A 138,765-nucleotide genomic window follows, 5' to 3' on the forward strand; every position below is an offset into this window, starting at 1 on the left:
GGCTCCGTTAACTTCTTGGTGTCCTTCTCAATCCGGCGGCAATACAGAGCACCACATACCGCCTCTCTAAGTTTTTTACCCCTTTGCATTTGTTTCCTGCTTTTGCTTAAGCCATGCTATTATTAGACTGCAATCCGCATCTAGTTCTATGTGTCAATAGACTTGGAACAAAATGGGAATTACAAAATTCGCTACAGTGAATACGAAGGCAAACCTAGGCATCATTTTACAACGTCTCGTGAACCGCTTCGGCATCTTGGCGACAATGGTTATTTGCCAAAGGGGAAAACTTAGATATTAATAGATTTAAATCTGGTTACATACTAGAGTAATAGTTACTGACCATCATATTATGCCTAATGTAGTCTCGAGAACGCCGTCAAGCGCGTGCGATGTAGACCGGACTTAGTGGCTGTCACGTTTTTGCCCACCTTGTCAACATGCGGCCACACAGTTGTGGGCAAAAAAAAAAAAAAAAACCGCTAAAACAACCACAAGCTCGGTTCCCCGTTGACCTCATGCTCTTGACTTGCCCAATCATCGCAACTTGTCCCTTTCTGTCATTATTCTTCGCCTCTGCCGCCAACGGCCACTACAACTGCGGTGGTGCCCTACAAGAATCTCTCGCGGTAGGTCTCTTGTAGGGCCATCTTCGTATTGTTGCCACGAAACAATCTCGCTTACGTATGCCACGGTATATATACCGCCACAGACAACGTATTTGACACCGGAGAGGGGTTCGGTTCGATACAATTTTCCTTCATGTATGCCTTTACCAAGTACATTACACTTGGGTGGAGCCTAGAGGTCAGATTGAGTGCTCATATTCTCTATTTTGGGCTTAGGAAGGAATGTCGAGCGAAAATTATATGCATCATACGGAAAGCAAGCTACACTACGGCCAAAAAGCACATGTATTCTACATTGACATAGCGAATGAAAATTTACCCAACAGATACTCAGAGTAGACGCCACGGAACAACACCTTTGCAATACAGATAAGAAACGCAATGTACTCAAGCCCGTACTGTGAAAGTACTCATTTATAGAGCATTCAGCTGCCACGGCCCCGAATGTGAATCTCTTACACCTCCTGTTTAATTCGACAACAGAGTGAAAAGCGGGTATCTCGTACCAAAACTGGTCAAACGTCTCGAATCGTTTGCATCATGCCTTCGAACTTATCACAGTGGGCGTGATGGAGGGCCTTTTGGATGCACTGGATGGATAGCTGGTAGTGGTGTCGACATTACCTCCGCTCAAAATATTGATCGGCTGGTATCCGAGTTCAAGACAGTACTGTGTGAACACCCCACCTAACCCCCCGTTCGTGCCTGCGCCGGTGTTAGTCAACAGTAGGGTTGGATATCTTATAATGCTCACAATTAAGCCAGTTATCGTGCATTATGCTTTGGCACCATTCCACGGAAAACTTTTTCCCCGTAGGGCACGTATTTGTTGATTTTCGGTAAGTTAGAAAGAATGCATAGCCTCTGCCGGGACTGCCAGCGTAAATCTTCGCAAGGTGTTTTTCACTACCATCATGCTCTATCTCGGATGCTATCTTGCAAAAGTCACCTGCAAAAAGTTTTTGTGGATCAGAATCAGTGTTATAAAGTTCGCCATTGTTGAATAGTGTGACGTCTCGGGTCTGGTTGTAACAGCTCCGATAAGCAACGTTAACATCAGACGGTCTCGGAGATGAGCCTGGAGACGCTGGCACATTGGTGTTGGAAGGTGTGGCTGTCCCGGACGACACTACAGCGTTCGGAGATGACTGGGTATTCTCAGATGCATAGTATGCACCAGTTGACGTCCCAGTACTCGCGGGCGATACTAATGAGTAATGAGAATCAGTCGGTACAGAGGACTCGCCACCCGAACGGGTGGAGAAGGAAGTACCTGGGCCGTCAGGGGTAGTGGATGGTCCCTTCGAAGCTGGGGATGATTCGCTGGGAGGTCGCCAGCCCGTTGCTGTTTCTCCAATTGAGGTCATAAGGCTCGTCGCTGAACTAAACTCGAGGAACTTATCGTAGGTGACCACGCCACTCATTGTCGAAGATACTGTCCGCCACGACGCCGACGAGCAGGCTCGTGTATACGGAATCTTATACTTTTCTCCTTGACGCACAGAACCCACAACCATGGGCCTGTCTTTGTTATCTTTGTTATAACACGCAATGTCTTCAGCAGTGACTAGCAGGCACTGCGCTACCATATCAGTATATTGGCCATCTCTGACGATCCAGTATCCGTATGGACCGATTGAACACGCGAGTGCTCCAATTGCCCCGATGCTGTAGAGAAGAGAGCGTAACAGCAACATCTTTATCTCTGCATACTCTACGGTGTGGTACCTCACGTTCTGGGTGCAGCATATATACGAGCCAGCGACTCCATTTCGTTGACATTTTATGTTGTACAACAGGACATGATGACCGTCATTACTAGTAGCAGGTCGACATTGGCCAGAGCTGGAATTTCAGAAGTCCAAAGTAGCAAGAATTGGATTCTGCCTTTTTGTTTCTCAAAAGAAGTACTATAAAACACAGTATTGAGCTATCAGCCCATCTCGGGTGCGACAATGCGCCAATTTGGGAGATGTCACTACCGGAGCATTCGCAAGTACCCGTCACGATATACGACGCATATGCCCATATTGGACCAAGTATGGCTTAGTTCTGCACACGCTACATGCTATACTTACGCTGGGGGCATCAACGTTATAGAGAGATCCCAGGTTTAGGATTTGAACCGGCTCCGTAAATATTGCCAGGCAAATTGCCGTAATCAATCCTTCATCCTGTCATCGAGTATATTTATCACAAGTCTGCTGCGTTGTACCGTTGGGTAACCTGTGACGAGCTCCGACAGTAGGCAGCCTGGCAGATCTAAATAGACGCCCCTTAGTGCAGCAAAACCATGGCGTCGGGTATTAAGAGGCTTCTGACAAACTTCGCTCGACAGAAACGAAGCAAACGCCAGCCTAGTACTGCACAAGGCGCATTATCTTCGTTTGGATCAGTCTTGTTCCAGTGTGAAGATCCCTATTACCGATACGATCCCGTAGGAAACGGCCGCAAGCATTCCAAAAAAGTTAAAAGGCACATGCCGAAAGATATCTCTCCGCACGATGCAGAAGTCTTGGAACGAGCTCGCAAAAGAGCGCACCTTCTCGAGTGGTCATTGCACCGGACAGGCATTGGTTGGGGCACCGTAGTTACTCTGATCCCAGTGTCAGTGGTGAATCATGCAACGACTTAGTACGCAAGCTAATTTGGAACAGCATCGGCGACTTGGCATACAGCATCATGTCACTTTCCCTCTTTAGACTCTGTTGCTCTGTTCAGCGCGGTCTCGATCCCAGAATCAAAACAAGAATGATTGGGATTATCATTTTTAATTTCGTACTATGCCTTGTTCCTTCTTTGAACTTTCTTGCTCGGCATGTGTCCGCAGCGAAGGCTCTCTCTCGAGGCAACACATGTAACGTCAAACTTCTCGAAATTGCTCTGCTGGAATCCTACGGTCGAGTATCGCCAAGCGTCCCTAAACCCAGATGACTCTGTTGCTCTATTTCGGTTTCAACCTATTCCTAGCTCAGAATGGAAACATCTCGAAGCTGTCTGCGACTTTGGTTAAGGTTTCGGAAGTGCCGCCGCGGTAGCTACGCTAGTCCTGGCGCCTTCCCCTTCAGATGTATCTCGCTTCACGCAACGCCTCTTAAGAGAGTTACGTAACAGCAGGATGGGACTGCAAAAGCCGGAAGTAATGGCTGTCAGGAGTAAAACCTACAGACACAATTAAGCAAACTGGTTCTCTTTTCTTCTTCGCTGACGGGTGTATTGACTCACGACATCGGTGCTGTCAGGGATGCTCCAGGCAGATATCATGATACCAAGAGCCATAGCAGCAAAAACACCAGTAATAATTATTAGTGAGCGAGCAGTCCTTAGTGTGTCTGATGGTGTAGGAGATTTTAGCCACTTATTGACAAGTATTGACAAAATGGCCAGTCTTTGAACGAAGGAGCTAGTTGTAAGAATATTTCCAACAAGGACGAAAGAAACAACTTTTAGACCAGCAAGTGTAATCGAGCATATTACTATCGCCACCGCAATGAAGATGAAAAACAAACCAGGCCAAGCGATTATAAACACTTTGTTACCGGCTTTCGACAAAAGTCGCATCTGTACCACCATGTCAGCGCTCAACCTCCCTCTTCCAATGGACAGACTTACATCAAAAATCATATGCCACGACGAAATTACTGCCATCGAAGCGAAGGGCGCTGGAGTCCATTCAAGGATTGTAATTATCCAAGATGCTAACAACCACACACCATCGAACATAAGTACAAACAACACAGGCCAGAAAGAATGTTCGTGAGTCCAGGCTCTTAACCACCAAGGCAGGTCCCATCGCATGATCTGCGGCATAGTGTGCGGATCGATTTGCGGATAGTCGCGCATAATACCGCTCAATCGGCAAATCAGGACCGATACCCCGTGAAATGCAGCTACAGTGATGGAGAAGACCTTAGTCATAACGAAGGCGACGGAAGTGAATAAAGCCAGAGGAGCTAAGCAGATGAATCTTGCGGCGGTACCGCCCGAAGATGCTTCAATGCTGCAGGTCATATAAATATCTGTGAGGCAGGATGGGTTAGGACGCAGCTTTTGCTGTAGTTAAGTTTCCACATTCACATTAAAGACAACCCAATCGGACAGCATCGCACGCTCCGACACAAACTTAGCGGACATCACTGTGATCCGAAGCTCCCCTGAAAAGGACTACGGGATTTTGATGTGATCAAACCAGACTAGAATTTAGGAGGAAGGCTTAATCCGCTCATGGAACGGAGGTTCCAATCGGGAGCTCTACAAGTAGCCCCCAGCTTGCAGCCATACTTTCCCGAGCCAGCATTCGGACGGGTTGACGAGGAGGTGCGGGGCTAATGTTGATATTTGAACCAGGGTGATTAATCACTTGAACTGTTGCACTAAAGTCGTGCATAATCCTGCTCCATACCGGTTAAGTGCATAATGGGGGTGTGTCGCTTGCAACACGCTTACGCGCATAAAAAGGAGAATGGAAGATCAAGCAGAATGGAACAGACAGACAACAATGAACATACTGGGCGAATGCCTACACACCCATTTAACTTTACAGTGACGCCTTTGTGAAAGTATCCACACCGTGATTCTGACATGAACCCATCCTAGCCAGCGAGCCGCCCCAGCTTACTGAATTAGGAAGTACTCTATAAGCATGGAACACGGCTCCACCGGGCTCACTACCCGGACGGGTCTTGTTCGATGTGAACTGCTCAGCCTTGGTGGCACTGTAAAGGTGTCTCAGACGTGTTGGTCAGCCGTCGCCATCCCGCGCTCGATGGAGAGAGTTGTGCAGGTCAGTGCTCACCCATGCAGCCACGCCAGCTACTGCCCCAGAGCAACCCTCAGTTCCACCGACGAGCCCTACACCGTCGACTATACAGCGCTGTCAAGAGCCATTTGAGAACATAAGTAGCAATGCTAGCTTCGCACACACTAGAAGAAAGGAACGAACATTGACAGTGCCAGCACGCCGTCTCCATCCCCGCCGCGTTCTTCGCGGCCGAACAGTCACGGTCAGTTCGATCCGCCCAGCGGCGGACAGTTTTCGCTATGATGCCAAGCGACAACTGAGCACTACCCAACAAGAACAGTGAAGGGGGAGTGACAGCGATTCGTGCCTGTGTGTCGTTCAGAAGCCCGCCTCCAGTTGCGCGAAGCAACATGGGGCGAGTCGCCCATTGCCGTTGGGGATGATCTAGTCAGAAACACAATGAGGAGAGGTGTGTCTTTCCTGAGCGGTCCAATAGGGTCATCTGCCGCCAGTTACAGCTCGCTGACCGTGACGGCCCGCTTGGGCCGACCCACGGGTGTCAGCAATGTTGCCACAGATGCAGCAGGGTATTTCACTCCAGGGTGCAATCCATGGCCCCTGTACCTAGTGGTACCCAGTGTTGGCGAAAAATGAGTTGAAAGTGCAGTCGAGCAGACAAGGATCAAAAACAGGGTCCAGATAAATTGATGCAGGGGAATCAAGCAAGTCAGACCCAATCTCTAATATAAGAACTGGTGCTCCGGACCCCATAGCAAAAGCTGCACACTGGTCAAATTTGTCTGAGTACCTGACTTCTCCGAGTTATTTCCCAAAGCCGAGCGCGACAGGTAAGGCAACATGCGTCCCTCAGCATTTCTCAGCTCGCACTGTATAGACACCGCAACTCCATTCTTCTCTCAATATTTCTCCGCAGGCCGCAAGTTTCTAATTGTTAACTGCTAATAGAGCAAAAGACATCGAGTTGCGTCATACCTGTATTATCCCGCAGTGAGGTTGGTGGTGGCCTCCTTTCGCTTTTGGCTCCAACCTACCAGCCCGCGAAATCACGATTCTCGAAGATGGCGCGAACCAAACAACAGGCGTGGAAGACCAAGGGGGGGGAGGGGGCGTGGTTTTCCGAACATGAACAGCGACAAAACGCAGCCAAAATCCCGACGAATCCGCCGACTATGCAAACGGACGCGGAAGTGCCAAACCCGGAAAAATTTAACCCGAACAAGGGCGACGACTATCCATTGGATCAGGAAAAGTCAACCGCACCGTATGGAATTGTGACACGAAAGAAAAAGGCGTTGGAACTTGCAAATGCCAGGGCTGAGTCCGCAAAACACAGCCACTAAACCAAGTGCAAGAAATCCACAAGATCCGACCGGATATAGGCGACAGGCGGTGTTAGCGAAAGGTTGAGCGTGCCCTGAGAGGCGTGGTGTGTACATAACGGACTAGTGGTTAGACGAGAGATAATGGTTGGATCGCGAGGTGAGCAATAGCTGCTAGCTATCGTACCTGCAATAAACTCGATGTGTTCTCACAGTTGCCGGATGCCCAGCGGTAACTAGCCGCATGCGCCGCATACTCTCTGGAAATGACTGCCTTGCTTTGCAAATAGAAATTCCTATACGCAGCCCAACATTCTTCCTTTCGAGCACCATCGCCATGGGGCAGACGGACAATTGCGATGGGTCAAGATGACGAAAGACGCGGGCTACAGATTACCGCGATTCCTTGTCAGTTCTTAAAGTGTCTACGGCACGGTGGTTGGGTGGAACGAATGGCGTATCAACATCGACTTATGTGCCTAGATTACGACTAGAGAATTCATGGCAGTGCTTGACACGACAAGCGTCAGGAACATGTTACGGAACGACGTGCACAACAGTACCCTACACTCAATGGAACTGCACCAAGAATGAGGAGAATGAGGTGGGATTGCGCCTTATTGCCCGCTGACGGGCGGAGGAGTTGCTTGTGAGCGCCTTTGGGCCGGCGTCCTGGTGGAGGTTTTGTTTTGGGAATTGAAAGAAGCCTGGTGGCGAAAATGTCGGCCTCGTCGCCCGTTTTGTTGGTAAGCCATGACAGCACTGCACGCCCTGTTCCCCAACCGGACCTGAACTGCCTCACGGCAGCTGGACGACAATTGCAATGATAATGGTGATAATAAGAATGTGGACGGAGCATCACGGAGGTAGGGGGTGAAGACAAACGGCAAGAGCACACTCATGGCTATGGTCCTGGCTCTTGGGAGAGCTGCATATAGCATTGTTATTGTTAGTGGTCCTACCCGAAAACAATTCCGGCAGGTGCCCGGTTTCACAGGCTCGCGACAGTGCCACCCAGCCTTGGTCAGAACGGGTCGCGACCAAACGGGACAGGGTCATTTCGCTTACACAAACCCAGTCCAAAGCGGAAAGTATCTTTTTGTCTTGTCCACCCGCGGTCGGAGCACGCTGTTTCCCTGCAAGTACAACGTGCTGGCGGAGCCGGTTCGGCTGTACAACAGCCGCATGGCGCCGAGAAGGGACTGGGGATCATCCCATCTGGATGTTGCACTGCTCCACAAAACGGAGCATCACAGCTAAAGCCCACTGGTGTTCTGCTGGAGTCACGGCACCTAGCTAACTGAGCTATCGATAACCCATTACTGTACCGGTAACTACACTACCAGTAGAAAATTCATAACTTACCTATTGATACTGTATTGATACTACAGTATTAATAATAAAAATGGCGATAATCATGAAGCATGAAGTCTTGTGTCGACCTCTTTTCGCCCATCCTGTGGGCTGGTCAAGTTACGATACAGACCTCGGCTAACGACATGTCCTCCTCCACAGAGTTGCCTCGACGCAGGTCTCGAATCGGCCAAATGGTATCCTCGCAATATGTCGGCTTCTCAAACGCAGTACGGTACCGGTACCGGTACCTATGCTCTGAATAATATAACGTAACTAGCTTGAAAAGCTAAAGCTCGGCAAATGGCTGTGTCCTCAGGATGTGTTTGCGCCAAGCTTGGCTGTTAAGTCGTACAGAGTTAGTGTTAGCAGCCGGAAATCACGAGCAGCTAGACACCAGCTCTGCCGCCGAAGAGACTCACACGACGTAGTTAACCTACGTCTTCCTCTAGCGTATATCACAAACAGCAGAGGGCAGTTCCACAATGTTTTTCTGGTTACCTGCTGTTGCCGCACTTATACCAGGCGCCGTTCAGAGTGAGGCCCTCCAGTCAAACTCTAGTAGCACGCATGCGAAAGGCTATGTCAACTCCGTGTATTTTACGAACTGGTATGTTACTGTAGTTTGCATCCGATATCACAATCTGACCATACGCATGTAGGGGAATTTATGCGCGCAACTTCCCCCCCGCTAGCCTTCCCGTCCGCCAAATTTCACACGTTCTGTACGCATTTGTGAGTCCAAGCACAGACGGGACAATGTATGTCAAACATCTGCAACGGATTCTCATTTAATCCACTTGTTAACTTCGAAGAAACTCCATCGATTCGTGGGCGGACCTCCAGAAACACTATGATGGTGACTGTCCGTGTTCCTCCTTTGCCTTCCGTGGATCTCGTGGAGACAAGTATAAACTAATTTTGCGTACAGCGTGGAATACTGTTGGAAACAATGCCTATGGCTGCGTGAAACAACTCTTCTCGCTCAAAAAAGCTAACAGAAAGCTGAAAGTAATCCTGTCAATTGGAGGATGGACGTTGTCAACCAACTTCCCCGCTGCCGCTTCCACGGAGACCACCAGGGCAACCTTTGCCAAGTCGGCTGTGGACATGATGAAGGACTGGGGTTTTGATGGCATCGACGTTGATTGGGAGTACCCGCGGGACGAAACTCAGGCACAAAACATGGTGCTTCTTCTGCAGCAGATTCGCAACACCCTTGATGATTATGCGAAGAAATTCGCCCCGAGTCATCATTTTCAACTCTCCATCGCTGCTCCTGCCGGCCGGGAGCATTACAGCAAGCTGAAAATGGCAGAACTTGGTCGTATACTTGACTATGTCAACTTGATGGCCTATGACTATGCGGGACAATGGGGGAAATATAGCGGACACGCCTCAAATCTGTATCCCGCCCCTGATAATCCAAACGCCACCCCTTTCAACACAGACGCCGCCGTCACCGCGTATATCAACGGAGGTGTACCAGCCAGTAAGATTGTTCTGGGAATGCCCACATACGGTCGCTCTTTCGAGCAGACAGAGGGCATTGGAAGACCTTTCGCCGGTGTTGGCGGTGGTAGCTGGGAAAATGGAATCTGGGATTACAGATCGCTGCCGACAGCTGGAGCAACTCTGCGATACGACGACGTCGCCGTGGCAAATTACACCTACAATTCTGCTACCAAAGAGCTGATCTCTTACGACTCGCCAGAGAGCGTCAGGGCGAAGGTGGGCTACATACACGGCAGGAACCTGGGTGGAAGCATGTTTTGGGAAGCGTCCGGGGACAGGCGGGACTCAGAGTCACTCATCGGGACAAGTGCTAAGTCATTAGGAATTCTGGACTCCACTGAAAACTGGATAAACTACCCAGACTCCAAGTACGACAATATTCGGGGTAGTAAAGGGTAAGATGCAGCCGACCGAGTTAAGACGGATGCCGGTGCAGCTTCAGCAGAGCCAACCATAAATGTCCAGTTGTAATTTGTGCTGCACTGCACGTAGCGAGGGTTAAGGTGGTTATCTTTCACTTCATCCTACATAGTATAGTATTTATCGTTTTTTATTAAAGAAAATTATGTTCTTGCAGCTGAAAGACAGCGAAAGGAGCAAGACAGTTGAGACTGATGAGACTACGAGTTGGATCTAGCGAGGATCTAGACGGTGGAACACTACGGTCATGGAAACGATCCATAGCTTCTCTTCTCCTAATGTAAAAGTTAAAGTGAGACAGCTCCTTTTGAGTTTTGTCTAAGTATGCTCTTCTGTATCTCCCATGGCATGTTTGGCATAAAATAAATACTATGAGCATTCACTATTTCCCTTCGACCGATGATGCAGCCGGCATGTCCGTCCCTTTGTCACACCGTTCCGAGCCCGACGCTATCCGTCCGCCTACCGGTTCAGCCCATATAAAGGCAAAATACAGTCAATCTGCGTAGTTGCATACTATTGTCAATTATGTATTAATATCGCCTGTTTTGTTAGAACAGAAAGCTACGGCGTCTACCAATGCTCCAACCCCGGGAAGAACAACCAACCTTGGATGTTCTCCATACCTAGCAACACCTATTTGATGTCGCACTCCGCGCGTAAGGTATTGAAAACATCGCCCTTTTCGTCATCGTGGTGAATCGTCCTGAACTCTACCCATGCTGGGACGTAGGTGAGGTTTCCCTGCATCTCCAGAAACCCTTGGAACCACCCCGGCCAAAACTGGTCTCCCTTAACAATCGTGGTGGCTCCAGCCGACAAGGAGACTTTCCATCGCCAGTTTTCCATCGTGGGAATAGGTGGTGGAGGAATGTCATTCTTCCTAATTTGGTAACTGACAAGGAGCAAGAGTTGCTCCCACAGGCCGGAACCAGCGCCGCGACAGGGTGACCTGCCCCAACGAACGCAGCATCCGTTGACCGGAATTGCGACATCCTTCGAGCAGTCATACGAGTCGAGACCACAGAACGCTTCTAGGTCAACCCCCGAGGCGATGGTGGAAGTCAAAGGCGTCGCGGGAATGGATCTGTAGGGTACGGCGTATTGGGCGGCGACGATTGACGTGGCCCTGTCTACCGTGACAATGCCTTGTGCGTCCGCAGACGCAGCAGATGCTAATACGAAAGCAAAAAGACCTACTGGCAGATACATCTTGGTGAGACTGGACCTAAATGCACCGATAAGGCCGGGGAGATTGTGTCTGTCGAGGAGGAGGTCTTGTTTAAAAGTCTGGCCGCCTTGGCAGCTTCAAGCGCATATCACGTCTAGCAAAGCTAAGTGAACCGTTGCAATCGACTCAAAAGACCAACACGTCAAGACAGCGCTGCCATGTCCGCAGGGACCAATGTCCTTTTATGTTAATGCTTTCTCGGCTGGTTTCGCAATTACGTTGTTGATCCTACATCGCGCCCAGCGGCTGATTACGGGGCAGGAATTTTTCGACTCGAATCCGTGGGGCTCTGGCGTTTGCTCTAATTTGCGCGCAGATAGTTCGGAGTTGTGCACACGGTAACATACACAAATGATAGCCTGCACCTCGGAATAGGCTTGCCAGGGAGGCTTGTATCCGGCACGGTTTTGCATTCACGTAAGTACTGCATTGTCGCGGCCGAACCACTGTGCATCGGCTCTCTTGAGAAATCCATACCGGCCAAAATTAGATGCCGTAGGTGGGTCCAAAATCCATGCCACTCGCAGGCTTCGTAGCCCACTAGCCCGCAGTACCCTGCCCTCTTGGGCCAACGGCAAACCTCCATAACTGGCTGTTGTTCAGTCCTTCATAATACCCCTCGTCCTTTGTGAGGCCATTAACGGCCAGATCAGATTGATATGGGCTCCATGCCTACGATGGGCGACGAATAAGTAGATTCGAACACTTGTTTCTCCCGGTTCGATGCTCGATTGGCGGCAACCATCCTTGCCCAACAGTGGCCGCCACAACTGGAACGCAGCAATTCTGAAGGTGTGTATGCACTTTATTTGAAAATATTGGAGAGACATTTCCCAAGTGGAATTCTGGGTCTACAGCATCCACATCCCGCAATGCGCCAACCAAAGGAAATTAGCCTGTGGTCTGTCGGCTTGTCAGGGACCGACTTCCTTCATGACAAACAGGACCAAGCCAATTTCAAGAAACATCTGGACAACGTCCTCGACACCACTGGCCCTACATACTCTTCAATTGACTCATTGTCTTACTTGGGGTCTGATGCTGCGTTTCCCCTCGTATACATGAATAGCATCCTTCCAGGATCTGTACGTAGGGTCATCGAGGTGGTGAACGTCAACTACGGCTATGAACCGGCCACTCAGCAATGCAAACACTCCATAGCCTGTCTTTTGCAGATTTACGCCAAGCTAGTTTTTAAAGAACGAACTGGAATTGCTGGATCGGGCGCGGGTACAGAGCGCTCGGCCTCTCTATCGCAGCATCTTGAACATTTGCAGCAAATCTTTCCGGGTGATGTGGGCATTTGCGCCGAGGCCTGCACCCTGGATGATTTACAATTGGTGCCTCATCAACTAGATGGACTCCTGTATCTGTTCAACTTGATGTCTGGATATGTCCTTGCCAGCTTGGTTGGGAGCAGCTATGGCAGCCAATGCTTCCAACAACAGCTCATGATGGCCTGGCCACGGGTGCAAAAACTTCTGGCAACGGTGAAATGTCCCGATTTGGGCACTGCTGCTTCTCCTCGAGCAGGTCTTTGACTGTACCTGCACGGAGCCCGATGCGGGGATATGTTGAGCTGATTATGAGGGTCTTCAGGTGCCCGAAGGCGGGAGAGCCGTTGAGGTCGTGGCAGATTTGCGGCCTGTTGTGGGTTAGGGTTCATAGAAAATGGAAACACAAAAACAATGCACGGTTGTTTAATATTAGGGGTATTATTATGGGGCTTGATGTCCCGTCATGTGTTAAACTTTTTGCGTTCCTCCCTCCCGTACCTCATTGAGGGTGTCTCTCCAGCGCGTTGCCAATTTTACAGCTCAAACCAGAAAATGATGCGGGGGGTGCGGGGTGAATTCCCAGAACACAGGTACCTTGCTTGGTACAGCCAATCGACTTACACCTTTCCTCATGCCTTATGGGGCACCAATTCATCATGCAACCAATAACTGATCCCTCTTTCAGCCGCACTACAGGGTGGCTGAACGTTCAACAGTCGACCTGGAAGTCTTATTGACTACAGCACTGCCATGTGATTCTCGTGTGCCTTGTAACGAACTATCGGGACTCTTCTTGTCCTTATCCGACTCGATATTTCTTCTTCCGCACTCATTACACGCTTTGTATCGTTGCTTGACGCCCTTCTTTCCACACAGCCATCGCGGCTGGCAATGGTGACCATGCCAAATGTCCCTATCACTAGGGAAAGCCCGCAGTTGAAATAATTGGACAGCCGGCTTGCTCTCGGTTTTAATTGAATTGAACATCGCTCCTCACGTCCCTGACGCCTTTGCGACCCTACGGATTCATTTTTGCATTAAAAGTTTTGCGCATCAAATTACAGCGCTCCTATATTTTTTCTCGGGGTTTGAGTGAAAGTCGAGTCTATACATTCTCCCTAAGATGAAACCCAGGAGTCTGCATATATCGACATGCAGGACGGTCAGGAGCAACACGGGCCGGAAAGCCTTGTACAGCCGTGTGACTAAGACGTGGTAGGATTCTACTCCATTATTGAACATTGTACCTTCATGCTTATGGTTTGCGTGCGAGTGGTCCAACACACCTTGTCAGGCAAGCTTGTCACAATAAGCTTCTAGGTATTTGCACCTCTGCGTTTGTTCAATGACATACTTGATTATGGGCATGATTTAATTAGGATCCTCTAGGCTGTCAAATACATCTTCAGAATTTAGCTTTCGCTTTTTAGTTCTCGGTGCGTTCACTTCTGCCGCTTGCGCGGGAGAGTCATTAGGTTGAGAGCTGGAGAAGGCCGCCACCGGGCACCCAATTTGCCAATCCGTCGCTGCAGGTTCTGGAATGCTACTCCAATTTCTCAAAGGTTCATAATTTGTTGAAGCTTTTCGATATCCTTCTAACAAAGTTATGTGCTCCTCCTGGCATCGGATCAATTTGTTTTGCATTTCAAGTCCGGCGGAGGCATCCCTATTTTGACCTCTAATTTCCTCCGCCTTTTCCCGCAATTGTCTGTTTTCATCTGAGAGCGACTGTGCTGAGCTTTGGTGCGCGGCAATGCGAGAGCTGTACCCTTGTAAGATGGCTAGGAAATACTGAATGTGCTGCGGGGACTCAAAGACCTGGGACGACGTCATGGTGTTCGAGTGTTTGCAGTGCGCGAAAGATAGTTTACACAAACAGAGGGATGTTCCCCTCTTAAAGAGTTGCATGGCGCATTTCCAGCCTTTAGTCGCCTCAGCCATATCTCTGATACGTCGGTATTGTGTTTGAGCAATGATGCAATAATTGGCGACCGCCAGCAGGAGATCATATGACCAGTCAGTATGTCTTGCTCATGGCTATTTCGTCGACGTGCTTGACTGAGTTGAACACTTACAATAGGCAAATAATAACATAGACACTGAGTGTGGTGTATGAATATCAGCAAATGTTCCCTTGTCGTAGAACATGGGGTCTTGGATGTTCAACGCATCATATTAGTATAATACACAAGTCCAGCCCTTCAACAAAAAAAAAGCGACGAGTGGCAAAGCGAGATGGGGAGAGGTAGCCCGAAAAGGACCTTCACAGCACAAACGTCACAGTTCCCACCATTCGGGTCAAATCATTACCAAGTATTAAAGATTGGCTTAGAAATGGTATTAATTAGACTCAATTAAAGTAAACACAATCTTAGATATCATACACAGTCTAGATGATGGCACACTATACCGGAACCACAAACCGCAGCAAAATCCTTCCAAAGTGTTGTACCAACGAGAGATTGTATTTATAAGGGTACCCTGAATTGACCAGTGATTTCAAAATTGTGCTGTATTTCTTGACCTTCAAGGTTGCTACTCTGGTACTCCTTGCAGTGATCAGTAGAAAAAGGCTGTCGCTAGGTGATAGACTGCGACCCAAATCCAACCAGCGCTGTTACGCCCTGCCTCGTTCCTAAACCAGCACTTCGTGTTTGTAAGCAAAGTTTGGGGATTGAGCGTAAACGGCGACAACCTCAAATGATCCACAGTTTTAGCACCAAAGATACTCAGTTGGGTTGCTTTGGTACCACGTTAACAAGACTCAAAAAGAAATTTCCAACACCATACCAGTCCAGTCCAGTCCGGCCGCCTACAGTTCTATCACGTCTGATTGGTTTGCCTATCCATATTTGGCGAAGTCTTGCTTGGCCAAGCAACCAACTTTTTAAAGCGGGGGTAATAGGCTACAATTGATGCGTCCGGGAAAGTTTCGGAATCCTGTATTGGGTGGTAGAAAGCCGAACACTACAAGCACAGCAATCGGTTGCGGCATCGCACGGGATCGGAAAATCACAACAACGTATGGAGATGAGAGGCTCTTTGGCAATTCAAAATGATGAACTTCGTCCAAATATAGAATAAAAGCGTCTCAGGAGTAATTCTCACTGACTACGCCATGTGGCTGTATTATTACTGTTTTCGGCTGGTGAAGACGCTAGTGAGAACTTCTCGTCAGCGATCTCCTTTCATACAACAAATATGCCACCAGTGGATACATTAATAGGTTCGCTACTGTCACTAAAAGCTTCCCGAGGACGATGGACTGTTGAATTCCGAAGAAGACCATTTTCAGTACCATCGATGAGTTGATGAGAAACGATCTACACCTCTTGGTAAGCAGGCCCCATACGGAAGGGAAGAAACAAACTTACAGCCCTAAATGCCAACACATCCACAACCAATTGTGCCCCCAGAACCAGCAGAACAGAGGCATGATGGCCATCACCAAGAAATAGGCAATAGATGATGTAGTGGATCCCGTGTTTTGGCTCTTCACATGACTTATCAGCATAGTAACGCGTTGAAGATCGAGAGGAAAGAAACGTGAGCGAATCGAAGACGGCTTCTGGAGGGAAATAGACCTCCATAGTCTCACTCCAAAAGATATGGCACTCTGCAGCACCGGGTGTGGCCACCCCATTAGCCTTCCTTCTGAAATTAAGCTTTCTGAAAGCGAATTTATTAATTCGTGCATCCTTTTAGCTCCTGCTCCGCCATCTGAGTCCTTGGCTTGATCTTCGTTGTGATGTTCCATTGTGATAGTATGCTTGAGTTGCTTAGGTTGGTTTAATTATTTGACTAAGACAGTGATGATAGGTTGAAGTATTTTAATAGTCAAAGGCTTCCCAGAGACTTAAGAGGAACATTGACTATGGCAGTGAAGCCAGCAGGTGTCGGATAATAAACTTTCAACGACTGACTGATGGACAACGAAATTAGGTCTTGTCTTCTGAATCGCCACTTATGCCCTCAAGGGATGGAACAGAAAGGTAACTTTTTGTCATACTTACGTCACTATTCTGGGAAGGGGGGTTTTTTTTTGCCCAAATCGTAGATCAGGTTTAGACGTACAATAATAAACTGAACTCGGCTCAAATGCAGAACGGCATATTCCACCATAGTTCTCCTTCTTTGGCGTCTGCATATTGACACCATTGGTGTATATATCTTACTGCACCTTTCGATGCTGGTATACAGCATACGGGCTACACTGTAGCTAATCCTGAAGGACCTGCGTGGAAGTATCCTCCGGAATAGGCAATCTGTCTTGGTATTGAGAAACCACGGGAATAGGCCATTGTATAGCGTCACCATTTAGCAGGTTCGGCGTTCCCTGGGAGAACAAGAGCTATACTGCGAAACGGCGAGCAGACACGTAGGGACTTGCAATGTCACTCTGCATTACCTCTAGGTTTGACATTTTGGCAGATCTCTTGTGCCATGTGTGGCGTCTGAGACGTTGTTAAATGCAGCGCATAGAACTTGGCCGTGTTTCCAAACCTTTCTCCGAATTTATGAGACTCTGCCATAACGTTATGTTGTGTGGGTCTGAAGCAATACCCTTGGCTCCAATCTGGAGCAGTATCTTCAAAGACGACTCAAAATGGCTCAGGGAGATGAAGGAGCTCCAGTACATAAAGGAGACGGTGCTACCAACGTTGGTGGGATGGGGCCTTCATGACGTGTTAGAAGCCCGTAAACAAGTGTATCTTGTTCTCCTTGTCCATGATTGGAGCGGCGAGCTTAAATACTCTCAAGGGGCGTTGATGGAATCGTTCAAAAGCTTCAAACACGTTGGCAAGGGAGAAGTGCATATTCTGGGAACTAACATAACATTGAACATCTCTGAGTGTCTGGGTTATTGCTCCAAATCAGGATACATTTCTATGAAGGATCCCCGTATGCTCTTCCGTCCGGGACATGGACCCCCACGTACGTCCATACTTTATTACGGTGATGACACTATACATGATGTGCCTCCGAGCTACATAGGTGGCATTGAAGTTCACTTCTCTAGAGGGAAGAGGCGAGTTCAAAACATATGCTCCATTCGAATGAAGCTGGGAGATGACAGACCAGTGTACAGGGTCTTTCTACGGGACAAAATGAATATACGCGTGCGCAATATTGTGACAAGAGATGATTTCGGAAGACAGTGGGTGACTGGGTGGAAGGAAATACGGTCTGGGTGGAGAGAGTGACTAATCCTTGGAGCATTGGCTTTTTCTCGTTTTGCAATAGCACTGAATAGTAAATGGACAAAGCATCACGTTATATTAATATTCGTTTTGCGATCTTCAATATTTATTTCACTGTCAATAGCGAAAGTCCAGTTTCCACTCCTTGTAGACTTCGGCGAGCACCATCTCAAATTTGCTTGCGGGGTGCGGCATCTGGAGTCATAATGAGCCTCAAAGTTTCATTCACCTGTATTGTTATTCTTCTCAGCCGTGTTGCAGCATGCTGATGGGAGAGAAGGAGTCCATCAGAGATGGCTGCCGTCGGCTCCGACACCTCGTGGTTGATAGTGGCAAGCATTCCCCCGGCTCCTTGTACCACAGGGAATCCAAGGATAAAGCATGGATGCAGTTTCAGCAATTAGGGTCTATGCCACCGGTCTTGGTTCGGCGGCAATAGTCGTATCGGATGACCAGCTGTGGACTGAACCGGTTTCATCGCTTGCATTGGAGCTCGTATCCGATTCAGACGCCGAATCTGAGTCTGGATGATAATCAGGGTCTGGAGATGATGAAGATGAGGCGATCTCTCCAAGCTGAAACGTTTTAGGCATTGGTGTAGCCGGACGATGGTACCTCTTAGCGGCCGAACTCTTTGATGGGATTACAAATGGTCTCCATGAGTCTACATCGACACCACCGCTGTTGCAGCCGCACGGACCGTAGATTGGCATTCCCCCTTCACGCAGCCGAGCCATGAGGCAGAAGCGGTGCATTGTATGCTTACCACAAGCCTTCTTGATGACATCTTCTCCCCGCGCATAGCCATCACCGCAGATATTGCATCTTGTCATTGATACGGGTAGATTCTGCAAAAGCCACTTGGTTGCCACTAAAGGGAAGACCTCATCGGGGTCATTGTGCAGTCTTTCCCGTTGAAGGTTTGCCCATGGCTCGTCGATGGTAATCCCGGCATGGTCTAACTGCCTCAGTATCTCAATTCTAAACTGCTGTGACACATCATTGACGAGTTGTGCCATGCTGGTATCTTTCATTCTCAGATTCAGCTCGTCTTTTACTGTGTCCCATGAGTCTTTCGTCATGAAGTCCATATAGATCCGCATTCGTTCAGTAGGATTCATAACACGGGTGGTTCGACTCATTCTACTATCAAGAGACATGATATATCACGCATGGATTCTGGCTGTGACCATCCCTTGCGGGACTGCAAGTACCTGCCAGGGACTATATATGTTAGCAAACACATCGCGCCTGGAAGCGCACTCCAATCCTATGAGCAACTTTTGGCCCTGGCAATCATCGTGTGCCTCGACATCCCCAATCATCCTCAGGTTGTCGGGTGTGGAACATTGTTTGGTGCCGCCGCCATTTCTTTCTCAATATGAAGTCATAGTAAATTTTCGGGGTACTCTATAGTACAGTACTGGTATTTACAAGAGACAAAAGCATCTGTCCAATTTTTGGACTTGGGACCATATTTTCATGCTTAAAATGCGGACTTTGGCGGCAACTCAGAGGTCATCAAATCGAGCCGAAACTCCCTTCCATAAACAGCCTTTCGCCAGCAGAGATCAACAATCTATGTTTTGAGCTTGGGATACTTACCATACAGAGAAACACAAGTACCGTACAGTACAGTATGTTTAATATAAGTTCATGCAATATATGAGCGTTAGGGTGAGTTCTACACTATGTATTCTCGAGATTTCGAGCCTACTAATGACCAACCGAAGGCTGGTTGCACCGGAGCTCCAATCCCCAAGTCACCTAAACTACATGTAAAGGACCATGGCCAGCACTTCTCAAGCAGAACCGAGGGAACTTCGATGTTTCAAATACTTTAAATGCGAGCGGACAACTTGTGACCCGATTGCTAGCGGGTGGACGAAGATCAGCCACAATCTTTATTATTGTCCCCAGTGCGCAGTATCAGCATGCTTTTCTGCCGGTTGCTAGTGTGGTGGACATACTCATAGCTACCATTAAGCTAAGATTAATAAAAAGCTTCCCGTCGATACTGTACTCCACCCAAGACACATGAAGGATAAAATACTCTGGTCTAGATTTCTCATGCCGACGTCTGCGATTTACGCCTAGGGTATTCACGATATCAGAGGACATGAGCACGCAATACTGGTATGTCGACCTGTCGTTAGAAAATCTTATCACTTCAAATGATGCTTCATAATACAAGCCTAAACTGGTGCCTACTCTACCGGCAGAATGAGATTTCAACGATTTGCTGATTTACGGCTGGTGCGCCGTCCCTCACGCAGAAATAGCCAGAGTTGGACGATTGAGGGTGGTGGCATGAGTGGCGGAACGGAGGCAAGAATAAGACTGCGTAGAGGCGCGCACTGCAGTAGGTTAAGTGTTATGGACTCTCGACAAAGGAAGATCTGACTGGGTTGGACACTTTATTATTAATAGTATCGGTTCGGACCTGTCCGTCACAAACCAACAAGCTGCTGATGTTTCGGCACGGACAAACGCCATAACCACATTACATACCACGCTCAGAATTGCACTCAAATTGTTCGTTTTGGTTTTCAACCATGGTTCGCACTACCGTTAGCCCTTTAAACATTACCACTTGTTTCTCTGAGCCACTACTCAGCCAGGAGATTTGGTCTACCACCAGAGAGCAACCATATCCACATCCAGGAGAAAATGTTCGCTTACACTACGACCGGGCGCGGTCATTGTGCAAGGCAGCGGGTATGTAATACCTTGGATAATTCTTTTACTACACCTCGACTTATTCTTACCGATTCAGGTCTCAGTATAGCCGATATCCGTGATCTAAGTCCAAGGTTTTGGCAGTTCCATTTTGATCGTAAGGACAAACCTCCCCGTAACAGCCAGCAACTAATGGTCACAGTTATCTCCGCCCGAGACATGACAGCCTTCATTATAGCTACGATTCATTTAAACCTCTGCATCGGTACAATTGCTTCTTTCGCGGCGGGTCGCCCAGACCTGTCAGCTTTGCTCGATGATCTATTGTGCTTTAAGACCTGTGGCGAGTTTATGCTAACAGAACTTGGGCATGGGTTGGACGCCCGTAATCTCGAGACTACAGCAACTCTGTTGCCAAATGGCTGCTTTGATCTGGACAGCCCGGGGGAGTCTGCTTGGAAGGCGATGCCACCGACAACTCCCCAGTGCGGTATGCCGCGTGTGGCTGTGGTCTTCGCTCGACTTATCGTTGACTCGAATGACCGTGGCATCAAACCGTTCATTGTGAAACTTTGCAGTGCACAACATATGTGTCAAGGTATAACATCCCGCGTTTTGCCTACCCGACTGGGCACAAAACCACTCGATCATGCGATCACGAGTTTTCATCACGTACTGCTACCCCCGGGCGCACTTCTTGGGTCCACATGCAAGCCAGACGACGCTCGCCTTGACTTCTCAAGTCAAATCTGGCGAGTCTCAGTTGGAACCCTGTCACTTTCCATTATGGGGGTGTCTGCTATCAATCTGGCAAGCAACATTGCCCTGACATACAGCCGGCGTCGAGTCACAAGCGCCGGTTCGAGCGGAGAGCGGATACCCATTCTCCAATTCAGCACCCAGAAACGCCCAATTGTGAAGGGACTTGTGAGCTCTATAATCTTAAAAGCTTTTGCAAACTGGACAATTGATCAGTTCATGAGTCCAACCTTAGTTGGTGACGTTCGACGCGCTATAGCGACCGTATTTAAGGCCACTGTAATGAAGCAAGCAAGAGTTTTGACAGAGTTGTCTGAGCGCTGTGGGTGGCAAGGATTGTACGCCTTCAATCAGATCAGCGAGCTTTTGTCGACATTTCTTGGCAATACTGTTGCCGAGGGCGACACTTTGGTATTGTGCATACGTAGGTGACCCATCCCGCCTCTCATCAAATCATTCTAATCAGCTCTGTTAGGTTTGGCATCGGAGCTTCTCGGTAACAAATACACGCTGCCTGAGCCACGGGACCCAACGATGCCTCTGGCCGTTTTGGAAAAAGGTTTGTTTGAAGAAGCCAGGCGTCGAGTACAGGCTCTAGGTGGATACGAAGAGCACCGGAAGACAAGCTTCGACAAGCACATACTGCCCCGAAGTAGGGCACTCATAGAAGCCGTAGGTAGCAGAATGGCGTATGAGGCGGCACGGGATGATGGAACACATCCGGCAGTGCTTCGTCTGTACGAGTGCGAGAGTATGGGGGCAGACCTAAGTTGGTTTACCGAACATACTTCCATGTCTAGGGGCTCTTTTTTCGACTCGATCAGCGCGGCGTATGAAGATGCCTTCCCCGTTGTGCAGACAGCGGCAGACTTCGATAATGTGGACAAATACATCACCGCGCCGATAAGGTCCGAAGAATCATGGAGCGAATTTATGGGAACACTACATTCATTCGAACCCACTCTTTGTCATACCGCTTTAACGTTATCAAGCAAGCTCTAGGCTCCCCATCCGTGCCATTAAGGCAGCTACATTACCCTCGCCACGCAGAGGCTCCAGCGCCTTGCAGCAACGGAGGATACGGAGGTGGGTTTCAACGACATAACGGCGTTTTGTGGTTGATTCCTTGGCTGTTGTCCGTGCTCTGACAAGCCAGAAGAGAAGTCCCATTGGACAATCTGTTCATCGAACCGGAACCTAAATAGAAGAAACAAACTGTTCAATGATGAATGATACATAAACATAAAGAGTTCATAGCGTAATGGATACGAGAGTTTTTGCCCAATGCTGCTCTCTTGCAATGTTTTTTTTCCCGCATATCCAGCAGCTTCTTTATTCACGCAAATGAATTTGGACTTGTGAATGAATGCGCGTACCATGGTACTAAACACCCACCGTGCCGGTTCGATGTGAAATCTGCAGCGATTGCAGCCTGCTTGGACACAAATTCGTACCTACGAAAGACTTTACAATTGGTGAAACTCATTGCTACTAATATGGGATTGATTAAAAGAATAATGATAGACTCTAACCTTCCTGAAATATTCAAAATATTGCCGCCAACTTCCTCGAACATCGATTTGACGGTAACCGCCGTACGACCAAAACTCAACAGTTCAGCCATCAAGTTATCTACTACTGCAACATAGAAAAACTGCATTATTTACACGAGGCGAACATGGCTGTCAGTATAAGTAACCAGGCCGCTCGTAAATGCCGCTTATTGGCGTCGCTGATTACAGGCATTGATGTAGTTGAGAAGTATGGCTGAGTTTCGTCTGCACTGGTCTTTACGGATCCGGTCCCAGTGGGTACTGCCGTTGCACTCAGTAAACTCTCACTTACTTGCTGACCTGTTTGCAAGCTGCCATTTCTCCAGTTGTAGCTTTCGGTGCTGACGTATGAAGTGGTTGGGGCGGACGAGTTTCCGGATATACTGTGAGCAACCGAATCGTAAACCAGCAATGTAGATGACGCTGGTAATATCATATGGCTTGGCAATGACTCTCCGGCCGTTTCAACTACGGTGACTATTACATAAGTTGTGCTACCTGATTTACTTCCGGTCCTCAAGGAAGTTTCGGTTCGGTTCGGCTCGTGGCTTGTGATCGAGTATGCTTGCGTGGACGTAGACAATTTTGTCGATGCAGATGACGAAGCCCCCTGTAAAGAATGATCATCGGTAGTAGTAATTATATCAGGCGACTTTATTGTGTACGAATACCTATGTAGATTCACTCAGCGTTTGTTGATACATCTTTAGGCTGTCATTACCAGGTTCCACGCACGTTGTGGTGCCAGAGTGCACTCTTGTTGTAGGACATATTGTTATTGTCTTGCTTATGGTAACAGTTACGATGTCTTGCTCTTGCCCTGTCGGTACTCCAAACTCAGCAAAGAGAGATAGTATTACGGCAATGAGATAGAAAGGTGCCATGTTGAGAAGCGCACCTTACTATCCGCATTCCGGACGAGGAGATGAACGTGGGAGGTGACAAAAATGGCAAGTTGGAGCGACCAAGACTTTATTTAGATATTTACATTCCTGTAAATGGATTAATAACGAAGTGGCCGAAAATGGAGGTATTATAGCAAAATCGTTCCACATTTGAAACGGAGACATTACAGTAGCTAGTTCGAAACTTAAGGCGTGTATTGTTGTACCACACCCGCCCAGCAAAGTAGACCCCCGTGACTATTGACATACAAGAAGAGCTGTCGCCATTACGACCGCATTCTTGGCCACAAGCAATCGGCAATTTTATTTTCGGAGTTAAGAGTCGAGTGTCGAATACGCTGGACTAAGTGGTCAAGTCACCCTTTATGCGTAGACAGCAACCAGTTCGCCACTGGCGAACTTACGAGGCAGCACGACAATCAAGAGGCCAATATATTACGACCAATTGTCATACATGTGGCTCTGGCCTCTATCGTCCACACAGCATCCGTCTAAACCTTAATATTAACACAGCCATTCAGAGGCATTGCTTGCGATAATTGTACTTGACCAGCCAATATGTGTCGCCTCCTAAATTTGGCTTGATTTGGACGTATTTTGAAAGCCTCATCTTGCAGCGCAAAAATATCTATTACTGGAACCTGATAGTACAGTACTGTACATCTTCACAATATATATTGTAAACTGCTCTCTCCGAACTGGAATCAGAGGCCACTGCCCGGCTAAGTGTCTCATACCGAGCCTCAAAGCTATAAGATTGACGTGTCCCCCTGCCATCTGAACTATGACGATATCACCAGTCGCCCAGATGTATTCAACGTTTCTTCCTGTTGGCATTACTGTATTTGCAGTACACATATTCACTCTCACAACCCTCCTTCATTTGTTGAAGCACCCCCATTTGGCCGCCCGGTTAGAGCTGCAGAACCATTCAGTGGTGGACAAAGAAGGCACGCTATTGTCAGGGCAAGAAGACCGTGACTTTGACTAACGTATCTGTAGTTTATGCCCATACACGTAGAAGTCAAGAGGCAGTTCAGCAACCAAGAAGTAATATAATCCTCCCCAAGTCGCCATTGCGGGGTAACAAAGAATGCACCAGGCGCACGAAACTAGGCAGTCGGGTGAATACAGTAGGACACGCCAGCAGGATAACGAGGAGTAGCAAGACAGGTCCCAGGGGCCCAAAACGCATAGGAAGGCCTTCAAACCTAAGTCTCAGACAAATGTTTGGCCCTCAATGGCGCAAGATCCTACTCTTCACGCCATATCCTTATGGCAGAAAACCCCTGACCACAGGTGTCTACCAGACTAGATATGGCCGTCGTGTGTACCCCTCCTGGAAAGTCATCGACGCCAAAATAGTAGAAGAGATGCTTGTGAGACCTCGCAAGAAAAGGAAATAAAAGAATTACCGTGAATGAAATGCGAAATCTGCGCAAGTCAGCCAAAATACGTGAGATGAATGCCCCGCTCGACTTAGGACGAATCCTCCGAGGGCTCTCCGTCTGGCAGGAAATGTTGAAGCGCAGCTATAAAACTCGGCCTAACATGGTGTTCCAGGTGAATATGACCAAAACTTGAACAATTCTATTCAATTAAGGGAGGGCTTGGCCAGGATTTGATACGCTTGTGTCTTCCATATGGCTGATTTAATGATACGATAGACATAGCTTCAGCATGAGGATCAAAAACCAGTTGGAAGATGAGGCATTTTACAGTCTATCTGTTACATCAGCATAATTATCTGTTTCACTTCATGGAGGTTGATTCTCGCCAGAAATTTTGCGTCTCACGGTGCCCGCTGGGAACAGTATTTAGCGTCCGACTTTGATGGCCAATTAGCTCAGTGGGTGATGCAGCCTGGTAGGCAACTCCTATTTCAGCAGCATTCAAAAAGACTGACAGATCGGCCGCCGATTTAACTTCTGCCGCCTTTGGAGTATCTACAAGGTGTCCAAGAGCGGTCCACAATGCTGGCACCAGCGTGGGCTCATATCAGCCAGATTCGGCTCAAACGAGCCATCCGATAACCATCTAATCTCCACGTCAATGATTTGTATGTCGTAATAAGTACGAAAAGGCTTTAATGAGGCAGATCTCGGTCGTGTCTTCCAGAGCTCTGTTAGCCAGTCAAGTCATTCAGCAATATCTCCCATTATGGAGGTTGCGAATCATGCGGCACGTCCTAATGAAGGCACCAGCTCAAAGATCCATAACGCCAGCACTCAACACAAGAAGTACGGCAGCTTGTGGGGCTCAGTATCATCAAATCAGTTAGTTTGTTGTTGCATGGTATGTTATATATAGCCATAGGAAGGCCAACACTCTAGCCAAAGACAATTTCAAGATTCTTACTCCGAAAATGCAAGTTGCGCCAAGGATCTCCCCGGAAGCGTTTTAACCAACGACAACATCGGAGTCTGATATATCGAAGAAAAAGGTCAACTTGGGAGAAGTTTCATTCCTAAAGCATGGCAACTCCTTGGCCATCTCCCAGAATGGAATCCAGCGGCATTTGGCCAGCTGCAGGTCGTCTTCCGTACGGCTCGCATCCAGACCCTATGACACCTGAAATACACCCTGCAAATACTTGCATGGCCATTAATGACCTACCAACGTCCCTGTTTGACGGGTACACGCCGTTGCCCATGCAGACAGAGACGGATGTATCGTATTGGCTTCAGCAATGTGGACCAGCAGGACCTGAACCACACGACGAGACTTTTGCTTTCACAGGCGCCCAGTCCCTCTTCCGCGACGTAGATTGGAAGGTGGCTAATCCTGACCCAAACTACTCAAACCCGAAACAGAAGGGGAAATACAAAAACAGCGCAGCTCGCAAGGATGGGGGAAAGCGAGACGAAATACAAAACTTGTTTGACAAGCTCGCTGGCAAGGTCTCTCCTGGCCGAAGTGGGATGACCCGAAAGGAGATTTTGCTGGTAAGTATAGCATACATCTCTAGAATCTGTTTTGCGTGCGACTAAAATAAGAAGGCATCACTGAAACACGTTGAAAGCTTGGAAAGTAGGCTGGCAGCACAACCTGAGTCTCAGCCCAGAAAGGTGCTTTTTGTCAGTCCGGCCTGTCTCTCTAGTTCGTTGCACCCACCCCTTACATCTGGAGATGCTCTGTATTGTATACCACAACAATCTGACCACCAATCTCATAGATGCGGCGAGCGAACCGGAGCCGTCAGTACATTTCGCAACACAATCTTGCGAAGAAGCCGCGGCATCGGGGAGCCAAGGATGCTTGGGCAACGGTCTCACATCTTCGTGGCCAACACAAGAACAGTGTCCGGAAGTGGGAGCCGCCGCTGCACTAGTTGGGCTGTTTTGCAGCCCTAAGGACAACAAATCAAACGATCGTGGGTTGGCAATACAAGATCTTATCACGTAATAAGAGACTGTTGGGCCTGTCCCGACGTCCACGCCTGCAAGGAATTATCACGAGCACGTTCTGCCTTTCGAAAAGGAGTGGGAGACTTGTCTAGCGCCGCTATGCTATTTGTGCTGCCAGAAGTTGCGGGCATGCTTTATGCTATTGGACATATGTTACATTCACAGATCGGCGTGGCATACAATGCAAGAGAGCCAAGCAGCAAGAATGGAGTGTGAACACCAGTATTAATATCACGATGGACAATATTGCGACTACTATACAGCTTATCCTTCAACAGGATCCATACGTTAAGCTCAGGTCAAAGCAAGGTTTAAGGAGGTAAGCCTTAGAGGAAACGGCTAGTCTAACCTTTCCCCAGGCGGCTAGTATTCCAGTAATGCTGAGATCTAGGAGACAAGTAGACGTAAACTCAAACGACGGGTGCAGTTCCGAGATATTGACACCTTCAGCCTCGCAGCTCCTATAATCCCCTGAGATATGTCGGTTGTACGAGTGCGCACACCATCGCCGAGCCTTTCATAGGAATATATCATATCTTTGTATTTAGTTCGGTCAATTTACTAGTTTCAAACTAGTGATGATTAAGTTCCCTTTGCGCCCCCATAAAGCAACATCTAGCAGCATACCGAGGCTTTGAATATCTAGTTCCGGCCCGTAGCGTTAGTGCGGAGCCAGGCAACGTACGCTCTAGCGTACTCAATGCGGTCTTTCACTTATGGCTCCATTGCATCCACCATTCTAATGGCCTAATCCAATGATATTTTCAGACGTTCGACCATGACACGGGTTCTTCTCTGTTGGAATTGGTGTATCATAGATGTGTCTGGAGACAGGCGCAGAATCGGGGACATAGGCAAGGTTGTTTCGTAGATTCTGCTCACTGGGTAACTTGTAATTGCTAATTGCTACAAACGACTCGACAATAACCGGGTCACGCTTTGGGGTCGTCAACTGAAAGGCCGACCATCTCCTCGGTCCTCTTTGGCTCTACATCCCCTAGTCCGCATTTCAGCTGAATGGTGGCTTTTGGCACGAGATGGAACAGATCCGCCGTCCATTGGGAGAATGCTGCTCGACAACTTCGTAAATCTTTCACCCTGCACGGATAATTCTTAAAGGGTGCAGGATGAAGATGAGATCGAAAAGGGGAACGTATACGATGTCTACATTCGACGGGTTTAGTGGCATTTCAACGACGACGGGTAAGGACGGTCGATTTGTTGGTCAAAGCTGGACATTTTGTCAGCAATGAGATCCAATTACGCCATGATGCGTCTCCATAGGCGTTTGTGAGGATCACCCAAAGCACGGCCTAGAGTATCTACAACAAAATGTCTACTGCCATGTCTTCAAGGGAAGAAAGGGAGATAGTGTTAGAAGTGTGGTGTTCCGTGGTGGATTGTTAAAGTGACAGAGTACGCGTACAGCGGGTCTGGCGTCCAGCACAGCGCCGAGAGGGTTGTGGCGAGAAGCTACGTGAACGGTCTAGTATAGTTATTAAAGAATATAACTTATAATAGCACCGCCAGGATACAAAGTTGCGGACTCGCACGGGGCGGTGTGACATGATGTACAGTGCTATGGTTGCGGGGAGGTCGGCCACAAGGAGGGAGGGCGTGCGACTTCAAACATTTTGCTCACTCCTCTCACCCAGAGAAATGTGGTTGCAAATTTTCTTGCAGTGTTGCATTGGGGGCTGCTGAAGCCTTGAGCTGTGGGGGGTTAGAGTGTTGGTTTGTGGCCCGTGCACAGAGACATAAATGGACATTTGCCACTCTTGCCTTCGTTCGTTGTTTGCCACCCGCATATTTAAATATTAAAGGTTTTAAATCCTCCCTCTGTCTCTCTGGACTTTCTTCGTGAGCTCCCGCCCAGCTTGCTCCTCCATCTAGTCTTCTCTTGCCCTTTCAATACTCCATCAATAACTCAACAACGGGGCATCATCATGCATCGTACAATACATTACGCAAGCGTTATCTGTTCTCATATCAATAAATGCGATCCATGCGAATGTGACAAAGAATTGAGTTTTGGTTGCACTGAGAACGTTATTTTGCAACTGATCTTCAAAATATGCGAAGATTGTGAAGATGTTTTTGAACAGCAACAGGAACAAACGTCTCATTCAAAAGTACATCTATTTTTGGCGGCTCTGGACTTTATTGCAAAGGGAGATGGTTGGGATCGTGATGCAATTGCTATTGCGGCTGAAAGTCTAGAGTATTCCGTCAAACACCGGGACCATGGCTTGGTGGAGCGCGGCCGCACACGTGCTTTGGAAAGAATTCAAGGCATTATTGATGATGTCAATCCATCCTCTATCTACATTGCGGACGACACCATCTCGCAAGACGGGTGTGAATGGGACATGGAAAAAGTGATGGTGGATCCAATAATTGAATACGCAGGGGACGACATAGCAATCATAAGAATTAATACTGTCGGGTAGAATACGATACAATTGGACTTTAGTTGTGTTTGTGTATTGCGGGTGATATCGCTCTCCGTTGCGTGCCCGGCTATTGGCTCTGTCGTCATCTTTAACGAAGCTAGATATTGGCTTTCGGATTGACGGGGGGTTTGGAGCCACAGCATCCAGCTCATTTTAACTTGAAGCTGTTCAGAGCCCTATTCCCGAAGCGAGAACACTGAGATTTTCGAGTATTTTCTGGCGCTAGAGCCCGCTCCCGTTGCTGGGTATCGTCTAGGCTGAGTGCCAACCTCTCATTTGACTGACTGACAGGGCAAAGTTGGACATATTCCTGAAAGACGCCAAGCTCAAGAGACGCTTTAAGACAAAACATAACTATCCATAAAAGTTGAAATAACTAAGAACACGAGACCGATGTCCAATAAAATATAGATCTCCCATTGAGTTTACAAGCTTTGACAACAGTCCAGAAACGCTGCGATTGATCAACATCCAAAAGCCCAAAGATGTTTTGTCGTACGATTCGGGTGACTCTTTCCTATTTGGGGAATAGATTAAGGCATTCCTCTATGGCTGTGTGGCACAACTGGGTTAGTTTGGTAGTCCGCTGGCGAAGGTTCTCGCTTGGCCCCTTACCGGCTTCGATTTGGTCTTCCCATACCCCGTACTGGTAATCCACGAGACCATGGGGCTCCAGCCCATCACATAGCCGTATTAGTTCATCGCACATCTCCTCGATTTTGCCTTGAGTCATGAGCCCTCGAGAGTCAGATGTTTGCCCCGAAGTCATGAGAGTTTTCTGCTGAAATATCAACCCTAACCAGCCATGATTAAAGTCGTTCCAAATATCAAGCCTCTCTTCGTGTAGAGAAGCATCATCTTCATGCAAGCCTAATGAGCTGTTAGCAGTAGTTGATGTTGCAGGATGCCTTCTTCATACCCAGCTGAGCTACCTGAGGCAGGAACCATTTGGACAGCTCTAGAAGTGTGCCCGATGCTGCGTGAAGCTGTCCATCAGATATATCTCGAAATACCGTTCCCAACTGTTGTCGGAAGCTATTCCACTTCATAGTGATCGTATCATCTGTAGCCCGACTTCCTAACATTTCGTGGCTTGATCCTCCAGACTGCTGTACTTCGGACACGTTGCTCGGATAGTCAATACCGGTGCTTTGAGGCTGATAGCAACTGCCTGGGCCCTGTCCTGATTTTAATAAAGAAGTTGGGAGGCCGGCAGATGTATAATCGGCGATGTAGCCTAACATGACGTCCGAAGGCATCATTTGCATCGCTGCATGTTGCCGCCCCGTACAGCGCCACGTATCACGGAAGGCCTGTTGTGCTGGCTTCTGCAGCGCGTTGTACATGATCACACGCTGGCGGCTGAGTTGCCGTATCGTCTCCAGAGCCAGTGCCGTAAGCCAAGATAACAAGGTATTGAAGAGGCAGATTATCCCGAAGGAGGATCTTGGTAAAGAGTACGTAGTTACCACCTACTCATCGCTCTCTGGATCGATGTTGATAAATTCAAAGGCGTAAGTATAGCCCGTGGTTAAGCTCGAGTTGCTGGAACAGGTAAGGGGCACACTTGATGGTCGATCCCGCAGAGCGCGTCCTCGAATAATCTCCTCCAAAGAAGACGAACGATCCAAACCATGTAGGGGCACTCAGGGGCCGGTCGTTTTTGCTATCAGGGGCAACGCACAAATAGCTCATCCCCCAAAAAGCAGAAGAGGCAGATACAACTAGGTATTTGATTCAAGGCCGGCGCCGTAAATCGAATGATGAAGACACGCAGCTATACTTCTCTTCCTGGGGAGAATATGGACAGGAGCAGAAGTTTCCAAGCGAAGGGCCCAAGCAAGAAGAACCACCTATCCCATTTGGTAGTGATGGGACGACAACAGGCGTGGCACGACGGTCTATATTTAGAGTCAAGAAACATGCGTTATTAATCGGAAGCTTAGATGACTCTACCACTAGGCAGTGCTCCAATAACAGCAAAAGCAACCACACCTGCATGTGTGTTCAGGCAAACGGCACAGCCAGGGCAAGCATGTGGGCCAAACTGACCGGTTGGCTGCCTCGCGGATTCGGCTCAACGTAACTATTCAATCACAAAATGCCATCAATACGGCGCAAGAAGGCCAAGCAGCTCCTAACCGGCAAATCCGACGAGCAACAGCAGGCGGACGATGTGAAAAAGGCCATAGTATGCCGGGGACTCGGTAAAGTAGGACATGTGGGAAACTATCAAGGTCCAGAACAGGTACTGAGGCGGCATCTTCACAGAGGGTCTACAGTACCGGTACCGGTACCTACCTGAAAGTCTCATAACCAAAAAGTACACATGGGGAGGTCCCCCTACATGATTCGACTAAAGCTAGTTTTAGCTGCAATTCGCGATAAATAGCAAGTATTGATGGAAGGAGAATAACCCAGTGCAATCAAACAGAGCCACTTCTGGCTGCAATCTGTGATATGATCTTGGCTTACCTACATTTCTGGCTAAATGGTAGTTCCATTACGTTCAACTTTAGTCTCTTGGAGCACGAATAAATCTTCCGTGGAATCTGTAGACGAATGTCACGGTTGCAATTCGACGCCAGAAAGTGTTAAGATATACGAAATACAGCGTTCAAAAAGCTCAAATCACGAAATAGGGTCCCAATCTGATGTCTTGATAAGCATCTGCAGCAAATCCATACGGCTCCCTTCCTATCCTTCTGAGTTTTGTCATCTGAACGGCTCGGATGGTTGAGAAGCCATCCCAATAATGCAGGGTCTCTTTCGACGACGTGTGCACTTCAGTCTGCCCTAAGTTGTTTTTAACCATGTGGTCAACCTGCGATGCAAGCCTCACTTTCCCAGTTCATTGTGCCAAACCTGGACGAAATGTACGCATTGCCAAACATATATTCACTGCCTCTAGCCGTGATTGTGGCCACAAGCCAAACATGATACAGAGAGTGCGATCAAAGGATTATAGAGTTCGACCACAGCAGTTCCTCGGAGACATTGGCAAACCTCCTCGGTTCCACCACAGCTCAAGTGCATAGCTCATGCATTTCCTTAGATGCCTGTCCATCCACTTTATAACGAGAGTCTTTCTTAGCTTGCGTAGACAATCTAGTACCTTATCTACGTTGGTCACGTTTCCGCTATCTTTCTTCATCCTATCATAGGTGACTCTTTGGCAAATTTTGAATATGATCTACGTGGTGTAAGTCTTCCATTAATCCTAAGGAGATACCCTCCCCGTGTCATTCAGTTCGGCTGCGTAATTCAGTCATATTAGGACTAGTCGGATACGCCTTATCCGGGTTTTAGACGATCCGTTTACCAATCACTCAGCTCGCCATCAGGGAGTCCGCGGCGTGTCCTTCTGTTACTTGGCGTTGTTGCTTGAACCAGCTATCACCTTGCTGTGTCTCATCAGTAACGCGGGCTTCCTTTGGTTCGGTTACCACAGAGAACCGAGAGATCTATATATAAAGGGTAGCAGTCCTTGAAGTATGACCTTCGTCTCGTTTGAAACCAACTATCAACTTGCTCTGTACCACATTAGTACGTGGGCTTGCGTGTCTAGGGGATCGAGATGCATACTTTCATCTAGTCCGGTTACCACAGACAACCGCTTCTTCTCCTCTCCTAAAGGGTAGCGGTCCTTCAAGTATGAGGCTTTTAGTTTTTCTACTTGATCGCGGCGCAGCTTGGGTCGTGAAAGTTCAACGCTGGGGTCATATTCGATCGCGGTCCAGGGGATAGGGACGGACGGTGGTCCACTCTGAAGGCGACCAACTTGGGTCCGGTGAGGCTGGGAGCTGTCTCGTCCACAGTTAATGGGGGCCAGTGTCACCGGTTCTAAGATGTTAGATTGGGTGGATTTGAGGCCCCCATGATACCCAGTGCCGCCGTAAAGTTCGTCGACTTCCCTCAGCAACCCCTTCTCTCCGTTAGTTCTCTTTTCATCTCTAGAATGACACCGATTTGCTAACTTTGACCGGTGGAAGAGAGGATTTCCCTTCATGCGCCGCGGGTGGTTCGTTTTGAAGGTTTTCATCGCAGCGTCGGAGAGGTGTTACCATGTTGTGAATGAAACCCTACCGAATAAGGAGATTTAAAAATACCGCAATTGGAATACTGACGATGAGGTGAATTTTCAAATCGAAAAGTTTCGTTGTTAAGTAGTAATAGGAGAACTAGGCGAACTTAGGCATCTCGCAACAAAGTGGTGACATGAGATAATGAAGGGGTCATGGCTAAATTTGGCGCTCCTAATATTATTCAGCACGTGCATACCCACCGCGACTCATGTACCAGAGGTAGCAAATGTCAAGAGAGAACACTCTCCAGCTCTAGCCTAATCGGTCCACAGGCACAGCGAGGAGGGTCTGGAGCGGAAGGATACTGCGAGCATCAACAAAGGTACAATGAACAATCCATGTTGCTAGCAAGGATACCGGCTGGAGCCCTGTAGTGATCCGAGCCAGCCCCTGCTCATCACCTAGCCAAAAGCAAATTCGTGATATTGTCACTCTAGATGCGACCTAGTAGTACAAACAGGGGAGGGAGTTGCTGTGATTGAATCGGTTGGTACTCGTGTGACATTGACTAGAGGATGTGACTCGAGGAATGCGGCTTTCTGTATTACGCTCTTGGGATGCGGTGAGTTGATTCACACTTTCTGCCTGGATTGAAGGACTTGGTCACTGATTCCGCCCCTGGCCCAACACGCATGTTGCAGTTTGAGAACTGACATCCTTGAATAGATTTGCCGTCGTGGGCGTGGCGTAAGGCTCCGGCAGGCTGGGTTAGCGTTGTTGTCCCAGCATGCGACTTTTTGGTCCGCCTCACTGTGACAGATGCAACTTTCCTAATTGAGAACTTGCGTGCACCCGCAGGACAATGGCAAAGCTAGTTCTTTCAGGCAGCGGGTGGGGCTCTTGCACACGGCGCAGACACCCTGACACCCGGAGCGGCCGTAGCAAATGGTCAGCACGCCACAAGGCTGGGTGAGGGCCGGGAAGGATACCCTGCACGTCAGGTACCAGATATGCAAACCCGGCGCGACCAAAACCGGATCCGGGAACAACATTCTGCAGCTTGGACAAGCTGAGGCGGCCACGTCAGACGTTGCCTAGCCAATCAAGCAGCAATGGCTCCAGCCTTTTGGGGGTTGCGGTATGCTTTACACTTATGCCAGGGGTTCAGGGGAAGTGTTGGAAACGGGAGGTACTTCCCGCCAGCCACCGACAAAGCTAACACTCACAGTCTTGGCTGCCTTTTTTTCGCCTGTTACATCAGTCACATCGTATCAAGACGTAGTGGACGAACATCATCCAGTTGGACACGGGGCATTCACAGAATCTCACGTCATTCTCCACCGCCATTTCAAAACCTGCTGACAGCACGTCCGTCCTAGCCCCTTCCGGATTGCGGCATGAAATGGCGTGAGGTCCAGCGCAAGCTCTGTCGCCTAAACCATGCACGATGAGACGGGACGTCAGGCTTGATTACCACCTGTGGTCACAAACAGAGAACATCTTGGCCTAAAAGAGCCCCTACAACCTCTGCTGCATAGTGGAGAGTTAGTGGTTGGCTGTTCGCGTGTATGGCGAGTAGTTACTTAAAGCAGCCATTTGCGTTCCATTTGCCATCGAACAAGAAGGTATGTAATGAGCTTGCTAGCTCACAGTGCACGCCATTCTAACTTCAACCTGCCTATTAGCTACTTGCATCACTGAACAAGCGCGTGTCCACGGGGCGGATTGCTGGCAGGTGAAGGGATTCTTCCGCTCGGCGCTGGGCTAAAGGCTGAACTGCTGCCACGTTGCAACCTTATTTGCAAAAACTCGTCGACCACATACCTAGGCGCTGATGCTTCAAGACCTGTTGTGGAATTCGAAAGTGTTCATCGCATTCATCGCTGTTGATCAAATATAGCCGCGCACGACGATGGGGTGTGTGTTGGGCGCGGAGATTTCTTAGTCAAAGATTCACGACAAATACCAGGTAAGTGGACAGATGTAACTTGGAGGGAGGTCTCCCGACGTCTTCCTTGCATACGCCCCGAGAACAAGACTACGTGCCGCACAGAATTAATGGGCTTCAAGTTTTCCATTAAATTTAAGCGGCGCATCCTTATGATGGAGCCTACTCGTTTGCGGTTCCATCTCACACCATGTTCCTGCCACGTGGGTACCCGCTCCCCTATGTGCATGAACGACACAGCTCCACCGCTTGCTCAACCTGATTGGCTGCGCCACTGAAACCTTGAGCCACACCACAGCCACACCCGTCAACCTCAAAGAGAAACCAACCTCAACCCTTCCCACATACGATCGACACCGTGTTGGCTGACTGTCTCGTATCGTAACCAGCAGCGTGTACCGACTCGGCAGTTTACAACCCGCGTCCAGTGCAATTCGTTATACTGAAACCTATCTGTCCGCCGTGCTGAAAAGACGCGGACGGTGACCGATGAAGGCACTCTTCTCATCGGCTCCGCCCATGGCCAATCTCCACGGTTGGCGCAACGTGCACATTAGATCATGTGGTTCTTGTGTGGACGAGTGGGGTCAAGGGCCGGCGTCAGATCTGCACGGCCCAATTTCCGTGCCAGATCCGGGGATGATGCTGTTCCACCCAGGCGGCGAGCGGCAGCGTGTTCGAAGAGCAGCCTTGTCGAAGGGAGGCGCAAAATGTCGAGCCGCCCAAGCTTACCCCAGCAGCCTGGCCCGGTATTCGGCAAGGATTCATGCCAGTCTCGCGAGCACCGACCGGGGCAAAGGAGATGAGAATGGCTCGCTTGTCAGAGGTTGGTCGGCCGAAAGACGAGTCAGTCGCTGCGCTCCTTAACAAAGCTCGGAGGCACCTGTTTGTGGCGGTGGGTTGCGGGTTTGGTGACCACGGCGCTCTGCAGTTCCACCGCAGGATCTACGAGGATGTCGGGCTCTGAGGCCATCTCAAGGCGTCATCGAATGCTCAACCACCCCCCTGAAACCGGAGCAGGCGCGCTTCCTGCATGGTGAGGCCAACAAAGACCACCTTCAGCTTTCGGCAATTCTACGGAGAGTAATCGGGTAGCCTTGTCGGCAAGAGCCAGTTCGTGTCCCAGTCACAAGTCCGTTCGGAGAAAGCGGGGAGTGGCGATGCTGTGGTCTGCGCCGGTGCATTCTCGCCAGACAAAGCACGGATGGCCATTCAGTCAGAACGCAGTCTTCCGATTCCCGGACACAGCGCCTATGGTCAGGCGTCAATACAGAGGTCCTCGTGCTGAAGTCTTAGGCGCCAGGGGCTACGGTTATCTCGGGGCTCTGTTGTCGTTCCCCGCTGAACCCGGAAGGCGCTTGATTTCAGGCGTAAGCTCTTGTTCACCCAGACCCTCATATGAGAACTCATTGGTAGCACTTTACTATTGCCGTTTTATTATCTTCTCCATTCGAAGTCGACCGCTGCAGCGCTGAGCAGAATCTTTTACCCTACACTGTCGTAGAGCGCGGTACTGTCCAGATGGCACGGGTTGACACGACATATATTCATTTGTTCCAATGGGTGCATATATCAGTTACTGTAGTCATGCCAACGACCAGTTGTTCGCGCGAATCGCGAACCAATGCGGTTGGGAAAGCCATATCTCCATTTCACCGCGAACACGCCCTGAGCATGCAAGCGAGTTGGCACGACCCCCCGGCTGTCCATGTGCAAAAAGCACACCTCTGCGCCAGCAACAGTCACAAGCCGAACATTTGTCGGTGTCGGTGCATGCAGTTGCATTGTGCTTGGCCAGCTTGCGCATGAGAAAACAAGATTATGTGCGTCTTTAGCCAAGAATTTTGCGTCGGAACAATGGAGCCAACCTAGATGCGACGACAGACTTTTGACAACCGAAGAGTCATGGTTCTACACCGGTGTTTCAGCCCTCTCCGCTCCCTCCAGCAGGCGTGCACCCGCTTGCCACTGGACGCTGCTGGTACCGGGGATCGGGGGCGTTGATGTGCTGGCAGAATTTTCAAACCAGCCACGCCACGGTGCCTAATAAATAACGATCATAAATTTGTTATTCGAGAGATCAGAATCATCCTCCCGTCAATTTCGTTTCGTATGGTATGCTGTATTGCGTCCGCGAAGTCCCTTTTTGGCCCACTGCTGGAAGATGTAAGGACGCATGTAACCCACCCTGACGCGTTTATCGATGGAGAGCCAGCCTGTTCCAACTATCTGATCTCCCATAGTGTGCTGGTCTCTGCTCCGTTAACTACCCACACAGTCACCGAAGCTGACCGCAAAGTCTAACACTACAGACCGTTCCAAAATCCTGGAAGCCATATCTGAACATGGGGGAGTGGGAAAGGCTTAAGGTGACTATTGGTGGTGGTGCACGTGTTCGCATTTTCCTTCTTAACAATGGATGGATCGTCTTTGTGGGCGATGACGTGTATCGATTAACCGCAAAACCTTTCGAAGCGCGTCTTCTCTCTCAAGGAACTGACCGCACATGGAATACTGGCCGGATCCAAGCTTGCCGGTATGTGACAACCAATGATCTATTTGCTGTTGGTGAGAGGGACAACAAAATCGTTGTGATTTCGATGATGGACTGGAAAATTGTCAAAGAGATATACGACCTAGACGACAGTAGCAAGAAGTTTTTTTTTGCTGGAGACTGCTTGATATGCCTCGAGGCTAGCACCGGCAATATCGAAATTACGCCACTCTCTGGCAATGAAGCTTTTGTGACCAAATCGTTCGTTCAGAGGCCTCCCTCGAAATGCGCCGTTACTGACCGATATTTCATAACTTGCGGCGAGGACGGAGTAAAAGTCCGAGACCCGAGAAACGGCTCGGTCAGAGTAATACGAGCAATAGACTTCAGCTATGATGGCCCACCCGGGGGGAACGGCTTCCTACATTGCTCTCTTCCCGACGGAGGATATCAGTGGTGGGATCTAGAGGGCAACAATGTAGACGCAATCGTCAACATGATTCCGCTGATGAATTATTTTATCTCCTTCTCTGATGGAAGACATTTGTACAGTGACGGGAGGCACATTGTATCCGTCAAAGACGGCAGCTGGAGACGCTTTGAAATACCAGGAGCTCGACTATCTTCGAGAATATATCTGGTTGGCTGTATGTTTGCATTTCTCACGTCAGACAACATTTTCCTTGTTCACAACACTTGCTTGTTCTATTACATTTGGAAGAGAACTTGTGAAGGGCCAGTGGTCGTGTCAACAAGCCAAGAAGCTATTGCGGTAGCTTACACACACATCAAAACAATCGACTTCATCTTCAGGCACGGTTCAGGAAACAACGTACAGTTGCCATTAATGACTTGCCGGCGAGCAGGCCCGTCCGACCAAAGGACAACAACACAACAAACCAGTTCAGAGGATGAGGAAAAATACTTGCCAATTCATGGCAGGGTGCTTAAAGTGCCGGGCCTTTTCAATGCCATGCCTTCTTCTATGTGCAAGTCGTCGCCTTCGCCATTCGTCACTGCCTCATCCACGAAGGTATGATTTAAGTTCAGAGGGGATATTTATTACTGCTTCATGTTGAGGAATTATAAAAGAACATCATGAGTTTGCTTTTGCTTCTTATTTCTGCAGCGGACTTTAGCCCTGATTGGGGGGTAGCAGAGGTGGGCGAGGGCCCAAGAACCCGGCAGCGCACCAAGAAACAGGATCATGTCCATTATTCATACTTCATGACTGTAGTGGGCTTAGACAATGCGAGTTTCCGTTCAGGCTTTGGAGCAGTCCGGTTGCGGACGTTGTGGAAGTTGGGTGTTGGGTGGCAGAAATAAAGCCATTGTTCACGGACATCAAACCAATAGTATTACCAGTCATTACGGAACAAGTTGAACACGGAATCTTCAGATACGAATGGAAGTAAATATAATAACAGGACTATTAACGAAACAAACTTCAGTGTATTATCAGTAGCCTGTCAAAGACGATACCCCAAGATTTCTGAAGCTTCCTAGGAGCAATGACGGCCCTGAAAAGAAAGTGAACGATGCTAGAGCAGAACTAGATTGCTAGTGTCGGTGTTGGCGAGCTTCAACAGAAATTTCTCGCTTCGGTCGGCCGTGAACAAGACATTCTGACTGACTAGCAGGGAACACCACACAGTACCTATCAATGTTGGGACGTGTATCTTGCGGAGGCATACGTCGAGGGTACTTAAGTCATGATCTAAGAATAAATGTAGCCGTGGCACTTTATGATTTGCAGGTTTGTCAACCCTTAGCGGCTGTCTGGCGAAATCATGCCTCCATGATGCCGGTGACAACTCGAAGTTTGCGGCTGAGATATTTGTTGACACGTCAGTTGTTGACAACTCTGCTAGCCTAGTTAAAGCGGTTCCCGATACATATGTAGCTTGAGACAACTTGTGAATTTCACTCATCTCATGGTCTGTATTCTGGCCGCAGAAGCGGAGCCGATGCATGGTTCAGAACCGAGAGTGAGGCAAACACAATGTGATACTGCAGTTTCGTTGACCGCCTGAAAAAAATTGGGCTCTTCCCACCCAATCAATAAATTCATGGCTTCTAGAGTCACTGCGTCTTAGAAGAGTTTTCGTAGCTCGACAACTGTTATTCCGTGGTCCTGCAGGCCTGTTCGTTGGCGGCTAGAGATTGGCCCTCGCAAAGGACCTACCCATAAAGGCAACTCTTGTTCCGGATCCAATTTCTCAATGACGGTGGCTCGGCTTCACTGGAATTAACAAACAGACACAATTGCCACAGTAATGAATCCGCTCGGCACTTTAGAGAGGATGGATTGAGCAGATTTGCAACCACCCCTGGCTTTGTTCCTCATGCATCTCTTTTTGCGTCAAACTAGCCCGTCGTAATCCTTTGCAGAAGTTTGCTGGAAGTGGCATGCAGCTCCCTCATAAGTAGGCCCTGCGTAAACATCATCCATGCACGCCACAAAAGCACCTCCATCATCTCAAACCAGACCGCACACGTCACAGCAAGCACCCCTAACAACACCTGAACAGTAATTCATCGGATGTAAGGATGCAGACCGCCAAGGCGACGAGGCAACCGCTAAGGGGTGCTTCGGCGAAATTTGCTCAGGAGGGATCGTCCCGGAAGGAGTCGTGGCAGTCACACTTGAAGCTGGTCCACTAAAACTAAGGCTCGACAACATGCCGGTGGAAACCAGGCTTGAGACGTTGGTCACCGACATGGAAAGGATTTTGATTTGTGAAATTGTCCACGAGAAGCGGTCCTGAACTATAAAAGCCCGGCAGCCCTCAAGTATTTGCAGCGGCTATGATCTGTACTTAGAGCATTTCTTCCGTTGATAGGCGCAGTCAAAGATATCGTCATGAAACAATCCGCAACCCAGTCTCCAACTTGTCGAGCTTGGAGAGAGTTTGGATTTCTACTCTTACCCTCACTGTTCTGGTCACCAATCACAGGCTCTGGTCCCTGCCGTTGGGAGTTTGGCGACGGAACCACAATAAAAATGAGCAAAATTGATTACGACAAACATTACAAGACGGTGCCCGATAGGGCAACCCCCGAAGAAAAACAATTATTCGAGGGTGTACTCATTGATTGTAATGGAAGCGAGTTAGATGATTACGAGGAATGGCGTATATACCGTATCACAATAGAGGAGGCCGAGTCAAAGGGCTTTAAAATCTCTCGGAACTGAAGAGGTTGCAAAGCACGGTTGGTGCTTCAGCCAGGATTGAATCTCTGTTGGGTTGGTCAATGTGATGGCGCGACTGTATACATCGATCGATACTCAGGCTATTTTTACTGCTGGGGGACAGTTGAGCTATATATGACAGGACAATATGACTGGGATAGATACCCTCGATATCATCCTCTCGCTATAAAGACTCCAAATAGAGTATAGTTACATCTAATAAACGGACATACATACGGATCACAAGCTCCAAACTGTGATCAACACACAACCTTTGTCTTCCCTCAATCTAAACCTTCCAGTACCGAGGCTCACGACGCGGAGGTCATACCAGATTGCCATATTTGTTTCCACTAATTGCTCTTAGGCTATTTGGGTTGTTGTAGTATGCGCGCCAGGTCACGGAAGCGCTGCCTCATGTGAACGAAAGAGGAATGAGCTCAAGGCTTACAAAGAAGGATGTCTACTCTCATAGGAGAATGATCCATCTGATCTGCGATTTGTGACATACCGAGACCATCCCTGCCAAGAATGTATTGCTCTGAGTGTGCCACTTGCGGGAGGCGCGTACCGGACGCGGTGGTAGTGCTTGCAGGATTTGAAGCTGAGGCATGGCTGTAGTCCCCTTGCTGGATGCTAAATGCATCCTATGGTGGTGATGCGCTCGACTTGGCACTTCGCTAACGCTCTTCACGCGTACGAATTAGACCGCATCCGAGGAGTTCACGGTCCGAAAAACTTTTCGTCTTCCAAGGCAATTGCGATTTATTGACGAGATTCGGCGAGATGTAGTTTCCTTGTCGATCATACTCCGGATGTGCTCGGAGTGACAGATGCCTAGACCATTAAGGTCCCATGCGTCTCGTACCGTCGACTGTTGTGTTGGCTGCGATGAAGTGCTACCATGTTGAGGATTATTCGACTAGATTCCGGCATTAGCATCACAACAGCTTCCCGACATGTTTGCAATGTGAAAAAATGCCAGACCTGTTCCCTCGATATCGGCACATTAAGCCATGATTCGGCAGTGACTTGGTTATTTCCAGAGGTTCAGGGCATATTACCTCATAATTTTGACAGACGGTCATGACGTGGAGTTCAAGCTCATACATTCAAGGGCGCCTGCTAGATCACACTTGCCCTCTACAACGGATCACTTGTGCGATAAGAGCCCTGAAAAATAATTGCCGCGTATTTGATGGTTGCGTCATTGGCTCACTTGCAATGCTGTGATTCTCCAGCACACAGTCAAATGATTCTAAATGAATGGCAGCACCGGTCATACCAATTCTTCTGGTGTCATGTACTGACAGATTCCCCCATACTCCGGCCATCGGTCTTATCAACAGAATATGCACACTTCTTCATTTCCATGTCACAGAGTGTTCCTGGCTGACGAGATATTCTGTTGCCCCCAGTTGCCATTTCCAACAGTCGGCCAGCTTGAACTCTACCAAATCAAGTCTTTAGCAATGTGACAGCCCACGACTAGGGCACTAACGTAAAAGATACCGTTATATCACGGACCTTTAAGGGCTTATTTGGAAGTGCCTGATCCTCGGCCTTGTAACAGTTCATATCCTTGTACTTGTCCGTCAGATCATGGGGAACCTTTTGAAGAAAAGTGGTGCCCCGCTCCTGTGGTGTCATCAGATGCGATGGGAGTGCTATCGAAGACTTTGTTAAATAGTGTTGACTCAAAAGTTGGCAAGCAGGCCAGTCAACTCACCATCTTTGTTTTCCACAGTCTTTACGGACTCAAGTAGCCGTATTGCCTTGTGTAATATCGCCGTGTCCACTTCCCCGTTGTCGTCTCTAAGATTAGCCATATTGCTGTTGAAAGTTTCTGCAAACTGGGCCATCAATGCATTCTCTTCTGGCTGATTTGAGTCATCTGTGGTTGCAAATGCAACCTTTTTGTAAGTGAACCTGAGACCGGGCGGAGTCGCCACCTTAAAGCCACCCACTTGAACAAAGTGAAATTAGTATTACTCCCAATCAAATCCAGATTCATCGTCTTACGAAGGGCAACAATTTCCAGATTGCGGTCTACATGCCGTTAGTAATCCAAAGGCGTGGCCGATAGTTCGCTCAACTTGCCATTTATGTTCTCGACTGTTGAAAGTTAGTTTTGGGTTCTAACAGAGGACCGAAGCATCTCAGTCTCACCATCATTTTTGAGAGTTACTGTAACGTCTGATCGAAATCTTTCGTTTTTTTTAGCCTCGTTTACCACGAGATGCCTAAAAATGCTTGCATCCATGGAGTTTGGTTCGTTCATGGCGTATGGTGCGGTTGCAGGCAGCTTGTTTGTTGGTTACTCTGGATTTCAGAAATTCACGGGACAACGACGCAAGTTAAATAGTTTGGCGATCTCTTAAGCAGCCGCCCGCTCACCAAGCGTCGCCGCCGCCAGCCTTAGGCGACCGACTCCATTCCATGGAGGCTGGTCACAAATGTCTGGTTTTTCACACTTTTGGCGGTGTGAAAGGCCTTACATAACTGGCCACAGGTCAAGCCGCTGATCGTTGGCAGCTAACTCTGTCGCTGGGTTGGGTGTTGTAGAAGGTCGAGAGAGTCACTTTTAAACTCCACCTTCCTTGCCTCCATATCCAGACGAAGAGCCTGATGGCTTACTTGGCTTCAGTTTCTGCATGGATATCGACCGAGGCATACTCCAACATAGCAGGGCTATTATCTGGCAGGGTCCCGTGCCGCTGCACACCGCAACTTGGCAAGCCGGTGCCTAAAATGATAAGTGCGACTGCTCAAGCGAGGGAGAGAGCAAGCTTTGTCAGACTAACAGGGGAGAAACGAAGAAGTTTTATCCCAACCACACTATGGAGCTGTTTCTGTAATTACTAACCACAGGGCTACAGAGGGCCATATCACATTGGCTGCCACTGCTGTCTTCCGTAGAGCCAAGTCAGTCACTTACGGCCGGTGCTTACTGTAGTAATGACGGAAATCATGTCAGCCAAAGAAGGCTACGCTAGTTGCCACTTCTGGTCTGGTAGCCAGATAGCTGCATGGTGTGGTGTTGTGGGCCTGCAGATTCATGTTTCCCCTGGAACAACTGTGACAACTGGGTTTTTTGCTGAGACACGATTACAGCATCAGGTGCATGCCCTTGCATCCTAGGTGGTATTAGTCTCACTGCTGAATTTGACTATTGTGCGGGGCAAAACATGCACATCCCCGGCGCCACAGATCACCTTTTTCCTAGTCCAAGAAGTCCATCTGTTATCCAAACGCTCCCGTTTGTTATGACATCAAAGCAGTAATCTCGAGAAACGAGACACGCATATGTCGCAAGCCTCATGAGTGAATTGCTGCGACCAGAATTCGTTCCACGGGAAATCCTCGGTGGTACATGAACAGTTCCGGCTTCAGCACCTCTCCATCCACATTTTGGCCTTCTCAGTGAAGGGAAGTAAATGTCTACCGGTGACAAGAAAACAAAACATCATCGATGTATCTCTGCGAGCTGGTTGCTGTGGGAAATTCTTCTGATCATGTTGTTCGGCCAACAGTTCTTTCCAACCCCGTGCAATAATTTTATAATAATCTCCGCCTACACATAATTTTCAAGGGGCGTAAAACAGGGAAACGGGAGACTAATACACATTCTCGAATCAGAAATAGTGGATGCTAGGCAAGCATATCAAATGATAGTCTACCGCATGTGAACTATTGTCTAAACATGAAACCACCACACCTCACATCCGGAAGAGCAGGTTGGGAACTGTCCATAATGCGCCAAGTGGTATCCAATGTGGGCTATTGCAAGAATTTGAAGAGCAAATGAAGTAGAGCAAAAGGGGCAGATCTGTATTAATAGACATTAGCAAGTTGATCAGATCGAGGCTCTAAACGACACCTAACGTATTGCCATCCCGTCATATGTTTTCCGTTGTCCCACCTTTGATACTGTAGTGCTAAGTGTGCAAAAAGTTCGGTCATCTCCCTGTCCAGATGTCAAAGAATTAAATTTTCACGCCTACTCACACCAAAATATCAGAAAAGATATCCGCGTTTTCCATAAATCTAGTTAGCGTTCCGGGAAGCTCCGAAACTGGGCTGATTGAAGGAAGCGCGAGCATCGAAACAGATTATGCCTAGAGTCTAAGAGTCATAGCAACCAGTTTTGGCCAAATACGAGGTAGAAATGTAAATGACGAGGTGCGGCACACCAAGTCCTAGAAGCATAATCGTAAGATCGCCCTCTTGCGGACAAATCTGTGGCAAAGGAAATGTTTCCACCCGTGGTGTAAAGCTGCGTCCTTAGAAAGTTTACCAGTTATGTGGCTCATGTCTACAAGTGTCAGGCCGTAGGGTATCCAGAGTATTTGTGTCCTCGACATACACACTGATAACTTTGGGGATGTAGCACTGTTACTCCTCGAGCAAAGTGAACCTCATGATACATGCTTCAAAATTTTCTAGTACAGAATATGATAGTCTACCTTCCAGAAGCAAAGTCATGTCCGTTTCCTAGTGTAGCAAAGCAGGACTCAGAACGCTCTCGTCGCAGCGGACGATTTAAGATCACACGGTAAGTTTTGCCCCGAAAAGAACATTCGTGGTGAGTGATGTGTAGCTGAATGGTGGATTTGGGGGCTTTAGGTCATCGTATAACCAGTGCAAAAATGCTGAGGTTGATTACACCAATATTGCGGGTCGTTGTTCGATTCAAAGCCAGTCTGGCTAGCAAAAACTTCGAGCCGGCCGATGGTGCCCGTTTCGGGAACTCGTCGTGGGTACCACTCGCTAGCCATATGGAAACTTTCTTTCTGGCGCTGGGCTCTGGGACATGCTGACTTGAGAGGCAGGTTTACGGTGCCTTCAAACTCCCTTAGATCTTCACTCTTGGAGCCAAGCGCGACGACGAAGCGAAGTAAGAGCGGTAAGTCTTCAAGATGCCTTGCCTCCAGAAGTTTCCGGGCTGTCATGCTTGTTCGAGGCTCCCATTCGAGTTGCGTTGTTTCCATTCCAGGCCACGCCTCCATTAACAAGGCAGTAACTTGGTGTTGTCGCAAAAGATTGCGAATCCTTGTGGAGTAACGCCAGCAGCTGCTGTTGTCGCCCTCCTCAAAGTGCGTCATAATGTGATCGTAATAATTTCTGAGTGTTTCGGACGTATCGTCTCCGTCGCTCGCTTCAAATACTTGTTGACAGTTCTCAAAACCGCACGCGAATACCAGCTGGGGGCAGAGTTCAACCTTTGCTTCCTCAATATTCATGCGCGATTTTCCATGTTCATTCTGAAGGTGCGTTTGATAGGCAGTTTGCCAGTCAAAGACCATTTTACAGCCCGGGTGCTGACAAGACCAAATGGCGTTGCTATTGTGGAACTTCTCGATATGTCTTCGAAGGTCGTTCCGACGTGTGCAAGTCTTTTTTATATTTTCCTCAGCACAAAAGCCGCATGTAAATTGGAAACTATTTGCCTTAGACGTAAATTGGAGCCTCTTTGCATTAGACGCAGCTTTTGTTTTCCGGATGGTGAGGGTTTGTCTTTGAGTTATGAGTTGCGGTGCACAACCCAAAAGTACCGGCGGCGCGATTGACACCAGATCATCGCATCGGCCATTCGGACCCGATATATGCTGAATCTGGGAGGTGTTCTCTTCTGGTAGTTGAATTTAGCCAGCTAGCGAGTGTTGGGCTAAACTCATGCCTCAAGGAGATACGGCCCAGATGAGAAATATAAAACATACCAGAAAGACTACTTCTTAATTCCTGTATAATCAAATCTAGTATTTGCCCCGCTGTGCGCCGCTTTAAGTGCTGGCGAATTGTATTTCGGAGGTGAAGATCGTCGATTAGTGATGTGGGCCGCATGACTATGATGTACTCGTGATAGCTCGGGTTAAGGGTTATCTGGCTTAGTTGTAGAGAACATTGCAAGTTTATCTCAGTAAGATTGGAGAAGAGTTTTCAGAGAAAGTTGCTTAACATATAAAATCGACCCCTAGGCAAGATGTGGGAAGATGGGTGGATAGAGTTTGACCCGGAGGAGACAACATCTCCTAGGTACCCTTGCATGTGAGCTGAAAATTAGCCCATGCGCAATGCAGGTTCCAATATTAGCGAGAGCGAGAACAAGGCTGCAAATTCATGCAGGATAGAGGCGACACATCAGCATGGGATTGCATGCTCGGGTAAATGATTGTCGATAAGAGGCACATTTTATGTCTACAAGAACAGTACCTCGAACAGAACACATTCGTATATGGCCTGTTACTCGGCAAATTGGTAACCAGGAATGGAAGAGCATGAACTCTAGTGTGGAAGATCTTGTTGTAGAACCACGCAAAGGCTCCAGCGGTGATACCAGCTTTGCAAAGGCTGAAATTGGACCAATTTTGATTCCAGTAAGATGTGAAACGACTCGAGAAGGTTTTCTGATTTCGGTCTTTGTCATGCTTCACTTGACCCTTGAGGATCTTGTTGATGTGTAACTTAAGAGGCACCTCACTCCACAATTTTCTGCCACCGCCCTCAGCATTTACATTGCTGAGGTGACTTGCAACGTGCTACTCAGCACTATCATGGTAGGATGTAGAGTGACCAGACTCAGCAGTGCCATGAGACCGGTAGACAGAGAAGAGGGACAACAGTCACGATACCTAACTTTCGAAAGAGGACCGCAGCCCAAGAGCGATAATTGGTTACGGGACGACTCAGTCTTGGCCACGACCAAGGTTGCATGCCAGTTAACACTACGTGTAATAGAAGCCCTCCCGCAGTGTCAAGGAATCCGAGTTGGTTCGTTACTTGGCCTTTGAACTTGACTTAAACCACTCAACGGACAAATACCATGGCGAATGTCGTTGTGGCTGTTTACTAGTTCAATGTGCTGATGCCGAGTTTTCGTGTCATTTTCCTCAGATCGGCATGGTGGGTTCATATGGACGACATGGGTCCTTGTATTCACCTTTGCCTCCGAAAGCACTCAAAGTGGCTATCCAAAACTACGAGGTCAAATTGAGAACTCCATGAATGTGTGGCTACAAGGGTCCAGGGCGCCAGTTTGTCGATTATCCACACAGCTATACGTGGTTCGTTAACGGAGAAGAGAAGCTGAAAAGTAGAAATACTCTCAACAAGAAGATGGCTGAAATGTGGCAGTACCACATCAGTCCCTTCACCAATACAATTTTTGGTCTGGAAAATCCGACTAGCCTGGGAAAACAGACAGAGTAGTGCAGCTCAGCACAGAATTTTGTCCCGGCGAGAGGAAGCTCTCACGCAGCCCACGTGGGAACGCCAGAGCCACATCCCGGTGTCATATTGTACTATATATGAATCATTACAATCACTGGCTTTGTGTTCTTTTTTCTAAGATGGGAGTGCTTTCACGTTAATTCCTGACATCAGAAATAGGAAATTCAGACCAATGATGTATGCAGTCCCAAAGTACACGAAAGATCATGCACTTGCTAAATCAGTGCTCCAAACCAGCTGGTTTAGCATTTCAACACACCGTGAACACCTGCCAGCCCTTGTAAAGGTATCTATTGACGGTGTGTCATAGCCCTGCCAGATGGACGCGCTTTTCAAGCCAACCAAAGTCCGTACACGTATATCCTGAGGGAAGAATTAAAGACAACTGCTGCTTACCACCCCTTGGAGTGATACCCATTGAGGGCTTCCTTGGAAAAGTATTGGTTCCAGCTGTGTGTTTCCACATCCTCACTAGGCTTCATGCATGCCTTCTGAGGATACTGCCTCAGGTCGGCAACATCCTGCGAGGTGTGGCGGCGCTTGAGCAACGCCTTGCCACCAAACTTCTTCTGCTGTCGCTCCCAAACGAGGTTGAGTCGGAGGGATTCCGTAAGTTCGGTAGCCAGCATATTGCGGCGGGTGGTTCGTGGAGAGAAAGCCGCAGGGAAGTTGGTGTGGGTAGAACGAGTAACGATGGGCTGGGCGGTAGATCGAGGGATCTCGCTGATGGGATTGAGTGCTGCGTGTCGGAAACCCTTCATCATGAGGGGGGCCTCGTCAGAGTCATTGGGAGAACCAGCGAGGCTGATACCATGAGGCGCGGCCCGGGATCGATGGATGGCGGGAGTAGGCTGTGAAGCTTGGTTGCCGAGAGTGTTGGCTCGCTCGTTCTGGGCAAGCATGAGAGTAATAAGCGATGGGCGAGATGCCAGGTTGGCCTTGGACTCGACACGCTGGAAAAATTTGTCGTCAACACTAGACTTGCCGCTGTCCTCAGTGGAGTCTTCCCAGTCAGACGAGTCGTCATCGTCAATGGCACTCTCGTCGATATACTCGGCCTCGGTGTCAGAGTCAACTGCATTCTCACTCTGCTGCATAAGCTCGCATGGCATGTTGTTGAGGGTGATGGGGACATTAGAGTGAACAGAGCTCTTGAGAGAATCCTCTCCCGATGAGCCGCCAATCTGGAACATGGGCTTCTTGCCGACTGCAGTGGAGGTAGCCTTGACATTGTCGATGCTTTGGCTATGTTCGCTTGAGGAGCAAGATCCACCAAGGGCAAACCGGGCAGGCTGCTTCTTGGGCTGCACATCCATGGGTGCCGGTGAAGATCTGGGCTCAGGCAAGGGGTCTTCCGAAGAAGCAGCATCGGCTGGCTCTGGGAAAGGGAGTGCCTGTACCTCGATACCCTCCGAGGTTGGCATGGGAGAAGGATGTGAGTCCCCGGCTATCTGTTCTGAGGATTGAGATTCGGTTGTGGTCGATCCGGATCGAGTGAGGGTTAGAGGGAGAGAAGCAGGGGACTGCTCCATGGTGGAAGCCATCAACGGTGATGTTTGTGATGGGGCAGAAAGGGGAGCCTTGTCTTTGACGATGGAGACGATCATCTTCTCAAAATCGCCTGAGCTGATGCGTCGATCTCTTCGGGTGGTGGAAGAATCCAGTCTGCGTATCCTGGGTCGGATCTCGAGAGGTGCGGGGATAGAGGTGAAGTCGACTGCCTCATCGTCGGCTAACGACTCGACGCTACCAGAAAGCTGAGGAACTTCTTGCATCCTCGCGTCTGAAGGGACGCTCTTTGGGACAGTGCCTGTGGGGGTGGCAGTGGTACAAGAGGCGTTGTTCTTCTGTGGGTTCTCGACAAGCTGCTCTCTTTGCCAGAGACGCCAACTCTTGTTTTCTAATCTTCGACCTTGCTTTACTGAATCTGCGCAGCGGGAAAAGACTGTTAAGTCCGGTTGGTCAGCATTAAGAGATGTGGCAGGTCTGGTTTGTGGCGAAAAGACGACTTACCAGTCCACATGCTATACACATTGGCGGGATTGGTGTCGACCTCGTGTATGACGTCGGCGTCTACCGTTAAGACGTGTGTGTCTAACCGATAAGGCATCTCTACCATTTTTGATGTTCGATCCTTTCGAGTAGAGATAATTTATGCTGTTTGGGGGGAGATTTGCTTGGTTGCTGCAAGATATCAAGTGTTGCCGAAGAGGAATGAAGTAAAGGACGCAGGAGTGCGGTTACGCAACGTGATGTCACCCAAAGTGAGAGGGAAATTGAAAAAAGCCCTCGGTTCGTCGCGCTTTGAATGGCTTGTACTGACGTTGCCTGGTTTCGCTTGCTCAGTCGTCGACCTTCAACTTACACTTATAGTCAGATTCCGTGGTCAACAGGAGTACTGACTTAGAGAGCCGACAGAATAGAAGTTGTGGGGCACAGACTAACCTCGTGGGGAGAGGTCTTGGGACTTTAGCCGTTCCGGGGATGTTGGATATGGACCCGGCACCCAGTGACTCTTGAGAGAAGCAAGATGGTCCCGCGACCTGCAGAGTTGTCCGTGCATTAGCACCGATGGCTGGGTACCTCAGCCCACCGGAACGACCTGGAGTAGTCAGATGTGATGAACGGAAAAGGATGGTGTCAACCCCTGGTCCGTCCTTCACTGCTTGTGTGATTGCGACGCAATCATTGCGTTTGGGTCTCACAATCCGTTCTTCGCGTCGAACTTCTCAGTGTTATCTGGCGCCGTGTCCATCAATGATGTCCTGCTCCAAACATGGCTGCTTTAGGTGCATCATGCAGGCATCCACAGAGCTATCCAGGCTGTGCGTGACTCTCTCCGGAACCAAGACTCGGCAGCGATCCTTGGATCCAAGCGTGGGGTAAATTAAACAGCTAGAATTCAAGTCGGGTCAGCTCTCTCAAGTCTCCTGTCCGGTATCCCCACTCAGCCTCGAAATTGACATGTCGACGAAACAGAGTCATGGCTGAAGAGCCGCCGTTCCATCGACTTTGGCACGATGGTCTGGTCCACCACCCTTCTGAGAAGAATTGGATTGGGCGTAAAATCACTACCCAGAGGGTATATAGACATATGGCGTCGAAGGGAACATCAGCTGCGCCGAGAGTCTTGGGGGCGGCGTCCAGTCATCAGAAGGAAATTTGCTGGACAGAGGCGCGCTTTCCACTCTGGGCATCGAAGATACTCATTTTCTTGGTCTCTGTGCAATAGTGAGTTGTGATAGAATTGGAGTGGTTCGACAAGAAGGTCAACGACTTCACGCCGCTGGGCTGCACCGATTGTGCGTAGTGAGAATGGTAGGGAGGAACTTCAAAACCTGCGCGCGATACAGCTGCCGGGCTAGCGTCGAGTTTTATACTTGACAAAGTGTCAGAATGGCAGTTGGGAGATATGCTATTTCATGCGGCTCAACTGGGCGGTGAAGTCTTGATGGTTTCTTGTGCGGCCAATATCCCATGTAAAGAACAATGTGACTGGTGCTTTGAGGACGCAAAGTGAAGATTCTTTCAGGGTCGACCTGGGCCATCCTCTGAAAAAGGCGACCAGGCCAGAGGATGCCTCGTTGGGCCTCAGCCTCTGCCGCCGCAGATACCGGCTTCGACATCCCGACAATAACACAACGTAATTCTCCCACTCTCGTCCGGACTGTATTAGCGATAGAGGCGCAAATGAAACCGGAAGCCAGTTGATAGAAGATATTACAACATTTAAATACAAAGCTGCGACGGACTTTAAAAAAACGATCAAAGTCTTCGACATAATGTAGGTTAGCACTAGTCGTGGTGCTGCGCATATTCACGCAGAGGCTCTGGTGCTCCCTGCTCCCAGCGTTTACATGATTCGACAACAATATGTATCAGTCGAGATATACCATGAGGTATCATTTGGTGTCTACATGTCCATTTATTTCCTTCGCAGGGCAGCATTGTTCATGGCTTGGAACTCAGGTTCTTTAACCGGGACGCCTGTAAAATCAAATACAACTTCAGCCAGCCTTGGCTGCAAGCCATGGTTAGCACCCTATCGGGATGCTTTTGGAAATAGGCTGCTGAAAGATCTTTGAAAACACGTTTTCAGCCAGAGAAACCTTTCTTCTCCTGTGCAGTTCTCAAAGGTATTTTCACATAAAAAGGCGGCCAGATATGTTAATGCGGCATCGAAATGCCGCGGCAATGATTACCATGTCAGGAGAGAGCATCTATCATCAGCTAGGACCACAACACATAGCTAGAATCTTAGCCTTGACTCTGACAGCCCCGTGAGCCAGAACCTTCGGCTTGATTGAAAGTAGTGCGGTAGTGCCCGCCCACCAGGTGCTTTACTACGCAGCGAGCAGATGGTGAGATTCACGACAAGGACATTCGAAACGGATGTAGTAGCCCCAGCATAGGTGGCGACAAATATTCCAGTACTGTTTTCTCCCGTACGTTGTGGACCGATTCATAGAATGAGAGACTTCTGGCTGAGTTGTCCCCAATGAATGCGACATCACATGGCGGACTGGGCCACCCTTGCATGAGGTGCCCGCCTCCTTCCTGCAAGCGAATTACTGGTACAGCGCAGTACATCAACACTTTTTACCGGCATCGACGCCAGGTATCCAAGGGATGATCCAACAAGGGACGTCCGACATTACGGTGTATCAAAGTTGTTGGTTAGAGACGGGGAAACTGTTTGGTTCGGATCAACCAAAGAGTGGCGCTAATTCAAGACAGGAACACACCCTCCTCAAGCTGCCCGCTGACAAAAGGAGTAACTTGGGAAGCACCCCTGTAGATTTTCAGACCCCTGTAATGCGTGCTGTTAGTTTTGAACAAAATTGTTGCATGGGTTCAGCCCTCGACAAGGGTCGTGTGGGGTACACCCAACTCCTTCCCTTGCAAGCCCAAAGCATATGTACCTCCTGTGCGCTGTACACCGCGATGCTTCAACACGAACATTGTGCAGAGTACCTATAGCAACTGTGACTTACGAAATCTTAGGGCCAGACTTCAATGCACAATGTAGGGACAGCCACCCCTTCTCGTCCCTTCAGCAACACACACCAACTCTGCGTCGCTACGCAGCGTCCTGCTACATTCCGCGGAGTGAACAACACTAACCACAAACGAAGTATGTCATTGCACATAAACAACTTCATGCAGAATGGCAAGACGCATGATCTGTTGAGAGCAATATGCACCAGCAAAATCATCATCACTACATGTTGTCAGCCAATTATGTCAAGCTTTTACGCAATATAGAGAGATGCTAAGCAGACTGCCGTCACTTTTGTCACTGCACAAACCGGGAGGCATGCCGTCACGAGCCGGTGAATTGGCCGTGACCATTAAACCAGTGAACTAAAAGCCACCCCGTGTACCTGCACTCCCGGCCGTGCGCCAGCACAAGGTCCTGGCCGTCAAATAAGCCCCCGTTCGGTTCTTTATGTTTGTCCCTCATCTCCACCCTGCCCCAGACAAATGCAGACAGCCTCACTTTTCCTCAAATTGATCAGTATCCCAAGTACCGGTATCGAGATCCAAAGAACACCATGTGCAATTACATTTACGTGCGTTTTCTGCATCAATACTACCTGCATTTCCATTGTGCACTTTGTTTCAGACAAATCTGACATTGGCCTCACAGAAAGAACTCAGTTGCCAGCACCACTACCACATCGTCGAGTCTTGGTGCTCAAAATACATCGAGACGGAGCGTCGATGTCCACCAACCATCGTCAGCAAACAGTACTGGTGAGTTTCAAGTACACGGCTGTGTGGACTTTCCAGCCATTCCGACTACCGAGGCAAAAAATGACACCTGACTTTTTCTAGGGGCGATGATATCTGTTGTTAGTTCTCACCCGCAATCACTTTTGTCACCGCGTTTTCATTCTAACAACTGCATCGCAGCTGCTTGTAGAGAACGACAGCAGCCCAGCAGCCACCCTTGGGCTAAACTTATTCAACAGCCTGCCCCAAAGCGTCCATCTTATCAGTATCACGCATCGGCTCGGTAGATAATGCAGATCCAGGAAATCGTCGACCGAAGGCCGGATTCTAGCCTTGCTTTGATTATGTTCAAGCCTCTCGACGAGCAGAATACTACAAGGAACCTTGCAGCCCAGGCGAACTTCCTCTTGGGCTGCTTTCTCCTGCCATCTCGTCGCTCTTTATTCTTGTACGATGTTGGTACGGCTGCACCACACTCTGGTAATCTTTACGCCTTTTCTCGGGTTTGCTCAGAATCTCCACTAGCTGTGGACTGCAAGGAAACTGTGTGGAGTCAGATTAATTGTATTTATGCTAACTGGCTGCGACAATTCCATAAACGCCTGTTCTCTTCAGTCACATTTGTCCAAAGAATTCTGATCTTAGCCATTCCCCGCTCACTCTTTTCGGTGGCATGTATATTCTCTTACTCAAATACATATCGACGCATTTTCCACCCCATCGCATGACTGTCAGTACGACTGATGCAGGCGGGCTGGCACAAACGGACCAAATGGATCGCAGAATTTCCTACAGTAAGTGAGGTAACATTCAGACCATTTTCAATTGACCATGACTTGAACAAACTCTTCGAGCTTAATTACTGTGTAAAGCGCTGGTTTATACAACCGTGTAACTTACGGGCAATGACTGTCGTAGAGATCAATACAATGTCTTCTTTTAGGTATGACGGTTGGCAATCGTGACAGGACAATGTACCAGGTCACGTGATTACAGACTCATTCAAGTTCATGATAATGTATTTTTTAGACTGGTCGCATTTTTGGTCACGCTACTGGAGTCTTATTGCAGACTCCAACCTTGCAGACTCTCTGCATTAACATACTCTCTGCATTTACAGACTCTCTGCATTTACAGACTCTCTGCATTTACAGACTCTCTGCATTAGCAATTCTCGACCACGACCGACGACCTGCAGTTTAGTGCACCGCCTGCAATTAGGGGCCATCCACGCATACTGTCTTTAAGAGTCGAAAATGGGAAAGCGGAAACTCGTGGCCGCGAGCTTTCAGGATCCGGAGGGACAAGACTTGCAAGAGTATGAAACGGACTTCGAGTCGAAGGACCAGAAGATGATCAAGCGAAGACACAAGCGGGCAAAGAAGGTAATGGCGTGTGTGGAAAGATCTACTCGACAACGCGATGCGGTTGACCTCTTCATCAAAGCAGCCCAGTACAGGTATTCCAATGATAACAGTTGCTTGAAAACACCAAATTTGAGCGTCGTGACGTTTACATGGTTACCGTACCATGTACCTAGCAGCCTGTTAGAACAGCTCAACGTTGAAGGTGTTCCCACACGGATCCAAAAATACTTTGAAAGGTTCGGTTTACCACCGTGCTGGGACGAGTTCCATTTGGCTTTAAAGGGGAAACATCCGAATTTGTCAAAGCGGTATTTTGATGGTACTTGCGAGTTCAACTGAGCAAACTCCTTTGTGCGTTTTATTAGCGGCTGATTCAATATTTAGAAATAAGGAACTTCCATTATGTCCCACAGCCGCGTCATGCCGACAACACCAACATATCCAGCGATGCAAGGCCAGAAATTGTTCACGTCCATAACAAAGCCATAGTGGCAAATATTGAAAGGGCCACTCCAATAATTGGCACTTTTCTACTTACAGGCTTATTGGACAGTGAGAAAAGGTGTCTCGAAAAGTTCACATCATTCACAATGTGCATTGGTATTCACCTGCCAGCAGTTCCAAATGAAGATTTTCGTCTGGAACTATGGGTTGATTACGAGGCTGGCCGTCGGCTCTTGGGATACAAGGAAGAGCCGGGCGTGAGGTTACAATGCGCAGTTGGTGAACATCTTTACAATGGCATGAAATCTAGCAAGGTCGTGAAGCATGCGCTGGAAAGGAGCCATCCTGAAGGTGCCATCAAACCCGACGTGGACCAAGGCGTGTTGGTGGGAACTAAAGCCATAGAGATTTTGCCATCAGGCCCAGACTACAAAGTCATCATATTTTTGGGATTCGAAAATGGCAAACAAACGCATAATGAATTGTTTCCTGTCTAGCCCGCCTTGATTAATTTAAAGTCTGTGTCCATTACCGTTAAATCATGTTCCGCCGGGAGCAGAGTTCCGGTGGTAGAGTTATCATCTCTTGTAAACTTCGAGCGTCCCCCTTGCCCCTTCGGGCCTGCCGTATAGTTGCCGTCGCCTGCGCGCCAGTACATCAATCTTGGATAGGGTGTGGAAGGAAAGTAGTGATATCCGATTTTTTCGAAGTCGTTATCCACTGTAGTCGTTGCGCCTACCTATAGAAAGTTTAGCACTCGACGCTGAATACTTGGAGATGTTGGTAGTACCTCCGGCATCACAGCGCCCGTTGTTGAAAGATTATTTCGTACGAGAATTAGCTTCTTCGTTTGAACCAAAAATTGCGCGAAGCGTTGAAGACTAGATGAATGCGCAAGATTGTAGCGGTATTTTGCAGCGACTGTGGATCTCAACCGGACCATGTGATCCAAACCCCGCCCATTAGGCAGTACGTCAGGCCGTCAGTCATGTTTACTCTCCCAAAATTCGGGGATAAACATGATGGAACCAAACATCATCTTTCTGTCAATATGTGATGGCACTATATTTACCTAGGGAAGAACGCTCCCCAGGGACCATGATCCAGCTAGATGTGTTGAAAGGTGATCATGAAAAAGCGACTGAGCGAAAAGCTTTACATGAGAGATGGTTCCCTGTCCCCAAGCCAATTTCGGATCATCTACATTTTCCCACAGACCATCTGCATTGCACACCATCTGCTTTTTCCCACCACCTGCAATTGCAGACCATCTGCTTTTTCCCACCACCCGCAATTGCAGACCATCTGCTTTTTCCCACCACCTGCAATTGCAGACCATCTGCTTTTTCCCACCACCTGCAATTGCAGACCACCTGCGTTTTTTAGCTCATCTATATTTCCACCCCATCTGCATTGCAGACCATCTGCTTTTTCCCACCATCTGCAATTGCAGACCAGTCTGTATGAATATTAACATGAAGTAGTTGCTGTTAAAGTACAGTACAGTATTGACTGATACTATAATTTTAAATGATTCGCGTATCATCACTGCCGATTGTCTCTGAACCATTGCCCACAGACCACGGCGCAGTTTGTATTGTATGCCGAAACATCTAGGACAATCATTCTTCTGGGTTGGTCCACCCCGGTACAGATAACCGGGTTTGTCTGGACTACCCTGTCCGTCCTTCTTGTAAGTCGGAAGCTGTGAGAAAAGCTAATTTCCTCCTTCGATTAGCCAATCCGGACCCAAGCAAAAACATCCGTAGGAGGTGTGGGAAGCTTGCAGCACAACCTGGGCATTTGCTACGATGATCCGATGGTTATTCAGCCGGCAAGACGAGGCTGATTCCGCGTGCATGACGCATACAAGTTGGAGATGGTCAATTGAACAACTTGAGATGCTGGGGCAACAACAGGCATCGGACTTCACAAGAAGTGAGGCTGCTGTTAGTAGATCGTACGGAATTTATAAATATAAAAGCTGGTTCAAATTGGTGCCTCTTGATCATAGTATTGTATTGTATTTCAGTTTGTGGGTTCTGTGTTATCGACGAATTTGACGATATCAACGGTATTTCTGTTCACATAATGGTTTCACTTATGGAACTCATACTGATCAGCTCATTAGCTATTAATATCTCTACGGTTCACAATGGAACGCAAATCTTCACCGAGGAGCAGCGAAGGGGAGAGCGCAAAGTCGCAAAACAAAGGAAACCTTACCCTGGATCCCCGTATCCACGTGGGTGTCACAAACTACGGGCAGATCAATAGTAACGAAACTGGAAAAGGAAAGGCTGTAGAAGAGAAATGTGAACACAAGAAAGGTGGTTAATACAGGAGAGAGCACGACGACTTTTGTCCCGTCAAGCCCACTACGGTAGTCAAAATGCAGGAAAATATATGTGTGTCTGCTGAACTTGTCACTAGAAGCCAATGTCATACATACACAAGCCGTGGGCTGTTATGCATCGTACTGTATTTCACTTCAGCTGTGCAAGTTTTGACTATAGCTCGGACGGCCGCGAACATTGGAAAGGATGATGCTGTGGTACGTCAACAAAACATTTTCTAGATTTAGTGACATGAGATTGTGTGTTTTCCGACTTTGACCCTCGGCAGAACACCAAATAGGTGAAAGCAACACGAACGCATCAGCTAATCAGTCAGTGTCGACCTTCTCACTTGTTGATGTCCAGTTGTCTGGCAATGGATCATAGCCACCTGTGGCTGTGCTGAACAGCCACTTCGGCAAAAATGGCTGCGCGGTCAGGAGCGGTACCAAGGTTTGTCCGCTGTCATTTGGAACATGAACCCGACCGCCCGCTTTGACAACTGTTTAGTCGACGTCTACACCTTCGCATGGCGACAATGCGCGAGACAAATTTCAGAAATAAAGCGAATACACTCATGCAAAGAGACACATGTAACTGGTACGAATGGAGCGAGAGAATCGCCTCACTAGGAGACCTACTAGGATACGTCCTACAGTGTTCCCCTCAATTTCCTGACAACCTCAAACTGCTGGATGGCGTAACAGAAGCCGGCGAGATCATTAAGGCATACCAGAAGCACGCTGAAGAACATATTATGGTGGAGGAAGAGAAGGAGAGGAAAGAATGTCTCATCAATCTTATCAGGTATTATTTCCTTGCGCACCTTCGCGTCTTAAAGGAATCTTATAAGCAGCTGTATGGTTCGAAAGCCTACAATAAAAAACTTAAAGGCACAATCCTCAAGGGATTACAGGAATTCTGGAAATTAACCGGGGCACCGTCCGCGCTTAAATACTCTGAAGCGAACGATGTTATTGATTCTGTAGCGTACAGTGATCCGCTAATCTGTATCATTGTATGTCAAATCGGGGCTCGGGGCTTCGAATTTCCAATTCACTGTAAGTCCTTCACACCCTTTTGACAGCATGCGCTAAGATGACGCAGACCGTCCCTTTCGCACTCTTGGCAGGGACTTCAGACATGAGGACAACCAAGAGAAGACCCTCTTACAGCTCGGTCGGCGGTTCAAGCTCCCGGACAATACTAACATTCAACGCTGGGATTCTGACGCAGCCTCAGCAAGTAGGATTGTGGAGGCCACTCTCGGATACCGCTTAAGGTAAGAGACATCCCTTTCAAGTGGCCTAACGTCGTTCTGCAGACGGAACATCTGATGAGTCATCACAGTCGGAAAGACATCCTTTACTTCCTGGGGCACCGTCACCATAAAAGTCTTGAGCCCGCGTATCAGTTAATACATCTTGGTGAAGTCGAAGAAGTGAGGCATGAGGCTGTGGTATCGGCGCTTACCTTGAAAGAAGCTGTGTCCGTGGGCTGTGGTACCCAAGGCGACTCTTCCGGCCAGACAGGTGTAAGAATGGTGGGCCGACAAGACCGTCACAAACAGTGCCTTATGCTAATGTGCTGCAGGGGAAACTCCACTCATTCAGATTCACCAATGAATGCATGGCCTACTCAAACTTCTGCAATGACAACTTGGTACAATGACGCTTGTCAGCCTTTAATTGATAGGTAACTGACCTCGCACAGGTTGTGTCACTGAATCAAAGGTTGACACTCAAACGCCAAGAACCTTGGGGAAAATTTGTAGCCCGACTTGACGCGGACGCATGCCTATCGCCCACCGAGGGGTATATAAATGTTTTGCTCCCGCTGTTCGATGAGACTCAGATTATGAAGCTCCAGGCGCCGAACTCGGGAGAGAAAGTAGTGTTCTCGTGGCCTCCAGACATGGCATTATGGTTTCACAAATATGACCTTGAGTTACCGGAAGGTAAACTCCGTTATGTGCATCTACTTTACGAGTCTGATGCAGTAGAAGATAAATCCGGCCAACGAACGGAACAGAGTCACAAAGATACCAGCGCATCAGGATACGGACCTTTTTGCATGCCCAAACACTCCGTGAGTCTACACCCAGATCTATTCATGTCTTCAGTATCCCCTGTCTAAAAATGCCCCGCCCAGTGGGTATTGGTATTCTTTCCTATCGAACGAGGCCAATATGAACATGGACTTGACAAACTTCTCGACCTGATGAATGACTTATATGTAGTAGCATGCGGATTAGCTTACACTAACGCCCGGGGTTTCATTGGCCTTGTGGCTTGAATGGAGAGGTTAGAGTTCCGAGCTAGGCTCATTGCATAATCTGGATGAGGATTGTTTGGATCCCCAAGCGCCAAAATGTGATGCCGACTGAGTCGGCCGCTGTTATCTGGGTCTTCCGTTTGCGGACGCTTTAGTGACGTCAACCCATGTTTCTTTGCCTCGGGTTTATAGTCGATAGACGAATTCGGTTTGTCGCTCTCTCTCCAAACCGCTTCAACAAGCCGATAGACATACTTGACCACTGCCCAGAGCGGCGGGACAAATGATAGAAACCATGCAGCCTGACAGGATATTAGCGACGTCAGTCTGTTTCCTTGTGACTCCTGTGCTTACAACGTTTCTTTCATCTCTTGACTTCAAAGCCTTGAGCGGCAAAATAAGATCAAGGATCAAAAATGCCAATGCAAGGAAGGTGAAGACAGCGATTGCGGGCCGTGGATCTTGAGTCTTACGATTCAAGAGCTGGAAGGAAGTCTGGCTGGCTCCAACCAAAAATATACTGAGGAATGACAACAATGCTGCCGAAAGGAGTCCAGTGTGCTCGAGGCTAAAGTACAGCATGCACCCAGTCCCTGGTACCAGCATCAGAGTGATAACGGCGACAACTGCGGCCAACAGTCTGACAAAATCCTTGACCAACTTCGATCCGCTACACCGCCAACGAAGGGTACGGGTCGCAAACAGAAACTGTTTCAGTAAGTCCAGGGAAAATCCGCCTCGATGACCGTAAAAAAAAAACTTACAGATGACAAGCCGTTCGAATATGTGCCCCAAATCGGCAAGTATGACGGCCATTTTTCAGTTCCAAAACGTAGAAGAAGAAGGGCGAATAGCAGTGCAGGAAGGCCCAGGCATAATGCGTGCAAGATATATGGAACGCACGGGTGGCATTGAAGAAGCTCAATCTCTTCTTCGTCCGTTTCAAAACAGGACGGTAGTAGGGAGGATTCATCGGGCGTGGCTGGATTGGACGTGTTTTCAGACTGCTCACGCAATTTAGGGATCACAAACAAGAGTGCGATAGCTAAAGTAGCGGACAGGATAGGGAAAACAAGAAAACTTTCAGGAGATGAAGACATTTTGAAGGAACGAAACCACAGTTCGTCTGTTCAAAAGATGTGTGATCGAGTTGGGAAGAATATTATTTGATGGCAAGTATCCGCAATGTTGGCAAAGGGACGGAAGATAGAAATAGAAATATCCAAGTAGTCGTCACTGTTGTGTCACAAACCTTACCACCAAGAGTGATCTTCGGATTTTATTTCTCTTTCTCCCGTTGCTTGACATGTTGACTGAGAATCCAACGAGTGCATCGGCGCCCTGTCTGAGAGTGGCTGCTTCCCTGCCCTGCAATTGGACCGAAATACGAGTAGTATTTCAGCTTCGTCGAGGAAGCAAGGGTCTGATTTTGGACAGGGGTATTTCGTCCCGCCCCTCCACGCCAAACAAATCGGATACAACTTGTGCAAGATCCGCCGCCACTTTTCGCGTCGAAGCGGGAAAGCGGGGAGGAACCAAGACACTTTCGTAGCTACTGCATATCCTTGAAAGTGGTGAGATGTGACTGTGATGCAACCACCACGAGAATACAAATATGTGCATCAATGGCTTGCTGCGCCGCGACCATGCCTCAGGCGTCGTTTCTAAGTGGAAAGATAAGCCGGGGATCCTTGGCGCCGCCGAGAGCTCTAAACTTGGCCATGGAGGTGGGCGAATGCGGCAATTGTGTTGTAGACAACTGCGGGACCTCTCATCCAGGCTCTCATGGGTAGTGGGTTTCTCTAGTGGGTGATACGGATAATGAACCATCATTTCCTCCCCCATCAACCGAGCCCATGACCCCTGTGGCTGCAAGGCACTTTCATTTTGCACCCATGCGGCATTACATGAACGTCCCGATCTGTACCCGCCCACGTCCCGTATAAGTACGAGCTTACTCTAGGAACATGAGAGACCTTCTGTACAACTTTGCCAGAAACAACAGTATTTTAAGTTACTATATTATGTATTCCTACAGTACTGAAACTCTCACACCATTGAGGCAATATTCAACAAACAAATCAACGTCAATAAACGAGGGCCATAGATCATGGAGTGTTTGGAGATTCATTGGGTGTTTCCCACTATCATGCTGGACAGAAAGCAACCCTAGTTCGGTAACTGATTGTACGACGGATTCCATTACTCTGGATACAATTAATGAATACCTCAAACGTATAAATAACACAGAAAGACCAAAGATTTTTTATGTAGGAAAGAGGAAGGAGTGGCTAATTAAGTGAGTACCGTCACATCTAAAATATCGCATTCTTTGCTAAACAGGAGAAAGGACGATTGACCTACTTGTAACGGTACGAGTGCACGAACAAGGTCGAGTGCGACTTGGATGAAGCGATTATTCACAAGGAGAAAAAGAGAACCCGTAAAGGAACTCTGGCTGAAGCTATTTACACAATGCTCACAAAGTGAGACATTCATTAAACGGGCAGGTCACATGATTCCCTCACACTACTCAGAAAGAAGAGCAGTCGCATATGCGAGGCCACAGAAGACTATTATCATCTGGTAATTGTGCACGGCGACATTACAGAGCAGCGTAGACGAGAATTGTTTACAAAGACGATACCCGGAGGATATGTCATGATATGCATTGACGAATTCCCATGGATACGGTCCCCGTGGGGAAACCCCGTGCGGAAGGACGTCAAGTTTTGGAGAAAGCAAAAGAAAAAGTCACCAGATACTGAGGCTTCAAGCTATGATGATATGGGGTATTCCCGGCTACCGACAGGAAAAACTCTCGAGGAAATTCAGGAACTGGAGCTAAGGTGTCTAGGGGAGGGTCATACTAACGGCACTGACTCTTCTATATAATTGCTCTCGGTGTGTTCGTTGTGCGCATCAGCTCCGCCGAATCTACATTGCAATATGCTCTGCTGGTGATACATTGCAAATTTGCGCACCCGCATGAAATCCGGAAGCAACCATAAGATTTCAGGCTTTAAGTGTATCTAATAGACTCTTTACCTTTTGCTGTCATGCTGTAAGGATCCAATTGATCTCCATCCATCCTGTAACTGGTGTTGCTGTGTCTCATCAAGCACGCGCCATGGGCTCGATAACGTATGCTCAATATTGACTGAAAGCCACCAATATTGGATTCCAGCAGCTTTCACATGGTCAACAATTCACCACCACTAGATCTTGCAGCTCACTGCAACTCCCTGCCGCCCTGCCTTCATGGTCAACGCCATAATATGAGCCATTAGCAGACCCGCATGACATGAGTGAGCAAGTTCCTCGGCACAAACCCTTCTACATATCCTGCAGATCCCCGTTAAAGATCTCTGAGGTTCTGTAGGTGTTGTTACCGTGATTTTAGCCAAGGCATGCGACCGCGCACCCGGGGGCAATACTACATGCCTTTGGAGATTGTACGAGCCCTGGAAGCTGACGGCCAACATCTCCTTCTGTAGGACGAGAGTGGCGTCGGCTGAAGGAAAAAGCAGCGGGTGGATGGTCCCCGAAGGCCGCTGTGGCAATCCAAGAATGGTGCTAGTGAACGGCATGCTTGACGCGTTCAATTTCACAAAGTTGCTCAGTGACACCTCCGATGGGGCCAGACTTGAGGAGTTTCTACCTGGGCCGCTGGGCCGCGCGAAAAGTGTGTGCCAGAAGGCAGCGCATTGGCCGATAGTTCCAAGCAGCGGCCCCGGTGCTGAGTGAGGACTGGACGCGCCTGTATTGTTAGCTCCAAACGCCATGCAGGTATCTCCGCGTAGACTTCAGTGGCATGTACAGGTTCAACGACATTGCTGCCGCAGGGGGCCATGTTCTGACCCCAGTGAAGGAACAGGGACTTTGAGTAAGGTGCAAGGGGTGACCAACAGGATATGCCTCCTCCTCCCCGGATGGGCTGCTCTGTTTTCCGGGGTGGGCGGTGGATGGGGCACGTTCGCGGCATCGTATGCGCGATATCGTAGCCAGGTCACCCTAGTTTGCATGCCATCTGCGCAGCAGCTTAGTATTTCACGCAGCCTAGGTGCGTCTCGTGTGGTATTCAAGGTGAAAAGACTCAACAACGGAAGCGAGCCTGTCCAAAGTTAGCTCTGGAGTAGAGCCACGTCTTTTCTTCCACAAAATAAGTCCTCTGAAAAAGGACCGTCTGCGTGGCCGTGGAATTTCTGAGGCAGTCTCGTAATTCCGATTCGAACACTCCCTGCCATTACTCAGAGAAAAACCGGTGGCAAGACAGGAGCGCCAGATCTGTCCCAACAGGGCTAGGTGACTTCCACATTATCTCCTACTTGGGGACCACCCTCGCAGTCACCTCCACGGCTCTGTGCCGCTTCGACTTGATCACCGTTCGATGTTCAAGGAAATTGCAAACGCTCGGGTGGCGTTTGGTACCCCAAAGATTTGATGACAGTTTCTTTGGCCTCCAATATTACGGGCGAGACACCGAGGTGAGTATTTCAGATGTCTTCTCTCCCCTGAATCTGATTTTCCACATCAAAGTCTCGGTACTTTTTCTCTCTGTCGCTCTAAGCCTCCTCAATTCGCCGTCTTTCATTGCGAAATCCTAACAGTCGCAGTAGATGGCATGACCAGTGTCTTCACTCATATCAAATACGCGGCTTGTTGGCAAACAGGGACTGCTTTGCTCTATCTTAACCTCAATCCTCCTCAGCTCGCCTACCTTTGAGCTCGAATAAATCTAATAACGACACTCCCTCGAAAGCCTCAATCCTCACGAGTAGGAATATGCGAACCACACGAGAAATACTACGCCGTTTCGATCCCGACTCGATTCAGAAGATCCGTCGACAGCTCCTCTCCCGAGTTTGACTTGGAGCAGCCTGCCAATTGAGGTTGAATCTACACAATAACACTGCAAGTCGAACGAGAATACCATGGGGGTGCAAAAGAAAGCGAAACTGCCCGTTCCAAAGATTCTCCGCATACCGGAGGTGCTGGATTTGATATTACAGACTGTCAGTACCCAAAGCTGTCCTGATAGCCACCTGAAAACAACGCCTAGCTCTCTCGATGTCATCTCCACACGTCCGCACAACTATTTTGCCATGTCGGAAGGCAGTTCCACCGCGTTGTACTCGCCCAACCGCGAAGACCCCGATATGTCTCAAGACAACGATCTCTCCGCTAGTGACGAGGACTCGGCGTACGGAGGAGAACTGCCTGATACAACGGTTCTGGCTCCCGAAGAAGTGTTCGAATTTGAAACGATATACAACCGGGAATATCATGTGTACTTCCAAAATGGGAAGTACCCCTATCCCAGTGACGACCGGGAGAAAGAACGGCAAACCGACTTCCACCGCCACATCAAAGCCTACCTTGCGGGTGAAGGCCCTTATGGTGACCACGGCCTCTTTTCCGCACCTTTTAACACTAGGAATGGTGCAAATATCCTCGATATTGCTACAGGAACTGGCAAGTGGGCTATTGATATGGGTGACAAGTTTCCCGAAGCCACTATCACAGGGATCGATCTTAGCCCAATTCAATTAGAATATGTTCCTCTAAACGTCAACTTTGTTATTGATGATGTCGAGTTATCTTGGGATGATCCCGCTCGGTACGACTACGTCCACTGTCGACACGTGGGAGGTTGTATGCAAAACTTTTCACTCCTTATTAAACGGATATACGAACACCTAAAGTCCGAAGGATGGGTAGAATTTCATGAGCTCTCAATGGAATTCATGTCTACTGATAATAACAAAGCCGGCGTGGGTGAAGAACTTTCGGAACTTATACGGATTTTGAACGATGCATGCTCCAAAATGGGAAGAATTTTATATCCAATGCAGGATTTGGAAAGTCGGCTTTCAGAAGCTGGATTTAAACAGATTCAGCGACGGGATTTCTGGCTCCCAGTTGGTGATTGGCCAGATAATGAGCGGGATAGGAACATAGGACTTGCAGTGAAAGACTATTTGTGGGAGGGATTAGAAGCCATCACTGCTGTACCGTTGAGAGGGCATCTACAACTGTCGAAGGAGGAAACAGAGCTGCTGTGTGCGGGAGCGAGGAAGGACCTGATTGATAAGTTACTTGTTCGCTACGAATGCGTCATAGCGCAGAAGGGAACATAAAACCTTGTACCAGGATTCAAGACGGCATTGTAAAACCACTGAAGCATTCACAGTCTTATTAGTCTCATTAAGATACCTACAGACATTCCAGACTCCATCATATCGTCGACAACCTTTTGAGAGACTATATTCCCTGTATATACTCTACTAGCATTCCCCTTCGCAAATAAGAACATGACATGGAATAATTATTTGACCCTGGAGTCAAGTGAAGAACGAAATGGAACCGGTCGGATGATCTTTAGAGACATATACAATGGATTTCACTGAATGAACAGTCTTGGTGTTGGGAGACGCGTGGTAGTGCCAGACTAAGGGGGCGTTTAATGGCCGTTGTATTGAACCAATGGTCGGCCATGTGGTCTCTAGAAGAGAAACCAGTAAGAGGAAGTGCTATATTAATGTATTGAAGGGCTTCACCCTGTTAGCGACGCCTGGAAGACTACATCCTGACAGTTTCTGCGATACACAGTGTGATATTGCCATCTTCGCCAGGAGGGGCAACTGGAGCACGACCATGTCTTGTGTTTACGAGAAAGGCTTACATGGCGTACTTCATGTTCAGCAACGACCGTGCTGGGTGGCAATAGCCTATGTTAACTATTACAACGCAAGGAGTGGCGACAATTGGGCGACCTTGCGAAACCTGTATCCGAAGAGGTATCTCATTCGAGTCAATGACAAGCGACACAAGTCCCCGAACATTGAGTCACTATAGAGGGAGGTCGGACAGCTCTACGAATTGAACCAGGGACTAATCCATGTCCATCTACCGCAACCGCCCTTGGAGAAGCGACAAAAAGTTGCAATGGGACTTCAAGCTGGTAGCGACTCCGTCGGGCTACTCGGAGACGCTGCATGCTCAGGATCGACTACATAAAAATCAGCTCCACAAAGCGATCCAGGCGTGGACAGCTAGACGGTCCTCACCTCAAGCAAGACAGTTCTAAAGCACGTTCCATCCAGGTATCCCTTCATAGAACTATTGTAAAGAATAGGTATTTATAACATGCTGTGTTGATCTTCACTAAACTTTTTGACTAGATGGCTGTAGATGACGACATGCATGAGAAGAAGGCACCTTAAGTTGCCTGGCTATTACAGCAGTAGTTAATGGTTTTGCTCCAACATGTTGTCCGTGGAAAGAGAACCCCTACTTCTGGCGCTCTCGTTCATTTGTACCTATTTCGGTGGTATACGGAACACAACCAGCTACTGCACTGCAACTTTGTTGACAGTTATCCGTCTCTTGGGCCGGGGCGATGTTGGTGTACCTAGTTTGAAGAACTGAATCTTGACGTTCAAGCACAGCAAAGAACGCAATCTCCCATCTGGCGGCGAGAAGACCGCAGAGTGCACCTTGGACTCCGGCTGTTTGGACGGGAGTAAGCGGAAACGGATTTTGCTGCTAGCTAACCTAAACTCTTGGCGTGTGACATGCCAAGAGCTCAAAAGAGCGTATTATTGAAAGAACTCGTACAATAGCAACCGTTCCTAATGGTACGGAGTGTCATGAGGAAGGTCTTTGTTGTGCCAAGCGCGCACGAAGCATATAAGTATAGCTATTAACAGAAGCAGAAAAACATTGAAGTTATATACTTATCATCTGTGCCACTAAAGTTTAGCTAGCAATGCATCTAGGTCGGTTGGGGTTTGGCGTTCGAAAAGATCCTTGATAGCCGCTGGAGTGGTATAACCCGCCGCCAAGCAGTACTGAAGCAACAATCGACTTTGTGACGGGTCGAGGTAACCGCTCCCAATACAAAAAGGCCCAAGCCCGTAGCAATACTCAGCCACAATGAAACCGAATGAATCGGAGCTAATGACGACGGGAATGTTATTTGAGCGCGCCTGTATCAGCTTCTTTAAACTCTTGGGCCAACTACCATCCCCAACACCTCCCAGCACCACACCTTTAGCGTTGGCAGTTGCGCTCAGGAACCGTCCTTCGTCCATATCATCTTGGTAGGGAAGGATAACCACATCGGGTAAAGCTCCAAGGCTCGTCACATCGAAGTACCAGAGATCAACAGGCCGGGTTGGCTCATTGAAGAACCGGGGAACGGAATTTTTGAACGTTGCTATGGGACCGGTAAAAGAGTAGAATGGGCGAGATGAGGCGGTTGTCAGTTTTCTGGTATACAGTGGCTGCAATATCTCGAAGTCAAAAACGATATGGACCCCAGCGAGCCCAAGAAGTCCCAAAACCAGAGCACACAGCATGTTCTTGTCGCCGTCAGCTCCGTGACAATTGCTTGGGAGAGTTGCACCAGTCAAGATAATGGTTCTGGTCGGTTGGATAGTTATTGATAACGAAAACGCTGTCATTAGGAGTGTATCTGTGCCGTGTAGCATAATAACAGCATCCGCGCCAGCGTTGAGCTGTCTTTGAACTTCGACGGTGAGATTCAACCGGTCTGAGGATGTTGTATCGGGACTACCCTCTCTCCCTTTCCGCTTTAGGTTTATGACTTTGATCTGGGCTTTCTCCGTCAGCCTTGGGTGCTCTTTTAGCATGTCTTTCACGGAGAGCTCCCCGCATTCGTAGCCTGCTGTCGCCGCGGGATCACTCGATATAGCTGTAATGGTCCCACCGGTGTCAATAATTACGATCTCGCGGAGTTTCCTCTGGCGACCCATTGCTGTGCTTGTGTCACGATGCATAATGAAAGGCGTTACGGGCGTTCTGGGTTCGGTAACTGGCTATGATATGTATTCGGATATCGATTCTACCTCATGACAAGTCGGTATAGCCTCATGGCTCAAAGAAAAGTAGAATAAGGATCCAAATTAATTGTTTCGTGCGATAGGGTAGTGCCATGGGCGTTACCAATTGGTGCTTGCAGAGCAGGACGTGGCGGGAGACGCTTTGGGTTCGACGACCCAGAAACTAGCACCGCTACCAACCCATACGGGGCCCTGTCGTGATCACTGTGGGATCTCCAGAGAGCGGGGGCCTACCGCAAGGTCACATTACAAAGGAAAACCTGCCCCTTGTAGAGCAACTTCGGACTGGGTGAGAGAGAGCCCAGCCTACAGAGTCAGACGGCACGCTCGTATTTGGAACCTGATGTCCAGCCAGCCAGACGCCTGTCCTGGATCTTCTGTTGCCTTCCATTTTGGCTTAGGGGTGAGCGTATCAATGCGCTGCTGCATGGGACCAGGGCTTTGTGGTGGGGACAGGGGCATGTCAACCGTGTTGGAGTGCGCGACGCCATTTCTTCCTGAGAGAAGTCTCCTTCACTCCCCTTTCTCGTAAAGTACATATCAAAACACACAACAATCCTAGAGACAGTCACAATCACCCTGCCCCTGAAAGCTCGACGTCTTTTGCAGTGAGTTTCATTTCTGACGCATCTGCATCCCTGCCACAGCAACCTCCCCCTTACCATATTGTCGTCCGGTGTTACGCCAACATTGTCGTAAAAAGGGGGAGACTCATTGTCCTCCACCAGAGACTATATGTTTGTCTTAATAAACATTGCTTCCGCAGGATTCTCAAGAACTGGGGTTCAATAGAACTGGTCCCCTTTTCATACATCTTGAAGTGCCCCGGTTTTATGGTATGCTAAACATGCTTGCTATATGAGTGCTCTCTACTTCGCTTCCTGAAGTCGGCACGCGGCAACCCAGAAAATCGACATCAAACGAGTAGCAAACAAGACTGCATCCCATAAATACGACCGGTCGTCCGACCGATCAGACAAACACCACACAAGCTAAGGCTAGAGTATTCCCAATACAAGGCTGAACAAGCATTACCAGCGAAACAGCACTATGGATCGAAAAATCGGAGGGGCAACACCGTTGTCTAATGCAAATACGGTTCCTATTATTAATACTAGAACTATCAATCATTTCGACGGAGTATCACTCGGCAGCCAACAGCATCTTAAACGGACTACATTAGACAAGACTAGGCTGCCACCCATTTCCGAATTAGCGAGCAGCGCAGACCCAACCGAAGCCAGAGTTAACAGAAATGAACACCCCAGCCCTGCAATGAAATGCCCAGTCACGGGCTCTTCATTTGGAATATCAAGACAGCTAGCGACCGCGGGTTGTATGACACAACAATCGATCAAATTAGACCACCATTCACCCAACAGCCAATATACATTGCCGGAGAGATATGCGATACTGATGACAAGAGGCGATGAAAGTAAGATACATCAGCTGTTTACCCACAAGCCAAACGATCAAAGAGTTACAACTATTAAGTGGATTTACAACTTAACCCAAGAAGAGCTGAAGGAAGATCATACTCCGCTCCCGCCACTGGATATTGGACACATTGACTCTATTTCTCGGGAAGTGCGTCAAGATGATAATCAGTATCCCTCCGAGACAGACGTGCGAGTATGTGAATCATACAACAAGAAATGCACAATCGCTGACGCTCTGCTAGAGAATTTTTGCATTTTTGGCAGTGCTGGTTGCAGAGTTTGGCATATCGCCACCAAGCGGGCAAAAAACCGTAAGTACATCCTACACCCTATAGGGTCTAAGCTAACTAGTACAGCGCTGTCCCGACAGTGGCTGTCCAGGAAACACGAACAAGTACAACTTATGGGGATTAAAGAAGCACTTTGAGAAGAACCATATAAAACCCCGCGGGGAATTGAGACTCAAGCGAATCGTCTCATGTTACGATGACATCATCCTAAATCGTGAGCCTTGAACTCCGAAACGCACTTGAGCTAGCGAGGAGAGTGGCTAACAAGAGAAATGCTTGCAACAGAGAATCCTAAAGCAAGAGATCTAGTTAAAGAGCTCGTCTACCAAGATGCTGAAAGTTTTAGTTTGAAGATTTTTGTAAGTTACATGCTGTAACGAGCTATTCTGATATTAACCATCATAGCCCTGCGCCATCTGCAAGAAGTCATTCAATGGTGCTGTCGGTCTCACCCGTCACCGTAACAAACACAGCTACTGGTTTTCGTTCCAAAATTACTATAAGTCCCAACAAGCAATTCCAGGCCTGGCAGCTCCATGGAGACCAAAATTAGATGATCCATCGGTAAATCGAACCAATTAACCCTTGAATAGCAGCACTTTAACATCCTAACAGACAAATCGTGAAGACGGTAGCGCTTCGAGCCAGAGCCCCGTTTGTGATGGTCTCGGCCAGGGTGTATTTCCGAAAGGCTCAAGTCCAATATTTACCTACCCGGTCTCGCCATGGACCGGTGGCAGGGCTGCAAATCAATCCGCAACTCCGTCTCTAAACCAATACTGTGAAGAGCCGCCAGTAAGCTCCGAGTCAAACCAAGTAGCCAGGCTGGGGCCTACGACGTCGACATCCCAAGAGAGCGATACCTCGAACCAGGAATGCCAATTACGTGATCCAAACCTTTTTTCCACAGTAAGTTGAATGAAAGTTGGCATTGATATATTTAGATTACAACATTAATGCCCCTCTAGGCAAAGTCGGGGTCAGGGCGTAGTGTCCCGCCTGAAGGTCCAGGTGAAAAGTGTCCCAAGCGCTTATCCCCCGGCTGCGGGAATTTCCGTCAGAGAGTGGCCAAGAGACTGAAGGAAGATGATTCAACACTAAGCACCGGTCACTGTAACGAAAGTCTCCCCCAGCGGCAGTGGCCTTGGCCTGGGCAAGATGACAGGGTCCCCGATGTTGTAAGCGTAACATCCTCAAATCCAACTCACACTTCGTCTTCAGACAGCATTAAGAGGGGACCTCATCAGGAGATATGTCTACGGGGAGGAGAGCAACCAATTACCCTCAAAACCTCATGGCAGTTTTTAAATCCTGGAGTGTCTGAAAAATTTATTCCCATTCTAAATTCATACCAACTTTCCGGAGCAAACACTGCGGATATGGAGCACATCCTAGACGTGGCTCGCGAGGTAGTCGATGCCGCTGCCTTTCAGTCTTCCGACCACTCACAAGTATGTGGACCTTTTTAGATCCAAGTGCAAATACTCACACTGTGATAAAAGTTTTTTGGTCTGTGGCTGTTACTTCGGGAAGAATTTGACATAGAATTGTCAGCCGAAGCCAATACTGTCCGTATGAAGTACCCTTCTCACATATATCACTCTGACTAGTGTAGTATTGCTTCGACGCCGGCTGTCCACGTACTGAGCATGCTCCAATGCAATATTACACGCATTTTGTACAAAACCATCTGAAATATGGTGGCAAAAAGCGACTCCAAACTCTGGAATCGTATGCCGACGAGCTTATTGAGTATAGTAAGTTCTAAGTTTCTACAGCCCTTTGAACTTGCTGCGACAATGTTAACCCTAAAAAACCAAGTATCGGGAGAGATCCCCTCATTTCATCCTCTAGACCAACCTCTAGGCCAGCTAGATATTGGAAGGCTTTGCCTGACGTCTTTTGTAAGGGATAAGAATCGGCGCAGAAATTTCCATGCTAATACTCTCCTGTCAGCCATGCTTTCGTTGCCGGATATTATTCGATTCAACTATTGGACTCACCTGCCATCTGGTGACATTCCACCAGCTTAAAATAGACCAAAACGAGAAGATCGCCATTCAAAGGGATCTGCTGCCACCATCTCCCAATCCCGAAGTGTCCCAAACAGCGGACTCTAGCCCATTGTCTCCCAAGAGTGGGAATTCTATTAATTATCATGTAAGACGCCGGCTACAGAAAAAAGTGAAAGGCTGGCTTGGTCCTCCTGCAGCAAATGGAAGCAAAGGGGAGGGAAGCCCAGCCAAACTGATTGATGTGATTGGAGATGAACTCCTATTATCATACCAGAAATTAAATTGCTTAGGTTGGGAGTGTCCATTGTGTCAAATAAATCTCAAGAGTAAATCCAAGGTAAGAAATGTGTGCGCCCTTAGCGACATGTGCTTACTCACGCCCGTTCAGCTGCACATCGCAATTTGCTTCATCTTGCAAGAGATAGGACGTCCAAAGGTCGTTAACGACGATGCGGTAAGTCAAACTGTTTCAAATTGAATATCTAAGCTAATTTTCTTAGAAATGTCCATTTAAGGACACAAATAGCTGTAACTTTGAGGCGATCGGTCCCAACCCACACAAGTCTATGCTCCTACATCTTCAACGAAGGCATGGCGATTGCCTAGTGCATCAATATATAGCCCACCTCAAAAGAACTCATACCCCTCAACAAACCAAAGCGGCAGATTCAAGTACCACACCGAACCGCCCGCCTTTGAATCAGCTCCGAGGCTCGTTTCCGCAAGAGGCTGGCTCAACAGATGCTCTCAACGGTGGCAGGCTAGTCCAGCGAGATGCATTCGGTGTTCAATCACCACTACAGAGGTCCCTCAGCACAAGCAAATCTCAGGATGGTTTGCCTGTGCTTGCTGCCAGCTGGAGTGAGCCAATGGAGTCGTTACCTACCAACAGCTCTGACCAGGGCCTTCGCGGGCCTTCCAAACCATTAACTATTGCGGATATATTGAACCCCCCAGATCCGCAGGTATGATGTTCACGCGTGGTCCAAGATCTTCCCTCGACAGCGGAATAGGTCGGAACAAGTATTCTTTTTGGAAACATGGTACCTCATAACCGCCACCTCCATCCAGGTGGCGATTGGGTCATCGAAATGGCCGATAAATACCCAAACGCCGAAATTACAGGTATCGACCTTAGCGCCATTCAACCCACTTTATTTCCTCCGAACGTTTTTTTCCTTGGGGATGACGTCGAGCGTTATGCGGCAGACGACGCGAACAAAAATTCGGTCGACTACATCCACTGTCGGTCAATAGGTGGCGGCTCTATAGGAAACTGGCGGGCGCTAATTGACAACCTCTTATGGATGTGTGATACCAAGGGGATGGGTAAGGTTTCGAGCATTGTCGACAAAATTTTACTTGCTCAGATGGCGAAATACCCAGCGGTCATGCTTTTCTCCAACTTACAGTCCACTTGAACGAAGCATGTAATAAGGCTGGGCGGATACTTGACCCAACGCCAGAGCTGCCCTCGTGGCTAGCAGTAGGGAGGTTTACAAATGTCATGAAGGAGACAACCAAATTTCCAAATAGGGAATGCCCCGTTAACAGAGCTCTCAGAGAGGTCGGTGGGGAGATGGCTGCTAATATTGAGCTTACGGTAGGTGCCATGACGGCGAAGCCATTGAGAGGCGAAATGAATTGGCGGCATAATTACGTTGAGGTGCTGAATTTGGAAGTGAGAGAGGCGGCGAAGGCATTTGATCTGAAGTTGAGTCTCGACTAAGTACAAATTACGGCGCAGAAACCATGTTTAAAAGAATGGTGTTTCATGTACAATTGGGTAGCCTAGAAGAAACAATTCAACAAGCCATCGCCTATACCTCATTAGGATCGAATACCGATTAGATGATAAAGCCTCTCATTTTGTATTTCTTTGTATCCGCTTTGCAAAACCGCACATACAAGTGACCGGTACTCCGAAACCAGTGGTGATATCAAACTTCTTTAATAAAGGCCCTCTGATTCCTGGGCGGTTCTGTATGGGGGTAGCAGCCAGTCTTTACCTAGGCTGTCTTCAGAGGCCATGTTCAGAGGCCCTATTCTCAATCGATTTTCTCCACGGCAGAAGGGGATTCGTATGGATTTACTATTGCCATGTTTTGCATGACAAGTTGCTTCCAACCCCGCTTTGAACTCTTCCCGATACGCAGATAAATCAATAGACGGCAGCTCCCAAACTCTGCCGGTGCTGACCTACAGAACCGCTTTGGTCTCGGTTAGGGCTCAAGTATCGACTTTGAAAACACAGTGGAGGGATACAGGAGAAGCTACAACTAGCCTCAGGTAGAAGAATTACTGCTTTACGTCACCTCATCGAAACGAAAGCAGAAAGCTAGCTGCCTCGTGTGTCAACCGAGAAGGTGTTTGTGCAGAATTTGAGGTGTATTCGCTAGTGGTCCCATCCGGAGCCCGGTGGCAACTATTTCTAGGGCATTGATTCGCTGCACACCGGGCTATTGTAGGAGCGCTGGAGTTTCCGAACCACGTGTTTGCATACTCGGTCAGTCAACCCAATTTTCACTCGTGATCTTACTCTTGAACACAACAACAATACTTCCATCGATCGCTCCGAGAAAACAAACTCCTCTGAAATTTCTTCGGAAGCAAATATTCTCCAATTTTATAATGGCCCGGCTCACAAACACCAATTCCACAACTTCTCCTTCCGAAGGGCCACTACGACCAGTATTGCCTTCTCCAGGAGGCACCAGCAACACAACTAGCCAGTACCGTGATTTCTCCTACCCTCGTCGCAGACGGCAGCAGACAGCCAGGGCTTGCGAAAATTGTCGTAAACACAAGATACGGTGCGATGAAGGTCGACCTTGCGGGAAATGTCGCCGGGCTGGTGTGCAATGCCCGTCGAGGACCAAGGGTATCGGATCTAACGAAACCAAACATTCGCAATCTGAGGCTGAATCACTTCGACAGCGGGAGCAGGAGCTCATAGACCTCTTCCTTCAAATACTGCCATTGTCATCTCAAATAAGGTCGGACGTAGTGTCGAAACTTCAAGATGGAACTGACGCTGTTGAGTCACTACGTGATGCGGTGAGAGAATCAAATACTATCCGACTCACTGCGGAGAAAGAAACACGCCTGGACAACGAGTCATATCCAAAGAAGAAATGTCCCTCCTCAGGTAGGATTCGTATTTCGCCTTATTTCGGAACGGTATTATGCAGGTAGTTGCAACATGTCCCTCCCAAAAACACGTCAGGAGACTTTGATGCTTACGGAGTTTTCCTTCAGTCCAAGCGGAGATTCCGGCACCCCAGAGCAGAGAAATACTCTAAACCCGCTATGGCCCCGGGCATGTCACCGAACGTGGGGATGATCTTTTAGGTACCAAATATCCAAAACAGCTGCGCTCTGCCAACATGTGAATGGGTGCCGCGAATACATCTTGGAAAGACCCGGACGATGCGAGAAACTTACCCGGCAGTACCTGCGAACTACTGCCGCAGTCTATTTTTGTGAGTTCTTTCTCATCTCATGGAGATACTTGCAATCGTGTCCGCTGGGAGACTGTAAACAAGGCTTTCCGACCAAGGGCAGCATCAGCCGCCATGTGGAAATTGTACAAGATTCCATGTGATGCGGAGGGTCGCGGGATATTTAGAGGTCGTTCAACTCAGGGTTAGGTTTTTGTACAATGCGGTATATGCCACGAAGTTCGTGTCAATTAGCAAAATCGACAACATGATACCCATTCGGCCAGTTCATGCCGTAATTGTCCTTCGTAGACAGACTCATTCCTCGACGGTTCACACAGCTATCGTCTGTGCCAAGCAACAGCAGCTGGAGAATCTGTGGCATAATCTTTAGAGACATTTATAATGGATTGCACTGGATGACAGACAGCTTCAGGGTTGAAAGCAACTCCACTCAGTCCACGCAGTGGATCCACTCGTGGATTCCACGTCCACTCCACTGGCACTAATCCTAGTGGATTGGCTAATCCACTGAGTCCACTGGACGATGTCGTGGGTGGATTGGGTGGATTAGGAGAGGAGCAGTTAAGCCCGCTCATACATTTTCGCAGAGTAACCCTAACAGCAACCGATTCCACCGATCCCGCCACCCTGTATCAAAAACACCACGAAGCTTCTGAACAGTGTAATTGTAGAATGCACATAATAAATGTAGTGCTCTTTGAATGTTCTTAATTTTCTCATTCTAATGATACTAGTTTCGATATGTGAAGATAAGATTTGCTCAAAAAATCCACCTCATTTTGCATATCGTCAGTAGTTCGTCCGTTTTCAAGCTGTAAACCAATATCTCGCAGAGTACCCTTGCAGCTGGACAACACTGACTACGGATTCACAATACAAGATATTAACCATCCAATGGCCTTTGCCCAGATGATTCGAAAAAATACGCTCGGATTCTTTAATATCCCAATATTACGCGAACAATTGAAGGCGACACAAATCGCGTCAGCCGCGCGACATGGGGCCTGTTAATTACTCTAGCCAATGTGGTTCTCGTTACTTGGCGATCCATACAAATTAGACTGGTTGGGAAGTACCTGAAACATCTACAAGATACGGACATATGGAACCAAGTAGCCGCGTTGGACGCGCTATTCGCACTGACTGCACCAGACGTTGTTGACCTTTACTTTCACCTTGTTTGCGATTTTTGACATGATGTAAACACTTTTTTGGAGATAAGTCCGACTTGGAAGTTGGAACAAGAAGACGGGTGTCCGGTTGGCGATACCTTCACCGGGCGCTTTGCTAATCCACTCCCAATCCACCTAATCCACCCAATCCACAAAAGCTCCCAGTGGATCCACTATATTGAGATACTCAGTGGATTATGATCTACCCACTACACTAGAGCACCCAGTGGATTGAGTGGAGTTGCTTTCAACCCTGGACAGCTTTGACGTTGGGACACGAGCTTTGGCGTGAGGTGAATACTAGGGCTAGGGAGCCGTTCAAGTCCCGGTGTATTGGATCAGTGGTTGACTCTGTGGTCTTTAGAGCACATAAGAGTAAGAGGAAGTGTTAACGTGTGAAAGGGATGTAAATTAGTTGGCGACGCGTGGAATATTCCTGACGGTTTCTGCGATGCACGGCGTGCTATTGCGATATTCGGCGATGGCTTGTTCGCAGTTACAACTCGAGTAGGTTTTAATACCAGACAGTTTCTAGACTATTCCCTTTGGCTAGTCAGCCAGAGGGTGTGATCCTGTTTCATGAAGACGCATCTACAAGAGGTCAACAGTTAGATGAACCTTGTTAAGAGTGAACCCCAAGTCTTTCCGCATTCTACCGCTTTTCGCAACTTCCACAGCTTTCAAGACATAGATAAGACGACATCGTACGGATAAATTGCTCATTACCAATTGGTGCTTGGAGACGCAGGACGCGGCGGGAGACGCTTTGGGTTCGACGACCCAGAAACTAGCATCGTTACCGACCCATTCAGGGCGCTGTCGTGATCATTGTGGGATCTCCAGAGAGCGGGGGCTCACCGCAAGGTCACATTACAAAGGAAAACCTGCCCCTTGTACAGCAACTTCGGACTGGGTGAGAGAGAGCCCAGCCTACAGAGTCAGAGGGCACGCTCGTATTTGGAACCTGATGTACAGTCAGCCAGGCGCCTGTCCTGGATTTGCGCAGGGGTGAACGTATCAATGCGCTACTGCATGGTTTTGTGGTGGAGACAGGGGCATGTCAACCGTGTCGCAGTACACGCCGCCATTTCTCCCCGAGAGAAGTCTCCTTCACTTCCCTTTCTCGTAAAGTACATATCAAAACACACAACAATCCTAGAGACAGTCACAATCACAATGCCCCCGAAAGCTCGGTGTCAATCCCAAGCCCCAGACGGCTCAGCTTTCCTCCGAGCACGTCGCAACACCCCTTGGCTGCTTCGGCTCGGTGGTCGCCCTTCCACCTGCTCACCCTGGCGCCGAAGCCCTTCCGGACAAGAGAACCCGTGCAATGCCATGCTGAGGCTGCCTTCCATCTGAGTGAGGCGGCCGCAAGGCGACCAAATGAGGTCAATGCTCGTTGCGAACCACTTTTCACAAACGGTTGCGTGGTGAATGCGGGAGCATAAAAGTCGCCCACCGAAGCACTTTTTTTTTTTGAACTTCAAGACCCCGTAAAGTTTCATTCAGCTATTATCCTACCGGATAGTTTCAACACGACGAGCCACTTTGGGGTACATTCTAAGGGTATTCCAGCTGCCAAGGCTACGCCGAGTTTGCGGCCTGTTCTGCGCGACAAACAGTTCGATCTGCTCCGCGGCATATACCGCCAAAATATACCCCATATGCTATTGACGCGGACACCTTAGCCCACAGGAAGACGGTTCAAGCAACCACAGAAAGCTGCTAGTGGAGAAGCTGCACCTCGTGGCTACCAGTGTTTGCATTGTGATGCCGAGCTCCAACCGGAGTTTAAGGCGTTCAAGACCCATTATACGTCAAAGCACCCGGCATTGGCCGAGGAATCTGATATTGATGAAGCATTCAAAAACTTCACTACAGTTCAGTGAGTTGCACCATCACCTTCATGACTACCATCCAGGTATATATATACAAACAATTGAATCGTGACGTTGACAATTGTCTGCGCAATCATGTAGGAAACCCACAGCCAGAACTTTGAAAGACTCTCAAGTTACTGGTGTTGGTATTATGAAGAGACCTGTGTCTGGCAATCCTGACTTGGTTGAGGGCGAACTTGACGGGCTAAATTTGGCTGGTGATGAGACGACGCCTAGCCGCCGGGGAAGTAAGAAGATATGCTCCCCCCCTGCATCAGTAACTCAACAGCGTGGATCGCGTGGATCGTCACCACCCACACCTGTCCGAAGTCGTGCCAGGCCGAGCGAGAGGGACGATGGTTTTGTTCGTGGCAGCAAGAATGTATCTGGTAGGCAGCTTTGGACGGCTGATGACGACCGAAAAGGGGCCGCACCACAGCGACCCAGGACACCACAGACTAGACGCGGTCCATTAGCGGCGAGCGGGAGTCATCGGCGGTCTCCGCAGCACCGAACTCATCCCAAGTTCTCACAGCATCATGCCCATGTTCAGTCGCCTTCTGAAAACGAAGTGTCATCCGAGTTATTCCGGCAACCTCATACCAGGCCAATATCATCAGATCAGCTCGCGGCTGAAGTCCAAGGCATTTATGCCGGATTGGTCTTGCTTGAGAACAAATGCATTGAGTATGACAATTCTCAGATCCATGCCGAACTAAGTGAGGAGCAATATCATGCACTGATATCTCTACATCGTTCCTTACTCCATGAACATCATGACTTCCTATTGGCATCGCAACATCCGTCGGCGAGTGATGCGCTTCGACGACTCGCTTCTGACCACAAAATGCCTGTGCGTATGTGGCATCATGGTATTCACTCATTCTTGGAGCTCCTGAGGCGAAAACTCTCAAAATCACGCGAACACATGCTGACATTTATATACATTGCCTACACGATGATTGCGTTGCTATATGAAACTGTGCCTGCATTTGAAGATACTTGGGTCGAATGCTTAGGCGACTTAGGACGTTATAGGATGGCAGTGGAAGACGATGATATTCGGGATCGGGAAATTTGGACTGGGGTCTCCAAGTATTGGTACACGAAGGCTTCGGACAAGGCACCAACGACAGGGCGGCTTTACCACCACCTAGCAATTTTGGCGCGTCCGAATGCACTCCAGCAACTGTACTTTTACGCCAAATCCCTTTGCGTGCCAATTCCTTTCCTCAAGGCTAGAGAGAGCATGATGACGCTATTTCATCCCCTGTTGACTCCTAGTCCAAACGCTGTCCAACGTTTAGACCCGGTGGACGCAGCATTTGTTCGTGTTCATGGTATTATATTCTCTGGGAAGCATGAAGATCAACTGGAGCCATCAATGAAGCAATTTTTGGACCTTTTGGATAGTCGTATCGGAAGAGAGCACGGAAACTGGTTGGAATCTGGGTGAGAGAAGTCGTCGAGGCAACAACAAACCGATAAAACTGACTCTAGTTCCAGGTACTACATTGGTATTTCATTGAGCTGCCTGCTTCTAGGTTTTGGAGATGAGTCGAACGTTCTAATGCGGGCCATTCTGAACCCTCACCGAAAACATTCAGATATGGACGATAACTGCGAAGCAAATACGAAATCATGTGCCAACTTTAAGACGTCGGTGGAATTTGCAGCACGGACGTTCAAGATTGTTATTGCTCGCTGTGGTGACAAGAATATCTTACCGTGCCTGCATACTCTCTTGGTGTTCTACTGGTTCATGATGGATTTTGATGCAGGACAGCAGTATCTAGAGGATTCACTTCCGTGGGAAGAGACGGCACAGCTGTTAAACCATCTACTGAGGACCAGCAAAGTCGCGCCGCGCCTAGACACAGACGAAATACCTTGGCCGGAAGGAGGGTTCGCGCACCCTCTGCCTGAAGACTACGCGATGCGCGGATTGATCTACACCAAGAACTACTATCCCAATAAGTGGTTCGACAATACCGAGATTGAGGACGACGAAAAGTATTTCGAACCTGCTTCAACTGTAGTCAATAGATGCGAGAGAATCTTGTGGCTTGGTTATAGCATTGCCCTGAAGAAGAAGGGAAAGCTCGTTTGGGACGAGCATGCCAAGCAATTTTCGACAAAGAGTAATGATATCGATGCGCGCCAGAATGAGCCAGGCACGCCTAAGCAAGGCCCGTCGAAGACTATTGGTGCATCCGGGGTCGAAGATTAATTCATGTTGCTAGCCATTGTACGAGAAGACATGGGACATTTGTTTCACATTTGGAATAGCTAGGTATTGCCATCAATTCACATACGTTTAAGGAACTTTATACCAATTAAACTCTCGTGGCAGAAAACCCTTTATTTCCTACACACTACTGCGAAAGTTGTTCCAAGAGCTGAGCGTAAACACAACAATGTTGGAGCGTCGCCCAACGACATATCTGTCCCACACATAGTCAATGAACCTCTAGACAGCAGAGATCAGCATTACTGCAGCCAGATTGCCGACCCCCTGGTGTTCACACGGTCTCACGGAGATGGGAACTGTTTAATCTCGCCTGCTCGTGACGCATGCATGACTTTGAGAACAGGTACTGCCGCGGACTTCTTACAGTGTTCCGCTAGAAGTGTCCAAGTTAGACGGCTGACTCGCATGGCCCCATATGACAACCCGGCACCTACTCCGTCAAACAACGTGATTTTGGGATGGATAGATGAATAGGCATCTTTCAATTTCTTGACGGCGTTGCCTATGTCGTATTGGTCTTCAGAGTTACATACCAGAGAGGACAAGAGTGGCATCTGAAAGCAGGCCGCAGCATCTCCCGTGCATGAAGCACAACTTTAACGGGACCTTGGCCAGCATTCGCAACAGAAATGTGGTGATATTCACAGGAAATGGTTGCAATGTAGCTGCTGCCACTACACTTACACCATGCGGGCGGGTATGGAAAAGAAATCCCAAGCCATTAGCGGCCGTCTGGGAGAACCGCAATTCATGAAACGAAGTGTATGGTAAGTACGATGCGAAATCTCCGAGCATGATAAGAGGCTACAGGGTCAATGATTATAATTGGCCATGCTTCAAGAGCCCTATGACGGCGGACGGGCTTGCTTTCCACCAGCGACCTGAAATCCATTCGACTTTCGAAACTCAAATTAGTGCCATACAGATATCCCGTTCCTTAACTGGACGCTCAATGAGCAGAGCACAGCCAGCGTGCCACAGTCGCAACTCGCTCATCAGACATCGATCGATTGGTCTTCTTGGTCGGTCACATAGCTCGTAATTTGATGAGTATTCGCAAGTGACCCAATCCCCTTAACGCGTCATCCCATAGCATGCGGTGCTGTTCCCCTGATCACCTGAAGCATATCTCTGTCGTGGAAACGGTCCTTGTGGTAGGCTCTCTTCTGCTTCTCTGCTTTAATGACTTGACATCGCTACACTTGCTTGGCTTGGCGACATGCAGTTGCCGTTCTCGTTTCGTGCCCTCAAAGCCTCACTCGGCCTAACCCTGTCACCAGCTGTCTTTTTCCCACGTTTGTACCATTAGTGGACATCCTATAAACAGACCAGCCCCTGTGAGCCCCTTTTGGGTGCCTCGAGTCCAAAGGGCTACACGCGAGACTGTGTGAACCATTGCAGTGGAGAAAGAAGATGTTGACGATTTGTTCGTATTTTATTCACTGGAAATTAGGCGGACTATTTGGTATCTTCACGGGGGCGATTCCTGCGTCGCCTGCACAAGCAGATCATCAAGAACCGCTGGAACAAACCTGACAGCTGGTTAGATCCAGGGTAAGCCATTTTCCACCACACCATTGCGTGAGCTCGTTCGCATGCTGATTTCACATCAGGTGCCACATTGGCATTTCGCTCAGCTGCCTGCTTTTGGGGTTTGGAGACAGCTCAAATGCCCTAATGCAAACGGCTTCCGGAGAAAGGGGAGGGGAAAGGAAGTCAGGGAGCTGTCCTGGTCCGTCGTCCAGTTCGGCAGCGTCTTTCGCGTCACAAACACACGCGAGGCTCATCAGACTCGGTTTTGACGAGCGAACCTTGCCTTACATTGACACGACGTTGGTCTTCTATCTCTTTCTAAGCGATACAGAGACAGAACTAGGAGGAGAGGAATCAGACGGGCTAGGTCGGAATAAGACACAAGCTGGCTACCTGGGAGCCATTCGACTGCTGAGAAACAAGTTTCCCTGGGTAAGCTTGTCAGAGCTGCTCAATAAGCTACTTGGAATATCAACGAATGGCAAGCAGATCTGCCCAGCTCGGTTCCCTGGCTCCGAAGACGGAAAACCTCTCCCAGAGGATTACCATATGCGCGGTCTTATTTACACTGGGACTTATTTTCCAGGCAACTGGTTCGACAACTACGAGATGAATGAAGATGAGAGGATGCTGGAGCTTCCCTCAAACGGGCTCAAGCGCATTGACAGAATCTTATGGATTGCGCACAGGATTGCGAGTCGCGGGAAATGGCTGACGTGGAATGCGCCCAGCAGCCAATTTTCAGTCCCATCTAAAAGAGTCCAACAGCCTCATGATGTGTTCAACAATCTTACATCGACTATTCTTGTGTGCACTTCGTTCTTCCGGTGCGACTTTCTCTTTCAAAAAAAAAATATGGTCGCGGAGATACTTCCAGTACATAATAGTACTTCCACATTTGCTAACATCCAAAATTGGACTCAATTCGTTGGGATCCACAATGCGCTGCATCCAACCGCCGCTGGGCCAGAAGTACAGTTTAGTAGCTCGAAGTACATAGAGCTAAAGGCGGATCACACAGCCCCACATGACAGTGCGACCCTTCTAGTTCAGTACTTCTCATCGTCATCAGAATACAAACAGAGCTTACATAACGAGATCCAGGGGCTTCTCTATTCCAATCAGGTGTATTATTCCCTTGACTCTCCCCCAAAGTCAGATTCGATCCACATTAGCCCCCGGATCAAATCCTCAGTGCCACACTTCGCCGGTTAAATTCTTGGACCCTAAACTTGTGAATAGCTTCATGAACGGTATTTTGGAACCAGAACTGGGTGTCCAAGATTGTTGCACTCATGTTAACTAATCACGCACGTGACCGTGATGCCATAGAGAAGATGACCAGGCAGACTTCCTCTGGTTTCTTCTGGTTTTGTGCCATGCATGGGCTTGCGGCTGAGCTCATCATACCCCGCACGGGCAGCCTGGTGCCAGTTTCCAATGATGGTGATGATGTCTGCCCTATCCCTTGAAGCATTGCATTTCGCCCAAAATCCTTTCCTTATGGCCTTGCGATGCGACTACTAAAATGCGACGATGTGGGCAACTATAGCCTGACACCAGACCTCTCCTCCGACGATGTTCCGCCGTACGCGATTCTTTCCCACACCTGGGGACCAGACGAGGTTGTCTTCACCGACCTGGCGAAGACGCCAGGTGATTGGCAGCACAAAGCTGGTTACCGCAAGATTGAGCTCTGTGCCAACCAAGCGAGACGACACGGGTTGAAATTCTTCTGGGTCGACACTTGCTGTATCGACAAATCTAATAGCACAGCGCTTCAGACTGCGATCAATAGCATGTTCCGGTGGTATCGCGATGCAAAACGATGCTATGTCTACCTGTCCGATGTCTCTGATCCTTCAACCTTCGGTCGACGGAAGAGCCTGACGCAGTGGGATGATATATTTCGACAGAGCAGATGGTTCACTCGTGGGTGGACGTTGCAAGAGCTCATTGCCCCGAAAACTGTCGATTTCTATTCGAAGGAAGGGGCTTGGCTAGGTGACAAGCGGTCATTAGAGCCTATGATACGCGATATTACTGGCATTCCTGCGAGTGCTCTGCGTGGTACACCTTTGTCCGACTTTACTGTCTCGGAACGCGAGGCGTGGGCACTCGGCCGTCAAACCAAATATGAGGAGGACATGGCGTACTCGCTCCTCGGTATATTTCACGTCCATATGCCACTCATCTATGGCGAAGGGCGAGTAAAAGCACAGAGAAGGCTGCGGGAAGAGGCTCAGAAAGCCATCAAGGGTAAAGCCAACCTAGAGACTAATGGAGATTAGGCTTAAAAACCAACAGTGTTAGGGACACGAACGAACGATTTCTCTGTTACTTTCAGCCTGTCCGAAGTTCCCGAGATACAATATTTTGTCGCACGAAGGAGGGAAATCGCAGAGATGCGCAGAACACTAAGCTCTGATGGAAGCCGTCGTGTCGTTACCCTCCACGGTCTCGGAGGTATTGGCAAAACACAGCTTGCGGTAGCGTACGCAAACCGATTTCGAGATGAATATTCCGCCATATTTTGGTTCAACATTAAAGACGAAGCGTCCATTCAACAGAGCTTCACTAAAGTTGCGAGGCAGATTTTGCACCAACACCCTAATGCTAGTCGCCTCAGCGAATTAGACCTACAGCAAAATCATAACGAGGTAGTCGAAGCTGTTAAAGCATGGTTCAACTCGCCAGGCAACACTAGGTGGCTCATTGTATACGACAACTACGACAACCCGAAGTTGACTAACCGCACAAGTAACACAGCAATCGACATTACTCGCTTCATTCCTATGGCGCATCAAGGCTCAATAATTGTCACGACCCGGTTGTCACAAGTCGATATGGGACATCTAATTCGAATACGGAAGCTTGAATCAACGGACGACAGTCTCAAGATCCTATCATCGACCTCAGGTCGAAATGACCTGCATGATGGTATGGGTTTCGCAGATACTATTAAGGCTCTACTAACAATTGCCACAGACGCGGACGCCAAGAGACTCGTACAAAAACTGGACGGGCTTCCTCTCGCGCTTGCCACGGCTGGGGCGTACCTGAGGCGTGTTTCAATGAGCTTGGCGGACTATCTTCGCATTTACGAGAAATCATGGGCGAGACTTCACATGAGCATTCCAAGCCTTGGTTCTTACGAAGATCGCACATTATGCTCTACGTGGCAAGTCTCATACAAACAAGTCCAGGAACAGAACCCTCTTGCGGCTCATTTACTCCAGTGGTGGGCCTATTTTGACAATGAAGACATATGGCTCGAACTTCTTCAGCGCAAAGCTGAAGACGGTCCGACGTGGATGTCTGACCTAGCAGATGAGCTGAACTTTAATAGCGCGATGGGCACACTGCATGGTTACGGATTTGTCGAGCCACACATGTTCAGTCCAGACATGATCGAATCAAGGGGCTACAGCATTCATGGCTGCTTGCACTCTTGGGCCATTCATATATTGAATCAAGAGGGGGATAGCTATCTTGGCAAGCTCGCAGTAAAATGCATCGCCTCACGCGTTCCGTCAAAGGACGACGCGCAGTTCTGGCTGCTTCAAAGGCGACTTTTGTCACATGCAATGAGGTCTTGCGCCACAATTCAAGGTAGCGATGAAGACTTGAACTGGGCTTTTCACAACCTAGGTGTCCTTTACGCCGACCAAGGCAAGCTGCAAGAGGCCGAGGAGATGTACTTACGGGCGCTTCAAGGGTACGAGAAGGCATTAGGACGAGATCACACGTCAACACTAGACACGGTTAACAACCTAGGTGTCCTTTACGCTGACCAAGGCAAGCTACAAGAGGCCGAGGAGATGCACTTACGGGCGCTTCAAGGGAAGGAGAAGGCATTAGGACCGGACCACACGTTAACACTAGACACGGTCCACAACCTAGGTGTTCTTTACAAAATCCAAGGCAAGCTGCAAGAGGCCGAGGAGATGTACTTACGGGCGCTTCAAGGGAAGGAGAAGGCATTAGGACGAGATCACACGTCAACACTAGACACGGTCCACAACCTAGGTGTCCTTTACGCTGACCAAGGCAAGCTGCAAGAGGCCGAGGAGATGTACTTACGGGCGCTTCAAGGGTACGAGAAGGCATTAGGACAAGATCACGCGTCAACACTACGCACGGTTAACAACCTAGGGAACCTTTACGCCGACCAAGGCAAGCTGCAAGAGGCTGAGGAGATGTACTTACGGGCGCTTCAAGGGAAGGAGAAGGCATTAGGACGAGATCACACGTCAGCACTACAGACGGTCAACAACCTAGGGAACCTTTACGCCGACCAAGGCAAGCTGCAAGAGGCTAAGGAGATGTACTTACGGGCGCTTCGAGGGTACGAGAAGATTATAGAACCCCAAAACATCACGAGATACCGGCCAGCGATCAACACTACGTGGGGTCTAGGGTCCTTGTTACGGACTCAGGGCCAGCTAGTCGAGGCTAGGGCATACTATCAGCGCGCTTACAGTAACCTTAAAGGACTGTTGGGATCGTCGCATAAAGATGTCCAATTCCTACAGAGTACTCTGCTAGACTTGAATCGTACAATCGAGGTTGCCTCCGTTGATGGAGATAGGCCAACGCCAACGCCAACACAATCCAGGAAGAATAGCCGCCGGGAGGCCCTTAAAAAGGTCTTGGGTATTCGCTCGAAGTGGCCATCTCACAGTTAATGATTCCTTCTGTCTTAAGAGGATACCTTGTTCAAGCTTATTCTAAGTTTCCATGAACAAGGGTTAGAATAAGACCATGTGCATTATGGTCTATGGAAATCGTGTTCTATTCAGCGGAGACGCACGTGCTTCATATCCAAAAACGCAACGTATAGGCAACCTACGCCTGATGAGTTCTGGAAAGTATCCTCGTATTGATTTAGGTAGTTTGAAAGCAGGGTCTTTGTACCGGTACTGGCAGCTCATGCTACCTGGATTAGGAATATTTGCTAATGGTGGGACCCCAGCGGTAGGTAGACATGGACGGGAATTCTGTCTTGTAGAAGAAGGTGCAACTACTGTAGTGACTTAGCGAGCATGGTAAATTAGAACGTGAGACCTTTCTTGTTGCTGGGTTCGAGGCGTCTTGATACCACAAGCGGCACATTTAGCTCCTTTTCTTTTCTGCTTCTCTTTTCTCGTTTTTTTGTTGTTGACTGGGGCTGTTCCCTTACCCTAGTTGTGACTGTCAAAGCCAATCGTCAAATTGCACCAGCAACTCCAACCCCAGAAATTTAGTGTGCCAATGGAGAGGTCGAATGCGACCCAAAAAGGACTATTTCAGGGCTGTCACTGCTCGATCCGAAATAACTTTGGCCCCGTTTGTGGAGCATGCAGGGTTGCCACGCAGACAGGCTCTGTTTCGATTACTAATTCCGAAAGTCCAGTTCCCGATGGCAGAGGTATACAGTGCAAATAAGGGGAATTACTACTATTTGGATCTTCAAAATTGTTTGAACAGAGAGTGCGGAAAGAGGAAGCTGCACTTGCACAACACAATACTACGGCACCTATAGTCATCAGGGGTTTGGTAGACAAGCGAAGTAAAGCACTACTACGAACTCTGGATCCGGCGGTGCTTGCCACGAATGTGCCGTGGATCGCACTGGACCTTGACGCGGATTCTTCAAGCCACGAGTCTCAACCTAACCGGTTCCAAATGGAGTTTCAAGGAAATCAGTAGCTGGCTTGTCTCTTCCAGAACTTCGGCTCAGCCTCATATAATTGATTGGCGAATAATCGCTATCTAGAATGTAAATTTCAGGATGTGAAACTCATCTAAATGCCTCCAGATAACAAGATAAACAATAAGCAAATGCTATTTGATCTCCAGTTTATTCATTCTCCGGCCAGCAGCCTATAAACGAATAGATCCTCTCAAATTCGTTGCCTGAAGAGCGCCCCTAGCGGCAAATACGCTTTGCCCTCAAGGAAGCGCGCCGCCCAATGCTCACATCAACCCAACGGGTGGTACTCCATGATCCACCATAGTCACACCACCAAGACTTGCCGCAGGCGAACAGCATGAAATTGACCATTCGTCGATTCAGGACCCTCCGCAGGTCCGTGTCAAAACCTCAAAAGGCTACGTTGGCGAGACAGTGGTCATGGCATGCGTGCTCCTGCCTCCCTGCCTTCTTCAGGGCGAGGTCCGAGTTCTTCTCAGACAGAAACAGCCATCAAACGATCATGCCAGACAGCTTCGCAGCACACAAATTCTCTGCCGTACAGCAGCATCTTCCGTCGATTGCCGTACTTTGACTTGAATTAACACGGCTTCGCAAATCCATGTCGGACCTGCAAACACTGCCTTCAACACATTGTTGCTCAGCCTCAAACTATTCAACATGTCGTGATCGACACCCCTCCAAGGACTACCCCTCCATACCCCTCCATGGACTACCCCACCTGCCTAATCAGGCACTGGCGGCTGGTTCGAAAAAGGCCCCGCATCCCTGTCCTCAAAAGAGGAGCTCTGGCCCGGCTTGACTTCAGTGAGAACTTTCTGCAGGAACTCCATCTTCCGCACCGTTAACCATGCAGCTGGACTGCTTACGGCATATTCCCCGACGTAACCTACCCTGGAGGTCCTTTACCGTAGACCTAATCTGAGCAGATCTGCCTTGGTGATATTTCGATGGGAGTAAAAGCCCCCGTCCCTGACATTGGTTGAACTGTAGCGGATGGCGCTATGATTGCTGTCGTCTGTCCTTGTATGCCGAGTCACGTCCACTCAGGAATCAACGGTGAGCTACGCAGCTGGTGGAAGGGTGGTCTTGCCTGAGGCTGCTGAGCAATGCCTTCATGCAGCAATGGGAATGCTTGGCTGGGGCGAGTGCAGCCTTGGTTCCAGGGAGCGTCAGGGGCTGGGAGTCGTTCAAGTAGTCTGGCTACCGGAATAGTACAAAACAATCCTGGCACGGCTTCAGCCGTGAGGTTTCTCGAGAGTGCATTGCATGGTTTTATTTTCGGCAATTGATGTTGCTCCACCATTTTTGTCCGCATCCAGTCGTCTAATATCCTTTTCTCAATGCGAATGTCCGTCCAGCGCAGCACACAGGAGCCTGACGAGCTGAGCTCCGCTGCACTGCGCGCCATTCCAGCTCCCCCACACCACTAGAAGAGAGAACTTAATCCCAATCGCCGAATTAGAGTAGTAGTTTTTGCCGCTGAGATCGCCGTGACGATCACACAACAAAGAGCGTCGTAAGCCTCCATCGTGTGTGTCGGAACAAGGTTGGGGAACGCTGGACACTGGTTTCTCCGACCCACTATCATCAGTGGCCAGGAGCGTAATGGGGTCTGAGTCGGCGCCTGTTCATGCGCCACGGGAGTTGACAGATGACACAAGCTTTGTACTCGCGCCCCATGCGCTTCCTGGCAGGAGACATTTACCACTCGCAATTCCACTCCAAGCTCACGTGTCAATTCAGCGCCGGAAATTTCCACGCCGTTGACCATCCTCCACCAGAAACCTATTCCACAGCTTCCTGATCCAACAGCGTTCAGGCTGGGAGAGTACCGACCGTTTGGACCACCCCGCTTCTTGTAGATCGTGAAGGCTTTTGCAGTGGACGGCCCAAGAGAGGACCAGTGTGATGATGGACATGATGCATGTAATCTCAACAAGTGAGCAACGCCAGGGTACCTTTCCTCTGTCGTGGGACGTATGATGGACGAGGCAGCAGTTTAGGCAAGATATCAGGGCGTTCAAGCGCCAGATGAGAGTCGTGCTCCCCCGCTGTCTTAGGAATCGGAAACGAGAGTTCTCGTCTCCATATCACGCGCCACGGCATGTTTCCTGCTTCGTTTCTTACGATATCCGGGACGCAGAGGCTGCGGGCAGTGATGGCCTCGCCAGGGTAGCTCTGAATAAAGCGGCAACACAACGGAGTGCCCAGCTTGTCATTAGCACCGCGCGGCATGCATCTGCACCAATACATCCACTCCTCCCCAACTAGCACTGGGACACGGTGGCCTTGCGATGCAGTCCGTTTGTGTCTACGTCATCGCCTTGAGTCTGCGCAGCCCGTGTGTTTGCACCAGGTGCGAGTGCACAGCAGTAACACCTCTCTCTGACATTTGTTAGGTGACTAACCGTAGATCCTTGTTTCGGCCGACCGAATCTCTGGATACGAATTCCTCGTTTTTTTCGTTTCACATTAATTCTTGCGAGATCGTGGGCACAGGGATATTGCCGTGCTTTTTGCCCCATTAATACCAGTGGCCCCTTGCTACGTCGTGCTGATTTGCTGGAGACTACTAGCTCCGGCAGAACCCGTCAGACAAGGGGTTATTCGCTGGACCAAAAACGAACACCCAGCAGAAGCCACAGGCAACATTGGTTCTTCGGCACAGCCGCTCCGGAGCCACGAAGGCCAGGAAGCAGAGAAGAGAACACAGAAAACTTGCTTCAATCGCTGATGACTGATGGCTGATGGCCACAATCAGCCTTGACGCATGTTGTTGTTCATCTCTCCCATGTCGCAGGAACTGGTACGCGCATGACTAGAGATGATTGTCCGGTTCCACCAATGTGCACTGTTCGAAAGATGGAACGGCTGCAGCACGAGTCATAGTGACAAGAGTGAATGTGCTACGTACCGAATGAGGATCCTGCCAAGATGGGCCGCGCGTAAAGTGAGTAAGACGCGGGTAGACATTTCTAGGATGTGTAACTCTGTGCATTTTGCCAGGCAGTCAGTAGCAAGAAATTGTGATGAGTGGCACCCGCTACCTTGCTCTTCAACCAGATCATGTCAATACGACCAGGGGAGCCAACTAGAAAACGCTAGGTAGAAAGCAAAATCACATACCCACAAAACGCCGGACTCGCGTTTTACGCGTCTTGCCGCTCAGGTAGAACTTGCAGCCTCAGCCAAGACTCGGTGCAAGAGGGATGGGTATTGTGCCAACACGTGCTTCATGTGTGCCAGGCACAGCCAGTTCCAGCCTCTTACCGGGTGCTGGGTAGAGAAAGTTCGTGAAAGTCAAGTCTGTGCAATACCTACCGTATGTGGAGAGAAGGGCTGTGCAACAGGAGATTTCCAATTGCACCCGTAGAAACTGCCGTTTCACTCCATATTCTGCATCGAGTCTGGGAGATGGTGACGCAGATACCCACGACGAATGCGGCGCAGCCGGGGCGATTCATCACTTCTAGCGTAGTGAAGCCAGGAAGACCTCTCTAGTTTGTACCTTCCGTGGATGACTCGGGCGTCCAGTTGGGATGCTCCAACCAGACTTGTTTCCCCAGCCTTAACTCGCGTGGCCTGGCCAGTGAATTGCCTTGGTTTAGCTGTTTTCCACCCAAACATCACGAAAAGTCCTCGTGGCATAATGTCCCGGCGGCCCAGGTAGCAAAATCTCGACAATTTTAGACCACGACCATGCATCTGATTGTGCCAGCGAAGCCTCACTCGGAAGATCACGAAAAAACTCCTAGCAGGATCTACCTGGTCACCAAAGCTGGAATATCATAATCATTCCACTTGAATGATCACATTGACATCATTGCCGTATGCGGAAAGCTCGATGGAAAGTGCTACCACCCCAGTCATATGTGGCTAACTACATGTTTGGGCGGGCTAGGGGTCGCCAACGCATGCGACATCCAGACACGTGGTGCCACAAGAACTTCCATCCGGCCGACGCACTTAGGTCTGGCTAGAACTTTCCTGTTGGGTTGAGGTGGAAATTTCTTTGTGGCCACGAACCAGTGGGGCGTACACAGAACAAAGACTCTTGGGACGGTCCCGGGTAGGGTGCGCTTTCTACCTCGCAGTTTTTGAACCCCACCCCCCAAATCCGGGGAGAATATGGTGTCTCCTACTGGCTTTCGAAGAACATGCCTAGAGAAGGAACACGTACGTAGATATTTCTAATGAGCTGCAAGCCATCATGTGTAGTTAGGCAAAGAAGATGGAAGCTTTGCAGCGGCCATACAGCCCTCTACGACTCAAGTTCTGTGCTACCTGCTTGATCGGAACCTAACCCAGCCAAACAAACTTCCGTCAACACTCTATGTGCAAACACAGCACAGCACTGGGTATGAGGGTAGAGCAAGCCGTCGGAGTACTTCATCATCGCGCCGATCTGCCTCTCCCCTTTCCAGCCATTGATCATGGCATCCGGGTGGGTCGCAAGTGTTCAGTCAAACGCGCTGTGGAATCCATCTTGTAGGGAGGGGAAAGTCAATGATACCAAAATACTTCCTTGTCCTTCCACCATAACGACTTGCCAGGACCTATGGCCATTGGTACCCAGTTGGACGGTATTTCCCCATTTTTGCTCTCCTTTATAGACCGCTCTGTAGTATGGCAATAACGGCGTTCAGACACACACCCCAGGTCACACAATCGTAGACTGTCGGCATTGCTTGCAACTACATACTATACTCATCTATCAAGCAATGTAATCATGTTCGTCGAAGAGCTACCGGAGCCGGGGCGGTAGAAATCATATTACCGCCAGCGGTTTATCCGGGTTGAAAACACTAGCACATTACAGCATCGCAGGTGGTGTCAGTTGAGACCGGCACCATCCCACTAGACACCAAGATGCATAACTCTTCGGGGATGCTGATAATTCGTTCAGAGACCATTTGCCTACGGTACGCATCCACCAAATTTCTTCACAGGTGCCCTGAAATGTCATATCTATCCCTTATTGACAACGGTCCTTCTCCCTGAGCTAGATAAGCCACCTCTAGGTCGCCAAGCGAATCACAAAATGTGGTTGAGTTCGACAGTGTAGGACTCGCAACAGAGACTTCTCAGCAAACGCGTAGTCTATTCCCTCGAACCACCAAGTAGCATGGCGGTAGTTGGCTTCGAACGTAATGACTTTGCTTAGTCCGTAAAGCCGTAATATGCTTAGCAAAACGTACATCCGACTTCATCACACTTCAGTAATGAAGGGCTCCCATGTACCCAGAAGGAGAACTACGCAACCTCCTGTGTAGATAGTTCGTACCAATTTGCCCTTTGTCCAATAAGGTGGCGCAAAGGCAAAAACAGGTCGTTGGGGTTGGTTCTATACATCCCGATTATTTCGCGTTTCGATTTCCACGCCATTGCAGTGTAATTGTCGGGCTCCATGATCTGCAATTGAGGCATCAGCTTGGCATTTCTGAGTCCAGGACAGGATGGTTCGGTACATACAATTGGCTTCGCCTTGGGATCTGTCATGGTGGCAGTAATCCATAGGGAGATGTATTCCTTTTTGTCAGGAGAAGATACAAACACATCATGAGTGGCGTCCAAGAGTTTAGCATTTGCAACGATTAAGCCAGTTGCTTTCTTCATTTCGCGCACCGCACTGGCCAGATGGTCCTCCCCAGAGTCTATCAGACTTCCCGGCGTTCCCCACGTCCCTGCAGACGACTGTGTCAGGCTTGGCTACAGAGTTCACACATTCAGACACTAGGCTCTTCATTACTCACCATCTCCGTGGCTGCCTTTGCGCTTCAAAAGGAGAACTTTGCCATCCTCATTGAGAGTGATTACGCAAGTACCAACGCGAGGACGATCATCGGCTTGGGCGGGCGCGGAGGCGGCGGCAGCGGTGGATGGAGCTTTGGATCTGTTCATAGCGATATACACAATGGAGTGAGTTCAACCAAGCCCGGGATCTGCCCGTCTTTCTCACGACATTTAACGTAACTCTATGCCGTCCCATGCCGTTTGCTTCTGTCAATGGACGGCCACCAGCAAGCCACCTCGATACGCGACGGTTTTGCCTCAGATGTTGGCGGAAGGTAAAACAGGACATCGAACGGCTTTCAGCTGATCATAACTTCAAACCGGTGTCTCTACATAGCTGAAACGTGCTCTTTTCGACAGAGGGCATGTGACTTTGCGAGACAGTACTGGGTATGCCCGAAGTGAGATAACAGCCAAATAAGGCTGACCGTTTTGCACCGGAGAATTGCACCCAGAACTTAAGTGCTCAACGCAGCGCAGCGATAGTAATTGCAGAACAGCAACTGCTTATGGCTCGAGATGTGTGAGGGAATACCAGGATCTAAAAGAGCTAAACGGGAATTCTCGCTGGCTGATTGACGGATACAACTGTCGCTGCGCCGATTCGGCGACGAATCGGCAGGTGTAGGGAAACTTCAGGGTCCTGAGCATACGTGAAATTCAGCAATGCTGGACAGGCTGCCGCCCGAACTACGGATCATTATTGCGGAGTTTTGCGACTTCTTAACCTTGTGGTCTCTCACCCGAGTGAGTAGAAGGTCTCGTCAGACCTGCATAGCGAAACTGCAAGAACGCCGTTCTCAGCTAGGGCATCCCTCTATCGTAGGATGGGCTGTTCGCTGCTACGACCAAGATCGAATTCTAAACTTCCTTCGGCAAACTCAACATTACAGGCTGGAGTACTGCAGGCCGGAAAGGTACAAGCATCATGACTATCGGCTAGAATTTGCGAGTCCGCTGTTCGTTGCAGTTTCCAGGGGATTTCACAGCGTTGTGCTGTTTCTAATAGAGTCGGTTAACCCCCCTCTTAGGAGTTCGAAAGGGCACTTGGACCTGGTGCTACTGGAGATGGCAATTTGTAGGGGCCACGGCAACGTCGTGAGAGTGTTGGTTGCCAACGGCGCGTCTCTTGACTTTCGACAGTCTAGTCCTCTCCATCTCGCAGCGAGAATGGGCCACGAACATATTGTGAGGTACCTGGTACAGGAGCAGAAAATTGACGTCGACCTCCGAGACGAGACTGGCAAGACGGCTCTGTCACGCCTTTGCGAATACCCTTATGATGCATCCAAGCCACGGCACATGGCAGCTTGCCTCATTGAACTTGGCGCTGCCCAGGATACTGGCATCATCCATAATATGCCTTTCCTTCCGATGAGCTGCCGAAAGGCATTTTGAGCATTAGCTGAGGGGCAGTTGCGGAAGGTACTATAGTTTACAACTTCAGTCGTCACGGTCGCTGTAGATGCCATAAATAATAACATCGTTCCACTACGTTCTCGTTATCCCGGCTTGCGGGTAGCTGGCATAGAACTGCTTGTATTTGAAATCGCATCCTATTACGGTAATATGTCGTTGCATACCGCTACTGCCTCATCAAAATGGGTAAAAATGGTAGCGAGAACTTCTACAAATCCTCGTTGGTCACACGGTTTTGCCAAGTGAACAAAGATTCCAAGGTTTGAACCCCCCGCTGGGAGGCTTCCTTGGTGCTTCTTTTTCGCTCGTCGTTGCCTTGGCAAGTACTTTATGCTCGAAAATGGCTATTGTATTGTTCAATATTTCAGTAAGACAAGTTCCCCCTGCCCAGAAGCGGCTGTATGATACTCAATCTCCGCTTTCCTGCTAATTGAGACGAACAACCGTTGCAGGCCACTTATGACTGCAAGGTGTCGTGAAGTTGACTTTTACAATGAACTCCTGGAAGTGTTATATATTTCATCAGGTCTACACCCTGGCCAGGGGGGAAAAACAGACATTCAACTGGGAAGACATGTATAGGAAACGTATAGCGACCAATTGGAGACAAAGCCATATTCTGAACTCTACTGGTGGCACAAGCGAAAGTGACAACGATTGCCAGACGAGCCAATCTGGCAGTGACGACAGCATCTCTGACCGCAACAGCGATGCCGGGGTGCATTGGAGCAGTAGCGACGACAGTGATTCCGACTACATCCCCAGTGACACAACAAGTTATTGTAGTGGCGATGACGGTGACTCATACTATAGCCCCAGTGAGGTAGCAAGTCATTATGGTGGTGGTGACCACGATTCACTCGATAGTGGCTATTACAGCGCCACAAGTTGCAGCAACAACAGTGAGGCTTCTTATGACAGCGATCTGGGAGCCTCATCAATAGACAGCGATGCAAATACGCTGAGTAGCAGCAATGAAGACTCCAGTGAGACGAGTGAGAGTGACGACGACAGTCTGGAAAGTATGCGGAAACATATATGACACAAAATGGTGAAATGGCCAAGTAAGCCAGCAATTGAATGAATCAAGAACACGATACAAGATGTATAACCTGTTGAACATTTGTTCCATGTCGTGTGAAGAGAGTTGTGGACAAATTTCTTACGCTTTCTACGGATTCCCCGTGGGATAATTGCCCAGCTCACTTGAACTTCCAGCGTTGACAGGAATTCGAAGTGTCGGCAGCTATAAGTGCTGGCCTTGATAATGACCAGCCCATTTGAAGAGAGAGAGTACCGTATCCCCTTCCAGTTTCTTCGCCATTTGGTTGACGGACACTCCACAAGTTCACTGCTCAAGGATGTCCGTGAGCACCCTCGAATTACACTTGTTTGCCAGCAAAGGCTGTGGAGATAAGGTAGCTTTTTTTTTTTTTTAACTTTATCCTGTTTCAAGTGCATGTTCATATCCTGTGATTTTCACATCGCAGCAGGTCGCCAACGAATGGAGTCACCCAAATGTGGTTCCGTAAGTGGCACCGGCGAAACGCCGCCAAGGCGGGAAGTCTATAGAATAAGGAAACTACGCACAAGCACGTAGTGGCTCACACCTGTTTATTGATCCTATCAACGATTGGTGCTGTCACAGACCCAAATAGAAAGGTCGAACACAATATCAGCTCACAACACTGCTGCACTTCGACTGCTCCTCTGTTTTCCGACGCACAAGTCGAGGCCATACGCAGCCTCTATGACACCAGTCTCGCCCGTAAGGTACAGCGTCTGCACCGGCAACAGCCACATGTGTATTACAGATTGGGCATTTTGATTTCGGGGAAGTAGTCGCTCCAAATATGCGTTGGAAAAGGGAAGCCGGCTTTTGTCCTGAAGCAGGATACGTTCTTGTTTGTCCTTTCACCTTGTTGATTTGTAGATTGCGGTACGTCTTTGAAATCTTTGTGGGTTTGTATTGCTTCCTGACGGGCCAGAGGCGAGACCTCATTCCCGAGCTGAGCGCAACAAGTTGTTCCATTGTACAAGTATCGAATGTGAATTGTCGGAGAGTTTTAGTCAAACATCGACAGTGACTGAAGTGGAATCGGTCTATCTGGGCAATACAATTTAGTACTCAAAACAGACGACCGGGAGAGGAATGGGGATCAACACGTACAGATGCGACAAACGATGAGCACCTGGCGCCGTATCATCTGAATCAATTGCTGGCCGCCCTATAATTCGCAATAGCCTGGGTACGGCGGAATGAGTGTGTAGAGATTCAACAGGTCACCTGTTTTGTGATTGATGACACGTAGATCAAACATGAAATGCTCAGCGCACATGAATCCTGGAGTACATAGCTGGTCCTCGAACAGCATCGAATGTATGATCTATAAATATGCGCAGCTGCATGGATGTGCCCCGATGACAATTCCTGACGCAGTTGATCTTGGGCCAGGATTTTGGGAAACTTGGCCCTGGTCTTATGGTGGTACCTCGAGATAAAAGTCGTAAGTAGCTGCTTTTGATCATGTCATCTACAAAGGAAAACAAACAAGCCGAAAAGAGCTGGCAGACGGACCCAGGAATTCGCTCTCATCCGTCAAAGCTCTGACAGTTGTTCCTTTGCCAACACCTCTCATTCACAGCCAGCAATGGACTCAAGCTGATTCAGGGAGCCACACGACCGATGCCTCAACAAAGCTGCCGATTCAGTCACCAAGTCTTCAGAAGAAAGTCGTCGGTCCACTGTGTTTTCCAGCATTCGCTCAAGGAGGACATTTTCGGGTGTACCTTGGTCGACCAGCAAACCTTTTTTTATCCGTCTTAGCATAGTTGTCGTCTGATGGACATACGCGTCGCATTTCAACGCCATTGGAGTGGTTCGAGGAAACCTCCAATCAATTGATTCAGGGAACGGAATTCGTCCAAGAACGCACGCAAAAACCACTCCCAGTGCGAATATGTCCGCCTTCGGACCCATCTGAGCGGGACTGAAGTCTGCTGTCAGGTGGTCGAGTAGGGCCTCCGGTGCGGTGTATCCAGCGGCGCCAGTTGTCTTTAAGTTGTTTCTGCCCGACTTATCGTGGCCATAGTCAAGATCCAATATTACAAACCGGTCTGATGCCGGATTATACCCAATGGTGCTCGACGAGATGTTGAGATGTACCTCACCAAGCTCCTCATGGATAAAACGAAGACCTAGTGGACAGTCCCGAAGAATTGCATCAAAGGTCTTTGGATCACCTTTGAACATCCCTTCCATATCCATATCTAGAAGCAGTGGCGGGTACGTAAAAGAGACGTATGTATAGCCGAGACGAGTATCGAAACTCCACACCTTCTCAACTAATGGCTAACCGCGGTGGATCAGACGTTACGATCTAATATTCGCGAGAGCGGGAACTTACGTGGCTCCAGTCCTCTTCCACCATGGCTCTTTGCCTTCGGAATCTTTTGTCCACTTCCTGCATGGTAGTCTCATGACTAACGAATAAGTCTCTTACAGCCACCAGCCCATGTCGAGAGTGCACTCCTATTCGGAGGGACGTGAACTCCGTTGTCAATATCTTGTCAGATAAATCGAGTGTGTACGACTCATTGTTGCCGCAATCCCCACAAGATTGGAGGGTGTACTTCTTCGCGGTAATCTGAAGCTTCGTAAGCGATTCCGTGGCATATGCGAGGACGTCCTTGATCATCGCCCCATCGTTGTACGAGTCGCATTGGCAGATTTCCCGGTTAACCTCACGAGACTCCTCTTCAGTAGCCCCGTCATGGTTCTTGACATCTTGACTTGGGAGGCATCGCATGTATTTCCGGCCTGACAGGCTACCGGTGACTTCCAATGAGGCTCTTCTTTTCTGTTGCACGGTGACGTCGTACGCAATGCTAAATACAAACAAGTCGATGAATGAGTTGTCCGAAGATAACGACGAAATCCTCCAAGCCCCCACGTCTAGTTCCAGCTCGTTCTGAACTCCTTTATCTAATGAGATTTGGCGATTCATGTCGGGCTCGGCGTCAATAAGCTGACAACATTGCAATGGTTCGGCCGTCAAGTTTTCAACCTTGACACAGCTAGATCTTGGCTGGAAGAAGGCTCGACAAGAAATGTCGCCCACTCCGAAAGAGAATGAAAAGGTCTGCGAGGTCCGGTGCACGCACCACGAATCGGGATCATCCAGAAATTGCTTGGCACAATCCGAGATCGAAAGTTCCCCACCAATGGCCGAAAGCACAACTCCGGCATCCGAAAGAGTGTTCAACCTCCACCTTTTTATCTCGGAGACGAGCCCTGATCTACTAGCGATTGTTCTTGGGCTGCCAAGAGATCCTAGCCCGTCGAGAAACGCAGCATCGTCATGTATTCTGAAATTTTTGGCTGTGAGAATTTTGTTGTAGTGTTGCTTCAGTAGCGAGAAGGATTCTTTCGTGGAGGCTATTACATCCTCGTTCCCGTCTTCCGGGAAAATACGTCCGTAATACACCCCATCCTCTTCCAAGTATATGCTGGTGGGGCTGGCGGGAGGCTGATTCTCTTTGTCCTCCCGTCCGCCATATCCAACACAGGGCCAGTGAGGAGAGAAACGATCGGAACTCGATGGACTCGGCACAAATGTATAATCTATGCTTGATAGTGTTTGTGAGGTCTGCATTCGGAGTGGTAAGTAAAGAAACCGCCTTCTGACCCGAGGTGCTCCTTTAAGTAGCTTGGCGGAAGGATTTGCATGGTGTAGCCATATCTGTACGCGAGTGCGGCTGGGTCGATTTGATGCAACTCCAACCGCGCGCTTATTGCCAGTGGCTGCGAGACGAAACAGCATTACACCCCCTGTCGCCAAATACGAATATCTTGCAAGAGATTCCTCCGACCTTTTTGACGGCTCGTTGCCGAAAAATCCTCAAACACAGAAATGAATCTTGAGAAATATGGACGACTGCAACGGCAATAACGACAATACTTTTACCATCCCCATTATTCCGCATACAGAGTACGAGATGCTTTGCGTACAGGCATCCAGAAGAGCCGGAGGTGATCCAACCAAAAGCAAACGAATTATACAAGATCACTTGGAAAAGGAGCGGCAGAAAATCTTCATAAGAGCCAGGAGAATATCGTTGCAGGCGCAGTTTGATGATAATATATCCAGTGAGCTGGTGCCCATGATCTTGACCGTGGTGTCTCTAGCAAGGTCATTGAAGGAAAAGCAAATCGCAATTGCTCAAGCATTGGGCTACGAATTTACTGGGGACGACCATTTCGTTGGTAAGTATGCGCAGATTTTGGGAATGGCTGGTGCTGACACAGAGTAGTTGATCCAGAGGGAAAGAATGGCATGGATAACACATTCGAGAAAGAACCATCACATTCATTGTCCTTGCCAACGGCACCTCATGTGGTCGATGTATCTCCTCCGCCCGGGAAAGTGAGTCCAAACATCAAGCTGTCGCAACGAAGAACGAAACCTCAGAGAAAAGTCTGGAAAGGCCAGTCTGCGCACACGCCCAGAGTTGGAAATCGGCAAAGTGCCCGTCTTGCGGCCCGACGTGCGACCGCCCGTCTTGGGGCCAGCGCCCCTGGCCGAAAGCCCAACCCATGAGCTTTCAGACTCCGGCTCTCTGGTATAGCCGTAATTTTAGCTATGAAATGAACGAAAATGGGTAGTGGTGCGGATTCGCTCACACTTCGCTTTCCCTACTGGCACCGCATGCAAGGTGTCGCACAACTTTTCGCTGGTCGAGTCAAAATTCCAAGTACGCGGCGGGGTGTGTTGGTGTTGGAGAAGGATGAGTAAGGCTAATACAGAGTGCTTGTTGGGTGTCGGATAAAAGAATGGCTTCAGCTGGCTGCCCACTACAAGGCCTCTTGTGTCAAATGTCCCGGCGGCTAGGGCTTGATTGGCTTGGAAGCGTCGGCGACGACACCACCCACCCGAGGACAAATCTCCCGGCTCCTTACAGCAGCGCCTATAACAAGTGGTGACCAATCAGCAACTATCGCGCAGTTGCCAACCCGTCCAAATGTCGCACAATGCCTGGGAATGACGATAAAGAAGTCGGGCCGCTAGCATCTTGTCAACAGCGACAACGATCGGAAGCGATTAGGGGCACTGTGCTGGCATGCGGTCTGTGTTTCCGGTCACAATATCCATTGTACTCGAACACCATGGTGAGTCTATTCTGTGTTGGTGTACGGCAATCCGCGGTGACCGCAATTGCTTCCTCTGCACTGGACTCCCGCCAGTACTCGTGGTGGCACGGTCATTTGAAGCGTAAAGCGCCTGACCAACCCTCCCAATGAAGCGGCTTCGTCATCTCCCAAACTCAGCTATGAAGTGAGTCTGGTGGGGATGGCTGGAAAATACCAGGTCGCACATCTTCGTTGTTTTTTGTGCACTCAGAATGTGCCATCTTAACATTCACTAGTGGAGGTCCAACAACTAGCCAGCAAGGAAGACTTTCCTCATGAGCCACACTCAAAATGACAACCACTTCTTGCACCGGTACATGCGGCTATAGTGGTTTCGTTTATTTTAAGCCGGCAACCGTTAGATTGTGCAATTTTATGATGATCCGTCGGAGCAGTATGACGATGGTGGTATTCGCGACCAGAAGGCTAGAGCGGAATATGAGAGGTGTTACAGTGGTCGACTAACTGGAGGCTCTTTTCCTGCCCTGCGTCACCACAATCCGCTGCTTGACCTGCGATGGACAGTAGCTGTCCTATCATATCGCACAAAGGCGACGGCATCTCGTCAATAGTTCACACGCATGGTTATCCCGCATTTTCAGCATCCTGTCAATTATCTCGCGCTCCTTGTCTTCCTGGCGCCTTGTCTGTCCCAACCTCGTCAAGCCAATGAAGGCCACCGACCTTGGGAACCCCGTCTCTCGTGACTCCACAAATTTCCCTGTGATGATGACCACAGCGTGGCGCCAACGCATTTGGCGCTGGCTTCCTTCACCATCTGCGACGACATATGCGCCCCTTACCCGTGCGGGTCCCCACAGAGCCTGTTACTCTATTCTGGGGAGTCGTTGAATCAACTTCCACAGGGTTGGGGGGAAAGACGGAAGACGTGCTTACTAGATGGCACATTTGAACCTACCTTTGCGTTAGACGGAGAATTGCCAGGCATACTCAACACGGCGATATGCAAATCGTACTTTCATGGAGATCTCTTGTATTCAACTCAACATCCAACGACAGTCATTATTCTGTCCATCAGAAGGGCATTCATCCTTTATTTGCCACTCCTGGTCGTAGAGAACACCAGGATTGCGACATTATGTTGAACTTGCCGCCTAAAAATCTCCTCCTGATCGTAGATCCTCGAGTCAGAAGGCGGTATTAGCTAGTTTGCACAAGCTTCTAGAGCTACTACTTTATTAGGTATTTACACCCTATTTGTATTAATACAAGCGCAATACCGGTACCCGAGAGTCACATGGGACAGCTTTATCGTGGGCTGCTAGAAATGGCGAAGCCAAGACATCCCTAGCTTAAATCGCGGCAGGCTCGTCTCGCGGTGATAGAGCACTTAGTCTGGCTATTGAGTACGGCCATGGGCCATTGCGGAACTTGTCCTACAAAATTGCTCAATTGATCTCAACAAGAGGGACAAAAGGGAAAGCATGTATCGACGAGCGCTAAGGGGATAGGAGATTGCGTTAGGGCCGAGGCATACATTGATGCTACACACTATAGAGAACGTTAGCAACCTGTGCAAGCTCCAAGGAAAACTGCGCGAATCAGAACAACTCTGTGGACGGGAGTTTCGGGTACTCTGGCAATTTTCACGTGCCTAGCTTATGCTGGACGTTTCCTAGAAAAGGCACACACTGGTTGATGTTGCAAAATCGGCCACTAGCCCAAACTTGAGAACTGTGGTCAGATCCCTCCTGAGGCCACCACAACCTCCACAACCAAAGAAATGGCCGACCATTGCCTGATTTAGCCATAACCAGACTGACGACGGACTTGGCGCATTACGCCGCGTTCCTTGAAATAGCCAAAATCGTCGCAGCAAAAATTGGCCAAAAAAAGCTTAAAGCGTCTTGTTTCGATAACATCAAACTCCCGATCACAGGTGGAGGAACGGCATGGATTGAGCTGCACGAAAACTAGAGCTCAGTGGTAGATCCTGACCTCGCTATAATAAGCTGGCGCCGTGCCTCTGCTGGCAGGAAAACGGGAAACGACACCTGTCAGGACCACAAATACACAGAACAATACTGGCGTTTCCGAACCATGATGCTGTGATATCATTATGAATATTATCGTTATCAATAATTATTGTAATACCTCTTTCTCGAGTTCGATGATTTGAAGTCCATTACAAGACATTACAGTTTGTGAGAACCAAACCTCCGGCGCGATTGCGAGGACCCGTGGACCACGTCGACATGCTCGGCCAGCCACAAGATGAACTTCCACCGCCATACTCCGAGACCGGTTTTCCGCCAGTAAAGAGAGATAATTGGGCAGACAACTATTATAAGGTCATATGCCAAGCCCAGTCCAGCGGTTGTTTGAGGGCTGTCCCGCAAAGGCATTGGATATTGGTCATCGACGACAATTGTCGATTAGATCCGTTCGTGCACACGGCGATTAAATCCTTTGTTGCTTGCCTTCTTCCAATCTTTCGGGCATACAAAGCAGACGCACGGTTGTTCTTCGCCTGCAAACGGAACAATGAATACGAACCTCTTTCCCACGATGACAAAGACAGAGCTAACTTTCTCGAACAGCTCTTGTCTTCGTCAAACTGGGGAAGTGCGCTTAATATCGCCCAGCAGAATGAGACCCTTGACCATGAGGAGATATACAATTGGATGACGCACCAGGATGGTACTTTAAATGACTTCTACGAGCTGCTGTCGCGCATCCAACATGAGCTACACCCATATCGATATGGGTGGGACATTGAAGGAGTCGGTCTAGATAATGAATCCATGGAACTGCTTTACGAGGACGCTTTGGAAAATCCGAAACCGCAGACCCATGTACTCAACAGCCTGGCGCTTACGGTAAGGAGGGCGATCATGCTAATAGAGGGTCGACTCGCGGCAAAACATGCCGCTCTGCCGACGGAAGTCCTCATTCTTACTGGGTCTTCGCTGCAGCAATCAGAGGTCAACAATATTCGGGAAGAGCTGAGGAATGTCAAAGGAGGTAATCTAGAGGCTGGAATATCCACTTTGCTGTTTGTCCATTCACGCGAGGATGCAATCATAAAGCAACACAAAAAGCTGCGAAGTGCCAATAAAGCCATTTACGACGCTACGCATATCATAGTATCTGAGTATCTGAAGAACGGCCCTTCCAGGCAACTTTTCGGCAAGGTCCTCAATCGCCACGACAAGCGTTGGAGAAAGGTTCTGTCAGAAGGGGAAAAGTATGGGTTGGGCTCTCTGGCCAGCGAAGACGATGTTCACTTGCCGTCCGTTGATGAGGCAGTCACGGCTTTGAGGAAGTCTGCAGAGGATGCCTGGTGTTGATGCACTGGTTGGTTGCTGGCTGCGAAAGAAAGGTATCTACATTTCTTGCTTTTTTCCCGACTCGGTGAATTTGGTTATGGACAAAAGCGGAAGGTGGGGTAAAGTTGTACCCCGCCAAGATGCTGAACTCCAAGTCTGGGGATGAAAGAGAGTTGCAATTCAATTCAGTTTCACCGGTCCATCTTGACGAATGTTCCACTTGCCACTTACATATGTTTGTTGGTAACCACTTCGGAAATTTTCTTTGGTCATCGTCGGTGTTCTACGAAAAGCGTGCTTCCTTCTCTCGCGTAAACCAGTCTATGCCAGTCAATTAGTCTGCTGTTGCAGCCATAATTTCACCAATGATATGTAAGGAACACAACATTTTCGTTCAGTGACAGTGTAATTTCAGTGCGAAAAGGGAGATATGCCGATAATGGCGATGCTCCTTCAAGCTCCCATCATCTACATATCCATTTCGCCACGAACAATTGCCATGGCATAAGGCACAACTCATATATCGGAACCTGATTTCACGAGCGGCTTGAATGACATCCGCAACGGCCAGAAGCCACTGTGCAATTATGCTGAACCCAGTAAGTATGACATCACTCTAAACTATGGACCGTGAGCACATTTTTCCCGTCACCTGTCGCTTTCGTCGCATCGCCAACAACAATCCATTCAACTTTTGCTCATAAATTGTGGGCTGGTCAGACATGCTGTAGCGAACACCAAGTTTATGCTCTGTCTAGAATAACAAATGGCTCGACAAGGTCTGCACCCAAAAGGCCGTTGAAGATTTTTGCCAATACATTAGAGGATCGTTCCCTAGCATTTGAGCCGCGCTTTTAGTCGTGATTACCTCACATGAGTTTGAGATAGCGGCTTCCAAGAGTCATATGACCGCGCGAATAAAGGTAGACTTTGGGTATGGCCGGCTTCCTTGGTCTGACGGTATCCCCAGTTCACCATGGCATCGTTGCCCCTTTTTCGGTTATTTGTGTGATCTAGATACAAGAGGACGAGCGTGATAAAGAAGAGTGTTATCTGTATTAGGAGGGCAAACAGTGGTTGCAGTTCAAAATCCCCGCCCTCTGGAAATGTAGCTGTTCCAATGGCGAAGGCCAGATGACTGAGAAAGAAGGTTATGGAATAGTCCTGCTGAACTGTGAGTCGCCAAGCTCCTATGCGAAGGCAAGAAATCTATCCGTAGTGCCCACCTGATAAGTAATCGCAAAGACCATCCCAAAGACTAGTATGCTCCATATGAAGACGTATCCGATAACGTGGGCAGCCAGCTTTGCCTCTGTCGGTATTAGGATGCCACCATTCCAATAGATCGCCACAAACGTCCAAGCAAGCGGGCCTGAGATCATCGCTGCATGGATAGGTTTGGGGTATGTGTTGCGCAGGAAATATAAAATAAGTAAACCAAGGTAGTCCATGGCCAATACAACCTCAGCCCAGAGAAATCTCCCCTCTGCAAACAGTATGAAGAAGGCGGCATTGCATAAATTGCGGAAAGAGAAATATTTGGTGATGATAAGCGCTTGTGGGTCGTTGATTTTAGACAGCAGTGAGACCAAAGCACCGATCTGCAAAGCGAAGAGACCTGACCTTGATTCATAGCCCGAGTTTCAGTATGCATTCTGGGCATGGATGTAATAATATGAGTATGACGGAACTGACCAGAAAATTCGTACGACTGAGGCGTTCAGCGTAAATGCCGTCGAATGCAGTTCATTCTGCATCCAAATAAAAGGCTCAACGCGTAAGATAATTGCAACGGCATTTACATAGGTTAATAAGGCAATGTATTTCCACAATGAAAGATCTGCGCAGTCGTCTATCTCGACTTTCGCTCGGAAGCCCTGCGTTTGTTTCATTTTAAGATCATAAAATGTATAATAGAAGCAGGGTGCGGATTCCTGAAAGAAAACGGACAGAATTTGTTGTGCTGTGCTTTTTACCGTCCGCAGATACCATGTCTTACGGATTTTGGCTTTAGGAAATGAGTAACAAGAGTCTCTTCTTAAGTTCGACGAAAAATTGCATTGCCCATTGTCTCGTACAACGATTGTGGGGGTTGAAAATGCGGTTGTGTTCCATTCCCCAGGACAACCTTACCTGGAGAAATACCCTGTTCTATTAGGGGTATGTTGAGCCGCTCGTTATGGCTATTAACTGTACGGCTGCCAGAAAGTGCCTCTGTACAGTGACGTGTTGGTGTACAGTGCTAATTCTCAAAAGCCTGGACAAGAGCTCAATGTGCCACTTATGGTTGGTATCAAATCCTCTGTCTGCTTGCGATAATTAGGGTACTTAACTAACTGTGGTCCTAAAATAAAGGTTGCTGCCCTTTAGACGGCCACTTTCCCAGGCCGGTACGTTTGCGAAATGTCTTCAAGGCAAAGCCTTGGCGAGGCGGACTGCAGAGGTTATATATCAACACCGAAGTTGCCAGCTGAGCTTTGGCTACACATTGCAGAATATCTGGACGAAAGCCATATTAACTCATTGTCTCAATCGAGCCGTGGCCTCCATAAGGCTCTAATTTGGTATTTGTACACACGCAACTGCCGCTCCAGTCACACCGCCCTGCTTTGGGCCGCGAGGAACTCTGTCTTGCCCGTCATTAAGGTGCTTTTGTCTGTGCCTTGTATCGACGTCAATGCCAAAGACCATTTCAATCAGACTGCTTTGAGTCTCGCAGCACAGAATGGTCATACAACTGCTGTCAGTCTTCTACTTACAACTCCAGGAATTGATGTCAATAGTTTGGATACCTACAATCGCTCTGCTCTCTGCCACGCGGCCCAAAATGGCTTCGAACCGATCGTTGACGCCCTTCTACAGGTTCGTGATATTGAAACAAACTCTGGAACCGTCTATGAAGATACTCCACTATACCTGTCGATTGCGAACGGTCACGAGGCCATAACTGTGAAACTGTTGAAAACCACGAATTTTGGCCCAATTGACGGAGCCGGATTGGCGCCCTTGGCCCAAGCCGCTTTCCTTAACCAGAATGTGGTTGTAAATAAGATTCTTGAGATGAATACCGTAGATGCTGATAAATCTGACCACAAATCACCAAACATCGCGGGTAAATCTCAATCGTACGGAAGAAAGGGTCGCGCAGTTCTGCAATTCTGGGCTTCCTATCATGCAACACAACTCAGGAACCAGTAACGATACATGCTTTGCCAATCCTCAAACTTTCTATGAGCATCCATTATACCTAATAATGAGCGAAGACAATCAAGAAGACCTACAAAGACGGTAACCGCCGTCCCACAGGGATAGGTTCACCTCCCAGTGTGGCTTTCACCCCTGAGCTATCACAAGGTCAAAGAAAAGCTTCCTCACGTAAATGTCAATTTCTCTACTGTACTCTGGAAATACAAGCATCGCAAGCCACGCAAGTAGCTGCGAACTCTATCAGTTACCTCCGGACTGTGTAATATGAGAACTCCAACCGCCGCTATTGTCACCATGAATAGGCAGCAAGACGACAATGTTTTCGCATTACGTCGACATTAAAAGAATAAAGGAGTTTACACTCCGATAGGTGCACAAATCACAATAATTTTATTTATACACCAAGTGCTTTCCTCAAACTTGGTATTCTTCCATGCTCCGACTGGTGAAATCGTCACAGTGCGGCACCTCTAAGGCTTGCAAATATTTATTGTACGAAAACGAGACTTCACAAGGATATCTCCACAATGCAGAACCAAATGAACATCCTCGTATTATTAATAATATTACTTGTGTGCGATCTTCACTGAAGTTGTAGTCTTGAAGCGCTGTACAGATCGGGGTTAGCAGTTGCATCGCAGGCGAGATCAACAGCCTTCCCCAATGCCCCCCGGAGATGTATAACCATGACTAAGGCTGTAGTCGCTCAGTTAAAGGGGTTTTTGTTTCGCACATTCTCCCCTTAGCAACAATTGTACGGAATGTCTTTCCAGAAATCCAGTACATCACCACCAAGGAGGCGTAACCAAATGTCTTTAACGCTCGACCAAAGTCATGACACTGCGCTGTGTATTGAACTGCCTTCTTAAGAACTCACATGGCCGTTTACGGTACTGAGCAGACTTGGCACATGTGCCAAATTCTCGATGAAACTAAACTGTAGAGTAGCCCCCAATTGACAAAGTTGGATAACCCCAAAACTTGGTGATTGGGTAGTCTCGTGTAAATCACAGACCTAGCTCCGCACACCAAGAGATACCATCCTTCTGGCCCAAGCCAGATGCTTCTTTCCATCGATGAATTATGCAATGTAACTGATTCTAAATATCCGGCCTGTGTAAAGAACTATGGTGTATGCTGTAGCACCTAGTCAACTGGGGCTGCAATCTCCTTCGACTTTTGTTCAGGGTAAATACTTTCTCGGAGGCTCAAGAGGACAATAACTTGAACATTTTGAGCATCTAGGACTGCTACGCCTGGACCGGACCTTCCGGCATTTACAAGCCCAAAGGGCTTTGCCAGTTTTGGTAGTTAGGAAATCGAATGGTGCGTGGAACCCTTTCCGGAGACCGCACTCGATGCAGAAGCGTCGCAACATAACGAGCTTGTCTGTAAATATGTCTGCGGCACGATTCAAAACAATGCAACCGCGCAGGTCCACGAAAGCAGACGTGGGCTGTAGCATGTCGAAGTTTCCGGGCGGCAGCACTCGAAAACATATGTAACATTCGAAGTTCCCTAGGCGAGTTCTGTCGCCAGTCGAGCTTGGTTGGTGCTGTCGGAAATCTCTAGCGGCTCGCATAACGAATTGAGATTTGTCATTTGGGGTTGCTATCCTTTGCGGGTCAATTTTTTCATGGAAATATCTGTTCATCGTCGAGAGGTGTGTAAGCGCCTGGTAGTCTAACAGAGAGAATATCTGTCTCTGAAGGTGATATGGTAATCTCTCAATAAGAGAGTACATATCCACATCTGTTCGCTAGGGGGTTTTCAGTAATGAGATGCTGCGTGCCACTTTCTTGATTGCATTGTGAATCTTACCCCAGAAAGTACTCGCCTCGCAAATTTAGCAATGTGGCAGACTGTGCTGTAAGTACTGTAACGGAGGGTCATAAAGTACTGTATGAGTTTTGCAATAGTTGATTTGATTCAAGAGCCAGATCTTGCAGAAACACGTACTTCGCTCATGGTCTGTATGTGACACGTATTGAAAACAGCCGAATATCGCCAAACTCCCCAAAAAAAAACGGTTGCCATTCGCTCTGTCACCATCAGTCCACGAGAGGATCGAGAATAAAGTGTTTAGACAGCCGCCTCCATATGTTAATATTAATACTTCGTTAAGTTACAGTACAGTACCTACTTTTACTGCTATCAAGCAATATGGGGTATTGTGACCAGAGCAATCAGCAAGCAAAGAGATTTATTAACACCACTGTCCTACTCACCATGCATGCGTATAATCTTTACACTGTACCCCCCACTCTATCCTTCTCACAGAAGCAGGATCTCAAAGCAAGCGAATCCCCCACGCGGACAGACGAGGCAAAGGCTCTCCCAGAGAATTTCTCAGGCGAAATGCGGTTGGCTGTCTAAGAATATTGCTAACTCTCATTATTCGAGAGAGACGTAAAATCCCACAGATTGGCGGGCTGCCTCGCAATTATGCCTGCCTTTATCTGGATACTCCTCTCCTCGTTGGCTTCTCAGATCGCAAGCTGTCGATGCGCCTTGGCCTGCCCCGGATTCCCTTTGAACATCTTCTCTCAGGTCGTCAACCCTTCATTTTCGTTCTCACTTGTTACGGTCTCCATTCTCAGCGCCAAATTTATACATGTCTATGCCCATATCACGGCCCTGTCCCGTGTTGACGTTTACAAATGGGGCCTCTCCTTCTTTGCGCAGGACACAGCTCTCATACTAGCGCTTCGACTGCTTCTTGACGTGAGTCCAGCTCCATACTGTGCTATCAACAGTCTTCATGTCTTGAAGGCAACAATATCCTGTATTTTCACGTTTGCGCAGGTCCAGGTGGCGATTATCAGCATTTCATTCTTCACCGTCGTCGGATCCGAGCTTCATTGGCGCCATGTTGGCCTTGCTTTTGAGCCCTCGTCTTGGCCTATGCTTCTTACTGGACTGCTGACTTACTTTATCACCTGTTTTGCCATATTTCTTGCTAGTTGGATTCTTCAGAGCACTCTTCTAGGTTTTTTTGGCTTTGTGGTCAATGCGATCAGGTTTGCGTTTAGCTTTCTGTCAAGCAAGGCTCTTTCATTCCGATATGATGTGATGGCTGGCCCCTATGATCATCTACCCCAAGTTGAGCTGGACTTAGACGAGGTATCAGATGATGGCAGGGACAATGGTACAGGTGATGACAGTTGCATACCACAACCTCTTTCCAATACGCTGCAAAGATTTCAAGTTATTTGGATTGGACACATGGTAGTTATTTTTCTCCTGGCTATTCAGATGGCGTCGTTGATTGCACGTCCCGCTGAAAAGTCGTTCATTTTGATGTCCTGGACTCCAATTTTATTTCCCGTCATTGACATTGTACACTCCGCTCCTGCCCTTCCTGGGTTTCGCTCCAATCACGTAGATGGGATCAGTTGGGTTTGGGAGAATCGGACGGCTCTGAAGGAACCCCCTCACTGGGACTGGCTCCCGAGTGTAAGCTCCCCACTGCATGGCTTCGAAGATTGGTACATTCCGGGGAGTAGTCACTACAGAGCGGCTGAAGATCCACTGAAGATCTCGAATTTGGACGACAGTTTACTCCCGTCTTTGCGGGGTAAGCTTGAGAATGTTGAAATTCGTCATGTATTTCTGGTCAAGCTTGAGAGTACCCGAAAGGACGTGTTCCCTATCAAGAAAGGCGACCAGATCTGGAGGACTCTCGCGGACACCTGGGACAACGGGACGTTGCCAAAAGAAGTCCAACAGCGGCTAGCCACACTAACTCGGACCTCTAATCACATCACCGGTGACTACGGCGACGGCTTTGAACATAGTGACACTAGTCGACGAGGCGGTATCAACTTCAACAACGACCACACCACGAGTACCTACACTCTCAAGAGTATTACTGGCACACTTTGCGGACTCACACCTCTGGTTGCGGACTTCAATGTCGAATATAATCATCACATCTACCAGCCCTGTCTTCCTCATATCTTCAGAGCTTTAAACGCCTTGGACCACTCCAAAGATCCGACTACACCTACCCCTGAATACAACACGTATAGGTGGAGGAACTCATTCATGATGTCCGTGACTAACTCCTTCGATAAACAGAACCTATTGATGCCCAAGTTAGGATATCATAGCGAGGAGCTCATCACCAAGGAGTACCTGCAGCGCGATGATGCCAAGTTCGGCAAAGTGACGCTGCCCGACATCAACTACTACGGCATGGCCGAGACAGCTATCGAGGACTACATCAGGGAAACTTTCGAAACGGCCAACCAGAACAACGAAAGGGTATTCCTCACTCATTTGACCAGCACCACCCACCATCCCTTCAACATGCCTGACGACGAGCCGTACGTTCCCCTTGCCAGCGGCGGAGATCTCGAGGACTTGTCTCGCTACGTCAACGCGGCAGGGTTCGTCGATAGATGGTTGGGAAGGATCCTCGAAATCCTCAAGGATCACGGAGCTTCTAACAATACATTGGTTGTGCTCGTTGGCGACCACGGGCTGTCCCTTCCCGAGACCGGAGCTGTTACTCCTTACTATCAACCCAACATCGGCAATTTTCATGTGCCTCTCATCCTGTCTCACCCGGCCCTTCCTCCTATCAGCATCGACGACCCAGTGAATTCAGTCTCTATTCTTCCCACTATTTTAGACCTGCTTATCGAAACCTGTTCACTCTCTGTCTCAGAGGGGCGGGCTGCGCACGACCTAATCCGCAACTACGAGGGCCAATCACTCATCCGCCCGCTGCAGACGACATCTCAGCGCACTGGCCAGGCCGATTGGCAATTTACAGTCATGAATACAGGTGGCGCCCAAGTATCTACACAGCGCCACCAACCCCGATTGGCGCCTGGTCGCTCCAGTGGTTGAGGGCGTTGAATGGCGATTCACCCACGTCAAAGAAGACCCATACGAAAAAGACGCAGCTCTTTCATTTGAATTTGGCGCTTTCCTTAACAGTGTGAGGGAGAAGTACGGAGCAGGTGCCGCCGACTGGGCGGAACAAGCTGCGTTTATAACACGATGGTGGGTTAGTGAAAATAGGAAGCGATGGCAGTACGACTCTTGATCTGTGTGTCTATCATCGGAGATTTCTATCAGCACAGAATTAATAGTCAGTCAATAGAAAAGTATGATGCAAGCAGGTTCGCACAAAGGGGTATATAGATTGTGTCTCACGATGCCGGGCTTACGCAAAACCTCGAAATCAGCGTACATTCGTTAACAAGCCACGTCTCCCCCTGCTTTTTTATAACGGAAATATGACTAAATGAGCCCAGATCACTCAATCTTTTAGTCTCTCTACAGTTCTAAATGGCAATTGCGGTTCCGACATGGTCAGTCCCGTTCCCATCATCATATATCAGTCCCGCTGATGGCACGTAGTCAGCACAGCCTTCCCGTTTCCAAGGATTATTAATCTTTAGGAGGCTGTAGGCAAGAATTATTTCGCCTGAGTATTCTATAGCTAGATCTACTGCGGCTATTTGTTCCTTGGTGCATCTAACGAGCTTGACGGAAGCATTCGTCGCAATCATCAATCCTGTGACGAGATATATTGGTTTCTTACGGCCAGTAAGAGAATGTCGGCTGTTCTCCCAGTATGAGAGCACCGGACCGTCGTAAACTCGTCGTACGAGCTCTTCTCTGGCCACTAGGTCATTGAAACGTTCTAGCCTTACCATAGGACAATGGAATCGCACGGCGACGTCCTGCCGTCCCATGTATTGGGTCTGCCCAACCTCGAGCTGCCGATTTGATGCCTCAGACACGATAATCTCCGGGTACTGTTCCACGCAGTCTCGGTCAATTGTGCTCAATGAGCTGAGGATATTTTTGGGGTCCTTCAGCATTGTTCCCAGCATGATATCCCCATTGTCTGCAGGCAATGGTCCGGAGTCCATCGGATCGCAGACAAGATAATTTGCGTTGACAGGCATCCCGGGGTGATTGTTGGCTGCAGATAACCCATCAGATTAAGTTATTTTCCAACAATATTTGTAAACCGAACCTTCTGTTTAGGTCGCAGCAGACAGTACCTTCAATGCTCAGTTCTGTCAACTAGAGTATGGAGCAAAGGCAGGCGGCAAGAAATGTAGCACAGAGGGAACGCCAGAGACCACAGCAAGTTGAAAGAAAGGATCGCCGCTCTTGAGCCTGATGGGAGCTTATCTGAATCAAGACTGCTTTAACTATTATACAACGCAGCGTGGTGTGAAAGATGATAGCAGACAGGATATTGCATTACCCGTCGGGTAGACCACGACGTCGACCCATCTTTATCGTTGAACGGGGCCTTGGCAACAGGTCAACGGGGCAATTGAATGTGCGAAAAATCATGCCAGCAGCGATTCATGCACAGTATTACAAAGGGCAAGAAACTGGAAGGTGATCGACCGAGGCAGGCCGCGGAATGAACTGAGGTGGTTAGTAGGACATGGGAATGTTCATCAGGGTATTTTTCTACGTAACACCCGGCAGTATCCGAGGTAGAAACTTCTACTTCTGGCAACTTCCGTGAAAACGGCGGAGAGAAACCTCTAGGTAAACCCCGAGGAGTAGGCAATGGTCTTGCAATGAGGTTTTGCCACATTTGGACATCTACTACGGTGTCAATAGGCACTTTTGTCTACAGTACAGTAACCTTTGCATCTATTTAACTGTTGATGCAAGGCTGATTTGCTTGTGCAGAAACCGCCAGCTCTGGCGATTCCAGGCCATACCCCAGAAAGGCATCCAATTTGCTGCACATGGCGCCTCCCGCAGCCACTTTGGGACATTTCAGACAGTTCTTTCTGGAGGTAGTAGCAGGCATTACCCAGTGCTATACAGGCGGCATTGCTATTCGCTACTATGGGCAGCGTGAGCTATGGTAAATGCGTCTCCTCTGATGTGGTGACGCAGTGCAGTGTAACTTTCGGCATAACTTATACGGTAAGTTGAGCCGTAAGTACAGTGGAATCCTGGGTCAGCGTGCACTAACATTTTACTCAGTTTTTTTTTCTAAGTGTGGGTGCTCCGCAAGCACTATCATTTCAGAAGTAAATCAGCGGACGCTGAACCTGGACGGCGGTGTACAGTAAGTATTTAGCATCGACAAATAAGACTGTACTGGGCACGACAATCAAGCTGTTGGGCACAAAGTGACTAATTATTCCTACGGGTAAAGCACATGGCCAAGGCAAGCTAAAATCCGCAAAACCGCAGCCATGGCTGTAGGTCGGCCTTCAAGTGGCTGTTTGCCTTTTGGCAGACGGTTTCCTTTGACATTGTCCCGTCGAATTATCATTAATAATATCGTTAGAGCCTCTTTTGCAGAAAGGCATGCCTTCTTCTGCTTACCCTGCTCGGCAAATGGGCCACCATTCCCAGAACCTTCAGAGCCCAGCTGGACACAGCCTAAGATTGGTATTCGCCTATTCTTCAGCATCAAGAAGGCGTTTAGCTAGTCCACAACCCTCTGCTATCGCCGTCGTGGTAGTTCTACCAGGCTCAGCTCAATTCACAGAGCGTTTTATCACCAAATGTTTGCTACATGCAGACACAGATCGGGAGATCACAAAGCGTTATACGGAAATTAACAATGAAGTTGCTTACTGTACTGTAAGTATGATAGACTATATTGTAACTTTATGTTGTCTTGGCATCCTCACCGTGCTAGTACACGGAAGCTTGATACATGTGTAGTCTGCACAGCTTGTCAGATCCTTCGAAAAGGAGGGTAAGCCCACGAGTAGGCGGCATCGCTCTTCACTGTACGCAGTACCTAGTTGGTACTTTGTCAGTGCTGTTATTACCTCCAACGCGTCTACTCCAACCTGCTCCAAATTCGGCCTCTATGCAATGGAATAAATTCCACAATATACTCGAATGTGTCACACAGTACCATCATATTGCTCACATATATTCCTCAACCGTAAGAGCAAGATGTATACAGGTTTATTGCTTGTCCTACCTCCATTAGTCAGTGGCTTGTCCCAAGTAAGCGTAGTTAACTTATGCCCTTTCTCGGTCTTCCTAAGGTCTGTTCAACGAGACGCGTCTCCTGTTCAAATGTTGCGACAACATGGAATATATCGAGAAGTGTACCGGCCGGTTCTAAATAATACCGGAGTATCAATCAAGATAGCAAGCGACACACGGATTCGCGAAGCGTTTGATGAGAAGAGGCGGTCCGCTGCTTTTGATTCCAGTCCTATTACGCAACTCGAATACTCTTATATCCCTTGGAATGCTGCTGGAGACCTATTCTACGACCTCTCAGCTATCAACGACTCACCTGAAAGACAGTTTTGCCAGTACGGCTACGAGCTACATGCAGCATCCACTAAATGCGACCCAGTTCTTTGTCCCCCACAATGCAATGCATTTTGTCCACATGTATATAATCGACCTCATGATGACTGGGCTACCAAGGGTTGCAGTAGTGCTGTTTCGCTCATGCTAGTTCTATGTAGCTCGGTCGCTCCATAATCACGGCTCCAATCAGACTGAATCAACAATTTATGGTATATGAGAATTTGGCGACGATTTAGGTTGATATTAATATTAATATCATGCATTCTTGAACTTGGGTTTATTTTGATAGACAGACGGACGCCAAACAGGCGTCAACATTTAGTATTAGCATAAACTGACTAGATATGAATGTTAATATTGTCCGACAATAATTGCGATCTATGCTCCTTCTCTTCTCTAAGCCAGACAGTAGGGGCTCTAAGTGGCTTAATCCGCACTACGAGAAGACCATTAGAGTTAAGGTTATCTCCACATTCGGTTGTTGTTAATCTCATGCGGCGAGAAGGCGAAGGACAGGAAGAAGAAGAAGAAGAAGAAGAAGAAGCATAATGGCAAATAAATGATGACTGCAGTCGCCAGACGCGTACTTATTCCAGAATCATTAACTGGTGGTTGTCCCAAATGATTATTAATACGTGAAGTTCTGACTACAGCTACACAGCTCATCGACATTGACAGCAACGTTATTGCGCCGTTCCCCTTCTGCACAGGTGTTCCTCCTCAATATAAGTACCATCAATTGGTCCGGCGAGAAATAGATAGAACTTGAACAGAGACTCCTTAGCCAGGGCATGCTGGGTTTCGGAAGCACGAGCAAGGTACCCGAGCCAAACCAGCTGCGGGAAATCAACGAAGTCATCATCAATAGCAACTTCCTATACCAAAGGTATGAAGACCGAAGGGCACACTGACCATTAGCGACTGGCAGAAGTGACATACCATCAAAGTGTCCAGTGACAGCGCCTCCTGCACCGTGTTTATTGGAGCTGACTCCCATCCTTCATGTCGCATCTGCCACTCCGTCTGGTGTAACCAGCGGAACAGACAAGCGTATGAAAGCCGACCTGGCCACAAACGGCGTTTCACAGCCAATCGAAGACTATTCATTGGGAGGATCATCGCTTTGGGACTACAGAGAATAAGCTTGACATTTGCAAAGCTGCCGCGGGGGTGAGGCGAATCACGGCATACGCGCAGGAAGTATACGTGCCATGGTTTAAAAAATACATATTGGACGGATTCAGAACGGATAATTCCTAGTGTATAGGACCGGCTCTTGCTGTGCAAGGCGGGCCGAGATCGGCGTTACCTTCAGCTAGGGATGCGGTAGTGGCTCTGTTCCGGACAATTGAACCTCCTCCCATTCTCACAGACAAAGTAAGACATCGTTCAAATAAGCGATACGCGGACTATACAAAACATGGGCATCAGCACAATGTCTGCAGCTGCCTGCAGACCATAAGGAGGCAGCGAGGCTAGCAAGCATGTCTCCATCACCGTTCCAGTGATTCATGGCGAATATGAACAAATTTGCCCGGCCAAGCCTCCACAAAAACTCTGGCTTGTTTCGGGGCTGCTGTTCTGGCTGGCCTTGATCCTGATAGCTTCGGTACTACACTGATGGCCAAGTTGGCAACAGCGTGCAGACACCATGAGGGACTGCACCAGGTGCGTGCATTGGCAATTACATATCCGCAAGCGGGACGATGTTGACTGACAAGATCTACCTAAAAATAACAAATTTTGATCTAGCCATGTAGAAATTGAGAAGTAGTGAAGCCGATGCCGAGTGAGGATCTGCCCACTGGAGTCAACTGCTTTGTCAGGCAGATGCACCTTTACTGACCTGGTAAACCCTCCTGACTGGACCCGCCCACTTGTAGTTAGCCAGGAGCGCAGCAGGGCAGACGCGTATCAATTGTTCAGGTCAAAAACTCGTTTGCCTCGGGTTTGGAGATTACGAATTTGTCAGCTGGTTGATTGAGGTTTATTAAAGCACAGCAGCAAAAAAGTTCCGAGTGTACGTCCCTGGCTCTTGGGACAGTATGCATGAAGGCGCCGTAGGGTGATCAAGCATTGTAACGGCAGTTTTTTTGGGACTTTTTGTGGATTAGTCGTGCCTAATCTTCACTGTTACTATGGATTACTGGTTCCAAACATCAGCGACGACAAGATCCTATGTCGTCATCGTCAACTGCAAGCTTATTTTGTGCTGCCCGAGCTATCAATCCAGACATGGTTTCTACATAGCTCTTCCTTGCACTTTCCTCAGTCATGTCCATCCATTGTGAAATGTACACAGGCATGAAAGTATACGGCTTAGGGTTGACGTCATCGCCAAAATTTGTCTCAAAGTTGTTGAGATACTCCTCCGATATGTCGAATTGGAGAAAGCAAACGTATTGCCGTGTGGGATGAGCGATGATGACACTGGTCCGTATCGTTAGTGAACTGAAGTGGCAGGTAACAACAGGCAGTACAGAATCCCAAGTGGAAAGCTGCCGTATCACGTACCTGCCGTCTCTCAACTCTTCTCCTCCTTCCGACAGGTCGCAAAGTCTGGCTGCCAGGGCCTGACAGGTCATTTGTCCGAGGCAATCATCCGAGAGGAAAGGCTGGCCGTTCTCGATACATTGAAACTCACTTTTACCTTCTGCGATCATCACATACTTCTTCGTCTGTACAAAGCCCCGGTCGAAATTTTCCTTCAGAACCAAGCCCCCCCTATCGGCAGTAGCAGACACCTCGCGCTTCAGAATTGGAGTGAGAGCCTTCATCCGGAAAACATAATCGCAAAGCTCGACTACCGGATTCACGATTGGGTCTTCTTGAGGGGCTGCATAGTCCAGAATGTGTCGAGTGAGGCAGGAGAAGAATCGCAGGGTCTCGTTTTCTGTGTGAGGCCACGCGTAGTGTGAATCCCGGTCGACATAACCAACGGAAGACGACGTTTCTTGGGATCCGTCAGCAAGTGGGCTGCTAGAGCCTACCTGCATTGTGTCGGATTTAACATAATTTTCTTGCACATTGTCACGTCTAGGGCGCTTTTGTCTGGGTTCAATTTCGACATCGCTGTCATCCGTCTCCCTGCCACTTGCTTCATGTACAGTGAATCGTGCGAGAGCCGCCCACGTTTGACCAAGTGAATGCCCAATAGTTGGATCTCGCACAAGGCAATGCTCGCTTCTAGAATGGTAGTCGCCGTCCGGGCCTTTCAAAAAGTTGGTGATTTCTATCGATCGTTGTTGATCCCACGGAATTACGAATGGCGATAGCACGGGAAGATGGCGCACTCTCTGAGGCAACACAGCTAAACCAAGGAGCTCACGTCGTCCCCATTTGTTCGCTGGGTTATAGGTCAGCTTCGAAAACGATACACCCTGCTCCCTCCTGAAAAATTCTCCAAAGGAAGACTTGGACTGGACAGCCAGACAATATACGTCCATCATTATCAGGTCGTAATCGGATCATAGTGAGCGGGTAGCCCGCATCTATCTATCATATTCGACATGGGTGGAGCGGTCAAATATTCTTCCGATCCAGACACGGCTGCTCTGGCACATCTCTCTCCTAGTGATGTCCACTCGAATTGAATTGGGTATCGCCGGTCAGGGTCCTAGGGTAGGCCAGAGGCGTGGTAGCCAGACTTCAGCCATGTTTACATAATCCCACTTAGTAAGCCCGCCAGAAAGCGAACCACGAAACAAGTCGCGTCCATGCACTCATTTCATCATCCACTCAATCCGTCATTTAGCCTCTCTCTAGGTTAGCACAAACGACGGACGGCTCAAGCCTAACCATGGTGCGCCAGCAGGCAGCCTTCAAACCCGAATGCCAAACAGAGTTAAACGCGCTCTTCCTTAAGGATCACAGGAGGTTGCGTAATCCCTTTCTCTGGACCGCTGATGACCTTAAAGTCGTAGGTAGTCCATTCGGCAACCTGAGCACCTGGGTTGGTCTGGCTTCCGGTTCAGGTCTGCAGCCTGACTTGAGAACCAGCGGAACCAGCGATGCTCCAACTTCCGATTCAAGTTACCGATTTAAAGTCGACTCGGCAGAACTTGCACGAAAACTGGCGACGGTGACAGAGACAATCCGAAAGCTTCACTGCGTCGAGAGCCTCCTCCACAAGTACTATAAGAGGAAGAAGAATAAGAGGAAGAAGAGGTAAGCGACATACGACCAAATTCAGGAAACAAATTGCTAAGATGAGTTATTCTCAGCGATTCGACGGAACTCTATATATGGGGTATTAGAAATCCGCGAAGAATAGAGTGTGCTACTTTTGTTCCGAGACCAACCGGCGAGAATAAGTCCTGCACTGCGGCATTACCTTCGATTGGCTACTGCGACTACCACCGGATTAATTTTCAACGCAGCAAGAACGAGCAAGCCTGGGACAAGAAAAAATGGTCGGAAGATCCGTATATACTTTTCCAGCTGTTCTCTATAGCGCAGCAAGAAGAACGAGGGAAGCACAAGGAACCAGACGAACAACATAATGAAAGAGAACGATTGCAAACCAAGCCAAAAAATCCAAGGCCATCAAGCTACAGAGTGAGGTCCTCCCTTACCCGTAGCTTCAAGAGAAAGCAAGTTGCAGCTAACATTCTCAGGCACGCCTTCTCATGTCCAATAGTTGGGACCGCGATTTCATCTATCTCTTCCAAGCCGACATACCACGCAAGGTTCTAGAGAAACTCGGAATGCCTGGGTTTCTCACAGAACAGATGGCACGGACAGTGGTTGAGCGGGCGAAGATTCCCTACCAGCCGTACAACAATTTCGAACAGCGACTCCGAATTGCGATATCTGGCGCATGGACTCGCCCCGCAGAACCTGTCGTAAATGACTCACGCATGTACGAGCACCAGCGCAAAAAGCGACAGCGTGAAGATCCAGAAGTCGGCCCCAAGTCGAAAGCTCGCCGTGTGGCGAATCTTCAGCCGCTGGGACTCAGTCGCAGTGGACGGCTTCAGGGAGTCGTCGAGAGTGGACTGTTGACGCCTTAGGGTTCTAGTCCGGGAATACGATAGTACAGCGATCGGAGTGCAGCAGCTTTGTGCGTCGAGAATCATCCATGAACAGACAGATAGGGGTATCTGGATTACGAGCAATGGAGCAATTGGATATGTCAACCCATGGTGTGCTTCAATGCCATTACTCCGGCCTGTCCTGCTCTCAGATGCTGACACCGATGTGTTCGCCATATTTCTCGATAACACGCTCGGGCCATCAGAAACATCCTCATTGAAATGAGAAGTGAATTGTAAGTACAGATGATGGACTCACAGCTGGACAAGGGGGAGGACGAGCAGGCAGCAAAATTAAAGCAGATATATTCGTTGACACAAAGCTTCACGAAACCGTGACAGACATTCTGCCCCTGAGAGCATGTGTCGGCAACGCCACATGTGAGCGCATGCTAGACAAGTATCGGTAAGATCGAATGTGCCAAACCACAAGTAGAGTATGCTATGGAACCTCGGCTGGGACTGGTTGCTCAATCAACTTAACAGGTGAAACACGACGCCGACTGAATGGCCGTTTTGCTCTGATCAGCTCATTGGAAGCAATAACTATGCGGCAATGCCTAGCGAACCTTTCCTCCGTCCTAGTTCGCTAGCCAACTCCTGGGAAAGAGTGGACTGGCGTTATGGACTGCCACGACACATTGGATACAAAGATCATGGGGGAGGGACTTCTCTTCATGACCTGCAGTATTCGGTTTACTGATCAAGGGGTTGACAGAGTATTGTCATATGCCGGTGTTGTTGATTCGTTCGCAAGACGACTCTTGTTGAAAGCCCGCATTGTAACAGCATCTTGAGACAATTCGGCAGTTTATTCAGTAGATGATTCAGAAACACCAAACTGTACCAGAGTCATTGATAGTCCAACACGTGGCGCTAACGCCGGAGTCTAGATTCTGTCTTCTACCTGCAGCATGTGCTTGTCTTACATTCCTGTTCACGAGTTCACTACTGGACGCAAGTTCTGTGGCCGTTGCAACAGGACCATCTGTTCAGGGCACTCAGTCAGTATTCAGCAACTCTCGACCAGTACTGTATCTGCTTCCTCTGTCAAATCTCCTTCCTCAGCTTCTGTTCCAGCCTGGATCCCCAAGACCTGCTCGTCACAGACAGCCAGCCGTTCCTGTCCCATGTGAATGCACCATTCCAGCAGCGTAACCTCCATCAATGGCTCCTTTCCCAGTCCAATGTATCGTGCCCGACCACTGCTTCGAGGAGCTCACCGACGTAGTACTCCCTTAATACGTTGGAGTGTTAATGCGGATTATTCAACATCGTGCAGGGACCGTAAAGGACGCGAAATGCGCCTAGCACCGAAATCATCTCCGTGGAGATGTTATAGTTTGCAGGCCTCCGGTCGCCCTGAAGTACCTCCTGAGTTGCATCTCCTCTTTCGCTTTCTCAAATTTCACACCGTAGGAATTGCAAAATTTTCGGGGGAAGCAACACGTTACTTTGGTACTATCGATAGCATAAACACTATTGTACAAAAGCTGTCGGCTAACAAGTGCTAGTAGGTCATCTTTCCGCAACATGAGCCTCCAGCTGGCGGCGTCCTGAATCACTTGTAGGAGCATGGGACCGAGTCCAAGAGGCCTTAGAAAATAGCCGGCCAAAAGTACGGGTGGAAAGTGAGTCCCTCAGCGTGGACTTAGCAAATTTATGGGAAACAGGAGTCAGTAAATTGTACTCGCGAAATAAACTGAATTACAGGACAGGTTTGTTTGAGGCTGAAATCGACACGCTATTGCTTGCGTTGTGATTCCCAAAGATTGTTTCAGCATCATCCCAGATGTATTGTATCATATTACTCTATGTTCATCTATATACTATTATAATACAGTACCGCGGCGATCTCTTTGTAATGAATATACAGTCATCCGCAACGGGGGTGTTTCCTCATGGCAGTTCCAAATGGCTATGCTTGGTGGTCAACGTATGACTGACGCAGACATCTTGAGCCTCGGAAATAATCGGTTCTACGAGTTCAAACCACCAACAGCACAAGACGACCCTAGAGCGAGTTGGAAGGGTGGCCAGTCTGCCAATCTAACGGGACCGACGTATGGTTTTGCATTTAAAGAGCAGATTTATTCTCCATATGGCTGGGTGATTGGTTCGAGCTCCGACGATAGCTGTGATTTTCAAATCGCCGCAGACAACCGCGATGGTGTCAGCGGAGAACATCTACGAGTCGAGATCAGTCCAGATAGCCATTGTCACCCTCGTGTGACAAACTTGTCGAGGAATTCGATTATGGTCTGGTATGGAGAACGCATGGTAGCTCTACAGAAGGACGATCATACAGACATCACCGAACCCGTCAGGATTCACATAACGGCAGACCTCGTCATATATGCTTGGTGTCCAGAATTGTCACGGGAACAGGACAGACGATACAAACGGCATGCTGAGGAGTTTCACCGTGACCGTGAGTTTGCTCAACCGAGACCCCTCAACGACTCTCGCATGGCCCAGACCCCCGACATCAGATGGGGAATGAACGGTACGATGTATAAGCGAACAGGGACGCTCAGCTCTTCCACAGGGAGTTTCGCTTCCGTTATGCAGGTGGAGGAGGTAACATCGGGGGGTGTCTTCGCAGCAAAAGTTCCTCATTTCAGGTCTTCAGATTCAATGGCAATAGTTAGACAACGTCGGGAAACGCTAGTGGGCGAATTTCGCAAACTAATGTCGCTGAGACACGTAGGTTGGATCCGTCCATCTTTGTCAGTAAAAAATGATAATAACAACGTCTTGCAGAACAATATCGTTGAAGCCGTCGAGATAGTTGAAGGAAGGACACCAAACGAGCCACCGTGGTTAATTATGGAGTGGATACGTTTGGATCTACGTTCTGTGCCCCTCAAAGATGAGGAGAAACATACCGTCCTAAGGCAAATTAGCATGGGACTGGCCTTCATGCACCGAAACCACTTCGCACATCGCGATCTCAAACCAGAGAATATCCTAATCAAACGGGACGATGATATATTGATCGCAAAACTCGGGGATTTTGGTTTGTCCAAAGTACTCGGAAATATGCATACGCACGCTGGCTCGTTTATATACATGGCTCCAGAGCTTTGGGACGAAGATCGAATCGGCTATACGGAAGTTGTGGATTTGTGGTCGCTGGGGGTTATTTGTCTCGAGATTCTCACTGGGTGGGTTTCCATCTTAGACGAATTCCCACGAACAGGGCCACCGGGTCCACAGCAGCACAAGACATGGGTCGAAAGGTCGATAATGCCGCGCTTAAGCCAAACAACACCGGCCGAAGGTGGGGAGTTGCTCAAGGGGTTATTGACATTGACGCCGACTGAGAGGTGGACAGCGGATCAGGCGGAGGCATGGCTTCGCCCACATTCGTTTAGCGGCCAAGTCGGTGGTGTGGTGGGCAGCGACGCTTCAATGGAAAATGGTACTAGCCGGAGGGGCGTACGGAGTGAGCATCCAACCTTGTCGACAACACGAGCGAACAATGCTTCACCAACTCCCTCCGTGCGAAGTTCAGATCCGTCCTTGCCGGACACGGATCCTTGCGGGTCACCATGGTTTCGTTCTCCGAATGCAGACGAGTTAGATGATACAAGCTCTTCTTAAGTGCCCCATAAGTCTCTCACCCAGTCCCGTGGTTTATTTTTTTTTGGTTACCAGCTTTTTTGCAGCGTGGTATGGACGGAACGTGTTTGGAATATACCCTTAAGAATTGTGGAATGACATGGAATGCCAAGCATGTTGGGTGCTGACACTTTCGGCGCCTCTCGCGCCTATTGAGTTTGGTTTGAGGGACAGCGGGAGAAGTATGTTGTATCCCATTTCGCGTATCAAGATGGCTTTGCTCGTGTCAAGCCATGTGCTTGGCTGCGCGTGTTGCGTGGCAAGAGTATCATCACACTTGCCTCCAGTAGCGGAAGCTAATTAGCTTCACACGAGGTGGAGTAGTAGTCAGTTCTTATTACTCTCAGGTGTCAACTCGATGCTTAGACGTTGCTCTGCCTAACTCACTCGCTTCGGACAGTCCCGCCTACCCGCCTCACCCACTTTTCTTTTTGGGAACGAAGGAAATGGGTTGATTGAGTCAGCCGCTCCCGCCAGGCGCGCAACCATTCCGGTCAATGGTCAGCTGGGGCTCGCCGCGGAGATGTTGGTCGGTAAAGCTGGAGTAAAACTCAAGTAATGTAGTTGCCGTAAAATGGGTGGATGAATCCTTTCAAGAGACGAATATCCTGTTGCAGGCATTGATAGGGCGGGCAGCTTTACTTTGTATTCAGAATTTGCCTCAATCTTGTGGAAATAAGTCTAATTGGAACAACAGCTAGTTAAGATCTACCTAAAATAACAACCATGTAGAAATTGAGAGGTAACGAAGCCGATGCCGGGCCAGGATCTAAGAACTGAGTCTGCTACTTGTCAGGCAGATGCACCTTTACTGACCAGGTAAACCCTCCTGACTCAACAGCCCCTCCGCCGGCCCACCTGGTTGTATTGCTCGAACCTACAGCAGTTAGCCAACAACACAGCACGGCAACTGAATAGAGAGATGCGCTCACATCCAACCCAAGCAGCCCAGAGGTTTTTTACACAGGTTCGAAGAGAATCCGCAGTGTTTATTACCGGGGCGGTGGGGGCATTGTGCTCCTCATTGACGATGGTGAGGTCATATATAAGCTCAGATGCATAGGTGGAACGACTCGTCAACATCTCGGTCTTATCAATTTTTCCTGACGGATGAGATACATCAACCACTCGCCCGTTCGAAATGGCACCGCAAAACGCTGGAATGAAGTATGATGCTATGTAAGTGACATTTGGCTGGATATCGACCTCTCCGTAGCAAGCGTAGGGCTGAGGATTCGGGGGATCAGCATCACCACCAAGTACGAGTGTAGCGAATGAGCACAAGAACGTAATGGAAGGCTTCATCTTAGATAGGGTAGACCAGGGGCTGCGTGTTGTCGTAATACGTTTTAGGATGTCGTACCTACCCATACCTTTAATACTGCGCTGTACACGTCCACTTTTAGCCTTGGGGACAGAAGAAGTCTCCTCGGCTGTTACCCCTAGAGTTGGATACATTTGTATCCTGCATATCTTGCTGTTTTAGCTGGAAATCTGTGAGTTATTACCCCGCCACCCCTGAGTTTATTGTTTATTTTACTATTCTTCCAGGTCACAGATGACTCTTTCGCCGTCCTGACGGGGTAGATGGCAGCATGATGCGTTACGACCTCGAAACTCCCACCTCGGTTTGTTTTGCGGGACTATCTACGAGTGCAAAAGGACGCGAACGAGAACACCTCGACGGATGGCAGGAAGACATGGGCTCAAATGTAAGCGTGCTTGGTTGGGGAACTGCGAGAACTTGTCAGGTTCAATTCGCCGCATTGGGTGGAGGTTGACCAATTTGGTCAGTGTCCAACTACAATTTGTCGTACCCTTCTCTCGGGTTTAGCCCTGCTGACCGGTTCGGCTTTCCCGACTCTCGTACGTTTCTTATCAAAGTTAAGGACTCTTCGTGCCTTAGATTGTGGAAACCTATTGTACTGGCATATCCAAAGATGGAAGCTTCGCCTCCACCCTAGGCTTACACCTCGAGAAGTACAACTTTACGTAAAGCCAGGATCCTGGCTGGCCTTTGGAAATTGATTTACATGTAAGCAAGCATTAAGACCTATTATAACTCAACAAATCAGACAGAGCAAATTCTCTCCGCCATTGACTAAGTCAAGTCAAGCCATGACGTAGCTTGGCGCAAAAATGAAGTTCCTCGCCATTACCATTATTATACCTAGCATCTATCACTGCTACTCAAGCCTACTCTACCCCACGGGCACACTACGCAATGCTAACGAGTGGCCGCAGTATGTCGACTAGCCACGTACAAGCCCATGGATACACCGAGGCTTTGTCACAATTATTGTGACAAGGACAAGCCGGTTGGGATATGTTTGGTAGCTGAAGCCAGTCATAATAGTTGGGACATGGAATAGCCAATCAAACTACCGTACCACTGCAAATGGTCCCGCGAGAAATGGCCAGAGCGGCCAGAGCGGCAGGAGTATACACCTGGGATGCACCAGCGCAAGAAGGACTCGAAGATAGGGCAGCCAGGGTGAAATGTGTGTGGTGTGAATAAGCGGTTGAATGCACGACATAACACAATGCAAATGTTTCCTTGAAGGCAGGCTCTGCGATTTTTGAGAGACAGGTCTATCACTTGTCTACCGCTCTACATGAAATGCACCTGTTTCCACCGGATAAAGGAAGCAAGAGTATCTACAAGTGGAATCGTGTTAAGAACCATGCGGTCTCAGACAAGACTGGTGTGGCGAGGTATCTGATGGGCAACGAATGGACGTTGAGGAAGTAATTTTAGAGCATCCTTGTTAAGAACTATGATTCAGAACTGCCTTAGCTCCTCCATACCTGACGAGCAGGTTTTCGATGCTGGATTTACGGTATTTCCTTGCCATACTGAGAGGGGTCTGACCCCTTTTGTCCCGACCATCGACAGCGGCTCCTCTTTCAAGAAGAAGCTTGACCATATCTTTGTTCGAGGTTCCCACGGCCACATGTAGGGCGGAACCTCGAGTGGGGTGGTTAGGGCCCGTGAACTTGATCTTGGCGTTATTGTCAAGGAGGAACCGGACCATCTCTAAATCACCATGCCTAGCAGCAAGAAAAAGGGCTGTTATATTCTCATTTACCCGATCAACGTCAGCGTCGTGATCGACAAACGCTTTCGCGATACGGAGATATGATTCCGGGTTTCCGCCCGGCAGCGGTGACGCTATCATTAAATGCAATGCAGAACGGACGCGGCTGTTGGTTTTCATTCCATGATCGGCACCGTGTTTGAGAAGCAGACGGACCCCGTCTTCCCAACCTCCCCGAGCAGCCTGTTGAAGCGGCGTAGGGCCAAAAAGGGGAAAGGGGCTACATGAGGGGTTATGTTAGTCCAAAGAGGAATGAGAAGCTGAATCGTCTCAGGTGAATCTATGGAAATATGAATACTAGACGGTGCTCCTTACCAGAAGTCAACCTCAGCTCCTGCGAGTAAAGCATTTTCCACTGTTTTCAACTCCCTCCGTCGCATCCCTGCACGCAGGGCAAGGTTAGGGTCGCGCTTATACAATTCTCCCCCAAGTATACGCTGAAGCCGCTTGTTGGACAATGTGAGGGCTCTCAAATCGACTAAGGCCGTCAAGTGTTTCCCGATATCGAGCATCAGTTCATTTGGTAGTTTTAAAATACTCGACTTCTTACCACGACGAAGACGTCTTACCCGGTCAGAAACGCGGCCCATTGTCACGCTCTATCGGGGTACGTTGTATGGTGCTGTACCGGTACAGTAATCCGTTTACATAGTAATGCAGTATGGAATTTACCGTATTGCGGTGTAGATATACCCCTAGTTAAACCCCTTCCTTTTTCGATCTGCGCCAAAAACAGCTCTCTAACTCCACACACTCCCATTATCCGGTAGCAAGCACTGCACAGTGTCGTACTGTAGCGTTACGGTGTTATAATAGTAGCCTCATTCGCGTTAAGCGGATTTATGTTAGTTCAGCGGATGCTGTGCGTTGCCTGGGCTATTGGGCCCTTACAACTCGAGTAGTCTTCTGGCCCTCCTCATCCGAAACATAACTGTAACGCATTCATCCAGTACGGGCGTCGTAGCATTTAGAAGACTTTATATAGCAACCCAAGATATGCTGTAAGAAATAGAAATACGGCATCTGTACAATACAGTATATTTACAACTTAACAGGATAGAACGTGACATTGGGCCGCACTCCTGACCGAGTAAAACGGCTACGTCGGTGGCGACGTGCCCGCCTTTTGGATTTACCAAGTGAACTAATATATATGATCGGGCGCGCCGTGACGAACCTTTCCGACTTGAACGCCTTCACGCTATCCAATACATGGATCAGAGGTGCGCTTGGCGGCCAACTGTATAAGCGCGACGCCAACTATGCACTCGGGGCAGGAATCGCACAGCAAAACTTGAAGACGGTGGAAAACGCCATACTTGCGGGGGCTGATCTTGACAAAGAGTAAGCAGCAGCGTCTAGAGTTGTTTGTTCGCAGAGCTCGCTTGAAACGATTACTCTTCTCAGAAGTCGGGTTGACAGAAAACTCCACATAGGCATATGGGATATACAGCACTTCACCGGGCTGCTCTTGACGCTTGGGAAGACGGGGTCCGTCTGCTTCTCAAACATGGCGCCGATCATGGAATGAAGGCCAACAGTCCCGTCAAACCGGCAATGCATGTAATGATAAGCTCGCCATCGTCACGACAAGCAGAGTCCTATGTCTGTATCGCAGAAGCGTTCATCGAATACCACGCCGACATTAATTGGAAGGACGATAACCATAGCCCAAATACAGCTCTTGCTTTGGCTTCTGGGCGTGGAAATTTAGTTATGGCCAATCTTCTGCTTACCCACCAGGCCGACATCGAGTCGAAGGACCGTTGGGGTAGCACACCTCTACATTTAGCAGTCAGGTCCGGCAATGACGCTATGGTCAGCCTTTTCCTTGAGGAGGGGGCTAATGTTAATGCTGAAGACAATAAGCGTCGAACTCCTCTGTATTGGGCGAGGGAATACGGTGCAGACAGCATTGGGACCTTACTCGTCGAGCACGGGGCCAACACTAACCTTCCGCCTATTGGTGGTGTTTGATGATATTCTGAGCCGGGATAGGCGCAGTCTGGTCGTCGCCTGCTGCGCGTCTACTGAGCCAACGATGAGATTGACTATTAATATAATACTAGCTACAGATCAGTTAAGTTATTCATTATTGCACGTATACTTTACCTGTGACTATGCCTTAAAAGGCGTGGAAGCAATGACAAGGTTTACGCCATCCTCTGGAGTTCCTCGCAACATGCATCCAAGTTCTCTGATTGGAAGGGCGCATCGATCATATGGTAGTTGAAGGCGGTCCGAACCGGAGTGTCTACGTCCACCTGTGTGCTGTTTTGCGGTTATTAAAGATGGTTATGCTATCGCCAGGCCAGCTCGCTCATGAATTGTTCTCACAGGCGGCGGTCACGAGACATAATGCTCTCAATGACAAATATCTCTTGTGGAGCTCCGGGGGGGGAATTGGTATCACTGGCGCACGCCATGATCAGGTTGAAACATTATCTGGGTGAATTTCATTGTACACTGGATGCAAATCCGATGAGAAATTTGTGAATCATCTGCGAGGAGCACTCCAGGACCCTTGTAACTACGGGGTAGGTAAGTAGGTGATAGGCAGTGGGGTCCAGCTGGAGGTTCAAGGGATGATCTGGGGGTTGCGCCACCCCCCCCCCCCCCCCCCCCAAAACTCGCCGCGGATAGTCCCGCGTCATCCACTTATTCTCCTTGAGACAGAAGTCTCCTTGGCTGTTGCTCCTACTCGTGCCAATCCGCTTGCATCCTCAACATATCGTGCTTTTGAACCGAAACCGGAGAGATGCACAGCATCATTGAGTTTATTGCCTATCTTGCTTCTGCTCCGGCCACTGAAGACTGTTCCCCCGCGACGATGGAGTAGATCGGTTTTGCAACTTCAGCAGCCAGAGTACACACTGCTGGGGTGTGCGACAATAGCGGACGAGCGCAGTCGAAGAAGGCTGGAGGCGAACCAGAGCACCTCGATGGATGACAGGACGAGGAAAGCAGGAATACCGTACCAATCAAAATAGATTCTCTATATCCGCAATTTCTTCATCTCACTGCGAACAAGCTTTCCTTTTTGCAATTCAGGCAGCACCATAGTTGGCCGCCGGGACAGATCCACAATGACATGACCTCAAATGCAGGCGTGACTTGATTAGGGAGCGGGCAGGGAGTTGATCAAATTTTGGCAATTGTCAGGTTCAAATGCCGCATGGGCTTAGGCTGACTGATTGGGTCAGAGTCTGTCGAGCTTTGTCAGGCGGCTTACAGTATCCTCTTCCTCCCTCACTACGACTTAGTTGAGGCAGGTTCGGGAGTAGCAACGATCTTTCTTGGCATACAACTGCCAGCGCACTTTGTCAGTCGGCCTATAAGACGGGTCATTCCCAGAGAGACGTGTTTGGTTGATAGCCCGTCACGAATAGCAAAGCCTTTCTGTTGCCCCATAGTGTTCTCATTATAGGGCCGTCCAGGTTCAGCATCCACTGATTTATTCACAACATATTAGGCGGGCCACACTATTAATACAAAGGGGTGCATCCTTAACAAAGATCTGAGTGGATGCCGAGCCTGGCATGTACACATTTGTCGTCGGCCACAGTCGCGTGCGCTGTGGCGCGTCTCAGGCCAATCGACTAACAACCAAGCTTGCCAAAGTGAGGAAGTTAAAGGAGGGGGGGGGAGGGGGGGGGGAGGGGGGGGGTGTCTCCAGCTGGCCATGTTGGTAAAAATGTCCGTCCACCCCTAACCCCCCGTTTGATACTGGCGCGACGTGGGTTTCCCTTCCCCTGCTTGTGTGGGGATTTCACGCTTGAAACGATGTGCTTGGCGGATACATGGGTAGAATTAAAGACGGAAGCCATATCTTACACGCCTGAATACGTTGAAAGTGCCGCCTTATTATGTTGTAGCTTGCCGCGCTGCCGACGACGTGGCAAGCCTCTCCCATTGCGTCTTGTTGCCACAACTTCAGTCCAGAGTGCCAGTTAAAGGTGGATCTACCTGGAAGGTGCCGTGTGCCCCAGTGTCTGCACAACGCCCTTCTTCTTTCTTTCCTGCATCTTGCGCCGTAATTGACGTTCAACCTGCATCAACTTGTCCCTTTCTAGCATTTGCAGACTCTCCAGAAGCCCGTCCATCAATTTTTTGAAACGATTCAATCTTTCCCTCCGTTCCAGTCCTGCTGACCGCTCCAGCCTGTCCGACTCTTGTACACCTCTTATCAATGTTGACGACAGCGTATTGGTGCATTCTACAAAACCCGACTTCAATTGTGCCTTTCCCCATTTCAGCGGGAGATTTAAACCACGTTGCCTGTCCCGCACACGCCGTATTTCGGACTCGAGACGTTCCAGGCTTTCCGAACCGCACAAGCTCTCTAGCAGGTCTTCTTGTTCGCATGCCGCCAGCACCAACGTGAGTTGCTCCCTTTCTTCCCCTCCCAGCGTTTCCAACAGATTCAGCCTTTCTGACCGATTCAGTTTTCTCCACAGATTTTTCTTCTGGAGGCCATGCAGCTCCGGCAACCGGCCCAGGGTTTGCCACTTCTCCCGTATGAACCCGCGACAAACGTTGATGGGATGGTCGTCTTCCTGCATCATTCTGAGGCACCCGTGGAGTAATTTTACGGCACCGTCCTGGAGACTGGTCTCTCTGTAGCCCCCGGAGGCCTCGACGTGTTCCCGGCACTAAGAAGTTAGTATCGTTACCACCGGCGAGTCGGACCTTGACGAACATACCCATTCGCTACCGCCGATAACCATGGAAAGGTACAAGCATGTAGCTGCGAGCTTGAGGGGAGTTGTTCGGGAAAAGTTGTGGTCCAATGCAGCTACATATGAAAAGTAGGTTGAGAAGGCTTGGTCCTGGATTCTGTCGGTGTCGACATTGCTGCCGGGAATCGACCCGCATATTTTCTGGACATAGTCAGACGGCAGCGGCCATTCACGAAAGTGTGTGGTGACCTCTTCTGGCATCTTGCGACGGAACCGATAAAACTCATCAAGGTCGTACGGACCAATATACAGTTTGCTATGGTAAGCGCTGCCCAAATGGGTGTCATTCAAGACAAGTTCGACAGCAGCGCAGGCGACCTGCTTTAATTCGCATTCCGGCCCTCTTTCCAGCGACAGGTACTTGTCAACAATATAGGCGACAGGGAAAACAAACTCGATGTTGATTTCTCTGGATTCCCAGGTGAGAAGGTAGCGTTCATCGAATTGACGATCGAATTGACGGCTATAGTATTTGGCTATCTTGGATAATACTTGTTTCATCACCTCGTCGCGGTCTTCTTCTGGCTTTACACCCTCTTTGACGATACGGCCAGGGACACGCTCCTACGTGGTTTTAGATGGTTTACCTGACTGACACTTCCAATTGCAACTTACCCGGAGCCACTTTTTGGCCTTCAGCACCTCGGTGTCAGTCGCTCTGCGTTTGCTATAGAGAAATCTCGCCATGTTTCCTTTGCCTGGGTCGGGCACGAATGGTGAAGCGAAAGAATGCTGTGGTTGAAAGAAAACTAGCTTCGCGTGTGCGAACTGCAGAGTTTTATATGTTTTGCAGTGTCAAAGGCCGCCGGTTTGTGAAGTATTTCCCAGGCCCGGATGTGCCAGATCGGCGGACCCCGCGATATTTGGCGGTATTGCCACCTAGCTCTGTTTCTCGACTCTGCTTGCAGTTCTGTCAGCCATACCATGACCCTCAAGCTTGAATTCAAAGCAAGCGGCACGAAATATTGTTTTGTCACGTTTGGAGTTTCTATGTTTTGGATTGCATCTTTCTTTTCCTAGGTATGGCGCTGCAGAGCATGCTTGTGAAAATACTCATGTACAAGGCTCCTTTTCGCGGCGGACGGCCGCCACCACATTTCGAGTTACGGGTTTCTGAAAATCCTTTTGTCTAGTCGCGCATTTTGCAGCTTGGTTTTTGTCTCAGTCGAGCCCATGAGTCATTGTCATCCAGTTCCTGCTCTTTACGGTTGCTTCGCTGCGGTTCCTCGTACTCTATCATTCTTCACAGCGGGCTAGCTTGGAGCTTATTCCCTACAGTAAGTGTTCGGGATCTTATCTGCGGCAGCTGAAGCGGCATCTACTGTTTTAACGCCAGGTGTTAATGTGACCTGGGTGGCTGGATGCCATATGGGGGTCGTGGAGCAACGTACCTCCGGCTGGTACCTAGTACGGTATCGCTATGCTATGGGTGCTCTCTCTAATCCTGCGGTATCAAGTCTTTCTGTGTATTAATATCCCCGTGTTTCTAAGTGTCCAGAGTTCCGGCTTAATGTCCCTCCTGCCTCTTTTCTCCTGGTCGTATTCTCTTAGCAAACCAACAGCACACACCCTTGCCAGGAGGAGCCATCACTTTCCAGGCTAACCAACCCTACCCTGGACTATCGCTGTTCCGACTGCTTTACAGCTCTTAGCAGGCCGTCACTTGCGCCTTGCTTCAATAATAGCTGGTCTCATGGCATGATTTTGGATGACCATGCGTAGACGTTTCTCGACTTCATTCACTCACTCGCTTGGTCCGTTGTGGCATTCCGCCAGTATCCATCTAGAGCCCATGGGGGTTAGCGGCCAGCTCTGTTTCATCAAAATTGTCCCTTGAGCATTTGGCACCGCATATCAATCATGCTCCCATTTATAATGTTTGTCCTCGTACACACGGCGTTGAAAGTCCTGATCGGGGATTACCGACCGAGTTTTCGTGCACACTATTTACACTGTATTCAAGAAAGCCCACCACTCACAGATACAGTATATACGTAGGTAACCACACTGTATGTTTTTCCCTTGCATGCATCGTGGTTTTTGTTTGGTTTCCTTTTTTTCCTTTTTTCTTTTTTTCCTTTTGGCAGAGGGAAGGGAGGCAGATTTTTTTTTTTTTTGGAAAATCGATTTTTCGGGCACCAGAAAAAATCGAAAAATCCACTGTAAGGTAAAACATTTTGAACTCGCCATTGGCCGAAAAAATATTTTCAGCGAGAAAAAAAAAAAACCACTACAACGAAGAGAACCAATTGGTCGAAAAAAAAAAAGCGCTGAAAAATAATTTTTGGCGCTCAGCATATAAAATATTTTCAAAAAAAAAAAAAAACCCAAAAACCGGAAATTGCGACGATGTCAAAAATAAAAATAAAAATAAAAATAAAAGATAAATGGCAACGAAAAATTCAACCTCACCCCCTTTGCATTTATTAATAATAATTGTGTGTCTTACTGTAGTCCGCGGTGATTCATTCATCTTCCGCTGCTGTGTTATCCGTATTCTTTGTTAAGCCATGTCATTTCCTGGTAGCTAGGCAAGGAAGGCACTTCATACTTGGTCAAAACTAATGTAGAGTACTAACTACTTGTTGTGTTGGCGGTTCGAAACGTGCAGCCAATTATGCCCCTGGAAGTCGCTGCAATTGGCAAACTCATGGTGAAGGTCGTCGGGCGGCAACTGAGCCACGACCGGTCAGACTATATCATAATATGGTATCAAGTCGGCAACTCTCTTCGAGCACAATTTGGCGAATTATTGTGTTCGTTTCCACCGTTTTTAGACATCTGGATGTGAGGGATGAAGTGCAAGAAACGACACATCGCCTAAGGAGAATAATAAATATCGTGAACACATCCTCACTTCTGGAACTTTCATCCCGAGCAGTGTCATTCGGTAATAAATCGGGTGGCCCCTGTTCTCCCTCTCAAAGCACTTAATCACATATATTCCCATGCCTCTTTTCTAAACATGTTCTTGGTGTCTTCGTATCTCGATGCGGGTGCGAATCTGAATCTATCAACCATGCTGAGACTAGTAATATTTGGTTCTGTCTTGACGACATCGCTGTCCTCGGCTTGTGCCGCCGCGTTGTCTTCTATGTAAATTACTGTGTACTCAAATACCCAGCTATGCCCATCGGCCCATATTGATGTGTCTTGTTTAGTGCGGGCGTGCGTCGTATTGACGGCCGCCATTTCGACTGCAGTAAGCCTGCTCTTGGCCTTACCGAAGCTGATTGCCAATACATGTCTAGCATTGGCATGGCCGGTCAAGGAGAGAATGTAAACGTTAGCAACGGCCACATCTGGATCGGTAACGACGGGGCCAATACCTTTACCTTCACGAATCAAGCTGAAGTCCCAATGATACTGGTCCTTTGGGACTTTGTGCCCAATAGCTATCAGACCATCTCCATGAGTGCTCGCCGCCCAAAAATCTCCTACTCCCTCCACAAACGCGACGACTCTGTCACTGTTAGCGTGGAAAATGGTGTTTCTGGCGGCTGGTCTACCTTGGTTGACCGTCGGACTCGGCTCAGCCAACATGGGCTGATCGAAAATACCTGGGGAGAATTCACAACTGGGAAGTATGCAACCGTCGATATCTCGCGCGAAGTCAACATGGCCGGCTCCAGGATAAGCGTGACGACCTCCACGGGGTGCATCTCGGACATGGACACCTGCGTGTTCGTGTGCAGATCGGGAAACACGTGCGGTAAGTTTGACACCTATGATTTGCTGAATTGTCAGCCAGGCAGCCAGCCTGGTGCCACTTACGGCACGTTCGCAAATGCTGCATCGGGTGGGTGCCAGGGCTGGAGCTACGGCGGGCATCTTCAAGTTACTTTGGGAAGTTAAGGTTTAGGAAAGTGGGGTATTTCGAGAACCGTTGCACCCCACTGTTGGAGCTGGCGAGCTTCTTGTGAGGCAAGCTTCTTGGTATCAATACTACACGCCCCGATTGGTGTTGTCTAGCTTGAGATGGATTCGCGAGGTCATGATATTCGAAGATGTAATAGTTTCACTGTAGAACCTGTATTCCACTTCCCTTTCGTCTACATTTGTAACGGGAATGATAATGTGTAGGTGTCAGGTGTTCAAGGGAAAGTGGGAGAACCGAATCGCAACCACATATCCACCTTTGCTTGGAAAATGTTTCTACCGTCTGCGGTCGTTTTACTTAGCATTTAGAGGTTAGCTACTTCGCATTGCACCAGCAAATACTCCACACCCGACGCCTCCGGCGACTGCTTAGATGATGAGGCACACAACAAGAAGACACCGTCGCTGGAGTTTGTTTGTTTTGCGGGCATGGTTAGTGGCTTTGCTAACATATTTATTTCCACCTTCAAGATTTTTCGACGATTCCATCGCCATATTTCTCATCCTGTCCTGGTACGATTGTCGCGATTTCAGTTGTCATTCCAGAGGTCTCCACCACATCCTGCTCAAGTTTTTGCAACTCCTTGTGCCGCTGAGAGATATTGGTAAGTGCTGCTTCCGCACCCTCCCTCATCCTTCTATGCGCTGTCAGTATGCATTTCCGATGACCAAAAGCCAGTTGGTTCCCATCTGCACCAAAGCTCTGGACTTGAAAGCCCGTGCTCTCTCCATTTTATCTGGAGAGCATGCTACTCATATATTAACATGGTTGGCGGTGTCCGTGATGACCAGGAGCCACAAGGGCAACGAAAGGAGGCGATGACAGACTACCGGGCTTACAGTGTGGTACTTGCAATGGCGCCATCAAAGAAAGGGCAAAAAGGAAAGCTTAAGGAATCATCTGGTCTGCAGGTCGCTTACAACATTCTCACAAAGAGGCCCCGATGTGTCTCTTTTATGTGCGTTACGGCGGTGGACGAAGACCTGGTACAGCCAGAACCTGCTGCGAAAATTCAGAACCAAAAGGTAATGGTGACACTCTGGTTCTAAAAAGCTCTTCTCGTAGCCGTTGCTGGATCAGCACCTAT

The 138,765-nt window shown here is 48.8% G+C and overlaps 34 protein-coding genes across 34 annotated transcripts; 19 read left to right on the forward strand and 15 right to left on the reverse strand.

Moving 5' to 3' along the window:
• Positions 1-6,228: 6,228 nt before the first annotated feature.
• VFPPC_18286 (hypothetical protein) lies at positions 6,229-6,731 on the forward strand (the record flags this gene model as incomplete). Its single annotated transcript, XM_022429923.1, has 2 exons — positions 6,229-6,240; positions 6,339-6,731. The coding sequence occupies 2 exons, from the start codon at positions 6,229-6,231 to the stop codon at positions 6,729-6,731; spliced, it is 405 nt and encodes a 134-aa protein (XP_022285051.1).
• Positions 6,732-8,548: 1,817 nt separating this feature from the next.
• On the forward strand, positions 8,549-9,977 carry VFPPC_11967 (chitinase 1 precursor; the record flags this gene model as incomplete). Its single annotated transcript, XM_018289998.1, has 4 exons — positions 8,549-8,673; positions 8,726-8,824; positions 8,879-8,928; positions 8,995-9,977. The coding sequence occupies 4 exons, from the start codon at positions 8,549-8,551 to the stop codon at positions 9,975-9,977; spliced, it is 1,257 nt and encodes a 418-aa protein (XP_018137126.1).
• Positions 9,978-10,634: 657 nt separating this feature from the next.
• On the reverse strand, positions 10,635-11,210 carry VFPPC_14985 (hypothetical protein; the record flags this gene model as incomplete). The annotated part of the gene is made up of 1 exon (XM_018292748.1): positions 10,635-11,210. One exon carries the CDS (start codon positions 11,208-11,210, stop codon positions 10,635-10,637), a length of 576 nt encoding a protein of 191 aa, XP_018137125.1.
• Positions 11,211-12,101: 891 nt separating this feature from the next.
• VFPPC_11966 (hypothetical protein) lies at positions 12,102-12,770 on the forward strand (the record flags this gene model as incomplete). Its single annotated transcript, XM_018289997.1, has 1 exon — positions 12,102-12,770. One exon carries the CDS (start codon positions 12,102-12,104, stop codon positions 12,768-12,770), a length of 669 nt encoding a protein of 222 aa, XP_018137124.1.
• Positions 12,771-18,114: 5,344 nt separating this feature from the next.
• On the reverse strand, positions 18,115-18,867 carry VFPPC_11964 (ring finger domain-containing protein; the record flags this gene model as incomplete). The annotated part of the gene is made up of 1 exon (XM_018289995.1): positions 18,115-18,867. One exon carries the CDS (start codon positions 18,865-18,867, stop codon positions 18,115-18,117), a length of 753 nt encoding a protein of 250 aa, XP_018137122.1.
• Positions 18,868-20,262: 1,395 nt separating this feature from the next.
• VFPPC_11963 (acyloxidase) lies at positions 20,263-22,147 on the forward strand (the record flags this gene model as incomplete). Its single annotated transcript, XM_018289994.1, has 3 exons — positions 20,263-20,425; positions 20,484-21,569; positions 21,621-22,147. 3 exons carry the CDS (start codon positions 20,263-20,265, stop codon positions 22,145-22,147), a joined length of 1,776 nt encoding a protein of 591 aa, XP_018137121.1.
• Positions 22,148-26,104: 3,957 nt separating this feature from the next.
• VFPPC_14984 (hypothetical protein) lies at positions 26,105-27,008 on the forward strand (the record flags this gene model as incomplete). Its single annotated transcript, XM_018292747.1, has 3 exons — positions 26,105-26,548; positions 26,603-26,702; positions 26,779-27,008. The coding sequence occupies 3 exons, from the start codon at positions 26,105-26,107 to the stop codon at positions 27,006-27,008; spliced, it is 774 nt and encodes a 257-aa protein (XP_018137120.1).
• Positions 27,009-28,956: 1,948 nt separating this feature from the next.
• Positions 28,957-29,460, forward strand: VFPPC_18287 (hypothetical protein; the record flags this gene model as incomplete). Its single annotated transcript, XM_022429924.1, has 1 exon — positions 28,957-29,460. The coding sequence occupies one exon, from the start codon at positions 28,957-28,959 to the stop codon at positions 29,458-29,460; it is 504 nt and encodes a 167-aa protein (XP_022285052.1).
• A 549-nt stretch (positions 29,461-30,009) lies between these two features.
• Positions 30,010-30,809, reverse strand: VFPPC_11961 (hypothetical protein; the record flags this gene model as incomplete). The annotated part of the gene is made up of 3 exons (XM_022428798.1): positions 30,010-30,015; positions 30,104-30,333; positions 30,383-30,809. 3 exons carry the CDS (start codon positions 30,807-30,809, stop codon positions 30,010-30,012), a joined length of 663 nt encoding a protein of 220 aa, XP_022283997.1.
• Positions 30,810-36,596: 5,787 nt separating this feature from the next.
• On the forward strand, positions 36,597-36,911 carry VFPPC_18288 (hypothetical protein; the record flags this gene model as incomplete). The annotated part of the gene is made up of 1 exon (XM_022429925.1): positions 36,597-36,911. One exon carries the CDS (start codon positions 36,597-36,599, stop codon positions 36,909-36,911), a length of 315 nt encoding a protein of 104 aa, XP_022285053.1.
• An 870-nt stretch (positions 36,912-37,781) lies between these two features.
• VFPPC_18289 (hypothetical protein) lies at positions 37,782-38,969 on the forward strand (the record flags this gene model as incomplete). Its single annotated transcript, XM_018289992.2, has 1 exon — positions 37,782-38,969. One exon carries the CDS (start codon positions 37,782-37,784, stop codon positions 38,967-38,969), a length of 1,188 nt encoding a protein of 395 aa, XP_018137118.2.
• Positions 38,970-42,498: 3,529 nt separating this feature from the next.
• Positions 42,499-46,429, reverse strand: VFPPC_14983 (zinc finger domain-containing protein; the record flags this gene model as incomplete). The annotated part of the gene is made up of 5 exons (XM_022428945.1): positions 42,499-42,573; positions 42,651-42,790; positions 42,853-43,089; positions 43,146-43,172; positions 45,790-46,429. The coding sequence occupies 5 exons, from the start codon at positions 46,427-46,429 to the stop codon at positions 42,499-42,501; spliced, it is 1,119 nt and encodes a 372-aa protein (XP_022283996.1).
• A 2,316-nt stretch (positions 46,430-48,745) lies between these two features.
• VFPPC_11958 (dsp1-1-like protein) lies at positions 48,746-50,472 on the reverse strand (the record flags this gene model as incomplete). The annotated part of the gene is made up of 2 exons (XM_018289990.1): positions 48,746-50,298; positions 50,367-50,472. 2 exons carry the CDS (start codon positions 50,470-50,472, stop codon positions 48,746-48,748), a joined length of 1,659 nt encoding a protein of 552 aa, XP_018137115.1.
• A 4,873-nt stretch (positions 50,473-55,345) lies between these two features.
• On the forward strand, positions 55,346-56,397 carry VFPPC_18290 (hypothetical protein; the record flags this gene model as incomplete). The annotated part of the gene is made up of 2 exons (XM_022429926.1): positions 55,346-55,761; positions 55,848-56,397. 2 exons carry the CDS (start codon positions 55,346-55,348, stop codon positions 56,395-56,397), a joined length of 966 nt encoding a protein of 321 aa, XP_022285054.1.
• Positions 56,398-58,660: 2,263 nt separating this feature from the next.
• VFPPC_11956 (hypothetical protein) lies at positions 58,661-60,372 on the forward strand (the record flags this gene model as incomplete). Its single annotated transcript, XM_018289988.1, has 6 exons — positions 58,661-58,689; positions 58,747-59,297; positions 59,344-59,518; positions 59,587-59,770; positions 59,830-59,898; positions 59,950-60,372. The coding sequence occupies 6 exons, from the start codon at positions 58,661-58,663 to the stop codon at positions 60,370-60,372; spliced, it is 1,431 nt and encodes a 476-aa protein (XP_018137112.1).
• A 5,072-nt stretch (positions 60,373-65,444) lies between these two features.
• VFPPC_11530 (UMTA methyltransferase family protein) lies at positions 65,445-66,650 on the forward strand (the record flags this gene model as incomplete). Its single annotated transcript, XM_018289689.1, has 1 exon — positions 65,445-66,650. One exon carries the CDS (start codon positions 65,445-65,447, stop codon positions 66,648-66,650), a length of 1,206 nt encoding a protein of 401 aa, XP_018137111.1.
• A 1,614-nt stretch (positions 66,651-68,264) lies between these two features.
• VFPPC_11529 (asparaginase domain-containing protein) lies at positions 68,265-69,290 on the reverse strand (the record flags this gene model as incomplete). Its single annotated transcript, XM_018289688.1, has 1 exon — positions 68,265-69,290. The coding sequence occupies one exon, from the start codon at positions 69,288-69,290 to the stop codon at positions 68,265-68,267; it is 1,026 nt and encodes a 341-aa protein (XP_018137110.1).
• Positions 69,291-79,788: 10,498 nt separating this feature from the next.
• VFPPC_18291 (TPR-like protein) lies at positions 79,789-81,867 on the forward strand (the record flags this gene model as incomplete). The annotated part of the gene is made up of 2 exons (XM_022429927.1): positions 79,789-81,089; positions 81,144-81,867. 2 exons carry the CDS (start codon positions 79,789-79,791, stop codon positions 81,865-81,867), a joined length of 2,025 nt encoding a protein of 674 aa, XP_022285055.1.
• A 3,068-nt stretch (positions 81,868-84,935) lies between these two features.
• Positions 84,936-88,109, forward strand: VFPPC_18292 (tetratricopeptide repeat domain protein; the record flags this gene model as incomplete). Its single annotated transcript, XM_018294671.1, has 3 exons — positions 84,936-85,680; positions 85,735-86,361; positions 86,410-88,109. The coding sequence occupies 3 exons, from the start codon at positions 84,936-84,938 to the stop codon at positions 88,107-88,109; spliced, it is 3,072 nt and encodes a 1,023-aa protein (XP_018137106.1).
• Positions 88,110-94,136: 6,027 nt separating this feature from the next.
• On the reverse strand, positions 94,137-95,020 carry VFPPC_14928 (NUDIX domain-containing protein; the record flags this gene model as incomplete). The annotated part of the gene is made up of 4 exons (XM_022428940.1): positions 94,137-94,323; positions 94,404-94,531; positions 94,592-94,803; positions 94,873-95,020. 4 exons carry the CDS (start codon positions 95,018-95,020, stop codon positions 94,137-94,139), a joined length of 675 nt encoding a protein of 224 aa, XP_022283995.1.
• Positions 95,021-98,966: 3,946 nt separating this feature from the next.
• Positions 98,967-100,986, reverse strand: VFPPC_11522 (kinase domain-containing protein; the record flags this gene model as incomplete). The annotated part of the gene is made up of 2 exons (XM_018289683.1): positions 98,967-99,683; positions 99,739-100,986. The coding sequence occupies 2 exons, from the start codon at positions 100,984-100,986 to the stop codon at positions 98,967-98,969; spliced, it is 1,965 nt and encodes a 654-aa protein (XP_018137102.1).
• A 274-nt stretch (positions 100,987-101,260) lies between these two features.
• VFPPC_11521 (hypothetical protein) lies at positions 101,261-101,931 on the forward strand (the record flags this gene model as incomplete). Its single annotated transcript, XM_018289682.1, has 2 exons — positions 101,261-101,597; positions 101,645-101,931. 2 exons carry the CDS (start codon positions 101,261-101,263, stop codon positions 101,929-101,931), a joined length of 624 nt encoding a protein of 207 aa, XP_018137101.1.
• Positions 101,932-104,737: 2,806 nt separating this feature from the next.
• Positions 104,738-105,832, forward strand: VFPPC_11519 (hypothetical protein; the record flags this gene model as incomplete). Its single annotated transcript, XM_018289680.1, has 1 exon — positions 104,738-105,832. The coding sequence occupies one exon, from the start codon at positions 104,738-104,740 to the stop codon at positions 105,830-105,832; it is 1,095 nt and encodes a 364-aa protein (XP_018137099.1).
• A 2,382-nt stretch (positions 105,833-108,214) lies between these two features.
• Positions 108,215-109,009, forward strand: VFPPC_11517 (ankyrin repeats (3 copies) domain-containing protein; the record flags this gene model as incomplete). Its single annotated transcript, XM_018289679.1, has 1 exon — positions 108,215-109,009. The coding sequence occupies one exon, from the start codon at positions 108,215-108,217 to the stop codon at positions 109,007-109,009; it is 795 nt and encodes a 264-aa protein (XP_018137098.1).
• A 2,454-nt stretch (positions 109,010-111,463) lies between these two features.
• Positions 111,464-113,875, forward strand: VFPPC_11515 (sulfatase domain-containing protein; the record flags this gene model as incomplete). Its single annotated transcript, XM_018289678.1, has 1 exon — positions 111,464-113,875. The coding sequence occupies one exon, from the start codon at positions 111,464-111,466 to the stop codon at positions 113,873-113,875; it is 2,412 nt and encodes an 803-aa protein (XP_018137097.1).
• A 440-nt stretch (positions 113,876-114,315) lies between these two features.
• Positions 114,316-114,945, reverse strand: VFPPC_11514 (hypothetical protein; the record flags this gene model as incomplete). Its single annotated transcript, XM_018289677.1, has 1 exon — positions 114,316-114,945. One exon carries the CDS (start codon positions 114,943-114,945, stop codon positions 114,316-114,318), a length of 630 nt encoding a protein of 209 aa, XP_018137096.1.
• Positions 114,946-117,932: 2,987 nt separating this feature from the next.
• On the reverse strand, positions 117,933-118,301 carry VFPPC_16918 (hypothetical protein; the record flags this gene model as incomplete). The annotated part of the gene is made up of 1 exon (XM_018294670.1): positions 117,933-118,301. One exon carries the CDS (start codon positions 118,299-118,301, stop codon positions 117,933-117,935), a length of 369 nt encoding a protein of 122 aa, XP_018137095.1.
• Positions 118,302-119,463: 1,162 nt separating this feature from the next.
• On the reverse strand, positions 119,464-120,753 carry VFPPC_11512 (hypothetical protein; the record flags this gene model as incomplete). Its single annotated transcript, XM_018289676.1, has 2 exons — positions 119,464-119,734; positions 119,819-120,753. The coding sequence occupies 2 exons, from the start codon at positions 120,751-120,753 to the stop codon at positions 119,464-119,466; spliced, it is 1,206 nt and encodes a 401-aa protein (XP_018137094.1).
• A 3,498-nt stretch (positions 120,754-124,251) lies between these two features.
• Positions 124,252-125,943, forward strand: VFPPC_11509 (kinase domain-containing protein; the record flags this gene model as incomplete). The annotated part of the gene is made up of 1 exon (XM_018289674.1): positions 124,252-125,943. The coding sequence occupies one exon, from the start codon at positions 124,252-124,254 to the stop codon at positions 125,941-125,943; it is 1,692 nt and encodes a 563-aa protein (XP_018137092.1).
• Positions 125,944-128,729: 2,786 nt separating this feature from the next.
• VFPPC_11507 (ankyrin repeats (3 copies) domain-containing protein) lies at positions 128,730-129,649 on the reverse strand (the record flags this gene model as incomplete). The annotated part of the gene is made up of 2 exons (XM_018289673.1): positions 128,730-129,279; positions 129,375-129,649. The coding sequence occupies 2 exons, from the start codon at positions 129,647-129,649 to the stop codon at positions 128,730-128,732; spliced, it is 825 nt and encodes a 274-aa protein (XP_018137091.1).
• Positions 129,650-130,212: 563 nt separating this feature from the next.
• Positions 130,213-131,036, forward strand: VFPPC_14927 (ankyrin repeats (3 copies) domain-containing protein; the record flags this gene model as incomplete). Its single annotated transcript, XM_018292694.1, has 2 exons — positions 130,213-130,403; positions 130,496-131,036. The coding sequence occupies 2 exons, from the start codon at positions 130,213-130,215 to the stop codon at positions 131,034-131,036; spliced, it is 732 nt and encodes a 243-aa protein (XP_018137090.1).
• A 1,985-nt stretch (positions 131,037-133,021) lies between these two features.
• Positions 133,022-134,485, reverse strand: VFPPC_16917 (hypothetical protein; the record flags this gene model as incomplete). The annotated part of the gene is made up of 3 exons (XM_018294669.1): positions 133,022-133,711; positions 133,763-134,362; positions 134,414-134,485. 3 exons carry the CDS (start codon positions 134,483-134,485, stop codon positions 133,022-133,024), a joined length of 1,362 nt encoding a protein of 453 aa, XP_018137089.1.
• Positions 134,486-136,732: 2,247 nt separating this feature from the next.
• Positions 136,733-137,629, reverse strand: VFPPC_11504 (hypothetical protein; the record flags this gene model as incomplete). Its single annotated transcript, XM_018289672.1, has 1 exon — positions 136,733-137,629. The coding sequence occupies one exon, from the start codon at positions 137,627-137,629 to the stop codon at positions 136,733-136,735; it is 897 nt and encodes a 298-aa protein (XP_018137088.1).
• A 514-nt stretch (positions 137,630-138,143) lies between these two features.
• VFPPC_16916 (SNARE domain-containing protein) lies at positions 138,144-138,311 on the reverse strand (the record flags this gene model as incomplete). The annotated part of the gene is made up of 1 exon (XM_018294668.1): positions 138,144-138,311. One exon carries the CDS (start codon positions 138,309-138,311, stop codon positions 138,144-138,146), a length of 168 nt encoding a protein of 55 aa, XP_018137087.1.
• Between the last annotated feature and the right edge of the window lie 454 nt (positions 138,312-138,765).

This window comes from Pochonia chlamydosporia (assembly GCF_001653235.2).
Source record: "Pochonia chlamydosporia 170 chromosome Unknown PCv3seq00012, whole genome shotgun sequence".
Lineage (NCBI taxonomy): Eukaryota > Fungi > Ascomycota > Sordariomycetes > Hypocreales > Clavicipitaceae > Pochonia > Pochonia chlamydosporia.